The following is a 144,179-nucleotide window of genomic DNA, read 5'->3' as shown; positions in this document are numbered from 1 at the left end:
TACAGAGAAGTCTGTCTTGCTGTTACTTTACAGTTACCTCAACGTGGAAAAGAAAGCAGCCAGGTAGACAATTCTCACAAAAATATGCCCCAAAGCTGGTGCTGTAGTTAAGGGAATGAATACATTTAGAAAGCTTTGCCGATAATTAAAATCCTGAAAGACAGGATGAGAGCTGGAAAATCTGAGAGAAAATAGTCTAAGTGTTTTAGAATCAACATACAAACATGTAAATTAATGTTAATGAAGTTAGGAAAGACTGAATAACTCCTGGTGATACTCTTGAAGAATCACACTGTATGTCCTGATGTTTACTCCATTACAGAATACCAACAATGCTTTTTGGATTGTAACATGGGCAACACTGTTGGCGTAAAAGTTGGATAACAGTGTGGGGTTTATGCTCATGCAAAATTCATCACTATAGTATTGCTAATAGAGCAAAATCCAAATGAGAGTCCTCTTCCTTCCTAACTTTTTTTTTTGGCAGCACTATTTTGACAATTATATAAAGATGCACTGAATATGCTGTGCAAAGTTTAGAAGGGCTACTCTAACAACCAGTACAATGTGGAGAATTCGAGAGCAGTTTAGTCCAGTCAACCCATTTTTCCCTTTTTTTTTTTCCCCTAGCTGTGCATTTGGAACAGATTTTCCAGAGAAATTGTGGAGTCTCCCTCACTGGAGTGATTCCAGAACAGGATATAATAACTCCAGAATAACAGGAGCTATTCCTGGAGGCAATCCTCTGTCATGTGCTCCAGGATCACCCTGCTCGTGGACCCATAGAAGCAGAAGTGATCCATTCTGAGTCTGTGGTTTGTCCAGTGCTTAATATTTCTGTCTTTTTGTTCCTGGTAATCTCCAAAAGACACAGAGAGGTTGGACCCAAAGAGTAACTTGAAGTTACATTTAAGGGCATTTTCAAAATGCAGACATAGAATGAGACCTTAAAGCCCAAGGACAAGATTTGTAACAGAAATAAGGTTGTCCTGCTTTAGTCAGTGGATGGTGAGGGCTTTCATTTCTCACAGAGACCTGTGAGATCAGAATTTGCATCTAAGCAGCTCACTTCCACTTCTGTTATTCTGTGCACATACAGAACATCTACTGAGATGATAAGACATTTTGGGTCAAACTTTCATTGTTTTACGTGTGCTGCAATCTCATTATATTGAATTAGCTACAGAAGGCTTATGGTACAGAAGTGACCCACACTGCTTTTAAGTAAATTTCCCCAGGTCTCCAGATTCAATGTGAAAGAACAGGGAAGAAAAAAGCTCAAACTTTTAGGCAATGCTGATATGAATTCTTATTGTTTTAATCCCATTCAGAGACCCCATTGAGAAAGGTTGCCACATTCAGCAAGAACATCTACAGTAGTCACTTTTTAAACTACTGTAATGTAATATCTAATTTATCTAGCTGAAATGCCTGAGTTAAGGGTTAATTTAGGGCTTCCTGATTGTTCCATAAAAGATCTTATGAAAATAAAGTACCATAAATGAAAGCCTGTATATGAATTTTAATTTAAAGTTTGTGTCTGTGTAATTGCTTCAACAGTGCACCAACAAATCTGTAAATGCAGTTTGAGTAAATGTTATAAACCTAAACACAGCAGCTGTTAAATCTCTTAACATCTATAAAGCTTCTTTTAAACACTGGGAAACCTGCTCTCTCTCATGATTAACTCCTTGTTGGGTAATAAAATATAGCACGGATACATGAACTGGTGGGACTTTTTTGATTTCAGGAGTTATTTCCCACTTTAGTTGGAAACTTGTTTTTCCTTTTGTGAGGCAGTAACCTATCAGGATTAGAAGTAGTGTACACATTTTATTTTCTGAGAGAAGTTAAAACCATGCTTCTAATACATGCTTTGCCTTATTTATAAATAATCACAATTGTTCTAAATGTTCCAAAAAATATCTAGGGAACTAGGGAATATATGGAAATTATAAACAGGATGATACCAGTTTATTAATATTATTTTTACTAAGGCTTTAGATAAAATTACTGTTTATTTCCAAACAAAAATCTGTGTACCTTGAGAAACAGAAAATCAGAATCCTTTTTGGCACAGTAAGTCAACACCAGAGTCAATAGCTTTGTTCTTCATTTATAGAGATCTACCTCTCAACAGTGAATTATCAGACAATATAATAAATCTACATCAAACTGTCTTTACTTTTATACAAACTGAGTCTTACTGTGTCAGTCCTGTCAACACTGCTGAATATTAATGGGAATAAAGTTAATTGCTGGGTGTATAAAGGTCTGATGCAGTCAAAGTGAAGAAAGCACCTAACAGAAATCTGTCAATTTTGACAAGCTGTAATTTATTTCTACTTCATGATATGTGCTGACACGTTTCAAACCTTACTCTAGTCTTTACCATAAATTGCAATTATTATAATTCACAGCGACATTTGACACAGAGGTTGGGACCTAGTTTACCATATATAAAAGAGTTTACATTTCAGGGAATTCACTTGCTAACTCCAGCAGGTATTTCTCATTGTAAATCCAATTGTTTCCACTCACACAGAACATGAACAGTAAATTTTTTGACTTGCATGGCTTAAGAAAAGAAATAGCACATTGCTTTAGCTAAAATATAAAGTGTTTATGACAAAATATTTACAGATATTTAAAAACCAAGATTAAATTTCAGTGTGACTGTACAATTATTAGTAAGTTTTATCCTATTAGACACTGGTGATATATAAGCCTGGGGGATTTTTTTGAGTATTTTTATAAACAATCAACATTAGTTATAATAAGTGTTGTTAGTGGAACCATCAACAGCATAATGGAAATTAACACAGTTTGGTCCCTGAACTTTTGCTCCTCTGTTACTTAGTATAGTTTATAAGAAAGTTGTTGATGAGTATTCAGTTCTTGGATACAAGGAAAATTCCCAAGATGACTGAGTTTATGGTGAATGTCTCTAGATCTATAACCCTAGTTTTTAAGTCTGGGTTTATTATGAGCCTTGTCATTTCTAATGCTTAATAACTGTAACTTACAAATACAAGTACCTCTGTCTAAAATTATATCAATCTAGAAAGGATCAAAAAGATTGTAAAGGTCATCAGATGATGCAAGCAAACTATAAGAAGAAATGGGCTACCTCTAAAGCATCAGCCTTTTCAAAAGATTTAAAATTCTTCAGAAGACACTATAATTTTAATAGTAGCACCTGTGAGTTATGATCACTGGGTATACTTTTAATTAAGTACACAGCTTTATTTGTCTTGACTGTATCTTTGCCTTCTCAGGCCAATAGCTTGTCACCAAGCAACTATCCATGTTCTTCCTGCCATAAAAGTACCTTTTAAGAGAAACATAATCTGCATTTTCACAAAAGCTCTGAATTCCAATTTAATTCACTGAGATCAGAGTTAGCATTTTCTTCCTGCTTCTCAAGACAATTGCACTAACACTCTACAGACATTTAGAGAACCATAAACAGACAAAACAACAACAACAATAATAATAATAATAATTTCACGGGGGATAACAGAAAGACCTATGTAAGATATCCACTTATCCTCTCTCAACAGAGCACATTTTCAGCTGCTTCTAAACCATCAGCTGGCTTTACTGAGAAATTGGTAGAGCCATCCACAGCATCACACCAGGAAAATCATACATGGAGGACTAGAATAAGCTGAGATATTGCACTTTTTTTTTTTTTTTTTTTTTTTTTTTTTTTTTTTTTTTTTTTTTTTTTGTTAGCAAGACTTTGGGCTTTCTGTGGATTCTTATAATGGCAGAGCAGAGAATAGTAAGCTGAAACCATTACTGTGTGTCTATTTGTCTATTTACATAGCTAAATGATAGATGTCAAGGAATGGTGTTAGAGGAGAGAGGAGTAGGAATGTTTTCTATTAGCCACCAGGACTGAATCTAGCTAAGCTCAGGGTCACCAGAGGAAGGGAGAGTGCAGAAGAGTTTACAATATTTTAGATATAATTTACTGATATGCTTTTTTCAGTAAAAACTGTAAAGGGAAGGTTTATGAAGCTAGTATTGTTTGAGTCTTACATATGCTTGTTGGCCAGATGTCCTGTCTTCCATTGCTTTTGCAACCATTTGTTTTTTATCAATACAAAAAAACAGAAAATAATACACATTTTAAGTACTGCAATTCTCTACAAACATTTGATTATATACAGGAAGAGGATCTTGATTTGTTTTCATGATAAAGGACACTAGTTTTTGACAGAAATATAATGGAATAAGACTGTGGCAAAATCATGTTGTCTTAGTGGCCATCTCTATTGTGCATTTCTCTGTGAATTTTATTTGAAATGCTGAAACTTTTGAAGGAATTCATGCCTTCATGCCAATGAAGGCATCTGAATGCTTTTTTCCCCCACATCTTTTTCTATGTGGTGCTAGAACTATTGAGATTTAAAAGTTGCATATTGAAGATGCATGGTTTGCATCATTATTTTTAGACATATAGACAACAATAAGAGGAAAGAAATACTGCAAAAAAGACATCAGGAGAAAATGAGTCTGAAAATTCAGATCAATGTATGCATTTTTAAAAGAAATTGGGTATTCCAGAGGATTCTCCATTTTATCATTTGCAGTACTGCACTAGAACTTCAGGTTTACCAAACAGATGAAAAGCAGTGACTTGGGTCACTATGCCAAGGTTTCTGCAACCTTTACCAAAGATGCTTCTGAAATAGTTTCCCTATGGCAAATGAGCAAAAGCAGTACATTCCAGGACTAATACATTTCACATGTGCTCCCTTTCTGAATTATTTCACTTGAACCCCCATATACTTGCTGAAATCCAGATTGCTTAGAATGCAAGCCCCTGAAGTATTGTTCTCCCTAGCTAAAAGGATCTGGATGAAACATTTAGAGATGATCCTGGTTTAATTACCATAATCTAAAATAATTTCAATAGACACTTGTAATAAATCCCTGCATATAACAAAGCTAGTTATAGCAGCTACTAGTCTGGAATTCATGATCATATCCCACTGCCTACTGAGCAGATGTCCAAATAAAAAATAGTGACGAATTGTATGTTCACTAGAGCAAGAGTGTGGTGTCAAAGTTTAGAGTGATGTAGCACATAACACTTTTTTCCTCACTGGCTGGCCCTTCCAGCTGTGGTTGTGAAACATGCTTATTTTTATAAGGTAAAAGCTCCACCTTTTTTGTTCCTGAAAAGCGTTGTTACTGAGAATTCAATTTTATTATTACCAAGAACTTCTTTTAGTCATAATTTCTTAGCACTTAGGGAATTAAGTAAAGAATTCAGCATTTGTCCATGGGATCAAATCTATTACACATAAACACCTTGTAAATCTGCCAAAAGACATAGACCTGAACAGGAAGACTATTTTTTTTTTTTTTTTTTTTGCTAGACATGCTAGGAAATGTTATGCTTTTAATAAGGGCCTGGCTTGTTTTCAGGCTCATCTTTTTTGTTAAGGCAGAACTGAAAGCAAAAGCCTTGGAAGTAGTTAGAAAAGCAGTGTAATCACCAAGATACCATTATCCTGTCTCTTGTAGCTTTTATATTTGTGCTTCTCAAAGCCATGGACAGCAAATTACTCATGTGACACCTGAGCTGCATAAAGAAGATTGAGGCTGGGCTGTTAATGATCTTTACACACTGTTAAGGTGTTTCTCTGTAAAAAGCTCACATGTAGCTCAGATGCTGGGTGTCTGTATTATTCCTAGGTACCCAACAAAACACAGAGATGGAGAGTGTTCATCTTAGATACAGTACTGCTGAAAGAAATCTTATTTCTGGATGAAATTTTTTTTTTTTTTGAAGAAGGAGTTGGTTTTCTAGGACACCAGAACTTGCAGAAAACCATTAGGTTCCTCTTTATTTTTTGGTAGTGACACACATTACTAAATACCTTAAATGAATAATCAATTTAGATGAAATAGACATTTTGGCTAGCAATTAAGGTGGTGATTAATAAGAGTATAGACAGGCAAATTATTTACTCAAAATATGATTATCCAGGTACATTTTCATGCTTAATTAAAAAAAAAAAAAAAAAAAACCAAAACTTTAGACAGAAATGAAATGTATAAGACAAAAGACCACTACTTCTTATTTGGCTGAAGACACAAAGCATTTTATTTTTTTTTTTTTTTTTTTTGTAATTTCCATATAGAACAGTTTACCACAAACTTCTCCCAGGAACTCCAGAGAGATAGGAAAAATATCATCATCACTGATAGCACAAAGCTGGAGCTTACAAAAGATTAATGGGTGTGCTCAAAGTTGGGGCATGGAGGCTTCATGCTGTGATCAGCCATAACCATCTGACTTCTTCTCACTTCTCTTCCTGTGCCCTTTTATTAACCAAGTAAATGCAGCTGTTCCTGGATGACATTGCAAATTCCAAAAGTTTTATGGTAATCATTAATTTTCTTTGATCTTTTATCAGCTACTCCAGTTGGTGAAATGTGTGCATGGAGTCAGTATGATTTTACCTTTTCATCATCTTACAGATAGCACATATCAGACAGAAGTGCATCTGGTTCTGAATGGCCTCAACAGGAGGAAATCAAAGACAAGGCTGATTATGTTCTACTGGGTATCTCAAGAAAAATCTTTTCTGTAGAGCCACTCTAGAATGCTTATCCTACAGGCATAACTGTGAGGATAAAATCTGACTTAATCTACTATAGTATCCTTTAATCTCTTTATCACATCTGTTACATACAGATTTCTCACCAATTTGTAACTTTGGAATGCTTACCCAATTGTTTAGGCAATATTTTAGAAGTAGCATTTCTTTTGTTGGAGTCTTGTTGGACTGTGTTTTCTTTTTCTTTTTAAATTGACCCATCTCTGGTTTAAGTATCTTTTTGTATTTTCTTAACTTTTAGAAGAGTTTTCAGGTCTTCAGCCAAGGGTGAGGAAAGAAGTCATGCAGCACAGGTAGCAGATTTCTAAGCAGTGTGCTCTTAAGGCTCCTCCAGGCATTTCAATTTATAAAATAGTGTCACCATACATTCCAGCAAATACAGAGTTCATTCTAGTAGAACACCTTGATGAATAAATAAATTTTAAATTTTTAACTTCCTCTATTAAAAAAGATACCAATAATCTCTTCTTTCTATCCTGTGAAGGTTTAACACAGAAAATCTCTGCAAAAAGAAAAAAAAAGAGGTGGATTATCAATTACTGACATGGTTATAGGAAATCCTGTCACACTGCCCCAAATTCTTTCTCAAGAAAATGAGATAAACATTGAAGATCTTCATGCTGTTTTGATAGTTACATGAAGTAATAAAAATAGTTATTTAGGAAATATTATTAGATAACTCCTTGAAACAAAAAGAAATTTTTAAGAAGAGTTCATCTATGGTAACCTCAAGAAATCAATTTTTTTTCTTTCTAATTAATAGGCTAAATAACTTAGCAAAACACATTGAGAATTACAGTGCTATAGGCAGACAGCATAAAACCAAAATTGCGCGCTTTTTTCTACTGTTTTTTTTTTCCTGAAATCCAACCCCAAAGGATAACCTAGAATACTGAAAGGAAAGGAGAAAAACTATTCACTCCAAGAAAAGACACACAGCTTAACTTAGTTAGTTTATTTTAGTTCAGAAGAAATAAAAATTTTCATACATGAAGGTAATGGAAACATTTTATTTTGTTTTTCCTCTTATTTCAATAAATCTAACTGCATGCTTGCGTGCTTCCTTGCCTGCTTGGAAACATCTCACACAGTCTCCATGATGAAAAAGTGACTTCAGTCATTTACAGAACAAAGTGATTACAGAACCTTTACACAGTATTTGTGGGGAATCGCTTGAAAAGATAGGGGTAATCCCTTTTTCTACTAGGTGGCAGAAGGTGCACATCTGTGGGGAAGCCAATAGCACAGAAATCTGCCTGACATAAAGTCAAAGAGCAGCTCTGATTGGGAAATGTAGAACTAGCAAATGTCTGCTCCACATGGATATTAAACTTGGGATGATATTTTCCTCAAAAAAGAAAACAGTATTTTAATATTTCCTCTTCTGCTGTGGACTACCCACATCACTGCTTGGAATAATGTGCAAAACATTCTTCAGGCATCATTTAACCTATCTAAATGCAGAAAGATGAATTTGGAATGCTATCAAAGCACATAAAGAATAAAAGAACCATTCTGTTTCAGCAGCAACACGAGAGACCTGTTTTTCATTATGCATGTGAAGTGTTTAATTTAAACTGGTAATGGTTAACCAAGTCTGGCCTCGAGCTATGGAGATCTGGGGGAAACATCCATAAACAAAATCCCTTCTATCACTCTTCAATTTTTTCTTCTTTAAAGTCAAAGAGAGAGAGAAAAAACATATCTGGAAAATACAAAGATTGCTTACGTGATTTATCTTTCTCCCCGAATGTGCAGAGAAAAAAGGTAAAAAGTGGATTGCTCATGCTGAGAAGCCTAGCAGCCTTACCTGTACTAAAATTGTAAGGAATACCTTCCCATGGAGCTTGGAGTTAGAGGTCATCAGGGGAGCATACACAAAGCGTTCATGAGAAAGGTATGTTAGATGTCTATGGTTCACAGATGTTCAGGTGCATGTGGTTAGCTTTGCACAGAGGAATCCCAGCACTAGCATGGAGCCTAACTGCATCTCTCAGATGAAGGGAGTTTGCCACTATTCAAAAGAGGGTTTGCATATTTTATCAATAAATGACACTATTAAAATGCATTTATAATTCGCAAGAAATGAGTTAATTTTAATAAACAAATAAATATTACTTCAATAAGAAAATAACTAATATAGAATCCAGGCCCTGTGTATGCTTCCAAAATTAAACTAGCATGTATACAGTTCAAACAGAAGGCAAAAGTTCAAGATCTTCTTTGCCTAAAGCATTAATATTTTCCAGTGAGAGTAACTATTGTCCAACTCTGTCTGTTAATGGCATACAGATTTCAAATATTTCCTACCCCAATGTGAGAAAGAAGAAATTTAATTTTCAAGAGACTGAAAATAATTTTACTGCTTATTCATTGTTTTACTGGTAAAGTGATAAATTATATTATTATAGGTAATTAAACTAAAAGAAAGCAAACATAGAAGAATAAACATATATAATTTCTTCCTTAGCAACAGTCTAGAAAAGCTTGACAATTTTAGCCATAAATTATTCAGAATTTAATACTCTCAGAGTACCTTACTAATGGACAATTAAAGTGTGTATTATTACCCAAAATTAAATGGTATTCAGTAACATAGTCTTGTAAAAGAACCTTCCCAGGGCTGAAAATTATATTCCATAATAATCTTTTAGGAATTCAGCAAAACCTAATCAATGACAACTGGTGACCTTCCTTACTTTCCTTTCAGGACTGTCATGGTTTGTTTAACTATAGATTTAAAAAAGGTAAATAGACAATTATTTTTCTTCCTTTTTGCAGTTTGATCTGATGGAAACTCAGTTTACCAAACAATTGGTATCAGACTTTCTTGTTAATATGCAGGCAAAATACTGCTTCTCATATCAAAATGGGTACTGGAAAGTCTTATTTCTTGGAAGCTGCAACTAATTCTTTTTTTTCTCTCTGTTCCAAGTACTTCGTAATTAGTAAACCAAATCAAATGGTTTTAGTGAGACTGTCCCAAAATCCAGGAGCAACAAAAGACTAATACACATCTTTACATTTTAATGACTTTTTCTGATTTTAAGCAATCCAAGTGACCATACTGGAAAGAAACTACTGTGCTTTATGGGACCAGAACTAAAAGTCAAGAAGAGATGAAAATGGACCTAATGTAATTTACCAGTTTTCAAAATTGATATGAAAATCAATTTCATAACAATAAGACCACTAGTTTATGTAAGTGTAATTTTAAAATACTGTAACTATTCTTTTCTAAAGAAGTATAAAAATGAAGATCTGAAAATTATTTTTCTGCCTTCAGTTGTACATATTGTACATATCATGAAATGGATGGTCATGTGGAACAGGTCAGGAAAGCTGCCAAAGGTTTTTCTTACACTTGATTCTTAATACTTGTTTAGATTAATTTGAAATTAATGAATTAACAATATGAAATTTCAAGAGTTGAAAAACCTGAGTTAGATTTGAAGACTTCTATTTCTAAATAAAACAATAAATGAAATAATGCATGTTGAAGTTAACTTAAATTTTTTTTACTGAAAAAAGTCAAGTAATGTATGGTATAAAAGTCAAGTAGAATAGTACATGTATGGGCTGAACAGTTAGCATTACAAAACCTAAATGCATTGTCCTTGTACTTCCAGTAGATGGCAGGTATAGTACTTCAAACTTTTTAAAAGTCATAAAACTAACTTTTTAAAAAATAATATGCTGTTATCCGGGAAATTTTACTTATAATACAACCCTTTCCATATGCACATATTTTTACATTTAATATCATTATGGAAGATATGCCTAGATGAAAAGAAATGTTTAATACAAACACATTAAGTACTGAAAACAAATTATAAATTAATGAAAATAGAAAGAACACAATGGACAACATGCATAGAGAATGGAATGCTCAGAATAATATTCACAATAAAAGAAAAGCCACAAATGGCAATCTAAAATAGGAACTTCAAAACTTTTGTTTTTATTTTTCATAAATCTGCCTCTTTCTAAAGCAATGGTTGTACCTTTTTCCATAACAGAACTTTCAATTTCCTGTTATATGTCACTGCAAAACTAAGAACAATGTTATGACAATCAAGCATTTATAAATTCAGAGATTCAAGCAGTAAGGATGTTGGTTAAACCAAGACAAACATACACATGAAATGATGACTTTTTTTACTGCAAGATTGAGTTATAAAATTGTGGTTGAAGCAGAGGAATTCCTCCTCTCTCAGAGCACAGAACAGCTGATATTCATTTACAGATTAGGGACAAACCCTTTAATTTTCGTTCCAATATTCAGTATATGACTCCATGCCTTGTTCATTGCACATTGCTACAACTTCACACTACTCTGAAGCCTACCCTGTAAGTGCTTTTCTGTGTGCTGTTCAAATTAATAGTGTCATCAATGCCAGTTATTCTTGACCAAGTTTTGGTTAGTTGACTTTCTGATATCATCTCTGTTTTAGAAAGGGGGAAACAGAGATGCTTTGAAATTAAGGTCAAAAGTATTTGGAAATGTTCCTTGGATTGTCTGATGGGTTTTTATAGTGATGGTACATATTACACATTATAATAGCACAAATATGTCAAAAAGATATTTTATTAATTTTTTTTCAGTGAGTGCAAGTTGAATGCAAACCAAGATAATTGTACACCTAGTGAGAATTTATGAGATGGATGGTTTAAAGGAAAAGACTAATATAACACACAAAGTGCCACAAAAATCATCACCTAAACAGAAATTTTCAGGCAGGTTTCTCCATTATCATAATGAAACCATATCTTGTGTTCTTTCTATTCCATGCCTCATTCCATCTTCTGCACAAAAGAGAACAGCACCTATTTTTTAGTCATTTTCTGTAGTTGTCCACTGTTTGGTCACACAGCACTGAAAGGAGTAGAGTAATACCAGCAGCATGTTTACTGCCCTTGGTTTCTCATCACAGACTCACCATGTGAATATTAATTATGTTGCCTATTTCCTGTCTTGGACCTCATGCCCTTCAGCCACATCTCATGAAATTTCAGACACTTTATCTTTGTACTTAGTAAACTCTTCTGTACTCTAACCAATATTGGCATTCATTATTTTTCCTTTTAGTTTTCTTTCCATCCAACATTCTCCCTGGCTTCTTATGTCCAGCTATCTGCTAGACTACTTCACTTCTTCCTCCACATTCGATGTCAGGCCAAATCATCTTCTGTAGTTCTTATCCCTCCTCCAACCTTCCCTGAAAACAGTGTACAGGTATCTTGTTTCAATATTCCCATTTAATCAATTTTGACTTTGATTTTGACTTTGTTTCAGCAATTCATTGCCCATCTTCAACGTTCAACAGCTTAGACACCTGTGTCCTTTCTCCTGCCTTTACTGTTTCTTCTGGACTCAGGAGCTCTGAGTCCCTTCACTTCAGCTTTAAGATGCCAGACTTGAATGAGACGCCTTTCTTCCTTCTGTTGCCTGAAAATCACAAAACAAGGCATGGAACAATATGATGAAATAAACCAGTAACAGATGATCATGAACACATCAATACCTGTTATGCTCTTCAGTCCAGAGTCTAATATTGACTTTCTAAATGAAGAAGCTCATGCAAGGAAACCTGGCTTTTGTCATGTACTCTAGTTTGCCTGCTCAGTTCTACAGTGAAGATGGCAAAAGCCTCATCTTGTCAGTAATAAGAAGTGTGAGAGACATAAGCAATGATGGCATCAACAATTATGAAACATCTAGTGAGCATACACAAAGTGACATTCCCTAAAATCCTGTTACTTTAACAATTTTTCTATTTAAAAGAAATGGGAATACTTTTTTCCTGAATAAAATGCTGTCAAATCTCCTCTTCTGTTTATAAATATAAGAGTTGCAAAATTTTTCAAGGAAAAGATCATGAAAGCTTTTTTCCAAGCTCCATTCTTGGAAACTATGTAATTAGTTTTGGCTGAATTACAAAATAAAACAAAATAAATTCTTACGCAGGTGCCAAACATGAAAGACTTCAGTGAAATGAATAAATTAAATAAAGTTGTATGGCACAAATAGCAGAGAAGTAACCTCAGCAAAAAGTAGAAAACCTTGATGATAACTAGGTCTGCATTTAATATATGTTCACAGAAAGCACAAGGTAGCCACAGCTTACAAAAAACCCCCACTTCTCATACCTTTCCCAGTGTTTCATCTGCACTCTGCCTATTTCCTGCCTTGGCCATTGCACCGAGGTCATAACTTGGATCACAAAAGTTCTTTTGATTTGAGTAGGAGAGTGATTTCTAGGGAAGACAATTATGACTTTAATCAATCCTATTTATTTATCAAGAGCACAAAAATTTTCTTCCTTGTACTTAGGAGTTACAATTCTGTCTGGGCTGCCATGCCCCAGTTAACAATCAGAACAAAAAGCTGCTTCCAAGCTTGAAATTCTGCAGCATTTCATTCATTTTTTGCAATACATTTTGCTGTCCCCTCACACACATAGACATAATGCGCAATATAATCAATGAATCCACATTCAGATACAATTTTTAAAAAACATGGAGAGGGTTCCTCTAATTATAAATACCACAAAAAAACATAGGTACCAATTATACATCAGCTGCAACTGCTTAAGTCCTCACACAGTAGCCACTTCTACAAGAATGTGAAAGCAACACTAGCATTTTAAAAGTGGAACTTCTTTAGATAAAAGTGAGTTTGCACACATCATAAAAAATTCTAGCTAATCAATTTTATTTAAATGGGTTACTGTGTATGCATGTTACATACAGGCTATGCAAAACAACAAAAGGACACCGTTCAAATGTGAAAAGGACAGTTTTCTTTTTGGATAATATTTTCTTTTTTGGATAATAAAGATGCTCAATGATGATGAAAAGACATGATTTTTCATTGGAACTAAGTAGCAGTGTTAACTTCAGCCATCTTCTGGTTTTTTTTGGTCATTTGACTTCACTTGGGAAAAATAATCTGTCCCTGAAAATACAGAAAGAAAAGGTGAGAAATAAAAGAACAAAAGACTTCAGGAAGTAGGCCAAAATGAACAATGTTCACTACCTAATAATATTGTCAGCCTGATTCAGTCCAGAGCCTTGAATCTATTCCCTGTGAACATATTACTGTTAAAAAAAGAGAGAATGGAGCTTTAACATGGCACTCTGTAGTCAGTTTATTTCACAAGTGTTGAAGGCTAGTTGAGAAAGTGGAAAATTTTTGAAGATCTTGTCACATGCTCTAAATATGTCAAACAGATCTAGAACTAAAGCTTTGAATGCGTATTTAGGGATAACACTATACAACAATAACTTTTTTTTTTTACACTGCTCTTGCGGCATGGTAGCAGTGAATGTATCCTGAATGCTTTGCCTTTGTTTGAATATCAACTGCAAAATATTTCTGAGGAATTAATTTCCATCACATTTTCCTTATTTTTCATATTTCCATACAGCAAGACAAAACCACAGAAAATTGCAAAATTCTCCTGTAATGCAAATAATCAATATGTCACTAGCATATAAAGCAGTAAGCCCCACAGAAGATGCACAGTAACACGACAAAGACTAATGCAAAAGAGAACAGTAATATCTGAAGCCAAATTAATTTATGTAATATCCTGTGTACTTCAATGTGAATATACTGCCATGAAAATTTCCAGTAAAAAAATTAAGTGATTTTTAAATTCCTGAAAATGTCAAAAAAACCCTTCACCCAACAATGAAAAAACCCAGAAATCACCTCATTTGTGTAGTTTCAATAAACTGCAATGGGATACTCTTCAGTGTTACTAGCAATCTAGGGATAAAAAAACCCCAAATAACCACAACCCCCACAAACACAGACGCAAAAGCCAAACCCCAAGTAACCCACAAATCATGGTTGTCAGTACTTTGAGTCCTTTTACTGGAAAACTGCACCAACAGTTTTATTATCTTCTTTCTCCTGAAATATTAAGTTCAGTCCTTTGTCACCTGTTCTGTCAGCAGGGCATAATAAAGATATTTTTTCCCTCAAAACAAAGATCTATAACTGAAATGTTCCAGGCTGCTGCACGTGTGTGGTGGAAATGAGCCTGGACTAATAATCATTTTTCCTCTCTGTTCTGTGACAAATGCAGCAGAGAGTGTCACTACCTCTAGAAGCTCTGCCCAGACAGAGCTGTAAGGCAGTCCAGGGCTTCTTGTTTACATGTAGATGTCAAAACCAAGCTTCCTGTTCTCTAGAGGTTTAGGCCAAAAATCTAATCACAAACACATGCATGGAAGTGGTAGCCATCAGTCTTAGGAAATTAGGTCATTGAATTATAAGGAAAAAAGGTTCTGAAGTAGACATTTACTGGAATTTTCAAAATCATTATTTGAAAAACAGCAGCTAGCTCTCTCTGAAACTAAGAATGTGACCAGACTAACAAGGCCATTTTGAAAGCTCTAAAATTCTTTTAAAAAAGCATGAATGAGTGCTGGCAGAAATTCCCCAAACAATGATAGCAGAATACAGGACTGGAGAACATGTTTATTCAACGTGCCTGTATAGACGATGGAGAGAGACAAGAAGCCCCAGAGGCTGAGTTAGTTCATAAAACAGAGTGCCTCTCTCACCACTGACTACATAAGACACCTAAAATAATTTACTTACAGGAGCCTTTGCTAAATGAATTGAAAATCATGGTATTCATCTGAAGTAATGGACAAATGGATCTCTAATTTGATGAGTTCAAAAAATTAAAGAGGAAGGATGTAAAGTTGTTCAGTTAGTAGTGTGGACCAGATACAGGATTTTGGATAACTTTTCAATAGCACTGAAATAGAAAAGGAGCACTGAAGCCAGAAATCAGATACAAACTAACTTAATGCATGGCCTTAGAGATCTAGGATCTTATTAATTCAATTGCTTCTGAAGTCACTGTCAAACTTTTCCAGAATAGAGATGCTATTAAGAGGGAGTAAAGAGAAATAATAATTTTCTTGATATTACAAATACGGAAATTTTATAGATGAACAACAAATGAGGACAAATATTTTTAGTCCTGAAAGGTTTCAATGTTTTTTGATGTGGAAAAAAAAAAAAAAAAGATAGCTGAATGAAGAGGCATTTGAAGGGTGTGGTGAACTGACCTTAGCTAGACACCAGATGCCCACCAAAGCTTCTCTATCACTCCTCAGCTGCACAGAGAAGAGAGAATATAAAGGAAAGGTTGTGGGTCACCATAAGGACAGAGAGAGACAGCTACTATCACAGGCAACACAGGCCTGGCTTGGGGAAGTTAGTGCCTACTTTGGCCACATCCACCTGTTTCAGAGTGGGGTCCTCCATGATCAACAAGTGGAATTCTACTCACTGTGGAGCCCACGGGCTGCAGAGGCACAGCCTGACTTGCCATGGGCTGCAGGGGAGTCTCTGCTTTGGCACATGGGGCACCTTCTCCCTCTCCTTCACTCATCTGGGCGCCTGCAGCGCCTGCAGAGTTGTTCCTCTCGAATATTCTCACTCCTCTCTTCTGACTTCTTTATGTCGGTTTTGCCCTCCCTTCTCAGTTATGTTTTCACAGAGGTGCTTCCCCCGTCACTGCTGGGCTCGGCCTCGGCCAGCAGCGGCTCTGTCCTGGAGCAGGCTGCCATCCCTTCCTCCAGGAGCTTCCCATGGAAGCAACGCCTGCAGACCCCTCACTACCAAAACCTTGCCACACAAACCCAATATGAAGGTATGAGGTTACCATCACCACAGATGATCCTAGCCATTTATTTTTTGAGATTATAAAGCCTATTTGCCTTAATCATCATATCACCATGGATTTTGCTGTGAAACACACACTGGTTTAACTGTCTCTTAAGTACTGAGTAACACTTCTCTAACTTAGGGAAGTGATTGTGTTAAAATTACTTGGAGCAAATGAAAGAGAAAATAGTCTTAATTTTGAATTAATTGCTTGGAAACTAAAGTCAATGAAACTATTTCTCTTCTTACATCAAAGTACAGTTAATTGTCTGTAGGTTATAGTACTCTTGCATAAACCTGGAATCTGCAGGTTTTGCACATAAACTAACCTATTAATTTTGTCTTCACCTCACTGTAACTAATTAAATTTTCAAATTTTCCAGGATAACTACATCCAGCTGCCATTACATTAAGGCAATTCTTGCTGTGATCCATGCTAACAAATTGTCCTGTGTCTATCATAAAATCTCAATTCACAGGCTGGCATGTGACATGGTTGGATATTTCTATTACAATGATTTTTCAGCGCATATGTTTCAATGCTGGTTTTTTAATTATGCTTCAGAACTGGGCCAGATCACAATCTTCTGTTTTGGTCAGAGCATAGTAAAAAAGAATTAAATATATCTCTGCTCATTTAGTTAAGAACTGCATGTAAAAATGATATGAATGAGTGTTGCAAAACAGATAATTGATATGCCTTCATTATAATTTCTTCTTATTTCTACCCACCATTTCCCTCAAGACAGAACAATACCAATATTATTGAGGTTTTTGATGCAAAGCAACCCATGTACTAACCTTTGATCAGGAAATATGGTAGTTCTTAATTTTTTTCTATATCTCTACAGTTTAATTCACTGCAAGTGAAGTGGTGAATTTATAGAACTGCCAGACAAATACTACCCTGAATAGGCTGTTCTTTGCAATATGTATATTTGAATTAGAAAGGTCAACTGCATCCAGAAAGAATGCTTTGGACTTTTGAAATCTTTAGTATCAAAATGTACATAAACACCAAAATCTCATATGAGAAGAGTCACATGGGTAGAAAAGCGCAGTTTTCAAGTGTAGAATATTTACAGGATCTCAAAGAACTATGATTTTTTTTTTCTTTGCAGAAAGATTTTTGTCTGTGGAAATGTCTTTAAGAGACTACAGTTAAGTCCAATCTGTTGTTTAGCCAAGATCACCTAATGGTTCTTTTCAAACTACTTTTTAAACATCTGTTCATCATGAACAGACATTAAAATTTGCTATCTATACTTCTTGCTTAAGTGTGATACCAAAGATAAACCCTAACTGGATGAACTTGTTGTAAGTTTTACTACATGCACATATGACTGTCATTGTTGGAGATTATTGACTGTGTGGAAATATTTTTGTCATTAAAAATACACAGCACTGTGGAAAATAACAGAGTAGGTATGCATATCAATGAAAATTTATTTAAAGTTGAAAACAAATCTAAGAAATATTTTTGAAATCCCTGTCTAAAATTTATGTAGAGCTTTTGAGGTAGTGAGACTTAAAAAGAAAATATAATTCTATAAACCCAGTTAAAACTTTGAAATTACCTTTTCAAAATGGTAAGAAAACCCTTTCTCTCTTCTGCAAATAACTATCTGTTAGATAATGCTCGTGAACATCACGTGACTCCTATCCCTCCAAACATTTGTTATTGTATTGATTAAAGGAATAAGGGAAGTGGTCTCAGACCTTTGCAATGAAACACTTCTGTGACAACAGCTGAACTTTATCCCAGGCAGAATAAACTTTTGACAAAGAGCTCTGGCAGAAATGTTGAACATCTATCTTCATGAACAGCATACAGGATAAATAATCCAAGTGATATTATTACAAGAAGCACTTTGTGAGTGTTAACTAGAGAATTCAGAGCTTAATCCAGTTTATTACCATATATTCAACATAAAGATTTAATTTAATCTAGTGTTATAGATGAAAATTTAAATATGCCAGACTCAGGAAATATAAAATTGAGGTTCTCACAGCCACTGGCACAGAGCCGCTTTGCAGAGGCATTGAATTTTATTAGTTCAATGCTGTAAGGATATGCTGCTGGCTACAATGCAGTTAAGTGACAGGTGCTGTGAAAAACATAACATTCAAGTTCCCAGCTTCCCCACATTTTCCATATCTTCTTGAATTAACATAAATATTTGTAATGAATATAATATATGACATTCCACACTGAATTATTTTGGCTTTTGGAAAAAAAGATAATTTTTCATTGGAAAGTACCTCTGTAATCTACCAACTACTGACTAAATTTAATGAGGTGCTATATATTAAATGTACTTCAAATCTTCATATTAATAGCTGATATTTTCAGTTCCTGGACTGTCTATTGCAAAATGCCTAAAAAGGTAATGTATTCTAAACTTTAATTGAAACCCAGGAGGTAAAGGGATTTGGGTTGATGGAAATGAGGAAAAAAAAAAGCTTTCTGATAATTTGCTTCTCTTTTTCCTTCAAGGTCCCTAGAGTTTCCAGCAGAGCTTTGTACCTGTATGCTTTATATTTGCTTACTTTGAGACACCAATTTTTCTGGTTGAGGATTCACATAATTTATGAAATGTAACTGAATGTCTTTAAGTGTTGTGGTGAATACAGAGAAGGAACCTTATGACGGCAAACAGCTGCAAGGATCTACAGTGCGCGAAGATCAACCACCCTAATATTAAAGATGTGAGTCACTGAAAAAATATAATTAACTATTTCCTACACCACATCACCTGAGATTAGGTCAAAGTAATACAGACCAGCCGTTTCATGATCCCCGACCCCAAACATCATTGCTGCAATTAATATGGACCAGCCAGACAGGACCACCTAATGAATCCTAATGAACCAAGCCTTAGACAAATGCCTATTCTTTGCTAGGTCTGTGAGGAATTTCACATCTCAGTGTCTTAAAGAAGGAAGATACAAGTCATCTAAAACTATTATTTCTCAAATTTCTTTAATCAGGTTATAAAATGCCAACTTGTAACACATGTATTCAGACATTTGTAAAGGGCTCTCTGCAATGCTGTGTGCTCAAGCCTGGAGGGAAAGCAGCAGCTAAAGTTTTGCCCCAACACACACACATGCACTCCTCAGTCTCCTCCTCAGAGGAGAGCATTTTCTTTCTTTCCAGGTAGGAGGTCGGTGGGGGGCCAATGGTTATTGAGTTAATTTTACACTGGTCATACCTAAATTCAATTCCCTGCTCTATTACAGAACAATGGGGTCCATAATTTATGAGAAATTTTCTCAGCTGTAAAGCAAAGACCAGCTTTAAATAAATTAATTTGCATCTCTGTAGCTGGCTAACTGCAAAAGCATAACTCTTATATGTATACTATGTTTTAATCAAGACTGCATACCTTTGTTTTCATAAAGTATTGTGAACTAAAAATACGCTCCATTCCATGGCACTCAGTGTGGAAATAATAGTCTTGCTCTGCTTTGCAAAGCTCCTGTAAAAATATACTTCAGAAACAGTGGTGTATTCACATGGCATAGGATGAACATATAGAAGTCATGTTTGGGAGACATTCACATATAAATTTGTCCACTTTATGAAATTCAAAGGGGAAAAACAAAAAAAAAAGTGACTTATTTCTATGTTTGATTTCCACATGCAGTTTTGAAATTTTTTTTCATAAAAATCCTTTATTCTGGATAATGTAAACCATGATCAAGATCAGAGTAATTATGTATTTTTTTGCTATTCTTCTGTTTGTCTATCTTTACTTCTAATTTCACATTGCTACATTCTTTTGTATCTCCAAAAACCATTATTCTAATCAAGTTACTTTTAAGACTCTCTTCACATCGTGTCAAGATGCATTAAATTTAAGCATAATCAAACACAGTTAGAAATCTGTCTGAAATGTCTTTCTACTGTATCTTATGATTTCCTTGTTTATTTAACCCTAGGAGACAACGCTGCAGCATTGTGTAGAGCTTCATGTTGAGATGTTTGTCTATTATGACAGAGAAAAGATACACATTTTTCTCCCTGTGATTAAGCCTAAATTATAGTTTAAATGAAAAGGCCTTCTATTACTTGAACAAGTTCACCAACTAAGTCTTTTTTACATTTAGTTGGTGTTTTTTTATGTTGGAGCAAGATACAAGAACAGAGGTTTTGTTTTCTGAGTGTATTTAGTTCTATGAGGTTATTTAGGATAAACATGTGATGCAATTGGTGTAAGAGTGAACTTTCATTATTTACAAGACTTGTATGGAACAACTTTTAGCATTCATACAGATGTAGTGTGTTTATCAGTCTTTTATTAGTTGAAAATGAAAATGAAATTAAATGTTTCTTAATTTGAACCCCAAATTGAAATGCTACAATAAGGTAAAGTTAATACTGCAAGGCAGTGACTGTAAACGATGGGAAAATACAGTTTTAGTTATAAAACAGAGTCTGCTCAACTGTTAGGGTCGAATTTTAAAATCTGAATACTTTGAAATAAGAAACTATGATGTACAACTGTAGTACTCCTTGCAATAATTTTTTTTCTGTGAATTTTCTCTCTTACCATTTTTACCTTCCTCTTTTCTGCAGTTGCCTTGTGATCCCCTGCATCATTCCATTCCTTCATCTTCTCTCCTCCTGTGTAAAATACTAGGTTTCCCCATAACGTTATTCTTAGCCCTGGCTTTTCAGTGTCATGCAGTGAAACCAAAGCAACAGCAGTAACCAACATCAATAAATATTAAAAGATCAATGATAATTTAGGTAAGAAATCTATTGATTCTCTGTTCCTATACACAGTCTCTCTTAACTCATTAAATCATCATAAGTGAGGAAACTTGCACTTAAGAACACAGGAGCAGAGTTTATTGATGTATTATATCTTTATCTCAACAATCCCACCTGTTTTACCTGGACCTGTGTGTGGTCTTATTATTCATGCAACAATCACTACATAATTTATGTTAACCACAGTTTTATTTATTCAAATTATATTAGACAACAACGTTGTTTTTATAAATATAAAAATATAACATAAAAATATCAAACCACATAAAAGTATGTTAAAACTGGTCAGAGAGAGACTAATCAACCTGGCAAGATCAGTTAGCATATTTTTAAATATCAGAGCAGAAATTCAGTAGACATTTCAGGCATATCTAGCAGTTAGATAAATTTCTGTCTCAATTTTGAAACTGCTTGTAAACCTATGTCCTTTTTGTACTATCAGACATTGCTTAGCTCACAAATAAGACTCTGTAAGCCTTTCTCTTGGCCACTCTGCTTGTTCTCTACTTTGGCTCCATAAGCTTTGGACACAGCTACTGATGAATAGTTAACAGACTCTTTCTTCAGGCGGTATCCACTCACAGAAATACTATGACAATGACACCTATACCTACAGGTCAAAATCATGCATCAGTTACAGCACACATATCTGATTCTGCAGTGTCAGTATTTTCATACCTAGGACCTGATGAAGGTCCCTTTTGAACTGATGAAGAACTTCAAAGATAATGACAAGGAGATCTCGACAGTAGTCACAAAAATATTAGTGTTGAGTAACAGTACAATACCTTCTTGATGTGTAAAAGAACAAAGTGTGTAAATTTGTTATGTTTGTATGTACTAATTAGAGAATAGAGCTTCAAGAAATCTGCTATTATAATTTAAAAAATAACTAAAATACTGTATAATTGATTTTCAATTGCATACATCTTTTACTAATGGGGTTATCAATCTAGTTTCAAGAAAATGACCAAAATGCAGCAAACGTACTAGCTGCTTATTGAAAATTATGCACAGCTAAAAAGTGAAAATTGTGCAACCATTTCTGAAGGAAATACATATTATATATTACTAGAAAGTATATAGCTCTTGGACCCAGAGATTTCAAGTCACTGTAGAATTGTGAGATGGTACCATTCAGGACTGTTTAGTGAAATGGTAGTATGCAAGTGACAGAAAAGTGTCCTTCACACAGGACACTCTGTTCAGAAATCACCTAAGAAGTAGCATTAAGAAATGACTGAATTAAACCTGTGCTTTGTCTTCCTTTAGGCACAATGACTACCTCACTCCAGTATCCCCAGAATGGGATTGAAACTCAGCAGTTTCAAGCAGCAATGACCATCTTGTTCCAGGCATACTGTGCTCCTAAGAGCCAGAGAGCCAGTGAGGACAATTTGTACAAATACAACAAACAATGCCAAGATACTCACACTTATCTGAATGCATCAGTTATTCTATCATCAAGCCATAACAAACACCCTCAATCACACTTTGGGATAAACAGAGCCTGCCCTATGCCAAAATTTTTCAAGTATTGTGAGGTCAGTTTGGTACACAGAGAGTACAGAAAACCAAAGAAACCTTTTCCCTCTCAAAGCAGTACTCTTTTTGCTCAAAAAACCAGAGTATACAGATATTTGACATAAAAATGCTTTATCCTGCAATATTTCAGATTCTGTTTTAATGTTATCTACCTTTTATGTCCACAACCAGTTTGGGTCAGGCTGGCAAAACTGTTTGCTGACTATGGAAGCCTATCACTGGGGCAGAGTTTAACTTCCATTTCCAAGATACAAAAAGAGAAAAAAATCAGAATTTTTTGTGATCCATTTATAAAAAATACTACATTGACTTATATCAGATTTTTAAACTTGAATTTTAAATTATTAAGCTTACTGTTTTTAAATGTTTGGTACCAATTATCTACAACATTTATTAGAAAGCCACAAAAAATTTGGGAGATTTACTGTATTCACAACAACCATTTAGATCCTGGAATGTTATCATTTTCTCATGGACATAAGTAGCTTATCGGGAAATCCCTAACCAGTTGTACAGCTAACATCTGCTTCTCTCCAAATAAAGAGAGCTTATCTGTGAAAATATGCTGTCACTATTTCAGATATCAGCTCCATTTTACTTACCAGTTCAGCCCTAACACAATACCAATCCCAGAATCAGTGACATTTGCATTTCCAACCCCAGTATCCTTTTACTTTCCATCACAGTCTACACAGTTCTTCCCAAATTTCATTCCTTTCTATTTACCAGTGAGTTTTTCTCTTTCTTCCTTGGTTAATTAGTTTTCAATGCTTTGCTTTTGTTTCAGGAGAGAAATTACAGGAGCATGCAGTCCTCTTTATACATCATTTCAGCATCCAAAAATGTCAAAAAGAAAAAACGTTTTCACTTTTGTAGACCTGTCTTTAATAATGCACATTCTGCAGCTTAATAAGAATGCAAATAACACAGTCTATATTCAACTGTAGAAACAGGATATGTTCACTAATTTTTAATATAAACAGATTTGGCTGCATATTCAATGTTTAAATCTAAGTCTATATAAAGAATATGTAACCCATCTTTAGACATGGGAGTTACTCATAAAATTTGAGGTTTCTGCTCTAGCATAGAGGTGTATGAGTAGATTGGGAATGTGTACGATGAAGGAAAGTGAAAAATTTTAGGGTCAGAATGCAAAAATGGGTATTGGCCTGATTCAGCAACAAAGTGTCTTTGCCTACTTTAACATTTGTTCTGTTGTTGCACACTGAAGAGATAAATTTTCAAGGATCAAAATTTGTTATCTTCAGTAGTGGCTTTGGAAAGTAAGCTCTTCCACAGGCTTCTGCTCTGCGTTGAACTGCATATGGAGTCCAGCAGCAGTGCACATGTGAAAGTGACCTGAGGCACAAAGGATTTATGTCACATCACTTTCTTTCTAGACAGGTGATGATTTCCTTCTGAGAAAAGATACATTTCTTACAAGGGAGAAAGAAAAATTACTATCTTTACATCCTTGAATTCATGTTGTCTGTCTTTTCTGCATCCCATTAGGAACATAATAAACAGCTAAAGGCAGATACCTTCCACTCTGACCTTGGGAAACTAAGGAAGTTACCACAGTATTGAGCCCAAAAAGCTTGTGGGTAAACACTCAGTCTAAACTTGCAAACATCATTAAAGGTTACTTGTCACTTTCATGGCCTATTTATTCTAATGACTACTTGTTTTCACAGTGAAAATTTGAACTTTATTTTCAGTCGTGCTTTCCATCCAGTGACTACTTCTTTTTACTCTTTTTTTGCTTTTTCTATTCTTTTCTCCTTGCCAAGATACACTATACTATTGAGCATATTGCCAAGCAATCTATTTTTCAAAATACTGATCATAGAATGAGATATCATATTCCACTACCTGCCTCACAAAACCACCAGTAAACATCTCATTGTAATCACCAGTGTTCTACTCTCTTTGTAAACATACAGGAACTAAATTTTAGGTCAACTTTAACCAAGAAACTACCGCCATCAAGGTCAAACAAACTGACTTACAGAATATTCTCTATTGTTTAGGCATATCTTGCATTCATCTTTGCTGGCTGTTCGATTTTTCTAAAAATTAAAGCATATGTGCCATAAAATTGCTTCTGTTGAAAAGATGAAAAATAAATTGACCGTTCAAAAAAGGATCAGTTACATCACAGACAGAGAAAAGCAGAAAGGAATAAAAATTTTATGAAGGGGATGTTACTCACTAATGATGAATAGAACAGAATACCATCTATGCAATGCAGGAAGCTGAAAGAAGAGAAGATGATCACAGGTTCAGAAACACATTGAAGTGGAGAGTCAACTATACAGTGCATGAGAACATTCAAGGACCACTATTCACCTGTCATAGTCTGGCAATGTAGAGCAATTAGAAGTAATACTTCAGCCACTGTACCTTGAGGGCAGCTTAGAGATGCTTTCATAACATGATGTTACAGTGATATCCTCTGCTGACTGCCCTGTTCCTTTACATAGCCAGTCGCATAAACTGTGTAGCCGTGTCTGGCAAATTTATTTTTCCCCTGCAAGCTTGAGCAGTTCATGTACTGCTGAACTGATTTGTACAGGTGCAGTAAAACCTAAGCCTCCAGTGGTTTTTCCACCTGTGCATGTACAGATTAGCAACCAGGCATGCACTCCGTATGGGGTCAGATACTGCTGTGAATGATTTTTTCCCTTCCCTGGCATCAGCACAACAATTCCCTGATCTGGAAGGATCATGAAATAGATGACATTTGAGTAAATACAACAGGCCAGGTTGTACTTAGGATCACATCATGTGGTTCCACTGAATCCTTTTATAAATGGCATTTGTATATGACTGGCTGACACACCGCTGGAGAAATTCTGCCCTCATCTATTCTGATGATTACAAAAGTGTATTCAACACAGCTGACCCACTAAACAAACAACTCAGCAACCTACAGCTTTTAAAAAATACTGTAACCCTTCTTTTTGAAAAAGAAAGTTGTATCTGTACAGATGACGTGGAGCTGCAGGTAAGTCATGACATATGAGCTCCATCACTTGATTTCACATACATGAGAAAACTAAGGACATGTAATTCTCAATATTGATACTGCTACCGCTGCTATGGTTATCTGAGGAACTGCAAAGGAGCTGTGTCATGAATGAGTGGTTTAGGTTGCTCAAAGAATCATCACCAAACACATCAGCAAAAGTAGGTTTGATATGAATTTGTAAAAGCACAACTTTAAGTCTGATGGCAAGGTTCACTATGTTACTTACTATATGGATGAAATATGCAAAAGAAAATCGATTTCAAATTAGGCCTGCCTAGAAGACACATAAGCGTAAAGGAGACCCTCCCACTGAGTGCTATTTTATATCCTTTTAGATATGAGTCATTGACCATGTTTGAGTCAGATTTGAACTAGTCATGTCTAAGCTCTCATTGGGAGTTTAGGAAGTAAAGGGGTCCACTCTGAACCTCAGATTCAACAACGAAGCAAGGCTCCAGGATCTTCTAGTATGTTCCTCCCATGCTGACTCCTGTATAGAAAAGCTGGCTAGGCCATGGGTTCATGGGAGCCTTGCAGTACTTCCCAGGCTGGAAATAAACTGACAACAGTAAAATGGGTCGTACTAATAGGATCAAAATAAAACAATGCTGCAGATGTGCATTTTGGTCAAAAAAAAAAAAAAAAAAAAAAAAAAAAAAAAAAAGCAATTTGCAATAAAACAAGTTGTAAATAGATCAACTAGTGAATTTTCAAACGTACATGTATTATTTTCACACTACCTCTAGTAGTTCAAACAAACCTACAGGTGCCACGTATGCCCAGCTTAAGAGTCTTTCCATTGGTGTTTCAAATATTTACAGTTTACATTTCCACTGCCTTTGCACATCTTCAAGAGGAGGTTTTTAAGACTAAATATTGTCCTGCTATGAATGCTGCTTGTGCAAACGAGTGGGGCTTGCACCGATTCCAAGAGCTGGGAAGAGTAACTGATCCTGGTTTTGGGTGGCAGGGTGCTCCTCCTTAACTCACACCGTGTCTAGAACTGGAAGGTGGTTTAGAAAAGCGATGGGTGCAAGCTGTCCCTTGCTTCTTCCCAAAACGCGCGGGGACTGCTGGAAGCGGCGGCACGATGCTGCCGGAGCGGCCGGCCGAGGCCGGGCAGCAGAGCCGGAGTCAGACGGGAGCTCCCGTTTTTCCGGCACTGCTTTCCGTCCTCGGGGGCAGCTGCCGCCCTGCCCGGGAAAGGGCACCGTGCTGCTTGCCAGCAAGGGAAATCTCCCACTCTCCTCGGGCTCTGCCTCCACCTGCCTCTCGAGGTACTGCCCAGCGGGGATCGCGGGGGAACAGGAGGCTCTCAGCCCCGCCAGCACCGCAGCCCGCTGCCCGGCCAGGTGGGGAGACCAGAGCAGGCTCAGCCGAGCTCCGCCGTGGGGAACCAGCCGACGCCGCAGCGCTCGCTCCTGCCCGGGCCGCCCGGCAGTGCACGGCCGCCGTTTGGCGGCGGAGCGGAGCGGAGCGGCCCGGCCCGGCCCAGCTGGGCGCGGGCCCGTCCCGGCGGAGGGCGCGGTCCGTCCCGCCCCCGCGCCGCGCACGGCGCCAGCAGCCCGAGCGGCGGCACCTCCTCGGCGGCGCTGGGCTGGGCTCCCCCCGCGCGTCTTTCTCGCCGCCTTTTCCTGTCTGCATCCTCCCCGGTCCTCCCCCCGACCCCCCCGCCATTTTCACCCGGGAGGAGCTCGGCGGGACTTTCCTGAAACTTCGCGGGGAAACTCGCCCGGCGCCTCCGGGGCGGCCGCAAACTTTTCGCGGCGGCGCCCGACTCTGCCCCTCCGTCCGTGACTCCTCGGCTCCGCCGGCGGCTTCGGCGGAAAGTTTCCGATGAGTGCCCCACCGCTGATCCGGCCGCCCAGCCCGCTGCCGCCGCCGGGCGCTGCTGCCGGCGGCGGTGTCGCCTTCCACCTCCAGATCGGGCTGAGCCGGGAGCCGGTGCTGCTGCTGCAGGACTCCTCGGGGGACTTCAGCCTCGCCCACGTCCGGGAAATGGCTTGCTCCATCGTAGACCAGAAGGTAAGAAGAAGGCCCCAAAGCGAGCCCCCTCCCTCCACCCGGACCCGCTGCCCGTGGGCGCTGTTGTTGGCTGTGAACTTTCCTCTCCCGGCGGCTCTGCTCCAGGGATAAACGAAACCCATCCCAACTTCCCTGCCGCCGGCCCCACTTCCTTCCCCCCGGTGCCCCACTTGTCTCTCTGCCGTGCCCCCCACGACCCCGGTGCGGAGGAGGTTCTGTGCGGGATGCTCGCATGCGAGCTTGACTTTTATTTTGCTGCCAGGGGATGTAAGTGGCTGTGCGAACTAAACGCCGTTATTAAAAACAAACTCCGGCCGGATCTATCCGCTGCTTTTTAATGCTGCGGAAGGGGGGGCGCGGGGGGCAGAGAGCTGTCAGCTGTGATGGCAGCGCGGCGCCCAGGGGCAGTTCACGCTGTCCCGGCCTCTCCTGCGAAAGGAAAGTTTCCCCTTAAAAAAAAAAAAAAAAAAAAAAAAAAAAAAAGGCAAACACTAACAAGGAAAAACCAACCCGGACAGCCCAGGATTCAAAGCGGCGCGCAGCGCTGCGCACGCCTTTCCTTGTGCGGGGCGCCGCTGGGGCCAGCCCCGGAGCTGGCAAGCGGCCGCGGCGCGGGAGGGGACTGAGTCAGCGGCTGGCTGTGGGTCACTGTGCCGGCGGCGGGGAGCCCCGCTGCCCGCGGGGGTGACGCTCAGCGCAGCCCCTCCGCGGCGGCACCGCCGTCAGGCGCCGTTCACCTGCGCTTCGGTGAAACTCGCGCTGTGCGCTGAAATCCACCGGGCTTCTGCCTGAGCCACGCGCCTTTGTCTTCTCTGATTTCTCTGTTTTTATTTGTATATAAAGTTTTACTTTATACACGTCTTTGTTGTGCGAAAGGTCCATAGGTAAAAGTATCATAGTGATTGCAAAGGAGAAAAAAGTCATTCAGGATGATTATGATGGGAAAAAATTCTTCCTCTTCCCTCTTTGTTTTTACCGAGGTAAAAAAAATTCAGGCAACCAAAACCAATTTTGGTTGGTTTTTTTTTTTTTTTTTTTTTTTTGTGTTCTTTCAGTTGATAGTTTTGCTTTACATCTCTGTAGATCATCAACCTGAACTTCACTGAATTGTGGAACTCTTGTTGAAGAGCAACTAATGAAGTGTTTTTTAAAAAGTATAAAATATGCATCCTTTTTTCTAAATTTTGCATTCTTCATAGTTTAAGAAATGGCTACCTGCTTTTTAAAATTAAATTTTGGAGAAAGGTGTACCCTTTCACATTACCATATTTGTTTTTAAAGCTAGGCCAACACTTGTCACTTGGTCACATATGCATCTGAAACAGCTTAAATGCATTCCATATATCACCATTCAGAAGTTGTTATGGTAGCAATAATGGAAAAGCTAAGATTGTTGTATTCATTGTTTCTATTTGGTGTTCTTGAGTAGTTTATTAATTGATGGGCTTACTGTAAGCTTGATTTTAAACCTCATTTTCTAACAATGTACCATTGTGTAAAGAAAACTAAATGTGCTGGCCTGTGCTCAAACAGTCAAACTTACTTGTGTGAGTACTGACATAAAAATTTTGGACCCTAGTTTATTGCAGTTTCTTAATTGCATAAAAGAGAGCATCGTGTAGCTGCTTCTCTGTAGGGCACACTTGAATGAGGAACTTTCTTCTAGTCTCAGTTTCTCATAGCCGAAATATCTGCTTCCCAAAGCTGTCGAGGGGGAAGTGGCTCAAAGAAAAGGAAAACTGGAAGAAAGATAGGCTTTGGTTTGTTTGTTTTTATTTTCTTTTCTTGTTAAATGGTGGCCTCTACCTCCTCCACCCTGCAAAGCAATTCATATATTGTTTAGTCCTTAGAGTCTCCGTTTTCAGCTTAAGACTGCAAGTGTGTATACACTATATACATGGTTTTATTATTTCACTAAACCTGATGGAATTGTTTGCGTATTCAGAGTAACTTGGCATACTGGCAGAGCCTTAAAAAAGTTATATGCTATCTAAAACTGTTACAAGATAACTATTTCTGTGTTGTAGGTTCATGATTTTATCTTTTCCTGAAATGATTTGCAGTGGTGTCTACTCTTGATTTTATAACAAAGATGTATTTGCTTACCACAATCAAACAGAAGACTACACTGAGAAGAATTTTATGTTGAAATCTCATGCTGTTTTTGAAGTTTCTCTGGGTCTGTAGAGTAGTGGTCAACCAGCTAACAACTTCCTTTGAAACTTTCTATTTGGTCTGGACAGTTGAAGCAGTGTATAAGGATGAGAAATTGTGGTTTTGTTTTTCTCAATGGTTGTCATCTTAGACTGCTAAAATCAACACTGTGCCTGTAGTGTGCTGTTAAATATTTAAGCAGCCCTCTTGCACACAGCTTTATTTTTAGGATTGTGCTGACTTTTCTTCAGTATCAGAGTCAGATGGTCTGCTTATAGGGAGCCTCTTCATGTAATGTGGGCATACCTGATTTCAGATGATTAAGACCCTTACTCTGCATAGGTTTATGTACCCATTTATTTTACTCCTGCTCAAAATTTATGTTAAATTGAAATAAACCTTTCAAAGTGTGCAGAATGGAGCATATGCAGGCCTGAGTAAGGTGTTAATACAGTATGTGTGTATATAGATACATTTATGGGCATATATATGTATAGACACTCTATTTCTATATCTTTATATGGTGTTTTTGTATGTAAATAATATACATGTGAGTTCACATGTATAAAACTTAATGTTATGTATAATTTAGAAGTTTACATTTCTTTATAAACATTTATTTGCATTTACTTACATTAGAGTAACTTTTGCACTTCAGGTGCTGTCTTGTTTTCAGTTTTGGTAGAGAGCATAATTATATTGATGATCTAATGTACATGACGTGTAAAACGGAATAAGCAAAGTCTGGTCTTTCTCTATTTTCCATAAGAGGCATTCCTTCAGATCAAGACACTTCCTTTACAAATCTGAAGATGAAATGGTACATACCGATTTCTGGCGTAAATTCAAACACATTTAAATCTGTTAAGAAGTGTTCTGAAGACAAAAACATTTCATTCCTCTGAGTTTGTGTGTTTTGCTTGTCTTGCTTAGAACTGGTGACATGAAAACCTTGAGACTTGTCAATGTGGGATTATTTTTTCTTCAGTTAAAATGGATCTTTAGCATTTAAATGATGATGGAGTTGACAAGAAATGAGGATCAACTTTAAAATATATGCCAGTGTTTGACTTCTAGGCTGACTCCCCCGCAAGAACAGTTGGAGGATATTGTAAAATACAATCTTTGTTTTCTGAAGACAAATAGTGTGAATTATTGCCCTTTTTGTGTTACCTGCCCACAGTAAAACCACTTCTCTAGGACAAAAGGGTAATGCAAAGTGCACTTTAATTGTATGGAATCACTGTGTTGTCAAAAAATTTTGTACTAAAAAGACAAAGAAAATAATCTTTATGCAACTTTTTAATACAAATTCTTGCAAGTTTGATTTGAAGGGGATATTATTATTCGTATTTTGTGTTTCTTGAAATTCTTCATCATCATTATATCTCACATATGATGAGTTGGGGTACTGTAGTGGCATTGCCAAGTTTTGAAAACTTTGAGTTCTCGAGTAAATTCATAAGGCAGTGTTATATGACTTGAGAATGTGTACTGTATGAAATAGCTCTTAGGTCAGCTGTTAAGATCATATGCTGGCTTAGGTCTTCAGCACTTGAAGACTCAGAAGTTGTGAGGAATGCAAAAATCATAAATACAAGAAAAAATTGTGATCAGAAATAGAGGAAATAAGATTTGAGCTGCATAGGCTGTATAGTTCAGACTCATTTACAAAAGTGCTGCTGTAGATGGTTCAGTGGTTTGAATAATTCTGCAATTTTACAGTGGGAAAAAAAAGTAATAAAGAGAGAGGCCATTTTGGGAAAGGGAAAGGACAAAAAGAAAAGTATTTGGTTCAAGTAGCATACTGCAACTGGAATATGTATCCAGATTCATCTTTACATAAGGTTATCTGGTATTAAATTAGGTGAATTGCTACAAATCGAATAAAAAACCATTTTAAGAGTATTCCTGATAATTGATTGAAACCAAACACATTCAGGAACAGGTATGCATTCAGTTTTGCTTCTAGTTGTCATTATAAGGAAAATCTAACTTAAATAAATAAAAAAGGAAAACAAAAATTAACTCAGTTTTGTTTTCTCAGGCTGGAATCTCTTGTGGCCTGAGCAAAGAAAGGAGAAAACCTTTTCCAAAGGTTGATGTGAAATATATTTATCTTCTTCTGCAATGTTTTTAAGCAGTCATGGAAAACACGTGGGGTTTGTTTATAGGAATGATGGGGGTTTTGTTTGTTTGTGGGTGTTTTTGTTTGGGTGGGTTTTTTTGTTTGTTTTCTCCCCCCAAACCTACACATTCTCCTAAAATAAACAAAAGCCTGGTGGCAATGAAATCAATTCCTTTAGAGTCGGATAGGGACTCAGTGTACATGAGGTACTATAGAGATTTTTAGCTTCAGGATAAACAGAGAAACTGACAGGTTTTTACCATGCTGATCAAAAGTCATATATCTTCATCCAGACATACAAATGTAAACATTTCGTGTATTCACAACACTGTTGTCTGTGTTCTAGAAAAGTTATTACAGGTGTGGTGTTTGTTTGTGATAGTTAAATTCTCATGGAGTCTTTTACTGGTGTACACTGGTAACAAAGTGTTAATTTTTTTTTTCCATGAAGTGAGTTTTTCTCACCATTGAATGTTTTCCTCTGCCTGTGTTGTGGAAGTATCAAATTGTTAAATTGAATTTGAGAAATGCAAGGTGCCTTATTATTGTGCACATAAACATTTTCCAAACTCAAGGGAGACTTTTGATGTTTACAGTTTAATCCTTTATTGACTTTACATTTCTTGTTCTTTGCCCTGAAAACTGTAAGTCACTGTATGTAACATTATTTTGTAGCTTAGTTATAGTTACTTTTGAACCATATCTGAGAAGATGCTAGTAAAATATAACTTCAGTGAAAGGGAGTCAGTCTGAGTTAGGTTAAAGGAGCTGGGCCTTGTAAGAACTGTTAACTCTGTTATGTTATCTGTCATGCATCCAGATAAGGAAAATGGGTTTAATACCACAAACCTGTGTAGAGCATTTGAGAATTTCCTAGCAAATGATTTAAGACTATTGAATGCGTTGTCATAGAATAAAAAATAAGATGGAGCTTTAGATAGAAGACAGGCTTTTAACCAAACCACATCTTAAGTTTTAAAGGAATTACAGAAGGAATGTGTTGATCTTGTGTTATTTCCCCAGGAAATACATAATTTCCATAATGATTTAAAGGAAGTAGAAGGCGTTTGAGATACTTCTCTCATTGCTGATGAGATTCAGCTCTGGTGCCGGAGAAAGGATGGAATTTATTGAATGAAGTTGCAACATTTCCCAGACAGAGGTGCTGTGTGGAAATACTATGGCATGTGCTCAGTGAATTTGAAATACACAAGGTCTGACTGTCCCACAGAAGACTTACTGAGTGTAAACCACATGATCACCTGAGAATGCACAGAAAGCCCAGTGTGTCCTGGAAGCGTGGTGGGTTTGAGATCTCTGCTGTGGATCGTGCGAAACACCCTGGCATGTGTCAAATCCCATAAGGATTTGCTCAGACTTTGACTGTAGGTGTTTTCCTGTGATTTCTGGAAATCTTTCACAAACATCTGAAATTAACTGGTTCTTCTTACCTCAATTTTCTTTTCCCTCCTCTGTGTTTGGAGAAATCTGCCTGTATGGTTACCATATGTTTATACTTTGTTTACTTTCAAGGAAACCAGCACGCTTAGTGAAGTCTGCATACTGTTACTTTTGGTGTCTTATTTTTACTGTATTTTATATATGAAACTATTTAATTTAGAAACTTCTGTCAAATGTGTGTTTGCTTTTTTTTAGTGATTATGCTAGCAATTATTTTTAAGATACGAGAAGGTAAAATGAAAAATTAGAGTAGAGCCAATTCTTGGTCTCAATGTACTCAGTGTATATCTCAAGCAACCTGTGATAAGCACATGCATGGTTTGTAGATTTTTTAAAATTGTAGTTGTGTAGGTCATCTCTGGCTTCTTGACTGGTTGACATCAGACATGTTTATGTTGATGTTATGTAATGTGGTTGCAGTTACATAGTTGCAACCAAGTATATAATTAAAATGTCTCTTCCAAATGTTTATCCGAAGTGCAGGTGAACTGACCTCTAAAATACTTCATTAATCTTCTCTGTAGAACAGTGTGGCTGTATATATGGTACATCTTTATGTATATGTTTAATAGTGCTAGCAGTTGACTTGTATATGTTTCTTGCTGCTTGGAGGAAGACTTGCCTTTCTTCTGGAGCTATTGCGTGCCTTTTGCATACTGTCAAATTGTCGTTCGTAAAGTGTTCCTTATGGTGTCTGCTGGTAAAGTTATAGAATGATTAGTGGTTGGAAGGGACCTTAATGATCACAGAATCACAGAATGGGTAAGGTTGCTCAGAGCTGGCTTCTGAGCTGCAGGTGTACATTGACAGCTCATGTTGAGCTTTTTGGTCCACAAACATCCTGAAGTCTTTCTCCCCAGGGCTAGTCTTGATCCCTTCTCCACCCAGGCTGTAGTTATGTGGGCATTGCCTCGACCTAGGTGCAGGACCTTGCACTTGGCCTCTTTGAACTTCCTGAGATCTGCACAAGCCTCCATCTCAAGCCTGTCAGGGACTCTCTGAATGGCTTCCCTTCCCTCCTGCTTGTCAGCTGCACCACACAGTTTGGTGTCAGCAGCAAGCTTGCTGAGGGTGCTCTCAATCCTGCTGTCCAAGTCACCGACAAAGATGTTAAAAATGTCCATTTCAGTGACACCCCCTGAGGAGCATCCACTCCTCACTGCTTTCTGTTGCATATTGAGCTGCTAAGTGCAACTCTGAGTGCTACCATCCAGCCAAATTTTATCTGCTGAAAGGTCCATCCATTAAATCCACATCTCTCCCCTTACAGAAGATGATGTCCTGCAGGACAGTGTCAGCTGCATTGCACCAGTCCATGTATGTAATGTCCTGTGCCCTTCCCTAACCTCTGCCGGTGTAACCCCACCCATCGTAGAAGGCCACCAAATTTCTCAGGTATGATTTGCCTTTAGTGAAGCCATGGTAGCTGTCACCAATCACCTTATTATTTTCCATGTGCCTTAGCATAGTGTCCAAGAGGAGCTGCTCCATGATTTTGCCAGGCACTGAGGTGAGAAAATAGTTGTTTCATTTTTGCATATCAGACTTGAGTGTTACTTGCAGGGTTGATGGTAGAGGTTCTCCTAGAAAGGCTGCCTAAATTTTGAAATCCTGTCTCACTTGCTACAAAATAACCTGTTCTGCTCTGGCATCCCTTTTGTTTACATTTTCCTTGCTTGTGGTTTTGGTATGAACGTCCAGGATTTTCCAGACCAAAACAGATTTCTTTCAGTGGGTTTCAACTTTTTCCTTCTTCATACACTTTTAGTACTGCTAAATGAGCTTTTGCTTTTTGAGACTTTTCTTTCTTCTTAAATATTTCTGTCCAGGAAATGGTCTAAAATGGTGGCAGACTTGTTGTCACTCAAAAACTATGTTTATTATTAAAATAAATTATGCATATCAACTTTTGATCGTTGAAAGTATAGAATATTGATGTATGCACTTTATGAAAGTAAGCTACTCCATGAAACAGATTTTTGCTTTATAAATGCTCTTCTAGTTTTATCTGCTGAAACAACATGTAAGGTTGGCAGTGTAGTGTAGTGTATCACACTATGTTGAGAGAATACTGTGGGTATATTGCAGTGACTTATGCATAGACATAGGCATATATTAAAGTGTATATCTCTGTTGTCTGCTTTCTCTTCCTCCACCTATTTGTGGCTTCCTTTTTCTTGTTCCTTCTATGTGTTTTCTTCTTCAGCTGAAAATTTTGTCAAGAGGTAAGCTTTCACTTCTCCAACTATACAGTGTTTATATTCGTGTTGTGATTGTATGTCTTATGCAGCCTGTTGTGTGTGCCTCTTCTGGAGTCAGAACCACATCATAAACACTATTATAACATTCAAGATAAAACATAGGTAATTATTTTGATAAAAAAATTAGCAATTTTAGATTTTTTTTATTAAGAAGCATGAATGTACATCATCTAATCTGGTTCTTGGCTGTTTTTTAAGAGAAGAAAAGAGCCGTTTAGAGACTTTCATTACTGGTGGGCATAAAAAGGTCTCCCCATTGTAACTTTAGGCACAAGGTATATGTTAAGGAGATACTAAGAGAAGCTGCAAACCATGACCAAAGTTGCCGGCTCTAAGCCACTACCTTGTACATTTTAAAAGAGCTGTATCTGAACATGTCCTGTATATCTGAAAGAATGTTTTGTTTCATCTTTCTTCAAATTATTTTTTAAAAAGTCATCCTTTTGACCTTTCTAAGAGAAATATTTTTTTCCCAAGTGTTAGAAGGAATTTTTGTCAACAGCTTGTCAGATGCAAAAGCCCAGGCAACACACAGCTGGGTCTGAGAGAAACATTCTGGCTATGAGGCAATTTGCCTGAAAGATGCTTGTCCTTAAAAATCAACTTACCTTTTTTCCTGATCTTTCCTTCTGAGAAACCCCTTTACATAACAATAGAAATACTAATGTATGTGTGCCACAGTGGTCAAGCATACCCCGTCGGCAGTGCTGCATGTCCTTATGTAATTTATGGGTGCTAGGTTAGAGTGTGATTCAGGCTGAAACATTTCTTGAAGCCTCATAGAAACTTGGGCCACAAAGTGTTAAACTTCCTAAACTGTGTTATTAATCCATGCAGTGAGGGTCTGTGCCATGAAGGAAACCTGACTGTAGGAGACGACAGTATGAGCTGATGTTTTCTGTTAAGCTGTAATAATTTTCCTATTTTGCTCTGAGGTTCAGTCCCCTTTTGCATCAGCTTTTGAGGGCTGGGTTACCAGTTTGCTGTCTGTGTGACAGGACTCCAGGTGTGCTGACCTTGCTGCCTAACGTTGGAGGTGCTGTTCTTACCTCTCTGAGGATTATGTGTTGCCACCCAAAATCAAGTCCATCTAGGAAAATGTGAAAATACCAGAATAATAAAAACACACATCCTGTAGATATCTGAAAGGTTGAACTCATGCTTTTGTTTTATCTATTATACTTACCTCTAAATAGAAGGAATGCAGCAAAATATGTAGAATATGAGTAGAAGTCTGTTCAATTCCAAACCCACATGGTTTTCACTGCATTTTTTCCTAAAGAGTTGGCTGTCCTATGCTTAAAAAAAAGTTGAGTGAAAATTGAATCAATCTGGTCAAAGTCTGTGTACACTTGTAGGGATGGAAGGAATAAGGTAGGGGAAAAGATCTCTTGATTTTAGACTGTGTGATTTCCTGATTGCTGGAAGACAATTAAACATTGCTGTCTGTATGTTATCTTTCTCATGTAACAGTATGCCTGCAGACCATTTTGTCACAAGGCAAGTCATCATAGCAGCAAGAGTTCAGGTAACTGTAAGAGATTGTCAGGCAGAAAATGTAGTAAAATCAAATAGTTCAGAAAATTAACATGTCTTCTACATCAAGAAATGTCTCTCTGGTATGTCTTTAATCTATGTTTATTATCATGTATCATGCCATGTGGGCTTGACCCAGGGATTTACATGTTTTTCAAACCTTGCAAAGAAATGCCAGTGTCCTGACTTTCAGTTCTTAAACTGGCTTAAATGATGATCTAAACCTCCTCTCTCTTTCTTTAGTCTGCTTTTATTTAGCAACTCCCACAAAATTGAGGAGGTTCTGAGCTGTATTCTGGTGCTAAATTGGTTCTTGATGTAAACCCTTAAGAGGAGTTTACAAAGCTGATAGAGCTAAATAAACTCTTCCAGCTGGTGACAGAGGCTGAAACCAAGAACTGAGAGTTATGGTTTGAAAGAGATTCAGATTGGACATTAGGTAAGAATCCCTTTGATAGGAGAGTAGAGCAGTATTGCAACAGGTACCCAGAGAGATGGAGACTTCATCCTTCATTTTTGGACTTGGGTAAGCAAAATCTTGTGTTGATGACAGTTCAGCTGTAAGAGAGAAGTCAGGCTAGATAACTTTCAGAGGTTCTGATGTTTCTGTGATTCTCAGAGTATGCAGTGAATCTTTGTCCAGTTGTTACATTAATACCTAATAGATATTAAGTGGCCTGTAGTGGAATAGAGCCTTATTATATATTGCTATATTTTTGTATGCAAGGAAGAAGTCCCTCCCTTCAGTACTTTGCAGTCAAGATGTACTGGACAGCTGGTGATTACATCACATCTTAAACTGCACTGAATGATATCTCAGCATATAAACCCAGCAGTTTATTGGCAGTATCTTTGAAAAAAAAACACCTGTGAGAAATCCATCTTAGGTGGTGGGCAAAAGCACAACAATTCCTTAAGGAAAATTGTTAGTAAAAACTACACCAACCCTCTCCATATGAAATAAAGACCTCACATTTTACAGATTAGATATAAAAAATAGAGGAATGGCCTGCTGAGTTATTTATTGTTATGGAATGGTGATGGGTTGGTCTGTGCAGAGATTAATGGAAGGATTGATACAGTGAAGTAACACACCCATCTGTTGCAAAACTTGTTTCACATGGAACAATGTACAACTTTTCAAGGAAGGAAGATGATACATGGTTTGAGAAGTGAACTGATGAGTACATGTTTGATTTATCTGTCTTTGCAGAGAGGACGTGCATGTTAGAGATGTTTTGCTGAGCAGAAGATGCATTATTTATTAGGGCTTAGTGGGAAGACCAAGGTAACAGCCCAGCTAAAATTAATGTTTGTTGTATTGCTTCTTGTTTTAACTCCTCTTTCACCTGTGCTTATTTTTCCTGTGCTTCTTAAGAGGCTCTTATTGACTGGTGACATTATGTAATCTAGGCATCTGAAGTTAATATCCTGGGCTGGTAGATGGTTGAGTAAACTAAGGGCATGCAATTCAAGCTAAAGTTTGGTTGCTGATTTTTCAACATATTTTAATGTGCTGTGTGTTCACAGTTAACACATACGTGCAATTGTATGTTTAAATTGAAGAATGTTAACAACACTTGGTAACATTCAGAGCACTGTTTTATACTGCAGTCACATAATTTTGTTAAATGCCTTGGTCTACCCAGAAGAAATGATTTATGTTGTTAAAAAAGGGAAAAATAATTTTATGTCAGTAACAGTTGAGCAAGTTTCATTTTTTTTAATATAGTGAAGAGTAAAAATAATTTTGAAGACTGATGTGTGAAACAAGAACTTCTAAACTTTTTTTTAAAGCTACTGAAATTCGCACCTGTTTCAAGGTGGCCTAAGAAATAAAACTTCATCTCATCAGTTTAAAAGGTCAGCAAACATCTGCTTCCTTATTTGAGAGTTAAATAATCAGTATGTAAAAACTTGATAGAATATATTTGGAGATACCTTAGGAAAAGATGGGAAGGGGAACAAAACTTGTTTGTTGGTCTCACTGATATACAGAGTATATCTCCATCAATTGCTGGTGAATGAAGCTACACTGCTTAATTTAGAAAACATATTTTTATTCTGGTAGCTGTATTTTTGAGTAATAATGTCACCATTTCCCCTCTCTATTTAGCTGTTCAAGAGAGAGTTTCTGAAAAAAACCCAAAAAATTGTTACATAACAAGAGGGGCTTTCCAAAGAGCAAGTCAAAGCTTAACTTGCATCTTTTGAATAGGAATGCATAAAAATCTTTCAGTGGTGTAGCTTGATTGTTATCCCCTTCTTTTCCTTACATTTATAATTATTACTATTTTCTTTTAATCCAAGAATGATGCTGTTTTTTGACTCCAAAACATTATCAGTTGATCATTACCTAAAATCAGGGACAGCATTTGCCAATATACTGTTCACTGACAGTAAAACACCTGGTCAGGGAAATCTCCAATGGCCTTTTATCTGCCTTTCTCCACACAATTACTACCCAGAACCTTCTTGGGCTGAGCGCACCAGACCTCATTTGCACCTGGCAGCCCTCCAAATGACTTCAACACTTTTTGTCATTTTTTAAATGCAAAAAAGAAACCAAAAAGCCTTTGAATACATACATTGGAGTAAATTGTCATGGTGAGAGAAGGAAGGGCTTTTTATTTTTTTGGTTGAATTTTTGTTCAGGAAAAAAAGTGAAGCACATTTGTTCTTCTGTTCTTTGTGTAGTATGTATATATTTGCTGTGTGTCTTCAGTTACGTGCCAGTTTGTAGTACAGCCAGGTAAGCAAGGTACTATTGTTACAAAGACAGATTTCAGCTAGCAGCTCTAGAAACAGAGGCATGATTTGGAAGTGGTTGTTTGTCTTAGTAGATATTTGTTTTCTTCTGACAGAAGGCAAAAAAAAAAAAATTCAATCACTTTACCTGTATTTATTTTCACATTTCTGTTTCCTTGTGTGCAGACTTGCTTATGTCACACAGTTTCAAACACTGTTTATCTTTTATCCACTGCTTTTTGAAACTACATTGATGTGTCTCAGCTGTCTTTTCTTCTGCCAAATCCCTAAGTAATGACAGAATGGTGCTTTAAAAATTAATCAGACTGTTTCTGGGGGAATGAAAGAGTGATCTGCATGCAATCACTTTATCCAAAGAGAAGAAAAATAGTCAAACACATAAATTAATAGTACATAAAAAAGCTTAAGACTTAGAAGTGTGTACACTGCTGTATTTTGTTAAAAGTTCCTAGAGCTCCTCAATTTTATTTTTCAACCCATTTTTATAATGTATTACTTCAAGTGAATCAAATGTGACTCATAAATTTGAAGGCATATTGGATGTAGTTGTGTTAGAGTATTCAAAAATTTCTTTAAATTCAAACAATGAATTTTGAAGTGTTTATAAAGCTGTGTAGCATCATGGTTTTCAAAGCAAAATGTTCTCATTTTCCACTTTTTTTGGTCCTACTTAAAGATTTGTAAATTAATTATATATTTTTATCTCTTACCAGCAAGTACCAGCTTGCTACAGGTAGGAAATAAATGACTAGTTTGTCTTGTGTTATTTTTCCTACTGAATATATATGTTGCATTTTTTTTCCAGTGTCATAATAGCTATGCTGGCCCCTTTTCTTGATAATAAAAAATAATAATAAAGTCTCAATTTCACTGTAACTGACCAAGAAAAGAGCCTGAAAGAGTTAAGAAAAGATGATGAGTTCTGTACTTTTCCTCATGTATTTCCACTGCTTGGTTTTATATATGGGTTTGAGTGAAGTTATGGATCATCTGAGGCAGTACATTATCTTGTCTGGATTATGTGGAAATCAGTTGTATTTTCCCTGAAAAATGCCTGTACCTTACAGATTTTTTGGTAAAATCTGACTGAACTTTTTGCATACTGATGAAATGTGAAAGTGTGCTCATTTTGCATGCTTTTTCAATGATATTTTGTGCAATCTCTCTAGAGGCCTTCTAAAAATAGATTTACTATAATTAGGATTTATCAATGGAAATCTATCCATACATTATATGTATGTAAAATTATAATGTGATCTCTCCTCCCCAAAATCAAGGAAGTGAAAATCAGTTTAATGAACCTGAGGGCTACATGAAGATGTTTCAGTGACTTCTTATCCATCAGTAATATTCTCTGTAGGAGTTAAGTAAATGGGATGGTTGTTGAACAATGCTTGATATCTACAGCCTAAAACGATCAAATCTTGCAGTCTCAAGTCTCAAATCTTGCAGTCTCAAGTCTCTCAGTATCCTAAGTGGTCTCCTTTTTCCTGTTGGACAAGATTCAGAAAAGTGCAGCCTTGATTTTTGCTAAAGTATTTATGATGTCTCCAAGATCAGTTAGACTTTGCAGTATGGTAGCAGGTGCAGATATGTTGCATATGGTAAGGCATACTGTATATCAGTTGTAAACTGACTTAAGTTTTTTGTGTTTGTGAGGTTGCTTCTTAAAAGGTTGGAAAATCCTTCTGGTTGAAAGCAGCAAGCTGGAGTGATTTTCCAGAATCTTGGTCTAAACTGACCAGCATGTCTAAAAACATGCAGAAAATTGCCATGCTTTAATAGGATAAATTGGTTCATGCTTCACATATATTGGGCACTTTATGATATAGTAGTAGAATATACATTTAAAACCGTTGGTCATATTATTTGTACTTATAGTCGTAAATCTGAGCAAAACCTAGATCCTCTGAAGTTATCTTCAATTTGAGCATTTTGTTTTTATAATATTAGTATGCATGAATGCTTATGAAAAAGGGTGTGCAGCTGAATGGGTGTGCACTTGCTCATCATACACTAAACCTAATTTGTTTGGTCTTGTTCTCATGAAATGTGGAGGGTGTCTGAACTAGAGTTCTGATAATATCTGATTGCATCCACTTTTTTCCTCTCTCTCCAATAAAAATCAAATTACATTTTGTTTGACCTGCTTGGGATAATCGTGAAGCAGAAGCTGTGTTTTTATGACATAAGAAATCAGTTGAGTAAGCAATGACCAATGCAATTAGAATAGGTAACTTAATTTGAAAAGTAGGGGGCAAGATGAGAGAAAATAGCTGGAAATACATTTATGTTTTGGGAATATTTGACTGAGAGCAAGGACAGCTTGTTTTTGAACTACAGAAACTACAAAAATACAGGTGTAGGTTAGATATGTAGCATTTTGGAGTGTTTTGGTTTGTCTTTGTGGAGAAGGGATTGTAGAGGAAGATTTCTGCAACAGAATTAAAGATTCATCTTGCCAAATTAATTTAGTTCAAAAAAACTTTGCAACTCAATCTGAGGAGCATAACTGAAGAGCGTCAGTTACATTTTTAATTCCATCTTTTTGTTAAGAGGATGTAATTTATTCCTATAGACAAGGATAAATATTACATTTCATGCAATGGACAATGTATAATTAAACTCAGAAATAGTGTGCTAAAAAACATACAAGGAAATGCTGTGCACAGTTTTAGTCCAGAATGAAACTTGTGTTCTTGACTGTGTTCTTCCAAGGAGAACAAATTTGATTTAAATTGACTTGGAAAACACTGTACTTTTACTTAGGTTAGAGTTTGAAGCTGTAAAACTTTAATGTGATTTGACTTTACATCTTAAGAATATAATTATATTTAAAGCAAGACTTTTACTGAATATAAATATAGTAATATCCTTAATTCTCTCTGTAGCTGCCATAGATTTTCTCTTTCTATCAGGATGAGGATAGTCACCTGCATTCCTTAAAGTAAATTAAGCAACAGTAAAAGAAATACTTGAGCCTGGGTGGAAGTGGTAATTTAGATTTGATCTCAAAGCCTTGAGAAATAGTTCCCTGTGAACTTTTTAATTTGCCATACACTTCCAATGTTAGGTTGTTTTGTGTTTGTTTTTCCATCAACTGTTTGCACATGCATGCTTCTTGCATAGCTCCCTGAATGTCAGCCAGCACTTGAGGGCACTTGAGATTCTGTATCTACAAAAGGAATCTGTTTCCTGGGGAACCTTTTTCTTCTTTTACGTTTAGAATTCTTTTTGTGCAAGCCCAACAATTCTTTCAGAGCTGTAGAAAAACTTAGATACCGATTTTAGGAGACACAAGTAACATGTGAATGAGTTCTTATTAGTCAGTGCGTGTGCTACTGTAGCTGCAAGAAGCAACCCTTGGAAGAAACAGATTTTCAGAGCCTCTCCCCAGCATTAGATGAGTGAATAGGATTTTTGGAATAAAAACTAGGAAACAAAAACATTGTGGAATTTACTGACTGAAATAATGCATGAAGAAGTGTACCCATTAAAAAATAAATAATATCTATTAATTTTTTTTTTAACCTGAGAATAAGATACTCTATAAAATGTGCAAACTGAGGTTGACCTTTGAAAAAGTAGAAGACAATTAGGGCAGAGCTGTAAAACTGTTGACATCTGGTTCTTTATGCAACATCTGTATCTGGAACCACTTACATGCTATGTTCTAATTTATTTGCAATAGTAGAGCAGGAAATCATGTTTGTACAGCTCACTGCACAAATACATTGAAGTAGTGAATATCTAGTAGATTTAAAGTGATAGGCCCATGCTAGAGAAGGCCAATATGAAAGTGCAGAATCATAGAATATTAAGGGATTAGGAGGGAATTTAAAGATGATCTAGTCCCACCCTGCTGTCGTGGGCAGGGACATCTCCCAGTAGACCCAGTTGTTCAAGGCGTTGTCCACTCTGGCCTTGAACACTGCCAGGGCTCCCTGGGTAACCTGTGGGTTGTCTAACCACCCTCACAGTGAAAAAAGTCTTTCTACTATCACACACAAGTTTCCCCTCTTTCAATGTGTACCCATTCTTCCTTGTCCTGTCAGTAGAGTTTGTGATGAAGGGTCTCTCTCCAGCTTCCCTGTAGGTCACCTTGAGATACTGAAAGGTTGCTGTGAGCTTTGCTCTGTTAAAAGAGAAGAGATAATGGCATAGTTTATAAAGTTGAGTGCCATTTTTTGTGTTGATATTTCTCCTCATACCTGCTGCTAAATTGCTTTGTGGAGCATGTCAAGTAACTCATACTGCCCTGTTGCTTTCTGTCTGCTCAATCCATGAGAGCTGGCTTGCTAAAGCATCAGAGCCTGCAACTGTTACTTCAAGAAGTGCTTCATTTTGAATGAATTAAACGTGATATAACAAATACAGACTTATTTTGGGTGTAGGAAAGGAAAAAAAGGGAAGAAAGTGTTGTGGCTTTATCTTCTCAATTATCTTCCATCACCCTTCATCTCCATAACCATATATATTTATATAACTGTATGTATTTTTATAACTGTATATATTGTTATAAACTGTGTATATAACTGTATATATTTATATAACTATAAAAAAGTGTTTTCCCTTAGTGTTCGTCCTGTGGTTCTAACCACATGCATGTGTCCCTATTTTGTGACACAGAGGGTGTGCCACCTTCATTTCTTGGTTTGCATTTGCTACATATAATAGGAAGTACTTTGGAAGGCAGACAAACATGAAAGATCAAACTGGGCACAGGCAGCTGCTTTTGGCTTACTCTTCCTTGGACTAAGTTCCTGACAATTCACAGATCTAATCATATTTCTCATTTCATGTGCCTGTTATCACTATAATATTTTTTTGAATATTAATATACACTAGCAAACAGTATCATACAAAAGTAATTGAGAAAATGTTTTCGATTGTTGTTTAAAAAAATGATCAGCATCTTCAAATAAGTTGCTCCATGCTGTATCCAAAAGAGTAAAGTGAAAACAAACCAATTAATCCCAGGCATGGATTGATGGAGGCATCACAAGTGGTATAATTATAAGTGTAGTGACTCAGTAGTATGGTCCTGCAGAGCAGATGGAGTTTTCATAGACAGCCTTAATTTTGGCACTTTGAATTTTCAAAATGTCTGACTTTGCAAACTTAAACATCTTTTTGTGTATATTCAGATACATATACTGTTATACTGATTCAGAAACATACAAAGGGAATGGAAGTTATTTGTACTAATGTCCATGTGCTTTATCACTGGGTTTGAAAAACTGAAATGCTTCTTAGAGTTTGCCAATTGACCTAATAATCCAGATAAATATGTGTAATGTTTTTGTTTTCATTTTGCAGCTGGTCGTATCACATTCAGTGGTGAAATATTCAATGTTTAGAAAATATCTGTAAATGCTTCACATTTAGAGAAATTCTGAGATAGTGTTGTAGTTAAATACTTTGCCATACTAGTTTTGGATAAGTAGTTGAGCTGATCAGACTTTGTTTCTCTTTTACTGGGTCATTTGTTGAACAGTACAGCAGAAGAAAATCAGTGCCAGAAAAAAGCCTCTTTGATCAAGTCATATGGTTCTAATGAATTGCACTATTTGTACATTAGTCAGATTCATACTCAGAAACAATTCTAATTTATACTTAGGTTCTCTAATAAAAAGTATATTGTATGCATTTGGTTTAAGAGCACTAGTATCTTAAATGAATGTATTTTATATAGGATTTTCTCCCAGTATGTGGTATCCAATGCTGATGAGTGGCACAGTAAATTGAATCCGGCCTCATGGTCTTAGGTCAGGTCCACCCATCACTCATTCCAATGACTTGGAACTACATGGTGCAATTAACTTTACTTCTTCTGGGCAATTAGACATGTTGGCTGTCCCTTCTGCAAATCTGTGCAGGCCTTCAGAGTTCCTTTAAAATGGATCCCCTGAGGCAAGTACTTTTTGTACTAGGAATAAGATTTAAAGAATTGCCTGCTTCCTGAAGGACGTTAAGTGTGGATGCTATTACTGACATTCTTCTACTTAGGACCTGCAGCAGGACTTCTGTTTCCTTTCTCCTCAGTTGCCTTCATTTATTTTTGCTTAAAGGAGGAACGCAGGAAATGGATTGAAATAACCATTGCATATGTAGCTCTGGTGGTGAACAGTTAAAATGTTTCTTTTGGGTTTTTAAATTTTATTAAATGATACTTTGTTTTTCTTCTGGTCTCTAAGCTGCGCCAATTTGCCTCTTGGACCTAAGTTTTTCAGTACATCAAAAACTTCACGAGTCAGACTGGCTGTTTGTCCATTACACTGGTCTCCAGCAGTAGTAGTTAGGTCATTAAGGAGGCGTCTCATGTCTGGCCCCCTCTTATAAGCTTATTTCTCATGCTGTCCCCCAAGTTCCTATCATTTATTAGGGATTTTAGAGAGCATATCCATACTTAATTCAGGATCCGCTTTGGATCTGTGGTCCATTTATTTGTGTAATGTGTTCTTGATTCTGTTGATACATCTGCTTCCACACTTTTTTCATATAATTTCCAGAAGATCCCTGTATGATCTGTAAAAAACAAGCTTAGACATTTTCTGTAAGTTTTGTGTGTGTTCTCTATGTAAGGAACCTGAGGCATTTCTTGCCAGAGTGGTATTTCTAGTTAGAGGGAAAGAGTTGTCAATACTTGTTAGATGGAGCATTCTGAGAGCAGTGTATGTAAACCTTTTTCTCCCATTTTCTCATATCTCATAGTCCTCTTAAGTATTTTGCACTGTGTTCTGGTAATACACTAGAAGGTTTTGGAACTATGGGCTTGAATAAAGTGAATGATTGATGCAGCCAAATCAGTTGGTGTGTTGTGTCACAACTGTGCCTTGCACCCTGTTTCATGAGTTCCTTGCAGGTATTCAAGAGTTGCATGTAGAGTTTTAATGTGGGGAAAAGAGCAGTCATCCTCTGCCTTGTGATGGATGTTACTGGTAGGGTATGAGGATAGTCATATTTGTCTGAGGAGTAGGTGAGTCTGCTTAGGCTGATTTGGTATGAGACAGCTGAGAGTTAGTGAAGCATGGTTAAATTACCTTAGCCACATTTGATGCTGTAACTGTGTCCTTTCAGCTCATCTCAGTTTCAAAGTAAAACATGTTGTTTCAGCCATAATGTGAGCATCGATCATTTGTTTGTCCATCAATCAAAATTCATCATGCCTTGGGTTCTTTGGTTCTGAATTGAATATTGCAAGAATACTAGATTTTTCAGGGTTTTGTTTTTTTTTCCCCAGGAAGCCTGAAAAACTCAATACATGTGATGTCTCACTGTGATAATGTATGTAGAAGCCTCCTGTATATTTACCATAATTGTTGCTTCTGAACAGATTATGAAAAGTCTCCTTTTTGGAGACTTTTTTGTCTAGGTGAGGGTATCATACCGGAAAACAACAGTTTCCAGTTTGATATTTGTCATGCCTTTTTTTCTAAGGTTTGCTCTTCCTTTTATTTTGTATTTCTGCTGGCTGTAAATTAAATGTTTCTTTAAATTTTTGAGTTTCCTTACGCATCTCTAAGGCATCCTACTTCAGAAAAAGTTGTAGGAGGAGATATAACTGCATGTATATACTAGCAAACATGCTTGCTTTAAAATTATTTTTATTAATTTAGGTAAAGAATGGAGACTGAATTGTTCAGATAGAAAAGTTTCTGAATGAAGCAATAATCTGCAGCGTTTTCTGTAACCTGATGTATTTGAAGTTTGCATTATTTTTGCAACTCAGTTGATCTGCTGTCAAAAAAAGAGTGACTTGGACAATTACAGCTTTTTCAGCTGAGGAAATAAAGGGAATGTCTTCACTGCAGTCATGTAGAGATTTGGCTTCTGAAGGCCAGTGAGGATATATGCTGCTCACAAGGTGGTGGGATGTCTGTACACTCTTAAGTGGCAATGGACTATCAGGCTATCAAGATTTTTATGCCTTTTTCATTCCCCGCATCTCCCAAAAAAGGTCACCAATTAATTTTTACATCTGTCTTATCAGACTGAATATTTTGTGATGTGTGCTGTACAGATATGGTTCCAGAGCTGAAGACAATCTGGCAGGTTGTTTTGGTTTTCAGCTGTTTGACTAATTGCTATGTATGTAAAAAAGAGTAAGTGGAAATAGAAGTATGACATAGGAATTTTCATTATCCTGAAATAAAAGCCCCTACTCAAACATTGTTATTTAGAAAAACAAACAAAAAAAAATTTTACCTACTGATAGAGTGGTATTTGTTTTTTCATGGTGTATATTACATTCTCTCTTTGTATATTTAATGTGTCATATGATGACCTTTCAGCTTTTGAATCACTACTTGCTTGAAAAATATTCCTAAGAAGTCTGGCTGTGTAACAACAAGGCATTTCAATATGAAATTACTGTATTTTGTTTGGTTGGGTGTTTTTTTGGATGTTGCACCTTACTGGGGTCAAAACATATACTATTTTATATTGAATCTCTTAAAAATGTTTTGGTTTTTGAGTCTTTTTCTCTTCTCTCTTATGGTAAAAAATACTTATCTTACATACTGTGTTTTACAAAACTCCTTAGGAAATTTCCTTAACTGTATTCTAAAGATGGCACTTAAATGAAGAATCTTTTATATGTGTCTGCCTAATGTGTTTCAAAGTGTGTCTAAAACCTGTAAAAATTTTGAAACATAAACCTTTCTTCCCTAAGTCTTTGATCTCTGTTTTGGCATACTGATGTAGATAGAACTGGCCTTACATATGGGCTGTGATGTCAAATGTGGCATGGAAGTGCTGACATTAAGTTCCTAGTACTTTCAATATTTTGTCTCTGTTGTGAAAATTTTACTCTTTGACACTTTCATGTAAGTGACGGAGTCGTTACATCACTCAGTGCTTTATATTTATTCATGTTTGGAAAGTACAATTGTATTTCAGTCTCTCTTCGTTTGTGTCCTTTGAGATCAATGGGCAAAGCTTACAGTATCATTACTGGTAATAGTACTAGTAATTAGCTATTAAAAAATTATTTCTGTTCAGAATAAAAGGTGATTAATAAAGGGTGTAGAAACAACTATGAGGGCAAAGTTTATATGTGGAAAATGGGTGTTTTAAAGATGTATATTTAATCATTGTTATAGGAATACAATTAATTTGTTATGGTGCATATCAGGAAAACACCCTTTGAGTTTTAGTTCATATTGGTTCTGAAATCATAAAAGGTAAAGACTGACACTTTAGGCTTTACTATAAACAAGTGACATTTCTGTTTAGATTTGGGAATACTAACGTATCTTTGTGCTATTGTATCTCTTTTTCATAGGTCATGTACTTGACTCCTTGCATTCACACCTCTTTCAGTGACACACAATTGAGTGTTTATGTAAATTCAGCTGGGGGCCAATGTCACCGTTTTTGCTTGTTTCCCATGGTGTATTGCTAAGCAACATGTCTACAAACAAAAGTCTTTGCTTTCGTTTTACCTCTTTCCTGTCCCTCTTCAGCCCCCCACTTCACTGAATAGTGACACAAGTTTGAAAGGTATGTATTAGCTTGTCAGGCAAAACAGTAGTTTTAGTCTGTAGCCTGTGAAAAATGAAAGATGCAGTAGATAGTGAGGATTTTGGATGTTGGATGTTCTTCAGTTTCACTACTTAAATATTGATCACATTCCCAACAGTTACTTTATTTTCCTTGCAATCAACTTTTTTTTTTTTCTTCTGGAAGCAATGACTCATTAGGATATTTTTACACATCCTCAGCCATATTCACTGAGGAAAATAGTTTTGGAATACTGTTGTTCTCATGTACACACCTGTTACATTGTACCTTTACAAGGTATGGGTAAATTTTAGATGTGTCTATTTTTGATATTGCCGAAGACATTTTATTGCACTTTCTAGATTCCTGAAGTGTAAATTGTAGAACATGATACAAATGTGTGTGTGTGTATGTAAAGAGAGAGAGGATTTCCTGTAACTAGAGTTTATAGTGTATGACATTTTACATTCATATATAGCAAATTAGATTCTGGTGAGAGAACTGAGGAGGGAAACCTCAATAGTCAACTGTATTGAAAAAACAACTCATAGTCAACAGAGTTGAGAAAAATTGGAAGTAAAGGGCACATTTTCTTGCCTGAGCTATCACTAAAGGCAAAACTCAAGAAGGGGATATATTCTAAGATGTTTGATCAATTTCACTTTCATTTTCTGAGGAGTAACTTTAACTTTATTTTTCAGTATTAATTTTACTTGCATAGTGAAAAGAATGTCTGAGATTGCCCCCACTCTGTGGACTTCTCTGCTTATGTATTGCTAGGTTTTTATGTGGTGGTATGTTCTGACTACCTTGTCTTGTTTTTCTTGGTTTTCTAGAAGGAACAGTTTCAGAATTTCTGAACATAAGCTGTCATTGCTTGTGCTGCTTGGACGAGGAGCAGTTCAGTATATTGTTTACTGATGGCTTGCTTTGTAACTATACTGGATTTTAAATCTGGTATTCAAAATCTGAACTACTTTTTCATATTTTACCATTTAAATTATCTTACAGAACTGAAATCTTGTACATATTTGATACTATCATTTGCATGTGACATATCTCTGAAGGCGATCACTAGTATGTTTATTTGATTTACAGTTTCTACTTTTATTGGAAGACTGATGGTAGCCTTGTTCCTATTTTGCCTTTCCTTTTATTTTTTCCATTTTTGAAGAGAAAAAGAATGTCTTTCCCAGAATGTTTGATTATACAAAGGTGAACTCCATTATTATTCTCATTTGCTATTCATCAATTTGCATGTTAATGTTTTCAGTGGAGACTAAATATGCTAATTTCACAGCTTCTTAGCAGATTCCTTAATCATGAAGATATTTATTTGTATGTTTAAAAAGAAATGAGGTAAACTGCCAACATTGCTTCATAAAATTATACTACAGGTCAGTCTGAAAATCGTGACTGCTGCAGGGGCCTTGTCTCCATAGGGACTAGAACCAGCTATCACTGAAGTTGAAGTTAACTAAGATTTGGGCTGGTTCTGGGCTGGTTGCTTCCTCTGTCTTTTAGCTATAGTTCATGTAAGCAGTTAAGCAAACTTTCAGTCAGAAAGTCAGTCAACAGATCTTGCAATCTTTTTTGTATATGTTCTTCAAAAATATGTTTGTACACATAGTAAGTACAGGTAGCTTCTTGTCAGTTGTGATCACATGGATAAGGATTTCAATGCTTTTGTCTGTTGTAAAATGGAGTTAGCATGATGAAAGCCAAGAAGCAATGTTTTAGAATTAATATCCGTTGGAAAAACTAAAAAGGTGTTGGTAAGACTTTCAAAGTTTCTCTCGTGAGGCTGAATTTTTTGCTTAGGGTGAAGTTAATTCCTTCCATGTCTGCAGAGATAAGACTGTAATGTCAGGGTGCAATAAGCTAAAATGCATTAAAATAGCAGTAAAATTGACAGGTTTGCTGTCCTGGTAGTGCTGTAAGCAGGTTCACTGTAGGGTTGGGAGGATATTTGAGATATACCTAAAATACATTGGGCTCTTCTGCACAGTGATGGGGGAAAATAAGTTTCAGAAAACAGTATAGAGTACCTCTGTTAGGATTTGCCCTAATGGCCTGTATTACCTCTGATATAGTCACCCTCCTGGGCAGCTGGCGGTGGTGGGACTGAGTCCTATCAAATGACTCTTTTAAATATATTGAGAATTTTTTCAATAATATTAGATCACAGAGCAGTTTAATTTGAACTGCTTGCAGAATATTATTTCTGACACTTGCTGGATATCGTTTGCGCCGCATTATCATTGTATTTAAACTTGATTAATATGTCTTCTGACTTAATTTTCTTATACTGTATGGTAAGTGCTGAATAATTATGTCTGTAAATTCATGCAGTTTAGAGCTTATTCATTGGATTTCATAGTCAAATTTTACAATCGTCATTCAAATGTCCTCATTTAAATGAGATATGCATCTCACGAGGCTGTCCCAATAAGAAAAATTTAAATAAAATGTATGTTGTCTTGTCATTATGATCTCTATGAAGAGATTTTTCTCTTCAGCTGTGTTTCAGTGTTAACCCAATTCTCCATAGTAATTCCACTAACATTGTTGTTTCAAAGGAATAAAACATTAATTATATGCTTTTTCTTTAAAATGTACTCCAACCTTTAAGCAATCTATCTATAAAAGGTATTAAGCACTGTTATTAATGTAGTAAAAACTAGTTGAACCTTGATTATAGGCAAGACATCAGTCTGGAAGTTAATATTTTGGTCCCCCTTAAATTAATATTTGGTGCCCCTTGTTGCAAAAAGATTACAAAGGCAGACTGATACCATACAATCTCTTAGAGCTAAGTTAATATTTAAAAATCACATTTCTTAAATAGTTTCTTAACAGGAATAATTTGGTAACCTTCAATAAGTAGATTTGATGAGGTGAATGCCCTTTTCCGGACCCGATTTCGAATAAGACTAAGTAAAATCAATACTTAAAAAAAATGTATTCAGCAGAAATAAGTGCAGTTTGCAACAAAAATACTGTTTCAAACCATTTCTATGAACAGACTAAGACAGATTTTTATTCTCTAATCATATGTTTAGGGGGTTGGCTTTTTAGCAGATTTTTAGCTTTCCAGATGCTCAAACAATGCACTCTTAAGTACAGCATCCATAGATTATCCCCAGAATGCTGCAGATTAGCTATTTTAAGATTTGAATTGTGACTAAAAGCTGAGAAAAAGCAACAGCAGTTGCAGTTGCAAATGTGTTGTCTCCATTAGCTCATTTAAAATGTATTTATCAGGGAAAGAGACAAAGTAGGCTGTGTCTGTATGTAACACTGTTACTTCATTAATATTTTACATACATATGTGTGTATCTATAAATACAACCGTTATGTGAATTCTGTCAACAACAAAGAGTATGCAAATGAGAGGCCGGTTTTGTTTGTTTATTTCACTAGAAGGGCAGTACAAGTTGTGATCACCAAGGACTGATTAGCAAATTTTGGACAATAATGAACACAGTTAAATTTTAAGTAGAGCTTCTTTCTGTTTGTTTAGATGCTCAGAATTTTACAGTTTTGGCAGATAGGTTATTTTACTGAACAGTGAAATACAGTCCTTTTAATTTGTGTCAATTTAGTAATTGTAACTCTTACAAAATATCTTTTCATTGAATAGTTTGTAACATGCAATTTTTAATCTTTAAAATTAAGGATAACATATGTTTAAGATAATTTGCTTTGAATGTTTTTCTTACTAACAAACCATACTTGCTGGATCTATGTCTTGCTGGGCTACCTGGTTTAGCCAACTTAAGGCCCATCCAGTTTGAAGCTCTGCTTCTTAAAATGTTTAGGTTGAAAAAATCTCATGGGGTGACAGCTTCTTCCCAAGCATCCACCTGCTCCAGCATGCGGCTTCTCCTCCACAGGCTGCAGGTTGATCCCTGCGTCAGTGTGGACCTCTATGGGAACAGCCATCTTCACCGTGGTCTGCACTATGGGCTGCAGAGGAATCTCTGCTCCTTTCCCACTGATCTGGGTGTCTGCATGTTGTTCTGCTCGCTTATTCTCACTCTACCCTTCTCTGACTGGAATTAAAACCGTGCAGTGTTTGCTCTGATTTCTTCTTAAATATGTTATCCCAGAGGCATCGCCACCATTTTGAATTGGCGCCGCCTTGGCCAGTGGCACGCCCATCTTCGGAGCCGTAAGGGATTGGCTCTGCCAGACGTGAAGGAAGCTTCTTGTCTGGCAGAGCCAGAAGCCACCACTGTAACTCCCAGTTCCAAAAAACAGACCATGCAAACCCAGTGCATTTTGACTGGTCTCACTGTAGAGAGCACTTAGATTGAGGTGGAACATTTCCTCATGCAGCTTCTACCAGTTGCCCATATTTTTATGCATGGCTCCTTGTGAAGAGAGAAGTTTCTGTCCTCATTGTACCCACACTTTAAGTACTCAAATATGAGTGTGAATGGTTTAGTACTGTTAATGTTTTTTGCCTCTGTTGGGGAAATATCACCCAAGTATCTGGGATACTGCAAAATATAAATTAAAAAAATGCATTTTCAAGCAAAAAGAATATGATAATTAAGACTTTTTTTTAACTTCTTACAAATTTAAGATTATGTAATATCAGCATTCTGAAAGCTAAGCTTCACTGTTTGTAGAGAAGTCCAGCTGCAGTTACTGGAAACAATGGTTCAGATGCATCAGATTTGTCTTGTCAATCTATAAGCTGCTCTTATTACCAGCTGTATCTCACATCCAGTACTGACCATGACTTAAATGCACAGAGGAGCTGGAGGCAGCAAAGTGTCAGCTATCAGTGGAGCACTGATAACCATCTGAAGAGTATTTAAGAAAAAAAGGATTGTGTCATTTTTTCCATACCTCACATTCTCTAATATGAAAACAATTTTTGCTCTCTGTTGTTTGCTCAGAATAACACTGTAAGCACTGCTGGAACTATAGGACCGTTCTTGTTGCAGATAACTCACTTGAAATGCGTGTGGATTGATTAAACTGCTGAAGTGCCCTGAGCGCTGACTCCCAGCTGTGCTCGTTCTGATTGCTGCTCACTGTGTGTGCTGGGAACTCTGCTCGTGGAGAACTGGCAGGCATTTGGTATAACCCTGCTCAATACTCATTGTGTAATAATACTGGTAAAAGGGAAAAATGGGCTTAATATTCTCAGGTACGAATGGCCTTCTGAAAGAAAAGGAAAAACCTGGCGTTGCTGCATAATTCAGTGTGGAGATGTTCAATTTTAATATACTTTCTATATATAAATGCTAGCTGTATAACTAATAGCACAAAATAGGTGGTTTACTGAATCCTGTTGTCTTGGCGGAATTTTTCCTCAATTTTGCCTATCAAGGCTAATTTTTGGTAAGATCTTGAGAGATTTTTTTTCTTTTTACTGGACTGGTCTTATTTGCATTGTTTACTGAAAAATACTGAGGGCAACATTGCAGCAATTTCTGAAGGAGGGGCATTAGTTATTTTTAGTATTAACCATTGCTATGAAATTGGAAATTACAGAAGGAATCCTGTTATAGATGATCGTATTTTATTATTAAGGTGCAATCTGTGTTGCTGGTGTTTAAGATGAGCAGGTGACTGTCAATGATACCAGATGATCACATTGTGAGACTTAGGAGGTCAAAAGACTGTAGTGAAGCCATTGTGTTAATTGTTGGAGTTACTAAATTTGATCTGTTGGTGACTGAGCTCTTCATCTTGAACGTAATGAATACTTAGCACTAAACAACTATGTATTATTTATCCAAATCTTTCATCCAGAAAACTAGATCATTTTCTGGGCTGATGGGAGAAGAGTGACTGTAAGTATAATCCATGAGCTAGATACTAGTAGAAGCAGAGTCAAGGAATAAATATCCTTAAATATACAAAGAGTTGGATTCACTGAGTTTTCAGCACTAGTTCACAGTAATTGATTACAAGTATGTACTTGTTATATAAGTACTGATTCTGACAATAAATTGGTGTGAGATGTGAGTGAAGAAAGCCAAGACTAATCCTTTATTTTATGATATGGGTTTTTTTTTGTTTGTTCATGTGGTTTAGTTCCACTTAAGAATTTTCTGGCTTCTTATTTTTTTTAGTACAGACATATTTCAGATTTTGCCCTGCAAAGAGAGAAATTTTATGCAAACTAAATAGGCTTTTTTCTTTTAGAAAATCTAGCTGTTGGCTAGAGACACTGTTTTGAAATGTGAAAGATTTCTCACGAACACTGGGTTGGATTTTTCACTTAAATAAACTTCTCAGTGTTATTACTGAATGAATAGTAAACATACAATCTAAAATCTGGTAACTATTCCATGACTTTATTTTTACTTCTACATGCATTTAATATTGAAGTTAAAGGAGTTAAAATTAATATTGTTTTCAAGAACTGTTTAGCCAACCCCCTTGATAGCAAATGGCTGGCAGTAATAGTTCCACTTTCTTCATTAGCTTTTAAGGGAATTAGATTTCAAATAAAGTTAGTAATGAGAATGAAGCCCCAGATTTCTCCTATAGTGATCATACATGACTTAAAATTCTTGTACTTAAAAATGGGTTTGAGACTAGCAGCAGTTCAATAAAATTGCTTGCAGTTTCCTGATTAGTAGGAGAACTTTTTGGAGATCTCCATTTAGTACTGTCTCCAGTAGGCCTAAAACTGCAGAATGAAAGACGGCTCTTATTTCACTGAAGCTTTGCTGTCGTACCTTTCAACTTTCGAGCCTGCCAGTGTGTGTGATAGAAGGCATCAAAATGTGTGAGAAATGACCCAAATGCAGAGCTGTTATTTGCAGTTATCAATACAAACTGTTATTTTGCCATAATTGACAGATGGTTTTGCACTCTAATATCTGTTTTTAAGGATATTTTTACACTGATTTAGGCAGAGTTGTGTTGTGGGTTGTGGGGGTTTTGTGTGTTTTTGTGTGGTTTTTTTTTTTTTTTTGGTTTTATTTTGTTTTTGTTGTTGGAGGGTTTGGTTTTTGTTTTTTTTGTTCTTTTTCCCCCTAATGCAGCAGACACAAACCCTGCAAATTAATGGTACTCAGCAAGAAGGAATTGCAATGTAAAAAAAAAATGTGGGCATATAGTAACAAATGGGAATTTGTTATTTGAGCTGGGGAGCACAAAGGCCGAAACACACTCTGAACCCTCCTAAAAGTTCCGGTGAATAGCTGGATATTCTAGTTTGAAATATTTTTTTTTTCTTTCTGTAAAACTCTGTAAGATATGAAATTTATTTTCTTGCAGAGGAAAAAATACCTGAGAGTCTATAAAGCTGGATAAAATGAAAACTGGTTTGTTTTTAGTTCCTTGGCAGGCTCATTTTGCTAAAGCAGTGACAAAGTCTACTTTTTAAAGTGACTTCACCGAGTTCTTCCCTCCTGTCCAGTTTTTTACTTGGAGTGAACAAATGGTAATTGTAGCTCTGCTTGAACAGTGGCAAACACTGGCTTTAAAATTAATGTGTTTTTAGAAAGTTCTTATTTTCATACAGGGCATGTCTTGTTTTCCTTAGGTGTACCATTTCAAAACTAGTGTCAGGACCAAAAATAGATTTCTTCAATTTGGTGTAATTTCTACTTGAATTTTCTCAGAACATTAAACTGTATATTTTAAAACTAAATTAAGATTTTCTTGATTGAAAATCAACAGTTTACAGTTCATTGCTTGAGAAAATTGCAGTGCTGGGAACTGGCCATGTGTTATCCATGAGGGCAGTTCCCAGGGCTGCAAATTTTTCCTTATATAGTCCTTTTGTTATATTTTTGTCAAGGTTTAATAAACCTTTTTAAATTTTCAAAGCGAGAAGTTGTTTCTCACAAACAAGCAGATGTTTGTAATATAGAAAAGAATTGCAGTTATTAGGGAGGTGGATGTTAGGGTTGGCTGGCCTGTTATGAATATTGCTGTTTCAATAGAGGGTGTTGCTTTTTGGGGAACTGTATAAAAAACCCATATGGTTTGTGATTATGTTTTATTACAGAGAGTTTTGTGACTTCCATTGTGCTCCTTGGATAAACAGATGATCTTTTTGGCTCATGTCTTAACTGTTGATGGATAAGAAGATAATGTGAGCAGTAGAAAAATATTTCTGCAACACCATAAAACTTCCATAGATCCTTTACTGGTATTAATTACAGCAGAACTCTCCTATGAGAAGAATTTAAGTGACTGATTTGAAACATCTTCAACCTCGGTATCAGCAAGGTTTTCTTTTAAAGATTACTTCTGCAGAGCAGAAGGACAGGAAGATGTGGTGTTGCTGTGGCTCTTGGGTGAAATGGTGGTGGAATTGAAGAACCTTCTGATAGTCTGAGGACCTACCTAAACCTGGAACTTGGTGTTTCCACCTGAAATGGTGGGTTTTTTTGTGGAGAATAGAAGAAAGTTGATCTTAACAGACATTTAAGTGAGGTAAAATGATAGGGTCCCTGGTCAGGGAGGCAACTGGTTTGAAAGAAATCTGAGAGGAGTGGAAGCAGAAAGGAAGAGTCCTGTGAGATAAGATGGTAAGGAATGTTAAGCTAGTGTACAAGTACAGGAAGTACAAAAAATTTGCTCTGAAATGTTGTATTTTTGTCTATGAAACAAGCCATATTAGGTATTGTGGAGAAGAAAAGACAAAGCCCACAAAGAAACCCAGAAGCAGAGGGAGATAAGAGGCATGAAGGCAGACCATTTGGGAATACTGACTTGTCACCATTTCTTCATACTGCTCATGCTCAACTCTTGTTCCCTAATGTGGCCTTCTTGTACAATTGCGAGTCCAAAGTTGTTTATATGCAGATCTCTCCTCAGGCCCTTTGTGTGTCAGTAAAGACATTTCTGGCATTTAAAAGTCCAAAAAACTAATTTCTTACTACACCTATCCATCTGTCCATATTTTAAGTCTGCAGCTTTGCTTACTCCCAAAGGGTTTTTAGGGGTTTTCCTCAGCATTTGCTGAAGGTAAATGTTAGCTTGTATCAGTGACAGCTTCATGGAATGTGTTCATAGCAGCCACCTTTAAGCACTATTTGAAATTGCTACTTGCATTTCCTAAAATTTTAGTAGAAAACTGTCACCCAATATGTTTAGTTTTGTACATGCATATATATATATGTGTGTGTTTTTTCTCTTTGTGTTTTTATTGCCTTTAACCCATTGAGGATCACAGGAGGTTGCTTTGTCTCCTGACTGTTGCTATAAATATTTCTGTCATAATCTTACCAACAATCTGTAATGATACAAAATTTGCCAGTTTGCAAAAGTATTCTCAGAGCTACATTTATGGGCTAACAATGAGTTTGGTATTAAAAGAATAAAGAATGAGCCCCAGAAATAGCTTGTTTGTGATCTAGTATCACTTCCTACCCTTGCATGCATGGGTTTTTTTTATACCGTGCGTTGGTTTGTTTTTTTTTTTTCTTCTCTGTTTTATATACCTTCTGGGGGACTACTGGAACCTTTGTACAGGGATTAAAAAAGTGATAAAAGAAAGTGTCAAATATGTTGGTGCTTTATGTAAACCAGAGTTTTAATATGATGAACAGCAACACCTAGCCTTTAGGCATGACTGTTCAGCTGCTGAGAGCTTCAGCATTAGGTACTAATGTGGGCATTCATACCCACTGCCCTTTGCTGTAGTAATTCCCTGTAACTTATTTACTTTATCAAAGACACCAACTCTAATCTGACAGCATTTGCAATCTGCCAAAGTGTAAAACTGTCACAAGATGCATTTACATATATAGCAGAATCTGCATAGCTGTACAGGAGGTGAAAAGCAGTCGATATAAACCTGTGTCAGTGAAGATGGGATTTTGTGTACAAAATCTGGCAAAACAGTTTATCAAATTTTGAGCTGTCCTTGGTGCTGGATGAGAAATGGAAAACTTTATGAGGAAACAAATGACAAAATTTTGTATCAGTTTATTATAGGACAAAGTACAAACAGTAAACTAGCCACTCAATTAGTGAAAGCCCACAGTACATAGATATTAATCACTGCCTAGAACATGTTGCTAAATTATAATTCTCTTTCAGAGGCTAGCTGTTTTTCAAGGTGACCATGCTTTCCTTCAAAGCTTTGACTTTATTTTAGGGTTTGATATCTTGATGTAGTAGAAGATAAAAATAAAGCAAGAGAGAAATCCCAAACAATTTTATGAAACATGAGGATCAGACTAATGGTGGTGATTTTTGTTTTGGTATTTAGTTTTTTTTTTCTTTTGTGTATGTTTAATTTGGTGAGGTTTTTGGTGGTTTTTTTTTTTTTCTGTTTTCTGATATCTTCTCTATAGAGGAAATTTGGATTTCTGTCACATGCACAGATAAATGAGACTGTTAGCAAGACATGTACCTCAAAATAAAGTTTAGTGCTATGAGTTCTTTGTGCTTACCTATGTATAAGTTTCTTTTTTAAAATAATACATCAGGACAAAAATGTTGAGGACATCTGAACTGTTGTGCCCCTTTTTGCAATAGAGAAGTTAAAGTAAGGGCAGCTTCCAGGATATGCCAAATGACAGGCAGTTTGTTACCTTTCCAGCTGTTTGTTATTTGCTCCACGTGGATCAGCAAAGATGGAAGAGCCATGCTCTGGATTTTAGTGCTCCTTGTCTGCTTGCATTTGGGAAGATGCTACCCTTCAATATCAGTTTATATCCTCCTGAAATATTCCAGTGATACTCACAATATGGAATGGTGTAATGAAGATAACTGAAATTTAAACACCAAAACTAAGAAATGGAGCATTATTTTATGTATATATCCATGGTCTATGGAATATAGTGTAGAAACTTTGGCAGAGCTGCTGGTAGATCAAGGCACATGGCAGCACAGTCCTGGGTGATCCCAGTGGAGAGGCAGATGCAGCCACTTCTCAACACGTGATAGAAGCTGTGTAGAGGAATGCTGTTCTGGTAAACTCTGTTATTACATCTGCAAGGAGCAGCTCTGTCTAATTGCTAATGAGTTGGTAATGGACTAATAAGAATGAAAATGTTGGGGGATACAGAAGTAGCCTGAAGCTGCAGTTTGGACAATGCAAGGCGAGGCACAGGCTGCCTATCACAGATGTAAAATTGTTAAAAGTGTGCAATAAAATGCTTCCGATATTAAAATACAAGGCATGTCTGTGAATCCTCTATCTGGTAACATTAGCAAGTGAAAAATGAATGTTGCATGGTGGGACTATAAATACACATCTATTGTGCTGAATGATCCTGGATGGATGAGTAATGTGGAATTGTATAGCATCACATAGTTTTTAAAATGCAAACTTGTGAAAATTGTAATTAACAGAATCATCATTAGTTTTTTGAAATTACTGTTTCTATTAAAAGATTAATTCACTGACTTTTTTTTAAGTCAAAATGTAGCTGGTTTTGCTAGATAAAATTGTGAGCTGTTGCAGAAAGTGGAGTGTCAGGAAACTGAAACTTTGGAAAACAGGAGATGAAGCATTAACCACCATGCTGACATGGGAAGGTCAAACCCTTAATTTACTCACAGTTAGCTTTACTTAGAAGGTGGAAATACATGTGCTTTATATTGTAATGAGAATTCATGTAGATTTGTTCCAGACTCACTAATTAAGTACCACTTGAAATTAATGATTGTTTTATGCTGAAAGCATATTTATATTTTTTCTTTTTGTTGTGGCAAGGGATAGTCCAACATGAATATTTATTATAACTTTTCAAGTTATTTAACATTTTACACAGTGCTTCTTTATTAGTGCTTCTTTTAGCAGTTTGTTTTTCCCATATCAGTTTTAGAGTAGGAATGCAAGAAGAGATTTTTGTTAGGATACTGAAATTGAGCAAAAAGTTTATTCCTTGTACCCCCTGAGAAAACAAAGTGAAGTTGTGCGCTTGGGTTTTCTGTTTGCTTTGATTTATTTTAATATTTATGGATTGCATACATAATTATTTAGTAGATGTCAGACCACGTGCCTTGAAAGCATCTGGGGTTTTTTGTTTTATAGCTGGATAACACATCATGTATTCACACCTTCAAGTTAGTAGTATTTAACCTTTCAGTTTCCAGTACTTTCCATTACAAGAGACATTTAATGGCATATGCATTACTCATGGGGATTTTGAATGTATGTTCTTCAGGTGTACCCTGTCTTTGCATAAAAACACTCAGAAATTGCTTCTAATTTTTCAGTAACAGATAGCTAAGAAGTGGGATGATTGATCATAAAACGTTCCTGTTTAATGGCCACCTTAAATTTAATAAACCTGAAAATTTAGCTAAGTTCTAGATTTGGTATTGTAATATACTTACTAATATACTATAGTTTTTTCCAAGACTGCTACAGAGAAAAGATATATTTTGATTTCCGTTACTTTTGAATAAACATCATTCTCATACTTTTAGGCACTTGATTTTACAAGGATACTAGGTTAAAAATTGTAAGCAAGGAATACAGAGGAAGAGCTTAGGGGAGAAGTAGTCAATATAGTCTATAATTTATCTTGGACTGTGTTTTTAAAAACAAAAAGATAATATTTATTATTTGTCAGACCACTGAGAGGGGATTTGGTAAGTAAAGGAAATAGGAATTTTTCTTTTCCTCATCCAGAGTATTTACATTGTGTTGCCTGTGTATTCAGCTTTAAAATCTTGTGCTTTGACAGTCCATGTTTTCTGCTGTTGGCTAGTAGAACTGACTATTTTTCCAACCTATTTTGTACTGTTGTGAGGCTCAAAATCTGTTTTACAGGTGAGGTGTGTAACCTGTGTCATTGACACAAAAAATGAGTGATAAATGCCTTCCCCAGCTACCAATACAAACAGAAATGTTATAGTGCAGTGATACAGTGAAATCTGGTATTGTGCAAATATGTCTTTGTCTTGTCTTAGCAAAATCAATCTTAAAAAGATGATAGATTTTTATTTTAAAATTATGCTGCATTGGCTTTGGACCAGGTGGTCCAGCAGGTAATTAAATTTGTTTGTCCATTCTATTATGCTTAGTGTTCTCTTTTTCTGTCTCAGCCATGCTGTTAAAAGATGCTTCTGATAAGTGCCAAACAATGTAAGCCCTTGTGGAGACTTAGATATATTATAGAAGGTTATGATGTGAGGTTGTGGATGCTATAAGCTTGGATCATGAGCTCTTGTATGGCTTTAGATTTGAAAGACTTTCTTTGGTGCAATAACATGAAAAACAGGTGATCTGATGGTCCAAGTATTTATCATTGTGTGTAAAGCATAACTTCAGTGAGTCTTTATGGTAGGCACTGGGTGTGTGGGACAGGTGAGAAGGGGCTGGACTGCCAGGATGTGTACTGACTGATGCTGTGGTCTCTCAGGCAGCTGGTGGATGGGTCATCAGCAAAATATTCTGCCCAGATAAACAGAAGTCCTTCCCCCAGTCTTTGATGAGGTATGAGAGTGCTGGTCCATTTTGGTTACAAAGATGTGGCAAACAAGAGACATCACAAAGTGCCATCAGTGTGGTGGGTTTTATACAGCAGATACAGAATAACTGGAGTTGGTGTTTTCCTACAGTATTCTGTGGCTAAAGAACCCTTACATTTCCTTTATCTCCAGCTTAAGCTGCAGACTGCAGCCTGTCTCCTTGGCAGGACTCTGCTACTGCTCCATCCTTTGGCTCTTAGGAAACTTGTTTCAACTTTCTGGCTTGGACTTCTTGGCATTTATGTTTCTGTTCAATGTAAATTTTTATGTTGATGTGTGAATTAAGACCTAAGTGTTGGCATTCCAGAAAGATGCCAATGTTTTGGGGAGGTTGGACTGTGCATTGTGTTCTGGTTTGTAGTGGTTTGCCAAAGGAAAATACTAATCCTGTGCTAATGATCTCTCTTTCATCCCTCTCTTCATGCTTACAAATACTAAGCCTAAACATATTTTATTTTGTTTCAGATTTATTTATTTACATTCAGATGTAAATACATACATATGTATATGTGTATATAACAATGTTTAAACTTTTGTCATCCAGAAGAGAGGGATGGGGAGAGTGATGTTAAAACTTGTCACATATATTCCGCTGAGAATGATTGCTCTTAGAAAGTCTGTTGGGTAAAAACATATGGTCAGTCAGCTAAAGTTCTTACTAAATTATTTTTAATTTTTCCTGTGACTCTTTGTGTCTGACGGTACTTAAATTATTGGATGTGGTATCAGCAAACTCTGCTCTGCAATGGCACACATCCACTGTTGGTGTGAGCTGCTGGATAGATGTTCCCTTGTTGCTGTGGTAACCCTGTTCTGAGGAGCAGGAGAGCAAACAGGGAGAACTTTGTATAACCATGGTCTCTGGTTTCCTTGTGATGCTGGCTATGTGCAAATGCCAGAGCAAAATGAATATTCCTTAAACCACCATGGTTGTTTTAGAGATCATATTCATTTAAAAGAGAAATGGGAGCTTTGACTTTATAGACATTGAAACTTGATTTTGGTTTTAGTTTCTTAGACTGAAATGCAACATTGCTTTGCTTTTTGTTTGCTTCAAGGCTGAAATTCCCATGGGGAGGAATTTCTGGCAGTAAGTGATTAGGTATTGTGTCAGGTAGCTTTATCAGGCAAAGAAATATACTGTTTATTCAGAGGGCAATCAAAAGTTATGTGATGTTACTGCAGCCTCTTTAGCTTGAGGTGCTTAAAACCCAAAGTATTAACTGAATTCCCGTAGAGAAGTGTAAACCCCTCAAAGACTGATTGAAACCCCTTATTGTTTCTCAAGCTGTGACAAAATGCTGCTTGTTTCTGTGCAGTGGTATTGCTAAGCATGTCTGCATTCATTGTGGTGTAAATACAGGATGTGGTTGTGTTACTGTATCATCTTTCTTTAAGTTTGGTTTGACTGTTTTCAGAGGTATGACTAAGATAGTGTTAATGCAGAAAACTGCCTTTAAAAAAGTAATCAGTAGATCATTCTTTAACACTGTGTACTTTTTTCAGGTATAAAGTTAAGACCAGATACATGTAACTAAATGCAGTGATGCATCTCTTTCAACTCTCAGTTCCAGTTAATTCGCTTCATGTTAGTTTACTTTGAGTCTCTTTAGATTACAGTTGATAAGCATGTGGGGGGAGTTGTCAGTAGACTTGATGGAGATGAAAGATAGGAGGTTATGAAAATAATTAGATAGGAATAAATTATTTTTGAAATACTAAATAAATGTATGTTATAGAATTTAAAATTACTTAAATTATAATCAAATTAAAAGAAACTATAAAACCATGAAAATTGTATAAGCAGATTTAATAATTCTCATATGAAGAATGCAGAAGGCATTCATCAGAGTTTTGTAACAGTTGCCCATTGGTATGGGAAATTGCAATATCCAGCCCATTGAAAAAGCCATACTGTCACATTAGAAATGAATAAAGCTTAAAGCAGGGAGTAATGGCAATTTGAATGATATTTGCAATACCACAGAAGGAATGGATGTCAGGGTAGCAATGGAGCTTTATTGGAAATAAATACTTAAGCTTGGTTAAGATAGCACCTGTGTTGTAATGGCTTTCCAAAGTATGAGGAAAGATTTATGTTGTTTCATTATGAAATTAAAAAAGGACAGAAAACTATGGTCTTTGACTTCTGTGGTAGGAAGTGGTAACATTTTTGTGCGTGCATTAATTGATATATTTGGTAACATCATGCCAGCCCTGCATTAGGGTTAAAACATCTAAGTGTCTGTACAGCTAAGTGCAACTGAGAATATCTGCTCTGAATTTTTATTAGTTATGTTAATCCAGTTTCCAGTGAAAAGAAGCTTTCTTTTTACCTGTGGGCAGAGAGAAATACTAGCAAAGGGAATGGCAGTAAGTTTGTCAGCCTTTGTAAAAAAAGGGAGCAAGTAATTATTGCTTGTACAACGCTGAGAATTGTTTGAAGTTCTACATCATCACAAGTGTGGCACTAATTTATTTTTCTTCACTTCTTTCTGCCAGTAGCTCATTTGCCAGCGCTGATAAGTCAGTCTGGTTTGGGATTCCAGGTCACCTGTGAGATGGCACCTCAGAAGCAAATCATCTGTGTACAAAAAACTCACTTGAAAATTATCATTAACAGAAGTAGCTTGTTGTAAAATACCTAAACAAAATTTTCATTTAGTATATAGATAGCGAAACAACAGAGAGAATATAAGACATATTTTATATGTATTATATATTACCATGATGTAATACAGCTAGGTATATAGAAAAAGGTACAAAAGTTCTCAGGTCAATAGGAAAGAGTTTCTGGGCTGATGAAAGTAGAATTAATGAGTTTGATTTTATATTTCTATTAGTCTTTAAGAACTTTCTGGGGGAAAGCTACATTATTTGAATTATTATCGTACATATTAAAGTATTTGCACTTAGAAAAAGTTAATGTTTTCTACATTGTTTCTTTGTCATAAGCCAGTATAAAAGGTGAAAATTTAGCTCTGGGAGATTTCAGCAGATTTCAGCTTTAGTATTGGCATGGTTCAAAAGATTTTACATTGCTTCAGCAGCTTATTCTTTATGCCTACTTCTAAGAGGATAAAACTGATTAACAGATTAGTAATAATTTAGTATTTTGGTAAGATTAATGGCAATGTGGATGTCTTGAGGATTTTTGGGTTTTTCTCCTTCTTAAATAGGATTCTAGAACTGGCAAGGATCTTCGGTGTTACTCTCTGCCATTGCAGACAGTTGTGTCATTTAACTTCTGTCATAAAATTGTCAAACTTGACTTTTAAGGAGATTTGGGTTTCTACTCCTGAGGCATTACTTGGAAAAACTGCCCAAAAGATAAATTTCTTTGGAGCTATGGAATTATTTATAAATATGCAGCCTGATTCTCATCCTGGTCACCTGATAGTCACTTTTGTTGGCTGTATCTTGGGTTTTCTTGTTATTTTCCTTCTGTTCTAGATCTCTACCTCTGGAAGCTGGTCTTACTTTTCTTTTTCAAGTTCATTCAGACAGATTAACCAAGCAAAACTTTGTCTCCCCCAAAAGATACATTATGTATTTCCGAATTCTGTTCATTTTATCTTATTTCCAAAGAATCTACTAGATATTTTATTTGTTTATTTATTGGCAGAGGAGTTTAGGGATAATGCATCATACCTACATTGAATTCTACCAGTGCTTTTTACTAAAGCATGAACAGATCACTCTACTGAATATACTTATAGTCAAAGGTACAGATTTTCATCTGTAGAGGCACACCTACATTCTCATACTTCGGTTCTGTTGAAGGTGAGGTCAGCTGGCCATTGTTTAATAATAAATTTCTGCCAGATACTAGGCCAAATGCTGATGTCTGATTTAGTAAGAGGTTGTGAACACAAAAGCTGTTTCTGAAGTTTATGATTTGTTCAGAAGAGGGTTAAAGAGGTTACTCGACATGACCAGACTCTTTTTTGATTTCCCAGTCTAAATCAGAATTTTATAACTTCTGTTTGTCCTGATAGAGGGGGCAACAGTGTCTCTGCAACGTACTGGTAACACATGTGGAGTATATGAGATGACAACAACAATCTGGTGAAGCTGAGATTTCCACTGCATTTCACAAATTTTACAAATTATGAAACTTACAAAACCTTAATGGTAGAAATAAAAATTATATATGGCATGTATCAGAAGTCAGGGTGCAGGTGCTGGAAGTCTTTGGATTTAGTCCATAAGTACATCTGTCCCAGTTTCTAGCCTAGCATTTTATTTCCTTTTGAGCAGTCTGTAACACCACTAGATTGTCTTGTACCTTTATGTCTCATTTTATGTACCTTTTATGTCTCCTTCATTCCTAGGATATTTGCTACACCTTGTAGCTGCTAGTAGCCATACAAAAGATAACACTGCCTAGCCAGGTCTGGTGTGCTAGGATTTTATCAGTCTTATTAAAAAACAGTCGAAGAGTACTTTTGTGTCTTACTGCTGAAAGGAGAGATTGGGTCATACAATATGTAGTGATATGTGAAGGAAATCACGAATAAATTAAAAAGAGTAAGCGTGGCATAAATGAAACAGCTAAACAAAAGTATCAACCTTAGAAGTTTTTGAATTTGAACTGTCAGTGGGCTTTGATGTAATAAAATTGTGGATAGAAATGTGAAATTCATGCCCTTTTACATTCTCAGGCCTTGCAAAGAACCCCAGAGTCTGAAACGTTTCTTTCTGCTCTTCTTTAGTTGTAGGACAGGGAAAGTTATTGAATATGAGATTAAGATCTTTCTTCATTGTAATTCTGAAATCTGTGTTCAAGGAATTTTGTGTCCTGATCTCCTTGTATCACACTAATTCACTGTCACTGACCAGACTTAATGTTCTTGTTATTTAAATTCGTCTTCAATATTCCTTTGTTTTTCTTCTTCCTCTAATCATAGTTGTGGAGGTTAAACAATCAGAATCAATTAGTGAAAATCATCTATATAGCAAGTTTGTTTTTATTAGTAAGGAAAAAGCTCTTTGAGCTGGTTACCTACTCAAGCCACTGTAAAGAGATGCATTGTATGCTTGTATAAAGACATAAACTCACCTTTTTTAGTAAAGAACAATTCATTGTTAAAAGATAGATTTTAAAATTTTCTCATTTAATTTCAGTGATCATTTTGCTGTGTACATTTTTATTTATTTCAAAATTTCAAGGGAATACATTCGTGTAAAATGTTGCTGATACATGGTGAGTTATTCAGCCATTGCGGTTGGCAGGCAGGGACCCTGTGGTTTAGTGGCTTCTTATATCTTTGTGCAGGCACAGACTTTGGAGGAAGGAGAAGGGGGAAGGGAAAGGTTCACTTGTTTCCTCATGATTATGTTTTTATTCAAAAAGAGTTGATAAGTTTTGTTTTTTTACTAATTTGCTTCTTGCTATTTTGAAATTTTCTTCAAGAACTTGTTTCAGAGATGACTGCTGCATTTGAAATACAGGATTGGATGTCTCTTTGAAATGCCATTCTGTTTAGAAAGAACACCTACCATTTAAGTAAAATTATAGTGCTCTGAAAGCAAAAAAATAGTCTTTTGTCACTCCTGTATATTTATGCATATTTCATTTTAAACAAAAAGGATTTTTTTCCATCTTGGCAGAAGTATTCATGGCAATTGTTTAAAAATATTTGTTTTACTTTTCAGTATACCAGTGTGAAGACTTCTCTTTCTGTTTTTCTGTTTCATAATTAATCTTTAACAGCATAGATTTTTATTTTTTTTAACTTCAGCTTTTTCATAAACACAACCAGTTCCATTCAGGATTGGATGATTCCATTGTTTTGGTTGTGTGGGCTTTTGGGTGAAATTAAATGCTTTTCTCTTGGATCCAGCTGTAGTTCAGGGGAAGGGAGGAGGAGGCTGATGCGATGTGGGGAAGTTGGCATGGACTGTTTGGTTGTTATACTGAGTGGGCAGACTAGCTATGAGTGATTTGGCCAGCTTGTTGTTTTTTTGGGTTTTTTTTCATGAGACAACCACTGCAAAGTGGTCACTTTCCTCCATTACATGGTTATAAAATCTTTAGAACAAAAAAGAAACTGGACTGTGTTTAGGATAAGATTTAGCAAAGTACAGGTAAGTTTGCAAATTGGAAATATCCTGAGTGATGGTGAGGTATGACAGATGTATTATTGCACTAAAGAACATGAAATGTTTTGTCTTCTTGCCTTTACAAGTAAATAAAAATACACGGTTGCAAAGCATATTTCTGGATTATTTCTAGACTACTCAAACTTTGCATATCTATATTTTCAGCTGTGTCATTGTAAGTATCCAGTTATTACAGTTTTCTCTGTAATTTACCTTTTTCTGAGTGGTGTATTTTCTGCGTGTTGAGGGAGGTTATCTGCACAGACTTCCGTAGGCTGTAAACAGAACTTTTTGCTGCAACCAGGTTTGTGGCTGTGGGCTGAGATGATCTTCGGTCTCTAATCAGATCAGTCCAAAGAGGAACCAGTGGGCGGAAAGGGAGGGAATGGTCAGAAAACAAGAAGCACAATGTACATGTGCATGTAATTTAAATAAGCACCTGCCCATGGTGCCACGTCTGTGCATGCAAAATTGTTCCTGGCCCTACAAATTTGGTATATTCAGATTTGGCTTTACGTAACAATACAGGCATTTTATTTTTACTTCTTTTTGCTACTTGTCAATTTTTGTTCATATTTTACTGGGTTTTGAATGTGAATAATAAAAATCCCTTTCTCCTCCATGCATAATTGTCAACGGTGGAAATGATGACGCTGGTGAATCTTCTGGTGTGGAAAATGTGATCCAATATACAAAGAACCTTTGCTTATATGCCTCCATTTAATGGACAGGTTTGACTTTTTTAGCTTTCTTGTTACATTTTAAGTTTTACTGTGGTACAGGTTACAAATGGTCAGCACAGCAATAAGAAATTAATGTAAACCAAATTAATCTAGTTCCTAAAGGTCAATTTTCACTTACATACATAAGAGCAAGGACCATATGCTTTTAAAAATCATGGCCTCAGCTGTTATTTTACCCTGCTGAAAATTCCATAAGTCAAACTGCTATGTCAGTGCATTGTATCCAGTTTCAAGTGCTCATTTACCTTATTGGAGCATAGCAATTAATGACCACTGTATGTTTCTAATGGTACATTGCATAAAGTGAATCAAAGGTGACGTATCCCATGAAGCATTCTTCAGTGACTGCTTTAGAGTTTTGAAATGTCATTTGTTGTTACTGAAGCCATACATGTTGGCAGTTCAACTCAGCATGCTGGATCACTGCAGTCAGATCAGTGCTTATTTGAAATGTTTATAGCTTTGTTGTCACACAGTTGTGCACTTGCTGGTTTTAAAGGCAAAAAATAATTAAGGCAAAATTACCTGCTGATAATATGTTATTAGTTGAGTAAAAGTACTTGTTGGTGTGAGGAAAAAAAGAGAAGCCATTCACGAAGCACAAATATTACCTCTACAGTACTTCGGTAAACATTGCAAGGACAAGCCCCCCACGCCCCCCCCCCCCCCCCCCCTCCATTTTTTCGTTATGCAGGTACAGAGGATCTGATACAGTGAAACAGTACACATCCATCCATTATTTCATGGTTTGATTATTCATAGTAAGAATACTGCCACTTACAGAGAATCAAAACAGTTGAACAAACAATGGGAAACTACTTAGATTTGTATGTCTAAATGATTATTAAAATGTTTTTATGATAATTGTGACCCGTTCAGTGCTTGTGGAGAGAGTAAAGTATTGGAGCTGGTTAGCATGAAGGGTGTTGGGTAGCATGTGGCAGTAGGTGTTTTTGTATGGAGCACCTTGAATTCAGTATTGGGCATGGGAAGCACTGGTGGGTTTCACACATGAAGAGTGTAGAGCAGAAGCACCCAGCTGCAGCCGGGCTGGCTTTGTTTGGACTCTGGCATATTGTCAGAATCCATGGGCCAGGAGTCTCCTTGTGAGGGGCACTGAGAATTCATGGCTTCCTGTCATGCAAGTAAAATGCATGTGGTCAGAACTAAATGGATTAACCACCACTGTTTTTGAATAAAAAAATGACATTACTTCTTTTTTTTTATCCTGTCACTTTACTTGTTTCCCCTTCTGGAAGGGCGGGGAAAAAAAAAGTGAAAGTTCAGACAACAAAACTCAGAAATTTTTTTTCTGAGGAAAATTCAAGCAGCTTAACTGTTATTAGATTTTAAAATGGTGGTGAATGAGGCTAGCTATGTTGGCCCCTCTGTTTTCCTTTCATCAGAAGTTAGTCTCCTAATGTTTTTGCTCTCATTTGTAGGGTCACACAGCTTACGAGGCATGCAGGTGTCTGCCCCCTTTGACTATGAACTTTACTGCCCATCTTCCTGCCTCTGATGTATTCCAAAAGACAAAGGTGGCCCATGAACACCTAATTTTGTATATTCCTTTTCAGTATATGAGATCTTGATCACTCAGCTGCTGGCAATACAATCCCTTGCTCCCTGCAGACTACTAGTTGCTAGGATCTTTGTATATTAAGTGTCTGTCTTTTCACCCTGGCTGGCTGGGTGCCAAATGGCTGGGACTTCAAGCAAATAAGATTATTTTACAATGACTCGTTTGTTTTTAGAGCTTAGAAGGGTTTCTTTATATGTTAAATGAAGGTCTAAAAAGTTTTCTTACTTTGTGACAGCTGCTTTTTCTCTGACAGGAATAGAATTTTGACTTTGCTTGTAGTGCTCTTCAAATACTGTGGTTAATGCCAGAGAGTTCCATTTCTCGATAAAAGGCAGGAAGCCATAATTTCCTTGCTCTAACCAATATATTTTTAATATGGTACTCTATTCACCTTTTTGTTGTCAGTGTACATTTCTTCTCTGCATCATTTGTAAGTTAGCCATTCTGATTTTAAGTAAGAAAAAAAAAATTTTATGGCCTTGTTGAAACAATTGTTCAGAAGACGACTATAAAAAAAGAAAAAAATAAGCTTTCTTAAAAAGTTCTAGCATCAGTTGCAGAACACAGTTCTGCAACTGAAAATTGTAACACTGCTCAATGAATGAAAAGTGCATTATGAAAGACGTTTTTAAAAGAGAGTTTTCAGGAAGGCAGGAGCTAACAGTTGAAATTAAACATTCAGAGACAATTAAGTCAATATCTTTTCATAAAAGCATTTACAATTTTTTAGCAGTAGAACTTCTATCTCATTAAAAACAATAGGGCAGAAGCTACCTAAAGTCCAAAATCAGAGGGAAAGAGCCATGAGAAAAATCCCGTGTTGTGCCTGAGAACAATAGTGTCAAATATCTTCTCTATTGTAGCAAAAGAGGTGAAATTTAATGAGTGTGAAATTCTATGCTGGAAAAATTAAGTACTTAAGTAGGGCAATATGGAAGTGAATATTTGAACAACCAAACCCCGTGCAGGAGTTTAGGGTTGACAGTGCGTTCATTGCATGTGTTAGATACATGATTTTGAAGATGCACATCCCAGACACATTAAACTCCAAGACAACTTTTGTCTTGATGTTTAAAAATATTATTGAGGCAGATAGGTCTGACTGAAACTAAACTGTCAAATAATCTGTCAGTACTAGTTGGATGGGGGTGGACATGTATTCACCCACGCTGAGATGCAAATACTTCCCTTGTGAAATGTGGCAGCTATTTAGGAGCTCTACACGACCGTTCAGGATAAAAAATGGGGAAGTATTTATCCAGTTGAACTTACAATGGGAATTTTAGATAATCAGAATGGAAAGTCACAGGAATGTGATTTGCAGAAAGGAACATTAAACTGTAGGAATGTACATTACATAGTTTTCTTACTTTGCACTGGAAATTGGGGTTTTTTTATGTCTTACAGGAGACTTTCAAAGACCCAAAAGGATTTCTTCCTATTTCAAGTCAGAATCAGCTCTGTCTGCACCTATCTTTGTCTAACCTGTTCTGGAAGCATCCAGTGATGGAGATATCACATGTGCCCTCCAAAAGACATTGCTGGTGTTTAAACTGTCCTTTTCTCTTAATATTGAACTCTAATTCACTTTATATACACCTATTACTGCCTATCTAGAGGCAGAAGTAAGAACTGTCAAAGTTTCCTTCTGTCTATCTTCTTTCACCTTGTCATTGGTTAGCTCTTTACATCTTGCCTTTTGTAGCACATTCTGCAAAATTTTTTTCTGCTGATCCTTGGACTGTCTTTGGACACACAGAACTAGACTGTGTGTTACATTTGAGGCATCGTCAGTGACAAAATGAGTTGTGTTAAATACCTGTTTTGGTGTCCTGAGACTGGAATAAAAGGATGTTCTGAGAAGAGTCCCTAGAAATCTGTTAGCCAGTCTCTCCAATTTAGCCTGACAGTGAGTGTCGTTGCAGAATATGACATTATAGTAATTTGCTATAATGCTTTTTTGTGTAAGAAAGCCATAGGAGTTGTCTAAATTAACTCCTTTTTAAATAGTGTCTCTATTAGAAACAAAAATCCTATAATGTGGAAATAGCACAGCCATATTTGTTTTTCACTTGTTTTTGATACTTAAATTAAGCAAGAAAAGAAGTTGGACCAGCAAAATAATTGTTGTGTAATCTAATTCTACATAGCCTCAGCTGCTAGAAATTGGAACTTGCAGTTTCTTTGTCTGCTAGGCAGATGAATCAATAGAAAATCAGATTTCACTTTCTAGTACTGATGCTTATCAAAAATGATCAAATCTTGACCTGCCTTTAGAAATTAAACTGTTTAATCCCCTGCCACCATGGATGGGAGAGTGGCTTTCAGTTCCTTAATTGTTTTATTAGTCCTTCCTGAATCCTTTTGCCAATGGCCTAGCTTTTTAAAATTTTACATGCTAGATATGAGAAGACTTCTGATTGCATTTATATCACTGTGAAAAGCTGAGTTAGTAAGTCTATATGCTTTTTCATATTCCCCAATTTATGGCAAAAACTATGTTCACTACATGTGTTCAAGTACATGTTCACCTAATGATCTATTACACTGGCTAAATTTCATTGTTGCGTTTTAGAATAGAGTCCCTTTTACATCAGAGCAGTTTGTATTACATGTTTCTATGTATCTGAAGTGATATTTTGCAAAGTCTGAATCTGTGTCACTGTTAAGCTATGCTTGCATTTTCCTTATTACATAACCAAGTTATCTGGTTCTGCATAAGCCAAGGTAGTAAAATAGTAATAGTGTCCGTCATATTTTCATTTGCTGTATTATTTTGAGGACCCTACAGCTCTGTGTCCCTTTATGAAGAGCAGCAAATAAGTTTTCTTCATCTTGAGTATTCTAGAGCCCAGTCACTGACTTTTCAGCTATTTCGGTTTTGCTTTTTTGGGCTTGAGAATATGTGTCAGCTTTTGTGAGTCCTCTTCAGCATATGTATCAACTGATGCTACAGTACAAAGTGTTTAATTATTAATATTCAATAATGTCTTTTCCCCAAATGGGAAAGTGATTGATAAATCTTTGTGGGTGGTAGAATTGTTAAAGTTATTTTTGTTCCTAAAGTATTAGCAAAACTTGTAGTGTGCTTCAAGTGTGCTGGCAGTGATATTTCCACATTACTTTGGGCTTCTTTGTTGGTTTTCTACAACTCTAAGGTTTTCTATTTATATCTCTTGCTATCAAGTTTCTGTTTTGAACATTGTCATTCTATACATATGGAGGACATACCTTAAAAGCTCCTTTTTTGCGACCTGGCAATTTGTGTGTTTAATGCAGTTATTTTTTTATTTAAAAAAAGAAAATTATCCTTAAGGTCTGTTCATATCTTCTGTGTTTCTAAATTAACAGAAGGCTTAAACCTGTGTTGAATCTTTATGCCTCTTTGTGCTGTGTGTTCCTACAGTGAATACATACAATTAAAGGAAGCGCTGGATGTGAATGGTCCCATTACAGAGACAGAAGCTTCCTTGTGGTCTGCTTGTGATCCCATTCTCCTTTCACTGGTTTCTATTTCTTTACTGACAGTGTCCAGTTATCATGATTGGGAGTCCATTCAAAAAGTTATACACTCCACCTTTGAAACATTAAGGTAGGAAGGTGTGGAACCCAAATGGCCTCTTCCCAAGTGATGCACTCTTTAGAAGCCTATCTATAGATTTTGTATCATTATATAAAAGCTGCGATTTTTGTCATGTTAAAAAAGAAAAAATACCCTCATGTTGTTTTCCTGTCCCTAAACAGGTGTTTGATAAGGGAAATCCTTTTGGGTGTTGTAGACAATGAAACTCAGACTTCCTATGACATGGCTTACTCAGAGCTACAAAGCAATGCTAAATCTGCATAAAACAATAATTTACAGACACTTTTGTCCTAATGTTTTTTACTAGCTCATATGGACAACTTCCTCTTAGTGTTTTGGAATAGGGAATTAATGTGTATAGCATGGCATTATGAGCTGTTTATTCTAAGTTAGTCATCTGATGCCCTATACAGACCTGGTTCTAGGTATGTGTGCTCATGCTTAAACTGGTGTCCAACATGAGTGCCCTCAGCCTTTTCTTCTGCTAGAATTCCCTCCTGATTATAGTCCTTACAGAATTAGGGAGCCCAGTAATCCTGTTACTTGATGGTGTCACTTTATGCTTTATTAAAACGTATTCTAGATATTAATAAATGGAAGTTTCATCCTTTATTAATAAGGGTACTAGTTAATAATAAATGGAATTAAAACTGACAGCTGACTAAGGAGCAAACTAATTATTAGTACTAAAAACTGATCCAAGATGGTCGTTAAACATTATCATTAAACATTTCTATCACATTCAATATGAGAGTGCCCTTTACTTTTTCACATGACAGTGTATTTCCTGAAATATGGAATTAATACTGAGCGTGGATGAAAGAGAACTAATTTTCAGATTCTCTCCTAATGTTTTACTTAAAATGTGCGGGAATTCTGCTTTTTTCAGGAGTAAAGCACATACGTGGGAATATTTTATTTAAAATAGTACTCTTGATCAGAGATACGTTGTTTTCTGTTTCTGTGCAAAACAAAAATTATTTTTAAACAATTATGTAGACTTCTTGAAGGAAATTAAATTGATTTTGAAAGTACAGCAGAGGTATAAGGAAGTGAAAGTGATCTGTAGATCTCTTACCTTCATTAGATCTTGTGAGATCTCTTACCTCAGGAACAGAAGCTTGGACTGCAAGTAAGCAGCTTGTGTTGTGCAATATGTAAAAAGATCAAAGACACTTGTTCCACATCTGTGTAGTCTGTTCAGTGAGGTACGTGACTGGTGACTGAGTCTCCTGGATTGATGTAATGCATCACTGATGCTGAAACACATCTGGTGGTAGACTCTCACAGAAATGGGGGGTTGGGGGTTTGTTTTGTTTTGGTTGTTTTATTAATAGTGTATGGAATTGGTTCTTGGATTGGTTTCCTTTCTTTCATCTTTCTTAAATTAGGAATCCCAAACGTAGTATATGGCATAGAACTAGTAAGACTACAGGTTCAGAAGCAGTCAATACTTATGAGCAAGGGACTCTTTAGATATTTTCATTTTAATAGAATTAGAAAAAAATCTTGATTTTGTTAGTGATTCATCATCCTTTTTCTGCCTGTTTGCTGAGGGGCATGAAAGTTTCTGCTCCATTTCTCAACCTCCTTGGTGAGAAATGCAATCTGTTCCTGAAGTATCTACATAAATGGATGCCTGTCAACAATCTGGCACTTGTTGTCACGTTCTTCTCCTAAATATTTCACAGGAAGCTCCATGATTCTACACTGGGGTGGACAGTGTTGAGCTGCACAGAGAATGTGTACAGAAACTGTGGGAGCCTTTCTGCTGAGGTCCCCCTGTTGTCTTAGAGAAATGTGACATTAATGGCTCAGTGTAAATCTCAAACTCTCAGCATGAAACAACTGAGAAGACAAACTCTGAGTAGTCTCCCTCAGTGCTACTGCCCATAAAAATTTGCAATTCAATAATGCAGTATATGCAGGTGTGGTAGATGTGATAATATTTGTGCCACCAACAGGATGCAAAGACCAGTTTATATTCTGAGTCTCTTTGTGATTTAATTACTATTACTTTTTTAACTGTTTCTCTTGAATTACCCTCTTAATCTACATGACAGAGCAGTCAGCTATACAAGTGTGCTTTGATTTGCATGGCACATTGACTTCTAGAATTTTTATGTGAGAAAATTGAGTGTTTTCTCAATTTCTGAGTTATTGAACTTATTCTTTCTTTACAGCTTCTTGACTCTGCATTGTCTCCATTGCATTGGAAGTTGTAATAGAATATTCACAAAATGCTGAGGAAATAATAGTAAAAAAGATTAGTCTTAGAGAAGACACATATCTGAGAGACAATGGCTGTTTTAAATTAAGGTAGCCTTTGTATGGTATTAATGAAAATCAACTTCCAACACATAATCAACGTAATTTTTGGTAACCCATTGCATGTGGTAATTCAGAATAAAGTACTTCCGTAGAAGTTTCAATGAAAAATATATCCAATATTTTCAATGGAAATTGAGATGTATCTTGTGAGAGAACAAATAAAGTAACACTAATTATGCTAAAGTTCTCTTTGTTTGAGAGAAAAGTGTTATTATTTTATATTTTTCATGTTCAGTTGCCATGGTGGATTGACCCCAGCCAGCAGCCACTTGCCAGACACAGTTCAGGAGCAGTGAGAGAAGACTCAGGTCTGGTTGCCCTGAACTGGGAGTTCTCAAAGTCTGCACGGAAGTAGCATGAGTAATGTGGTGTATACTCAGTAATTTTGGCAAGTAGTGAGCAAGACAGAAGGCAAACTGACATACAGTGACAGGAAGCATAGGTAGCAGGAGAACCTGTTTGTTTGAAGAAATACAACAGGGGAGAAAACAACTCCTCCCCTGAATGGGCACAGGAAACAACCTGTACTAAAAAAGGCTGATGAATAGAATGTTCAGAGTTCAGGCTCTCTCCAAAAAAGCCATATTTCTATGCTTCATCATGGCCATATTTTTTGCTTTCTCATGGGTAGTTCTGTGAAGGAGCTCAGCTGTGTTTTAACTCTGGATCTTCGTTGTTCCACAGCCAGTCCAAGTCAGTGTGTGAGCAACATATTCTGTTCCTGGTCTAAGACAGATGAAAAATTCTGATTTCTGCAGCAGATCACTGCTGCATAGATAGAAAAATATTTGTATGTACGTATTTGTTATCTAAAATACTGTTTACATCATAAAGCAGTCAATAAGTTTGGTGTTTTCAGATTGCCCATTTGGAAGCTGCTTACTAACTGGTATTCCACAGGTATAAAGTTTTTTATAAACATGTTTGTACATCAAGCATCGTAGTAAAAATGTAAAAGGAGTAATGAATACTGTAAATAAGGAATGGTGCTGCCCACAGTAAAGCATTAAGAAGCTTAACTGATGTTTGGAATGTACCACATGGTGATAGCTCTCTAAGGTTATATCTAAAAATATATTTATAAATAAACTGAAATGAGGATACAGGCTCAAACATTGGCCCAAAATCACATAAACTTTTCAGTTGTTTAATTGCATGCTTCCTGATACAGATTGGACTGTGCCAAATCGCATTCTTTCAGATGATGCTCAGACAGTTTGGGTCCTAGCATGTGTAAGAGACTGTTTAAAATAAGGAGTGGCAATGGCATCTCCCTCCTTCTGGGGAAAGAGGTCATCTGTGTGGCAGTGAGCCACTTCCATGCCACTTAGCTGTGGATCCAGAGAATAGTTCCTGGCTGGTATAGTCGGTATATTCTTAGTAACATGTCTATTTTACTTAGCGGTTAGATTGGAAGGAAATTGCTAATACATTTTTAGGAATGCAAAGGCAAAAAGGCACCAAAGACCTATATTGCTGTTCCCATTCACCACTTTAACCCTTGTAAAGCTGGCTCTTGGCTATCCTCAAGGATCATGAGACAATCAAGGTCTTTCCTGTCTCTCTTCTAAGTGCATTTTCCTTGCTCTGGTCATCTCTTCCTCACCTTTCAAGATTTCTTCAGTTGCCCCTTTGCCTTTCCAAATCAAGATATTTGTTCATCTATCATTTGTCTGTTTTTCTGAACCTGTGAAAAATAGGTTTGACCTGAGCCTGTCTTGGGTAGTACTGCAACATAGGCAGCATCAAGTTGATTGGTACTACTTCTTATATTTTCATTTTCCTTCCTGTATGACTGAAGAAAATAAAAAATAAGGAAAAAAGGATGAGGAAATAGTTTGTTGCCTGTCCTTGCTGTTTGTCTGCCTGGCAAGTGCAAATGCATTTACTGGAAAGGTCTAGGGTGAGTCACCATTTCTGAGATGTTTTAAGCATGGAATGTGACATCCTGGATTGAGGTGGAGATGCCACTGTTGCTGGACCAAGCTCCACCTCCTGTTTGTACTCAGATGTTGCTACATATATTCTGTATAGCCTTCTTGTAAACATCTGTTTAAACTCTGGAATTTGTGATACTTTGTGGTGTAAATGTGGAGGAAGTCTTTGAACACTAACTGATGTTTCCTACAACAATAGCATGAAGTCTTGTGGTATTTTCTTTATGCATAAGACTAATATTTTCATGATAGCATTGGTAAATAGAGCCTTTTAAAAATCTCTTGAGTTTTGTTAGTGAGCTAATAATGACTGCCACAACCAAGTGAAAATTTAGGCAGTCCTCTTGATGAAACATTGGCTTTTCAGTGTCATGATTTTGCTGTGTTCTGATCTCTGTAGAGAAAGGAAATTCTGACTTCTAAAAATACAATGCACTGTTATTTTAAGAATATAAAAGAAAAAATGTTTCAGTTTGGTTGATAGGATTACTGAAGTTTTGTATGTGTATATCTTTATACTAAAAGAGGGGTATTGATGTAAGACTATTTATTTACTTATTTATTTATGTACGTTAGGGTTAGGCCAACAGTCTTGTTTAAGTTAGATCAAGGTTACTTGTGTTTTAGCCAGTTAAGTCAACAAACATTCAGTGTGACTCAGCTTCTCCACATGCTGTGAAGACATTGTTTAGCCCATAGCCCTTCTGTGTGCTCGATCAGTATCTTGGTGCTGTAAAAGACTTCCAGGTTTTATCAAAGTTTTTGTTGCAGGTGCTGATGTGGTAATCACTGAGGGCTTCTAAAAACCTAACTAATCTAGAAGAAAAAAGCAGTCATCACTAAAAGAGACAATTAAATTTGATTTTAAGGAAGAGTTCAATGAAGACTGAAAAAATTAAAAAAAACAACTGTCATGACTTCCTAGAATCAAGCAACAGAAACTAACCCTTACAGAAGATGTGCAAAATTGTAGTAACATATAAAAAGACAAAAACAGGAAGATGACTTTTTTTTTCACTCTTAGCAGTGAAAATGTGTGTGCCTGTATGTTTCAGTTTTATTATGTCAAAAGAAGTATTTTTGCAAAATTATCACAGCAACAGACTTTTTTGACTATTGGACTGCATTACTAATTGCAGTGAAACATCATTGTTTGGAATGTGTTTTCCAGTTCTTCCAGGTTAAGTTCTTAATTGGAAGAAATTTATTTTTCATGTGGTTTTCATTTGACATAGCTACTATGCTAATCTTTCTAATACATATTTATTAAACCAGACTGGTGAAGTGTTGTCTCACCTTAGAGAGTCTTATCTTTCTTTGAAGTTAATTTCCATTCTAAATTGTGGTTTACCAGAAAAGAAGGAGGCAGAGTTTCCATTCAGATAACTGTGTATGATTTGTTATTGTTAATTAATTTTTGAAAGCGTCACAATTCAATTTGGAAATATATTAGCATTAGGTACATCAGTTCTTCTAAAGTTTCAGTCTCTAATAATAAAACCATTTGATTGTCACAATAAATAGTTTTAAATATAACTAACATTTTCTTCTGTCAGCTTCTCTTTGATCATTGTTTTGAGAAAGACTGTTAATAACAGCACAGTTATGGATGTACATAGTTCAGCTCATATTTGCATGTGGAGGGACAAATGCCATTGAAATTAACTGATGTGATGGGTAGTGGATTAAATGAATTATTGAATACTTATAATTAGATGTTCTAGTTATTGAAAATTGAGCCTACTTTTTTTTTTTTTTTTTTTTGGTAGTAACACTTGAAGGCTTTTTAATTGAAAATTAAAGAATTTGCATAATCACTTGGATTCTACATGGTTATTGGTAAAATATTTTGGTGGATTTTTGTGATATTTACAGTTGCTAAGGGTAAAAACATTTCATTGCTTCCTTCTGTTTCGTATCTGCTGAGGAAAAATTAGTGCTGAGGCTCCTTTTGCCCTGTGTTTTATGGATGATCTGCTGCCAAAGTGCCCACAATCTGGGCAAGAACAAATTGACTTATAATAACTTGAGATCCTGATCAGCAGCCTTTTTCATTTGAAAACGCAATTTTATTTTATATTTCTTTAAAGTCTTATGGGTGGATAATTGTGATGTAATATTTTTAGAAAATGAAAGAAGCACACGATTTCAGTGTGCTTATTACAGGTGACTTCAAATGCTAGTAGCGCTTCCTCTTTTTTACCATAAAAGCTACTACAGTATCATATAATATATGTTCTATGTGAGTGTTTAGACAGCATTATTTTTAATGCTCAGTGTTTGCAATAGAGGTCTATTATTTGCCCGTTGCAGTTTCACTTGTTAGTAAATTTATTTTTTCACTTATATCTACACATATTTTGTTTCTGCTTATTGGTGGAAAGGGAATGGTTAAAACAAAGGGAGAAAACTATTTTAAAATTTTCCCTTTACGTTTTCTTAAACCAAGACAGGAGGGTATCTGATAAATGACATCAAGACTGGGGATAGACTTAAGTTGATTTAGAAATTTTGCTAAATTTTAAATCTGGAACCTAGAATTGCTGCTAAGTTATGTTAAAAAACGAATATTTCTATTAATAAAAAGGGGGAGGCAGGACACGTTTGAAATACACAGCTAAACTGTGGTTGTTAGGCAAGCTGTTATGTTGTAAAGGTCATTTATCCAGTTTCACTTGCAAACTAAAGCACCTTTGACTGAAGCACACTGAAAGGCCATTAAAGTGATTCATTTTACTTCACACTTGGAGTAGGCAAACAAGGTGTTTATGGATAGCTTTGATTTCTTAATTGCTACTGATGACTTGCTAAGCAGCCAGAAATACATCCTGTTTCTGAACCCCGTGTAAGCAAGCCTTCCACTCCCGATTCTTACAGATGTACTGTATTTCCTTGTTATGGCGATCATAATGACCATTTAACTCTGGTAATTCTGCTTTAAGCAGCTATTATACTGAAAGAAGGCTTTCTGTTGGTATTGGGGAATTCAGCTCCAATACCATAAATTCCCTGCTTTGTCTTGTGTGCAGCAAAACTGAATGCTGTTTGTGGTGGTGTAATACCAAGCATCGTGGCTTCTTTTTGTTTACTTTGGTCTGTGCATATCAGCATTATTGTTGGCAGGAATAAGCTTAGTGAGGGAATTTTTGTCACTGTTGTAACAGTTGGTCCTTATATGATGTTTGAAGAATCGCACCATCAAAACTACTGTTTTGACATGAGAGTAGTGTATCTGGGGAAAACTAATTCAAACAGAAGATATTTCTTGTATGTAATTTATAAAAAAATGCTATGATTGAATTTACTTTCTTCTACAGAATATAATAACTTGTACCTCATGGTACATATATTTCTACATACAAATGTAGTATGTATAGTGTTGCAAATACTTTTTTAGGTAGAAAAAGTAGAGCGATTTGAAAAGAGCAAGTGGAATGGGAATATAAAGAGAGAGCAAGCAATTTAAATCATAATAAATTGAGAGGTAAATGCCTCTGGTATTTGTGAAATCCAGTGAAATGAGAAAAATTTTGCAGTTTTTGAAAAGGATCAGCAGTTCCCATTTTGAAAAATATTTCACTGCCTCTGTAAAAGAAAATTCTTAGGCATGCCACTGTGTTTGTGTGTAACCTCAAAACATGCCAGTTTATTTCTCTGGCTGTACTTGTCATTGTTTTTTTTTCAGTGCATGTTGCCAAAACATGGAGTAGTGCATTGGTGTAAAATCGAGTGGATTCTTTTGCAACATAGAAATGGTTCCTGAGTTGTGTTTTCAGAACAAAGTCTTAGTTCTTTGGGCTGGGAGCATGAAAAAAGTGGAAATTTTTTGCTTCAGAAAAAAAAAAATAAAGGAAAAAAGTTACCTACATAATGATCCCCAAAATATAACCTCAGAGTTTTTAAAAAACCTTTTTTAGTTTAAACAGGATTTAATCTGATTTTGAAGCTCCAATTTCTCTGCATTGAAACAAATGATTATGATCAAATTTCGAAATACTGTTTTGAACCATTGTTTTATGTGCCTGGTAACTTCAGTCTCAAAAAATATATATTTCATATTGAGTTGTCATTTAAGCATTGCATCTTAAGCAGAGCTAAAATATATTTCTTTTGGCTTAAAAGATCTTTTGGGCAGACATCTGGGGATAGATCACAGAATCACAGAATAATATACTATAGATTAGAAGGGCACTCCAAAGAACATCTAGTCCAAACAGCTGCTCCACGTCTAATTAAATCATCTTACTCAGGAACTTGTGTGAGGAAAAAGTTACCAGCAGTGGCTGCAGGATACATTTGCTTGTCTCTCATTTCCTAGTGGATACTGCATTGTTCACAGGAAGAGAAGGGCAAATGAGCATACTTGCTTGGTGGAAAAAACATTTCAGAATATAGTGATAGATGAAAAAATATATATCCTATTTGATAGTAATCTGAGAAGGGGTCCAGTCTGCCCTCAAAGTTTCATTATACATTCATGGTATTTTGCAGTTTTGTATTTTACAGTTATGTGTTTTACAGCATATTCTCATGGGTTTGTGTTTGCAGTTTCCCGAATGTGGTTTTTATGGAATGTACGACAAAATCTTGCTCTTCCGCCATGACCCTACCTCTGAAAACATTCTCCAGTTGGTGAAATCAGCTGCAGATATCCAAGAAGGAGACCTAGTTGAAGTTGTCTTATCAGGTAACTAAAAAACAATGAAAATTACTGTCATCCTTTTGCAAATTAAAATATCCAGAGTAGTTTTCTCCCAGTTAGATTTTGACCCAGCATAGGTAAGAGTCCATAAATTTCCTTTTTCTTGATTCCATTCTCAGACGTATATAAGCATATTATGCCTTTTACTTTTTTTTTCTGTTGACCTGTATATTTTGTAACAGCTCCTTTCATCCATATTGCTAGTTAAGCAACAGATTAACTAGTTAAAGGTTGTTAATAAGCTAGTTAACTAGTTAATATTAGCATTAATAAGCTTTTTGCTTTATGTAGAGTGCTATGAGAATGTCCACTGGAAATAGACTAATTGCTTTTTCAAAGCCCTGCATAATTATGCTTGCCAAGACTGCTCTGACTCTTTACATGATTTATTTGTTTAAATTATGAGAGGAAGGGGAGAGCACAATTATGTGACTCAAACATAGAAGAAGTCTGAGGATGTCATTAGGTGTCAGTAGGACTTGTCAAAAGCTTAGATGTAAGAAGATAGGAGCTTTGGGAGTCAGAATGGTGCAGAGTTTGCGTGGGTGTGCAGTAGAGTCAATGCTGGAACTTTAAAGATGTAAAGGTGCTATTTGGCAAGTAAAACTTGGAAGATGGTTGAAGGGCTGAATTTTTGCAGTTGGAACATGCAGTTAGAGCATCTGGAAAGGTGCTTAAGTACAGAGACATGTATGCCATATGAAAGTGAAAATTGCAACTGTAGAAAGGTGTAGGATTAGTGAGGAGAAAGGCCAAGTCCTAATGGATGCTGAAAAGAGTGGAAGTTAGGTCACATAATCTAAGCCAGCTGAGGTTTTAAACATAGTTTTTCTTGTATAGGACCCTCTTTCATATTCTTTGTTTAGAATAGGAAAAAGTGAAATAAGGAATAATGCATGTCATTCCTGTAAGTCATCATTCATCTTTTCCATATCAGCAAGTAAGCTTTTCACTTTAAAAAAAATACCAGTAATTTGAACTTAATGTTTCCCACAGAACATAATCACATCAGTAATTGCGATGCAGTGAAAAAAGTTAACAAGAACTTCAGTGCTGTATTTGATATATTATTTATATGAAGTGTAGATCACATACCTTCTAGTGTGCCAAAATTAGGCAAGTAGCTGTTTAAACCTTTAGGAGCAAAGGAAAGCAAATGAAACTTCTAATATGTCATGGCCTGACTGATGGCACTATTACAAATTAAAACCTTCAGTTAGATGTCTCAAATTAAACGCATTTCCTCAATAAACACTTAAAAGCATTGGTGTCCTCCCTCAAATGAGCTTAAACTAAATGCAGCAATTCATTTCTGCGTACAATTCCTGTGTCATGTAAAGGAGGGGAAGTATTCCCAGTTCTGCAACACTGAAAATGAGAAAGAAATGTACAAACAATCTGTAATGTTTAAGGAATTATTCAAACTAACACAGGCAGTTTTTTATTGAAAAATATTCAGACAAAGTTTAAAATTATTATGGATTTTGACAATAGTGCATGTCAAAGTAGCTGTAGATGGGTTATCTGCTTTTTAATTAAAGAACAAAGTCTATCTAAATACAGGGCCATAAGAAGTCCTTTTCAGGATGTTTAATAATATGCACTGAAAATTTTTTTGAAGGGATTAAAAAAACCTCCTGGAAACAGAAGAGATTGGCCTTCAGCGCTACAGTGTATGATATTGAGTGCTTGAGTGGTGGAAGGACAAATGAAATACAATATGTTGAACTGATCGAAGTGTTTTCTTTCTAGACTTCATCAGAGAACTAAACAGAATATACATTCTAAAGTTCTGTAAATTCAAGGTATAGTATGGTAATTGTTTTTGAATGTCGTGTCCAAAAGAGGCAGTAGAACACATGGTTACTGCTGTGGCTTTGCTGCTGAAAACTCTTTGTGCTTTGGGTCAGCATCCCCTGAGGCACTGGTATCTGATGTCAAAAGCTGTAGTGATCGACTGCATTCATTTTTTATTGCTCAGATCAATACTGTTCTGAGTAGAGAAAGCTGAACTGACAGTCCTTGTATTCAGGGTTATACAATCAGTAGTATGCGTTTTCTTTTTTTTTTTTTTTTCATTGTAGTTTACTTAAAACTTTATAAAAAAAGCTGGACCACCCATGATTTTTTTCCCTACTGCACATATGTTCTTGGCAGCTTAAGGATTAGTAAATATGATTGTTTTCTGGTTTAGAGCTTATCTTACAAGTTCTTGAAAGAGCTGAAAATTATCTACAGAAACTTACAGGGGAGAGATGTTGCTCACTGTAGCTGAAGCACCTTAGTTTGTTTTAGTGAAGAAAATTGTACCTGTAGATGTCATGCAATGTAACTTAAACACTTTATGTTACAACAGAAGATTTCTGGTGAAACACAAGAAATTTACTCAGCTCGTATTGCAGCACCTGCCATGCTTTTGTATTCCTAATGAAAATTATTCCTTGCATTTTGCATTGGTGCAATACAACATAGTATTTTAATGGACTGCAAGAATCATGTAATGTGCTGAGCAAATGTTGTGTGTCTGTCTGCTGACTCCTCCAGAGGAGATAAGCCCAGGCTGTTGCAGTCAGCCAGATGAATTGTGGTTCAGTGCCAATATAGATTCTGGCATTTTGGAACTGAAAGGTCAAACATTATTATAAGAGTGGAAGCAAAAGTGTGTGTTGAGTGTATGAGATTTGGTTAGCTGCACACTAAAAGAGGAAAAGGGAACTTTTATTATGAATGTAGTAGCCCTAATAAATAAATAGTTTTACTTCTATTATTTTTTCCTTTTATTTTATGTATTTTAAAAGTATCTGAACACTTTATTTATAGGATTCTGATAGTGTTTGTATAAGAATATGGGAGCACTTGAGAAATGTATTAGAACCAAAAATTTGTATGTTGAATACATTTTGTTTATTAGGCTGCACTCCTGGGCATTCATTGAACGGTATCACTAATACCCTTCTGGCTGTGACATATAAATCACCATGTTTCTGTTTTCTTAGCTGTGTATTTTCTATATTATTTTTTCTTCAAAATATTGGAAAGTTCATCTTGTCTTCAGATGCCCAAAGGAAGAAAATTCTTTACTACTTCCGTGGAAATCTCCTCTAATGTGTTCATTGAATCCAATATATACTTAGTTCTATGCATTTCAGACTGAAAAGGATCTGAATCTTTGGAGAAAGGATTTTATCAAAGTGTATTTGTAGGAAGGGTTCCTTTTATTAGAATACCATCAAAAATTAGTAGGCAGCCTAGAATCAGGAAACAAAGTTCAGAAGTGGCAGTCTCACTTACAGTCAAAGATGGCTGGAAATGAGTAGTCAGTCATTCGTAAACACTGAAAGGAATAGAAACCAGAAGTTACCTCTTTTACATCTTTTTAGATCTCTCTCTCTCTCTCTCTAAAATGTAGTTTTCTTGTTTGCTCAAGAAAAGGAAGCATATTAATGTAAAGTGAGTTCAAGCTGAAAAATGTCCTTCAGTCTTGATGTGATCAAGTAGTATTTGCTGAAATCTTCAACTGGACCTCTGAAAAGTTAACTTCCATGTTCCACTCATAAAATAAAGGATGCAAACATTAATTACCAAAATAGCACCATGTAAAATTCACAATACATTTGAACAGAATGGATTATTTTTGCTGTGATAAACACTCCTAGGTTTTTGGAGATCTTCAGTGTTGTTTTGACTACCTTATAAAAGTAATTTATTTCAACTGGAATTTGTTGATGCCAATGAATCGATATTAACGATAAGTACTGTCCTTCATATCCTTTCTTTGCAGAGAATTTAAATAGTTAACAAGTTTTTACTTTAAGTAAAGTAGAAAGTTAGATCTGGAAAGTAGATCAGTTAGCCCCTTTCTGAAATGAATGATGTGCTGAGGATATTATTTAAAGCTGTCTGCAGATGCAATTGCCACCCTTCATCTGTGTATCTGTGACTTTTTTCAGAATAACTGTATTTGTTGTTTTTTTTAAGAGGAGGCACAGACTCTATAGAACAAGCTGACAGATGAGAATTACTGTGCTTCTGTACATCTGTATTCTCTTTTTGAGTTCTGATTTTGAGGACTTCAAGGAAACAATTACTTTAAAAGTCTTTAGATTTGTTTTTGTCAGCATAGTTTGTCCTCTTCTATACTTTTTTCATGAAGTATATTAAAAACTGCTGTGTAAATTTGCCAAGTCTATTCATGATATGGAGGGAAAAAAATTGTCTATTTACAGTTTTAATATGGGTTTGTTTATAGAAATTCTATCTTGTTTTTACTGGACAAAGTTCCATTGAGATGTAAGAGGTTTTTGTCTGCTGCTGGGAAGCAGACAGTGAAACGTTAGCATCTTGTGTGAATTAGTGGAATGTACTTCATCTGCTTGCTGTGAGCAGTTGTGCTCAACTTGGCAGGATTCCTGAAGCAAAAAAGTCAAATAGCAGCTATTTTACGTTCCCTTGCTGAGCTGATGAGGGCAGGAATTGATCCAGTGCTTTTGTTAAGAAGCTGTTTCTGTTGTAATATAGATGGTAGATCACCTGGTTGTTAGATGTAGACCTTTTATTTTGATTCAGTGCAGTATATACTGCCTCTGATAAAATATACTGGACTGAATAAAAGCTGTGGATAGCTTAGAATTACAGGTAAATGCCATTTATCAACACATAACAGGATTGTAGTGTTAGTTCAACTTGAGATGAAAGACTATGATATTGTATCTCTGAACGTAATGTTATAGCACTTCTATAGTTGGTCACAGTTTGTGATTTCGCTTTGTTGTGATTGAAGAGCATCCTTCTCTTGATGCCCTCATGGCTATGTTAACATGCTGTTTTTTGGTGTCCTGAGAAATACAAATATCTTTATTCTGTCTAAGATGGAATCTTTAGCAATTATTCTTCCTTTGTGTCCTTTCAGTTTTCTCTATATGTCATTTTTCTTATTTCTGTAGAGATAAGGCTCATTCGTGATTAAGTTGATTGATTTTGTATGCCTCATTGTTCATTACTCTAACATTGTTCTTGGGTCATGAATTTCAGATAGATGACTGTGTTTGAAGTAGTCAGAATGGAAAGATTCTTTCCTTTTTTTGTTTATGTTTGTCTCATTGTCTTTTTTCCATATATGACTGTGTTAATTAATAGTTTCTGGACAGTGCCTGTATATGAGAGGTTACTGTTCCACTGCTACCTAATAGATCGAACATCCAACTGTATACATCTCTAATAGTCTGATTTTTTGAGAGAAAATACATTTTTGTCTGTGTAGTCTTTAATGAAATTGTTGGTTCATTTGAGATATTTCACTTGGTTTTCCAGATTTAATGCAAACACTTTCAGTCCAAATGCTCATAAAAAAATGATGCTTTCACGAGAGAACAGGGTAATTGCTCAAATGGATAAATAACTGTTTATGACTTAGGAAGCAAAGGGTAGAAGTGCATGCTATTTTCACAGTGGAAGCGGTTACCAGCAAGGTGCTTAAGTCAGTGCTGTTAAATACATTCATGAATGATCTGGAAAACATTACTAGTAACGTGTCAGGTGTAGCAATGGAACAGAAAATGGCTTGTAATGTCACTGTCCTTGTGTCATCTACCTTTGTCACCTTCTCTGCTTCAGAGAATGCTGATGTTGCTTTGAGAAGTCTTCTTTCAAAGACAGGATTTCAGGCTTAGTGGATTTTTGTCTGATCCAGTAATTCTTAAGCTTTTGTATACCTATCACATGATTTCACTGAAAAAAGACATAATTCATGTCACACCGCTTTAACAGGCCTCACCTCAATAAGTTGTACAGCTGGCTTTTCAAGAAAGGTGGAATTGAAGCTGATTAGTTACATTAACTGCAGTTAATGCGTAAAAAAATGCCTGTCAACTTCCACAGCAGACAAATTAAATCTTGATTTTATTTGTATATTATCTTTATTTCAAAGCCTCTGGAGTTTAAAAAAACCCTTTATTCTCCTTAAAGTATTCTTAGTTCAGTGAGTCAAATTTTTTTACCTTTCTTATTAATTGTTTTTCAGTTTTCTTAATATGATACATATCACATTTAACCATTTTAAAAAGATTTTAGATTCTATAATTTTGACTGAGTTTAACTCAATCCACTTAGTAACAGTAACTCAATATGTTATTCAAGATTAATACTTCAGCAGCCCCCATGTCAGCTGATCCTTTCTCAAAAGACTTGAGGTGATGAATGAAACTTTGAGTCTGCCAAAGTTGTCCAATGTTTTAATGGATATTTGTGTGCTCATTTAGACTTGCAATGCTATAATCTGATTAGCGTTCAGAATCAATATGGAAGGCTTGTAATTAAAAAGACATTGATGGAAAAAAGTGCATGATAATAAAAACATATTTCTGTCAAAGTACTCTGTTTACTGTTTTACAAATTTATTTACTGTTTAGTCTTTCGTTGGATCTATGGTATGTGAAACTTGCTTATAGCTATATATTATTTCACAGATATGTCTTTAATAGCACTTGAACTTTTCTCAAACATACAGTGGCAAAGTCCAAATTTCTTTTTGTGCACCTCATCACTAAAAATCTTCAAGCATATATACCTTCTATATGTGTATGTTTATTTATTTAAAATTTATATATGTAGCTGAAGTTATAATATTTTTTCTTTCTGTACCCTAATGGGTTGTCTTTTGCATACCCAGAGGTGTGTGCACCTCCCTTTAGAGACAACTGCTATAGGTTCAGTTGAAGTTGTATATATGGAAAAAAAAAATAATCTCTTTTTGAAATTTTTAAAAATATTTGGATAAGGAACCTTCAATTAATTTTTTTCTCTTTTTCATAGTTCTTCATATTCTGCCAATTGTTTTTGCTACTAACACAGATTTTAATTATTAAACCCCCATTGCCATCATTCAAAGAATTCTCTTTTCCTCACCAGCCACCATCCCCTTTCATCAAATAATTACCTTCCAAGTAAGTAATTCTCTCTAGTTACTAATTTAATGGGGAGCAAGCCTTGCTTCAGCTAAGCAGAAAACTCTGATTTGTCAAACAAGGTTTTGTTTGATTGATTTGTTCAATAGTTTCTTTGACCATTACATGCTTGATGAAACATTTGTATCAGTGTGTTTGTTAAATGACAGTAGTGGTCCTGAATAGTGAGGAGCCATAAATGATTCAGCTCATTGAAAAATAAAAGGTAACCCACTTGGAATAACTTGGCCACTTGGAATAACATCAGACAACTTATATACATGGTCAACGGTGTATTCTACATTGCTCAGATGTATATCAGGCAAAAAATCTAGTGTTTGGAGGATCTCTCTGCTTTTTTTAGTTTTTCTGAAGTTGTTTTCTCAATAACTTGGTGATTCAGTAGGCTTCAAATTAAATATGGCTTATGTAAAAAATACGTCTTTCAATATCACTGTTGAACTCATTGATTTATTTCCATTGGCTGACTGCTGGCTTTGATTTTAAAAAAGCAAGTATAAATACACAGTCTCAATATAATTTCCAAAAAATTATGTTTGCAGCCCTTTGTGGTAAGATACACATCTTCTTCTAGGAAGTGCTTGAGGTTTGTAGCTAAAAGTGGTCTGAGTACAAACAAGCAATCCTCCTTCCCTTGGGGAATATAACAATTTGAAATGGCAGCTAAGGAGAAGGAACTCAGGAACTGCCACAGATTGCAGTCTGCTGGTTTTTATATCTCGATGGTAGCTGTGACTCAAGCCTGGAGATATTGTCATTCCAGCTGAAATCTGGCTCCCTCTGGCTTTTAAAGAGGCCCCAAGAATGTTTCTGTTAACATAGTTAAGATGTGACTTGTTGCCAAAAAGAAGGTTGGAGAGCTTTCCTGCTTCGTAGGACATGAAGACTCCTATCACTGTAGTTTGGTAGTGCAGAAGGTTATTCTGCAGCAGTTATGTTTGTTTCCTGGTTTGTTGGGGGTTTTTGTTTTGTTTTGGGTTTTTTTTTTTTTTTTTTTTTATGTTTCCTCTCCTTCTTGAGTCCAGTAAACTCTTACTCATTTCCTCTCCAAACAAAACAATTCCAGTCTTCCAGTCCTTTAATCTCTCTTTATATGTAAGTCTCTTCCATGCCTCTAGAGGTTTTCCTCATCTGTCACAGCTGTTCAAAGCAACTGAACACAGAATGTCATATGGGGAATATTAGTATCACCATTTCCTAGTGTTAATTTCTAGTTATTTATGTGCATGGGTGAAATATTGGGTAAACATGCTGTGAGTAGAACACTTCCGTTGTCTTTAGTGAGTAACTAAACATTTTGCTTATATAATTTTGACGTTCTGATCTGCCTGGCTAGGCACTGGAGATGTTTCTATGATGAGTCATTTTTGAATTTTTGTAAACAATTTAAAAAAATTAACCACAATTCAGAACAATAATTTATTTCTTCCAGGTTATGTCATCTTGTGCATTTCTTTGGCATTTTTAATTTCCCTTTTCCCTTTCCTAGTGTTATCCTAGAAAGATTCAAGTGGGGCTGAGAAAACTGAATGGTTATATACAGTCATGCTTCTGTTCCATATCTCTGATGGTCTCATCAAAGATCTGAGACCTTAAGAAAGCATTATTAATCAGACAGGCACTAAAACATGTTCCAGAAGTGGTCGTACTAGGATTTGTTGTTTCATCACCTTTCAGAGGCTTCAGGTGAGGCTGCCTGGCATTTAGTTCCCTTGGGTCCTCTTTCTCACCCTTTTGAAGGTGGAAATGACATTTGCATTCCTCCAGAATTTGGGCATTTCTCCCAGTCACCATGATCACTCAGAGATTGTTGAGAGTGGTCTCACAAGGACATCAGCCAGTTCTCTCAGTACTGCTGGGTGCATCCCATCCGGGCTTGTGGACATCCAATAAAACTATGCAAAAAAAAACCTAAAACAACCCACTTGTATTTGTTCTGTAATGGTATATATTTATAAATTCTTGGGGTAATTCTAAAAGATATCTAAACCTTGGCAGATAGGTAACAGTATAGTTAAAAATAATTTAATGTATGCAGAGGTGGTTCCTTCATTCCTTACTGAACTGAACATAAGATTGTACTTTTAATTCCATTATGCTTTTAGCCAGTAGCATTTATTCACTATATAACAAAAAAAAAAAAAATCTTAACCTTTTATGAAAGAAACTTGTGGGAATTAAGTAAGTTTTACAAGTGCTATTAATTCTTTTTGAGCACCTCTTGTTTTTGAGCTTTTCTCAGAATCCTTGGAAAATAACTGTGAAGATCATTAAAAAAAAAATCAGAGGAAATAAAAATGTAAAGGACTCACAGCATTTACTTGAAGATAATAATTTAGATCAGTCAGAGCATGGAAAAGGAGCAAGAGCCATTTTTTTTTTTTTTTTTTTCCATTTGGGGTTGCTCCTTAATGCCAGTAGTCAGAATCAATTTTGAACACTGCATCAATAGCTCCAGTAAACCTACAGAGTATTTAATTTTTATTTCCTATGCTAAATTGATACCTTTGCAGTGTTTTGTGATTAGCAGGGCCTGAAGCTGTGAAGTACGGTATTGCTGTTTTTTCCACTTGAGTTAGAAATGGGTAAATCCATAATGAAAGAATAGTGTGATGGGATTTCAAATGAACTTAAATGTAGTGGGCTATATAATTTGTAGATTTGAAACTGTGAAATCATTCACAAATAAATAGAAGTACCTAAAAATTGAACTTCAAAAAATTCAGAGTGTACAGATGAATCAAACACATTGACTCATAAATGTTAATCTTTTATTATCACTCCTTAAAATTCTGAGCTAGCACTGGACAAATGCTTGAAAATGGCTTATTGTCCCCTTCAGTTTATTACTTAAATCTCAGGTTACTGATGAGACAGTGCAAACAACAGCCCGTAGTGAATCTGGATAGTGGGTCTGAAGAAGGAAGGAGATGAGAGCCTTACTTGGATGCTGGCTCATTTGCTGCCTTCTCAGCCTTATGTTTTCCAGCTTCCCACTGCCCCTCTCAGTAAGGAGGTAGCTGCTGGCCAAGGAGGGCTGGGCACAAAGTCTTGTTTGTTCATGCTGTGCCACCACTTGCAGCTACCAGCCTTGGGCATCATTGATAAAAATTATGGTGGAGGTTCTCTGGCCTCCATCTCGTTCCGATCTCTGGGATCTTCTCCTATTTCCAGCATGGTCCTCTTCTTTCTGTCATTACTGTTTCTTTTTGGGACCTTTCTTTTCCTTTCCCATGGCTTTCTGGACACCTAATTTGTCAAACAGGGTTTGACAAAGTTCATGTTTCCAAATTAAATAGTCCAGGTTCAGCAGCACAGCATGTCATCAGCCTTGTAGCAGGTGATTCAGTTTCTGTATCTCTGTCACTGGAGGATTGAGGACGTGCAGCTTTTGATTAGTCTGGGTGTTATTAAAAATTGCAGTTAGCTTGTACCAGTTGCATTTAGAAAGTAGCAGGCTTCTGCTCAAGAGTTCCAAATTCAGTTCTGAAAATGTATCTCTCCTTCTGTCCACACCTCCTACCTGAATGTCACTTTAGCATTCCTAATTAGAACTGGTTTTACATAAAGCATTGGGATAAAGAAATAATGGGTAAAGAAAACAGAATTAAATTTATTGTATTAGAAGGATTTTCCCTGTGTGTAAAATCTAGAGTGGTAAAATACTCACATTCATATCCAGAAAGGATTCAAATTTTCCATATTGAAGTTTCCCTACTTCAAAGCTGAACAAATAAAGAAACAGAATTATTACAAATTTGCGCATGTATAGATTTTAGGAAGTGGTTAGTTTAGTTTTTAATTCAGATTTTAGGATGGAGATCAGATATGGAGTCTTTGACCTGCATGAACTGCCAGAACTCTGCAAACTTAAATGAGACTCTGGAAACTCAAACTGTATTTGATTGCCAGGATTGGAACATTGAAAAGAATAAAATAGTTTCCTTTCTCTTAGTCCAGCTGAGCTGTATATTTAGCCATTAATTGTTATTGTTTAACCAGTGCCTGAAGTTTAGTAGTGTATAGTTGTGAGTTATATTAAATTTTTAAGTGATGGATGCCAGCACTTCTTGTAAGTAAGGAGTCAAGTTACAAATGCCTGAGGGAACTCAACAGAATACATTACTCTTAAATGCATTCCAAATGGGAGAAGGTAGCAGGAGAATGCCTGCTTTTTGTAGCTGCAAGATACTGCTAGTCTTGTGACTGATGGTTTCTTCTGCTGTGAGAGGCATGGATGCAAGATGACAGTGGCCATTATGTGAAGCTCTGTTACTGATAATAGCAGGATCTCACTTCTGCTTATAGTTCAGAGTGCGTTTGGACTTGGAACACAAAATGGTGAAGTAAATAATTTGCCTCTTTCTGAATGCAAGACCTTGCCTCTCTGACTGGCAGTGTTTTACTTTCCAGCTGTGCTGAATGACCGGTCTGCTGCTGAGCCCAGAACAAGGAGTACTAGCCATTAACAGCCAAGTCATTAATAGACCTGATGAAACAGTCTTGTCAAAACTGTTGCAGTCTCAATGCCTGTGTTTTGGTGATACTAGGAAAGCTTAAGTCTATGATGATAAGGTAATCTGAGAGTTAACAGTGTAATGGTATCATATTAAGAACATAAAATTACAAACTTTTCTGCAGAGTAATTAAGTTTTTTAGGATGTGCTTATAGCCATATTTGGAGGCCTCCCTTTTTTTTACAGCACAATTTTACATACAGCCACAAAATTGTCTTCACCCCATCAGTGCTCTGTCAAAGCAAAGGGGTAGCCTGATTACAGAAGGTTTTTGTTACCAAGAAAGGCCTCAATTTAGGTTGGAAAAAATATATATATCTTTCTCTTCATCAGCAGGGCTTTGGTTTTTGGTTTTTTTTTTTCAGTGAGTAATAGGAATATTCTGAAGGTTAAAGCTTTGAATGTTAATGGCTATATGAAAGGTTTCCTAGACATGTAATTTAGAAAAAAGTTGACTGACTAGATGGTAGGAAGAAGTTTGAAAAGAGGCCCTAATTTATCAATCACTTCCTAAGGCAAAACTACTCATGTGAGATTTTGATTTCAGGTTTGCTTCTACAGGGCAAATTATATATACTTTCCATAATCCCCAGTTTTTTAAAGCTATTTCAAGAAAATATTTTTTAACCCATTATCTAAATTATTAAACTAATTGCAGTTAACTGAGTTACTGATTTTTATTAGGCTATTTGTGGTTTTGGTGCACTGTTCATACTATTTGTAAAACTACCCAGTAAATCAATGTTCAACTCCTCTCCAGTCTTCCAATTTAGTAAGCATCATTGATTCAAAACAGAACTTGAATACAGGTATAATGTTAGGTTATTCAGTGCAATTGTCATGAACTTAGATACATAAATTCTTTGCTAGATTGAGATGTAGACTGTTTTTATTGTACATATCCCTTGTTTTAATAGTGGTTTGGTTGTTACTTGTATACTTCTAGAAACAACCTCAGGAAATTCTATTTTTATAAACAAAAAGTTCACATCTCTAAAATTCACATACATGTTATCATGGCTATTGTGTCTTGAGGGTGTTAATAATAGTCTTCCTTGTCTTCTGGTAGGAGAGAAGTGCATACTCACTGGGTATCTTGTTTCCATCAGCTTCTTGATTTTATATTTCCACATGCAAATTTAAGGTAGAGACAGCGGCAAAGAAAAGCACATTGCAGTTCTGTTGGAAGCTGGTAGGGCATAGTGTTCCAGTTTTGGTCCGTATCCTTGAAAAGGCTCCTACATACATGCATACCTATCTTTTCCATGATCATTTCATTTGCAAAGAATCAGAGATGTAAATCACAATATTCTTCATAAAGCTGTAGGTAAATATGCTATGCAAAATCCATGAACAAAAGTCTGGAAAGAATAGATGAGGCTTGAAACTCTAGATTGAAGGTCTGAAGGAGACAAGTGGAGAGATGGGAAGGCTTAGTGATATGTTTATAGTTGAATTCCTGAGCAGATGTCGTAGCATATTGTAGTGTGTTATGTGACTGGAGTTTCCAAAATGCTGAAGACCATGTCTTCACATATATATCATGATTTCATAGATCAGGCTAGAGCAGAGCAAGTGAATTATCAAGGGTCAGTATGATTTGCATCTATAATTTGATTTTATCCAGCTGCTGACCTATCACAGCTTATGGTATCCATATGTGGTAGGACCAGAGAGGTGTCTGCTGCCTATGACAACTTTTCCTCCTGTGGCTGCGTGCTGGTGATAATAGAGGCCCCGGAAAAGAAATCCTTCTTGAACTTCACAGATCAGTGATCTCCTGGGAAGGTGTTGTCTGAATTCCTATCTTCAATACAAAATTAAAGAGGGAAGTTAATATGCCTGTATTGTGTTCTCTTTGTACAAGTGAAGTATACAAATGTATATTTTTATTTCAATAACATATTCTTTGATTTAGTTGGAAGTGCAGAAAAACATCTGCCAGTGTCCACAAATAGTTGATTCACTCTAAATCCTAAAGTAAAATCACAAGAAATCTGTTCAACATCTAAAATGTATTCTGAAGGGAGTGTGTCAAGAAGCTGGAGCCAGCAATAGGACAAGAGGTGATGCACAAAAACTGATGCATGGGAAGTTCCACCTGAATATAAGGAAGAACTTTACTGTGCAAGTGACCAAGCATCGGAACAGATTGCACAGAGAGACTGTGGAGTCTCCCACCAGAGATATTCAAGAGCCATCTGGAGCAATCCTGTGCCATGTGCTCTAGGATGACCCTGACTGAGCAGGGAAGTTGGACCAGGAGACCCACTGTGGTGTCTTCCAGACACAGCCACATTCTGTGATGAGCTGTGTTTTCTAGTAGACCAAGGAGAGCATTGTCATTACAGGGTGGGCATTGTCTGAACAGTGAATTTGGCCTCCATAGTATGGAAAAAAATTGAAGAATAATATATTTGAAAAAATGTTTGAAAGCTGTTGAGTGAAAAATATGCCTTACCTAACATTTTTAGATGAATGAAAAACTACTTAATTTAGTTTCAGGATATTTCTAATATGTTGGACTTTTATGAGGTCCTAGTGTTATGAATTAAGTAAACTTTTGTAATACAACTTTTTGTGATATAATACCATGAGAAGAAAAGGAAATCCTGAAATAAATGAACTGTTAAATGATTTGCATTGTTCTAGTAAAAACATTTTGAAAAAGTGAAGTTTGATATGATTGGAATCATCAGATCCTACTTTTGGGATGTTATTCTAAATACTTTTGTTAATAGATCTCAAGACTGGTTGAGACTAGAAACTTATTTTGCTGTGGAAATTTTGGAAAAGAGCAGGTTTTTGCAGAGAAGCAACTGACACCAGGGCATAAGTCTTATTGGTACCCTGCTCTTGTTAGTTAAAAATGTTTTCTTGATCAGTATGCAGATTTTTGGTTCTCTTTTCATTAGTAGACTAGGAGCAAGCCAGGGTATTTGGATCTTTTGGGAATTCCTCTGAACTGAACCATTAAAAAACAGGGCTGGGTGGGGGAAGGGTTGTTTTGGTTTTGGGTGGTTTTTTTTTTTTTGTTTTTTTTTTTTTTTTGTTTTGTTTTTTGTGAGTTTTTTTTGTTGATTTGGGTTTTTTCCTCTCTTCTTTCTGTCAGTTGCAAATCAGGAATGTATTTCTGTTGAAAGACGAAGTATTTCTGTTAAATGCCTACATACCTTTTGCATTCATCCTGATATCTGTGAAGAGTAAGCACACAAATAACTTGTTTAAATGGCAGTCTGAATGAGATCAAATGTTTGCATATGTGATTAGTATTTAACAACATTTGACAGATATTTCTGTAGACTATCTGTCATACGTTTAATATAGTTAATAAGAAAAGAGAAAATATTTCGTTTAAGTCTGTTTTTCAAAGTGTTATGGTACTGGCTGTCTCTGTATTATAGTTTTAAAAACATTTAGTTAGTTATTTTTAAAGCTTGCAATCTTGCCTTTAACTAGCCCCTCTAACTTTTGCAGTTGTTACACCAGTTGCAGGCTCATGTAATTTTGTAAGAAATGAACAGCCATCTTCCAGGTTGCCATGCAAGGTTTTTTTCTCTAATGAAATTTGGGTATATCATTACATGTTTTATTTTTAAGCTGTAATATATGTTTTTAACTTGAGTGATCAGTTCACTGATATCAACATAGGCTGCTGAATTAATTATACCAAGTTATCAGCAGAAACAGACTATTTTAGATGCACTTTCATTTGTCAAAAAAACCTTGCTGTATTTATTTTCTGGATGTGTACAGTTTATTTTACGTACATACACCTTCCAGGTGTAGTGAGTAAAGCCTGTAAATGAGTATTTTGAAAAATTTCTGACATTTGATTGAACTGTGACAATTTTGGTACATGTTGATATGCTGTTATATTCTCGTGTTTGATTGTAAAAATGTTGTCAGAGATGTTATTGCTGCAGGTTTGTAAACGCTGCTTTATGTTTTTTCCAGTGGTCATTGTAGTATGAAGGTATATCATCACTCTTTTTATCTTCAAAATATTATTCAGTGAACAGTTCCAAATTCAAGGCTCACCAGCATAGTGGCCAAAAGGAGTTTTGCATTGTCCTGTGGTGAAGTACCTAATAAGTGAAGAACAGTGGTTAGGTTACTTTTAATTTATGTTAATTTTTTGTATGATCTTACTGCTATAGCTTCTGCTACATTTGAAGACTTCCAAATCCGGCCCCATGCTCTGTTTGTTCATTCATATCGGGCTCCAGCCTTTTGTGACCATTGTGGAGAGATGCTCTGGGGGCTGGTGCGTCAGGGACTCAAATGTGAAGGTAAGCTGCAGTGAGATGTAATTTTTCAGTCTAAAGAAGAGACTTTTCCACTCTACTTCTGTATGTTGTGTTTAGTGCTTTTAAATTAGTTAAGAGACAGTAAGAACTGTCAAAGGAACTAACTGATTAAAGAACTTATCCTTTTGACTGCTCTGGGGCATCTTAGATATGTCTCTGTAACCTTGAGTGTAGAAAACTTCGGTTGATATGTAGCTTTAAGAAAAGGCTGCATATCTTACTCTTCCTTTAGAATTTTTAATGAGCCTGTGTCTCATTTTGTATTGCAGTATTATTTAACAAATATCTGTATTGCAAATTATTTAACTGAAGTTACTGTCAATCCATATGAAGTTGTAATAGCTAAGTTTTCTCACTTGCCACACCTATTTGACTTCTGGTAGACTAAATCCAATAGAATATACCATTTGTAGTGAAACTTCCTTACCTTCCAAGTGCTTGTCATGGAATTTTCCTGCACTTTGAGACCATAGATTTTGAAAAGTCAGAGAAAAGCCACTGGTTGTAGATGTATCTATCTGGAGCTGATAACATTATCTCTCTGACAATTTGCTTGTCTAAAAGAGCAGGGTAGAGGGAAAAGTTTTGTCAAAATTAAGGCCAATGTTATGAATTTGTGTTGTTTTTGAAAAATCCAAAATTACTTGCTTTTTTTAGTAGTAAACTATAATACGATGCTTTTAAATTTCTCTTTTCAGGATGTGGTCTGAACTACCATAAGAGATGTGCATTCAAAATTCCTAACAACTGCAGTGGTGTACGGAAAAGACGCCTGTCAAATGTGTCCCTCACAGGAGCCAGCACCATTCGGACAGTTTCTGCAGAGCCCTCACCCAGCGTGACGGATGAAGCCCTTCTGGTATGGGATTCCCTAGCTGTAGAGGCCATGGGAGGAGCTGAGAAACAATGATATTTAGTGCTATAGAATCTGGTTTTGCCTGTTACAGACTACAGAGGAGGGTGGTATGTAAATTATAAATCAGGAGAAGGCATCTTGACGTAAAAGGGAGGTCACCAGCTTAAGGTATGTGGGTTTAAGGTATGTGTCACTTCTGATACTCCCAGGAGTCTCCTCATTTGTAAAGAATTAGGTTATTTTTAAGGCCTAAAACTGCCACCCATGCTAATATAAGTAGTTAGATCTTGAGGAATCTCTTCTGGAACTAGATGTTGAATTTCTTCTTTATTGGACCGTTATTTCCCTTGACTTATTAAATAGGAAATTCACCTCATTAGAGCACTGTGACCCAGACTCCACAGCACTGAGTGTCTGTCACAGTCAAGTCTGTCGTTAATTAGTTGGAGCCTGTGTATTCAGCATATTTCTGGGTGTTCAGAAGAAAGCAGGAGAAATTTCCATTAGATCCTTAAATGGCTCTTTGTGGTGAATGTATTTATATGTCTGTATTTAGACGTGTACAGGTATATATAGATTTACAGTATATGCAAAAGCATGTAAATATGTGATATACTTGTATATTAATTTATATATTAGTTTTCTGAAATGAAAGCAAAATGCTGATTGGAGTAAATGACAATGATACCTATTTTCTGTTTTTTATCATGTTTGTTCTTTTTAGCACTCATGGTCATAATATACTTGAATAGTTAAGATTTTACACAGTGTATAAATGAATCCACTCCTAAGTGAAGGTTTTGAAAACCTTAAGGTTTAAAAGAGAGGAAAGAATTTATAAGTACACACAACAATTATCATGTTTTCCTCCCAATTAGAATATTAAACTTATTAAACTTGACATACTAAAAGGACACTATTGCAAATTATTTAGACATGGTGTTAGATGCAGTACCATCTATGAACCATAATTATGTACTTATGCTACTGATTATCATTAGTCTAAAGCTACTTGGAAATTAAGGTTAACATTATGAATCTGTATTTTTAATTGAAAAGCTGCATAAATGAGTAAGGTGCTTAAGTTCTGCAAACTACAGCAACAAATGTTTACGGATTAATCATAATTCTCAGCAGGTTGTTTCAGAAATTGCTTGGGCCAAGACAGAAAATTTTGAGGAAGACTAGCCCTAATTCTGATCTCATCTTTTGAAAAAAATTTTGTTAAAAAAATTGTATGAGTGAGCATCCTGGTATACCGTCAATAAATATTCACTTCACTGTACAGTTAAAAAGTAGCAAAAATTTTTCAATTTGAAAACATTTTCAATTATATGACTATGTAGTTTGCTGACACATTCTTATACAAAATACCTGTACTGCAAAGCTATATATTTCAAAATGTTTGACAGCATTAAAACTGCCAGTGAAGAGATGCAGTAAGTGTCACCTATACTGCAGGCTATGCTTGTGAGACCTTGTAAACATTGGTGTCCCTGTGTTGATGATTCAGAACATCACACATGCTCACACATGTGCACACCCAAAGAAAATATATTTGCAGTAGGTAATGGGATGGGCCTGGAGAAATCAAATAGTTTTCTTATCTCAATTTTATTGCATGAAGTTCTGGTATCATTTACCAGGTTTTCAGAAATGCTCTCACACACGGCTTCTATTTGTCTTTTTTTCTGTTTAGTGTTTTCCCTTTAAATGTATTTCCATTCCTTCCCTCCTACCCTGCATTTTTAAAGTGCCATAAGCTTTGTCAGTTCTCATGTGCCAGATCTGTCCTTTGGACTCAATTCTTCTGCAGTGCTTATGAGATAAGCTTTATGGCAGTTTATATGGTGATGCCAGTCAAACCATGCACTTTGGAATGTCTTTCATTTTTCTACAGTCTGTGTGAATATACTGAAAAACATCAACTTCGTTCATAAAAGTGTACCATTCATTACTAATACAGATGTGTTGAATCACTGCTAACAAAATATAATCTCTGTTATATCTATCAGTTCTCCTAATAGGACTAAATTAAATATATTTTACCCCTAATTAGCATGTAGAGTCAGAGTAGTTGAGAAAGAATAATTCCTGGGGATCTTTGATAGATATAATTATCAAACTGAGTTGTTTCTTCTTTTTTTTGTTCATGTTGTGTGCACCTGATAGGAGACACAGTATGTAAGCCTGCTCTCTGGAAAAATGTATAAAGTGAATAAGTTATGCCCCATCTTAAGAAATTTTGTAGTCTAAACATCTTTGAGGCAGGGTAATGTGGAATCATGCAAAATGTACCTATATTTTAATTATCCTTGCATAGGGCACCGCCGTGTACAGGAACAGTTTCAGTTCGGGTATAAATGTTTTCAGCCAGTAAAACATTTCATTTGAGCTGAAAATTGAATGGGGACTGTATTTGAGTACAGCTTAAAAATCTACCTCCGAAGAATAAAATCTTCTTTTGATTCTTAACTTAGTAGTGTAAAACTCATCAACAGAAATACTAAAAACAAAGTAGAACTAGGAGGATACAATGCAACACAGATTTTTTATGTCTCAGCTCAAATGCAGTTCTTAAGCATTTATTCTATAAAAAAGAATGAGAGTATATAACATTATCCCACATTCATGCTTGCTTCTAAAATAACATTATTTTCTATCTTTTTCTCCCCCTTATTTCTTTGTTCTGTTTTTTCTTCTTTCCAACTACCTGTCAGTCTCCTGTCAGCCCTGGCTATGAGGTATGTACTGAATTTACTCCCTACATGCTATTAGCAACATCCTCTTTTATGATAATCAGTATGAATTTGAAGGCATGCAGAAATTAAATCAGATTAGTAAAGTCCAGATTCCAAAGTGAAGATCATAATTCTTATGCTAAACTAGTAATTAGTTTAAAAATTAGTAAACATGAAAATATTTCAAATACAAAAGTGACTTTTGTATTTCATAGGCATGAAAGAGGTCATTGGTTAGACTGAAGCCCTATTTCATAATGTTAGTACCACATGGGAAAAAAAATTTACCTTCACTTTCAGGACTTGGTAATTTGCTGGAGTAATGTAGAAAATAAACATTCTGTTTTTAAGCTGAACCAACTTCACATTCAAATGCTCACCAGCAATAAAGTTCTGATACCATACTATCATTGGGGTAGCTCTTTCTTTCAGACTGTGGTAGAATTAAGAATTTTGTAAAACAAATTCAAAAAAATGCTGAACAGTCCAGGATTCTGTATTTCTGTGGAAATAGCCATGAACAGTGTACAAATAAGTTACAACTCTGTATAAAAAGAGTGTCAAGTCTAAATAAAAATTAAAAAAAAATTAAGTGGGTGATTAATTTCAAAGGTTGCTCTCTTTGACTTTCAGTATGGATTTTCTAAAGAAGTTTGGTTTGTGTTTAAAGTTTCAAAAGCTTTTGAAACTAAGAAGTGTTGGCATCTTTCCCTTACAGCATGTATTTGGGATGCACATGTTAAAAATACTACATTTTAGAAATACAACGTAGTTAGTCTGAGGAATATTTTGTTGTGCTAAAGTGAAAATTTCCATGGCCAAACCTCTATTTCTTTGAAATAAATAACTTTATTTCCTCTAATCACAGAATGGCTTAGGTTGGAAGGAACCTTTAAGATCATATGTTTCCTACTCCCTCCAATGGTTAGGGTCATCTTCTACCAGAGCAGTTGCTCATAGCTCCACTGAACACTTCTGGGGTGAGGTTTCTGTTTCTTCCTAAAACACATGAATTCTTACTGTGTGCCACAGAATTCCAGCTCCACAGAATATCCATGAAGCAATACAAACATGTATATTAAACCACAGTTTTTGTAATATCTAAGATAATTGTGTTCTAAATACAGTGCTGTCTGTAATGATGATGTAATGATAAATGATGAATCCACCAATCTGGATGATTGTGGTTTACCCTAAAGTAGCAGTAATTAAAGGTAGGCGTGAAAAAAAGAAAGTATTTGGAGGAAAAACAAAATTGTATTCCTCTTGTGAGAAGAAAATATGTTAGCTATCTATGGTTTTGCTTCAAAATACATTTCTATGATGCAATAGTATTTTATTTCTATTTTTTAACTTCTGTTTCCATTATTTTAGGAGGGTTTATTTGTTTTCTAGAAGTAATGAATATAGTAAGGTCATTTTATAAACGCACTTGAAGGGATTTCTCAGAAAAGGTCTAGCTGAGCTTTGTTTTTAAAATAGGAATGATGTGTCTCATGGGGCATACGTAAGTGGAATGTTGCATATTACCTTTGCTTTTTGATGTAGAATCACGATTTACAGTTCTTTTTTGCTAAGTAATTTAAAATTTAAAATGTATATTGTTTTAGTTGAAAAGACTATTTATGTGTTGCTGACAGAATACAAAGCACCAGGTGTTGCTTGCCTCTGTAGATTTGTTATAAGCAGAGCTGGCTTGAGGCTTTTTAGCTATATATAGAAGAGTGATTCTGCAGAACTAGGACAGTAGATGCTCTGGGAGGGAATTGTCTTGAGTCGTGGGTGGCCATTTTCTCTTTCTTCCCTCGCACCCAACACTTAATACAGATGCCCTTTTGTCTTAGCCCACTGAAATAAGGAGTCCTTGTTTCCAGTGACTCAGAAATAGCCACTCTAAGAAGCCTTTGTTTTCCACACTCCTACAGAAGATGCATCTCCTTTCCCAGTTCCAGTCCCTACAGGGACTCCCTCCCCAGCTCACTGAACTGGAAATAAAAGGCCCTTGAGGGAGGGAATAAGAAAGAGTTGGGGTGTTGCAGCTGAGAGCATCTTGGTGCCGTAAACCACTTCTAATTACAAGTCCTTCTCCAATGGCTGAAGTAAAGTTCGTTAATAAGAAAGAGTTGGGGTGTTGCAGCTGAGAGCATCTTGGTGCCGTAAACTACTTCTAATTACAAGTCTAATTACAAGTCCTTCCAATGGCTGAAGTAAAGTTCATTGGACCAAAGATCCTCAAAGGCAAAATTAATATTTTCTTTTGCAGGCACTCGAGTTAACTGTGAGTTAATACTGTTCTGTTATGTTTTATCCTTGTCACCCTCAAGTTATCTTTCCATGCTCCAGTGATACGCACTGCACATTCCTCTCTGTCTGAATGGGAATTTATTTTCAGTGTGCCCATATGTTTAATAAAAACCCTATGGATAGAGCTCCTGGAGTTTACTCCAAAATCTAGAGTTTATTTAAAAATAATAGAAGGTGAAATAGAGGGTTTGAGTGATTAAACTGATCCTAAGTAGAGTTCATATTGATCTAGTGCCAGGTGCACCAGGTGAATATAGGGTCATGCACTGAACAGAATTAAGCATTGAGAACTCAGTGAATCTGACACTGAAAGTTGAATATAGGAATATGAATTAATTCCACAATACTTTATGTATTTTAGTTTTCATGCCTTTATACAGTAACTTAAAATAGTTCAACAAACTAAAGATCAAAATCAAAAAGTATTTCAAATGTAGTTCTCTTAAAGTGTTGCATATCTATGATATTCAAAGTGGTACATCTAAGGAAAATTAGGAGCTGAGTTCTTGTAGTTTCTAAGTACTAGCAAAAGGGTTTGCACGTATTGAAAATAGCCAAATGCTGCAGCACACATTTTACTTCCCTGTAGTATCTCTGAGACATCATTCATGATCATTTGGGTTATTGCGCATTGTTACAAGATCCCAAATGTTATTTTGAGAAATAATGGGAATCAACACAACCTTTTATCTCCCATTATGTGGCCTAGGTGTGTTCAGTGGTGCTTTCCCTCCCTTCTAATATATAATCTTGTTTTTCTGTTTTGGTATCATAGTGCTGCCCCCAAACTTACTGCAGGCCTCACCGAGTAGGTTTGTCTAGATCTCTGTCCAGAACCAAAACTTTCCAAGCCAGTGTCTGGTTAAGCCTAAAGACCTGTCAGTTATCCCTGCTTTGGTAAGGATGGTTTGTAGACAGTGACAGATGGGACACATTTATACAGGCATTGGGGGAAGGGGGGGAACCCCAAGATTTTATATGATAGGATGACTGAGAATAGTGCAAAGACTATCTGAAGGGCTTTGTATTGAACTATAATTTTGCTATGATACCTTTGTGTCATCATGTGTGCTTTTTCTCCCCCTTTTTATTAGCTTTATTCAGCAGGCATAATGAAGCTGCCAGGTCTGGCTTCTGGTGTGGGCATTCTAATAATGGTGTGGGCATTCTATCACTGCGTGATACCTCCATGAAAATAACTTATTAATTAATATACTTAAAATTATCAAGTACATGATACAAGATCAAACTAAACCTAATATTTTTGAAAGAACTTGTGTCTGTAAGGTGCTGGAAAAAAGGCTGTGTAAGTCTTACTATGTCTGCTGGTACTAGCAAATACAAAAAGAAAGGGCTTTTGTTTTGGGAATTCCCTGGTTCTGAGGAGTCAGCATAGTCCTACAATGCCTGCTAAAACCCGGTGATCTTCTACTAGTACTTTCCAAAGTAAGGCAGGTTACAGACAGAGCACTCAAACCACTGTCTGCTGCTATTGATGTCTGAGTAGAAGAGTGGCGTATATAATAATAGCCATCTGTGGATAGTTTAGTATTAAACAGCTTGTACTGAAGGCAGTTCTTTGATGTGTTTACACATGGGAAAGTGAAATGTTTTTCAGACCATAGCTATCTAGCTGTGGTGCTTGTGGGATTAAATCATACACTTGACTTAGAGAGGAGTGCAAGAAGCCTTGAAAGACAACACAGTTGATTGCAGTCTAAGTGTGGTATTTCAGTATATTTAACTGAAGATTTGTTTCCTTGAATTCACTTAATTACAGTCACATAGTTTAATTTGTAAAAGAAAGTCAACATTTGCATTGCATTAAAGACAGAGTTCCTGTGGTTACATAGATATCTAGCACCTCACTTAACAGTAGCTTCCTGTGAAGAAATTGTGTGTGAACATATTAAGGCTTTATTCTCTGCCTTTTATATAGGAAGGAAATGCATGTTTCAACAAGTCTGTTTCAACACTAAAAATGAAACTTCATTCAAGCAGTTATTGTTGTTTGGTTTTCTAAAATAGACATCACTTTTCTCTGTTGTCCAAGTAAATAAAAAGCCCTAGATCATAATAGTTTATTCTTTTGTTGAGGCAAACATTTCAAAATTGTAGGAATACTTTTGTTATTTCTGATTGAATATCTCAGTTTAAACTACAGGAATAATTTTGCAACACTTAGATGTTGAGCCTGCAAAAAGGTTAGCACTTCTTTGTGTAAGTTTTGAAAAAAACCAAATATTTAGGAGAGTATAGGTTGTGTAGCCTGTTCCGTTCTGAGAGAAGGTTACTGACTTGAGCATGTTTCCACAAGCATGATTGCCAAAACAGAAGTAGTTGCTTTGTGACTCTTACAGAGCATGAACCTTTTTGGTAAAGCTTTTCAGAATCTCTGGGACGTAGTTAGTGGGACTGTCAAAACCCTTTTAAAAGCAGTAAGGCAACCAGCAGTTTCTTTTATGTTTTAGACTAGCCCATGCAGCTGGATTGCAGAGCTGGTCCTTGTCTTTGTTCCCAAGAGCCGGCCTCTGTGTCCAAGCAGTCAGCTTTTATTGCTTCCCATTAGTCCCTTCAGCATCTCCCTACAGTTTCTTTGATTTCAGTGCCTGGAAGGAATAGATGTGAATGCTACAAGATGGTCAAACTCATGCAGGTAATAAGAACAGCTTAATCCATTGATGGGGAAATCAGTATTTATTTCTGTTTCTTAATTGCATTTGGACAAGGTAGAAAAGACACGAAAGATCTGCTGAGCTATTTTTACCTTTGGGAGACTGTCTTCTTCCTGCAATGACTGTACAATGATTTTATGCTTTTGGCTAATGTAGACAAATCATTGTGTCTTCTAATAGCTTTCAACAAAGCTCACCAGAACTCACATGAAGGGCTTTAGTGTATTCCAAAAATTCAAAGAAATTGAACAAGAAGAAGCAAGGCATCAGTTAAATAAAAGTCATGGGGAATGCCCCATGTTGGGGAAAAGATGGCACATCTTACTTCTTGAAACACCCAGGAAAAAAAACCCGAAACAGCAACAAACAAACAAACAAACAAAAAATAAACCCAAACAAAAAAAAACCCCAAACTTATTTTTTTTCTTCCCCAAAGTAAGAGTAAGCAAACTGGATTCTATTAGATATTCTTACAGTTAAAATATAATTGAAGTATCTGGATATGATCAGTGTCACTGGCTTAGTTGGACAGTCCAGTATTCAGTATATGCATACATTTCTTGGTGTTTGTTGTCACTTGAAAAATCATACTCTTGAGCTCTTAAAGTATAGATTACCTTGCTGGGATGATTGTTCTAAAGGACTGTTTAGTATTTGGAACTGTTAGTTTCCATGGTGTAATCTAGTTAAGCAATCATTTCCTGGGAAGTTTCCAGACTTGCTGAGTCAGTAGTCTGGCTGGCTACCAGGAAAAACTCATTTATCTTTCTAACAAACCAGTCATGCTAGCTGAAGAAGTTGCTTTGTGGAGGGAATTCTTGCTTTTCCAGTGAAAATAGGATAGTTCCTGGTTTTCTATGCTTTCAGGGGCTTAAAATTGTGTCATTTCGTGCTGGGAGGGCTAGAAGTTAGAGTTAATGGATCTTGGCAGGACTTTTGGACAATATTGGGAGGAGAAGCTTATCTGGCAAGAGGGAGGAGGTGCTCCTCCTAAATCAGTCAGTTATCAGAGGGTGTGGAAGATGCTCCAGCTACTGCTGCCATGAGCTATCACCAGCTTCCCTTCCCCTGCTGCCTTTGAGCAGGACCCAGGGAGCACATTGCCTCTGGCTGGAATAGGAAGGGAATGAAGTCAGGCATATCAGGACTGGGCATACAGGAGTGAGACCAGAACCATGAATTCTGATGTCATTTCTAGCATGGGAGGTGGAATTTGGCTTTACCTCTTGACCTGAAGGCACTGTAAGTTGAGAACTGCTGGTGCCTTGCGTGGTGTGCTATGCTGCTGGCATGTAGCAGCCCAGCACTTGTGGAATGGCAAAGAAAACTGAAATACTTTTCTCTGTAAATTTGACTTGAAGACTGACATCTTACAGTTGGTTTTCCAGTGTTTTATGTTTTGTTTAGTATGCATTACTGCTTGAGCTGTAGAGAACATTTATGAATTACTAAGAAAAGCTTAGTTAATTGTCTGCTCAGGAGCACAATGTCGCAGCCATCTGAAATGAGACTTGAAGTAATTATTTCAGAAGTTATAACTGTGCATTGACTAATACAAATTTTGAGAAAAAAACCCTACCAAACAACACAACAAAAAATGTATTAATGGTAAGTTTGTTTGATCAAGGCTGATGGTATGATGAGTAACTGTTTCAGAGTTATCTCGGAAACAATCAACTCAATGTAGAGCATCTAGAATTCACTTTTTGTTCAACCTGACATTTTCTCAGAAACGTACACTAAAACATTAAAACTGAAAAATTTGCCATCAATCTGAGCAAAAAATATAGCAAATAATTTGTCCCACGCTTATACTGTACCACACCTGAGATTTGATCAGACATCTAGGTCAGAACCAAAGCTGTAGGGAAGACCGTCTCTCTCTGTTAATCGTAACTACCCAAGATTAGTCTCAGTACATTTCAGCAACAATTCTGAAGTTTCTAAAACCTGCAAGGCATTTGCTGAGGAAAACAGCCAAACCAGCTTTCTAAAATCCTTTAATCATGAAGTCACTTAAGTAATTTGGACTTTGCTTTTAGCAGTATTCGGTTGCCAAAATAATTTTTGATTAGTCAATTATTTGGAAAATGAAGGCAAAGAGTGATCATAGAAAATAGGTTTAATTTAGATTATATTAGTCAGGATTCTGAGAGAGATGATGGCATTAGGAGATATTTGCATCACTTTTACTGCAGGCAAGGGTATGATTGTCAAGAAATAGGTCCAGTGATAGGAATGGTAAACTGAAATATTACTTTGTTACAGTGACATAATGAAAGAAAACACTAGAACTCTTTTCCTTACATATTCTCATTCCTTTTCAGTTAAACTTCATTTTAAGAGACTAGCATCATTACATTCAAAATGTCGACCAAATGTCCAGATTCAAGAAAGAGAGAGCAAAGTGTTGTGACTAATGCATTGCAAGTAGTGATTAGAAGTAAGATGAACCCTTTGGTAATTTTTTTATTCAAAATGAAAATATTTACATTAAATTGTAGTATGCCACAAGTGACATTCTTCTTGTGGATGCTGACGAGAAAACTCAGGGCTAGGTTTCTGGTCATAGGGTAGGGTTGAGGCTGTAACTTGTAAGGCACTGAACTAGCACTAGGAAGTAGAATCAGTCTGGACCAAAATTGTTTCTATTCTACACAGGCATAAAACTGAGAGGACTGTATCTGTATTTCTCACTGCTCTTTGTGAGCTTTGCCCTGACCACAAACACTGAGGGCTGTAATTTCCAGGTGGCTCGTGCTAGCTGAGCAATGCAGTTTGTGCAGAATATGTGGCTCATTCTTCTGTTCTGATGGTCTTCTGCCTTCCGTTTTGCAGGCCTGTTCATTTTGCCTTCATAAAACTTCATGCAATCTGCTTTAAAAATATTACATTGTTAGGAGTTAACAAATTTGAAAGAAATTTAATCTCACATTGAGACTAATTAATTGTTTGGGTTTTTTAAATATGCATAAGTGGTTTGCAGTGCATGAAGATTTAAACCTCAGGAAGTAATAAACCCGTTATATCAGAGTATGTACTCAAGTGTTTTTCCAGTTTTATTTGTGATAAAGAAAAGACAGATGCTTTCTTCTTTCAGTCTACTTTCTGTGTGGTGGCCATATGTACCTGGCTCATACAATGTATTTTGTGTATTTTTCCTTTATTTGAAAGGACTGCATTAGTACAGTAGATCTTTATGCCTCTTGGAAAAGACACCTAATTCTGCAGTATAGTCAAAGAATTTATCTTCACAGAAATCTATATGAACTTTGTAAGGAGGAATTTTTTTTTTCCCCCTGTGGTAAATACACTGTGAAGGCAAAGCTGGGAACTAATTCCTTAGGTTCTTCTGCCATTAAAATCGCTTCTCAATTCCTCTTTACTCCAAAAGTCTCAGATAGAAGCATACAAAAATGTATTTTTCTATATTTTCATGACTGGGAAATAGTAATCAGATGGAGGAATTTCTGTAGCATTATGTATTTGAATCTAAGCAGTGTTTCAAGTTAATATCTACCTGAAGCTTCAGCTACTACAGTTTTTGAACAGTGGAGGCTCACTCTGAGTGATTTGTTTTCTAGTGTTCAGTTATCAGATTATTTGTGGATGATAATGAGAAGTTGTTTTAAATAATAGTTGTTTAAATAATCAAGCTGCATTTTCTTTTTTTTTTTTTTTTTTTTTTTTTCTCATTTCAGTCTTAATTGTGGGTCTACTTTGGTTGTTTCTCAAGGGCAAGTATTAGGAGAAAGCAGTTTTCTAGGCGAATTGTTTTCTGGGTTAATTATCATATGTACATTTAAATTAAATAGAGAAAATATGGTAACTCATTTATTCCAGAAAAACTTTGGATTTCATGCCTTGGACTGTGTGTCTCACATCAAATATATATATTAAAAATATATATACATAAATAAATACATATATATATACACATAAATATACATATATATCTAGAAAATAGGTATTTAAAAGGGTGTGTGTAAATATATATATGTATATATTTAAATACCTGTTTTGATCAGTTGTGCATAATCTAAATGTGATAAGGTTAGCAATAGCAAAATTATAAATAAATAGTTTTTCTATCATTAACCTACATGCACATAGAATAATGTAATAATTTTTTAATGTTTACACAAAAAATACGGCCTTTAAAAGTTACTTTTGATGTACAGCAGAAAATAAGAGGTAAAAGTTTTTTATCAGAATGTAAAATGCTTTTCTGAGAAATTTTAATGAGCATTTTTATTTTGAGTAATTTTTAAAATAAAAACCTGTTTCAGTAACAATACAAAGTTATGATAGTAGTGTTGGCAAAGGTGTTGTTCAGTACCATTCAAATTTTTCAAAAGCAGAGGAGGAGCATGGTGCGTGTGCTGTTAGTGTTTAAAGGCACTTACATTACTTTTTATGGCATATGACAGTGTTATTGAAGAGAGGGAATATATGAATATGATATTCTTTAAAAAATGAATACAAAACTCCTTTTTGTGTATTTTACAGCAAAAGACACCATCAGAATCGTACGCTGGGCGAGAGAAGAGGTCAAATTCACAGTCCTACATTGGACGACCTATTCAACTAGACAAGATTTTACTGTCAAAGGTCAAAGTGCCTCATACTTTTGTCATCCACTCCTACACACGTCCAACAGTTTGCCAGTACTGCAAGAAGCTTCTCAAAGGGATTTTTAGACAGGGTTTGCAGTGCAAAGGTAAGAAAATGCCCTTTAGGAACATAAAAGCTAAGCATAATAAAATTAATAAATTAGTGTTTCAGTGGTTACTATGTAGCCTTATTCATGGTTTCCTCACTAAACTGTCTACGTGTAGGCACATGTACAATTACATTGGATTGAGCTGCAGTCAAAATTACAGTAATTGGTGTTCTGTAGGAGCTGGCTGCGTGGCTGTTCATTCTTACCCTTTGGTGTATGTGCAGTAGCTCACATTTTTCATTCAGGTGTAAATGATCTTGTATTTGGCATAGGTGAACCTGTGCTTACAAGAGAATAGTTAACATAATGGACTATATTCTTATCTTCATTGTTGTTGATCTACAAAGTCCTGTGTGTGAACTGAAGAATCATATGCTGAGCCTCAGCAGCTCAGTGTTTTGGGGAAGTTGTAATGGAAGTAAAATAAGATGGGGGTTATACGAGAATTTAAACCCACATTTTTTCAGTGTGACTAATGTGCTCTCAAGTCTCATGGCATTGTATACCTTAGTATGTGCTGAAGTGAGTGAGGCCCCTTGGATGGTAGCCTAGATTGCCAACCTTAGCCTGTAAATACAAAGCATTGTGCATGCTATGGGGTTGGAATGTTGGCTAATGGAGGCTTAAAATCACCTTCCTTGTATTATAATAAATAATAACTATCATAAAATTAATCAGTATTCTTTCTATTACTTCTTTAAACCCTGCAAAATTCAAAGTTGCATTAATTTAACTTAAGGTATGATTCTGATGCAATTTAACTAAAGCAAAATATCTATCAAAGCATCACCTATTTCAGTTCATTTTGAATCCTGGTGACCTAGGTAAATATTAACCTAGTTAAAAAAAATTAAAGTTTATCTGTAGTTTAGCACTCCTGTACTTCTAGTTGGTGTTTGGATCAATCTTAAATTATTACAAGGTATGGACAGCCCTAGAATATTTTTTCCTTTCTCTCTCTGGTTTTCCTGGTGTGTTAGTAAGTTGCACCTCTTAGTTTAAGTAAAATGTATTCATAAGCCTAAAGAAAATAATTCCCATGACATGTAATGAAGTGCTACTTACACTTATGAAAGAAGTAAAAAAAAATATATATTTGAAAAATAGGGAACGGACTGAAGTAACCTGTAGTTGCAAGCAGTTCAGAAGTTGCTTTGTGAAAAACAAATATTTTATCACTTAAAATTGTTGGCTAGGGTTCTCGTGTTTCAATTTTCAGTCATCAGTATTTCCTATGGAGTCAGTCCCTTAAACTGCAGCTGATACACTGCAGCCCATTCTGCTTCTTTCACTGGAAAGGCAGCTCTGGCTTTGGAGCCAAGCACTTGCATCTCCTCATCACTCGCCTAGATGAGCTGAGCACCACTTTGGCTGCTGTAGTGCTGCTCCACCCAGCTACCCTTGGAAAGGCATTTTTTCCCTTTTAGAAACGTGCTTCTGGCATCTTCATCCTGTCCCTTCCACTGGCAGGCAGCACAGGGCCAGGCTAGTGCACACTCTCTGGACATACGACTTGTTTTAATGAAGTGATAGGGCTTAATATCTATAGGCTGGATAACAGGAAAAATATAATTGTCTCACAGAAAAAGAAATAATTTGGCTATATCCCTTTTTCACTTACCAGACTGTAGATTCAACTGTCACAAACGCTGTGCTCCTAAAGTGCCAAATAACTGCCTGGGGGAAGTTGCCATTAATGGAGGTAAGTTGCGTGAACAATTGCTCCTGTCGTTGTTTAAACCATCAGTTAAATAAAAGAAATGTAAAACTGTGATGTGTACAAGCACACATTTTTCCATTGCTTCTGAGTGGCCTTTCCTCTGCAATATTTCTGTTGTATGTGGAAGATGCAGTGTGGGAGGAGTGCTGAGAGTAGCTCATACACCATCCTTTCGGAGTGTTTCTTCCAAATAGGTGGCACTGGCAGACAGGCTGAGCTTTGCCACAGAGGTGATGTCAGCAGCAAAATGGCCCTGTGTTAACGCCTGGTAAATGCAGAATGCTAGAGGAAAGCCAAAAGCTGCATGTGAGAAGTTGGCACTCACCTGTCAGCTAGAAGCACAAAATTTTATTGTGAGGAGAGAAAAAAGTGGTTATGGATGATCTTCCTGAGAAGGATAAACATTCCTAGAAGAACTAGGAATGCCCTTCAGAAAAAAAATCCACCATTTACTGATGGCATAAAACTAATCATGCCAGATGCCACAAATCAGGTCTTGACTATCTGCTGATTTTCCCATGCATGTGCTGCTGGTTTTGGGTTAAGTGTAAGGATGTATGGGTAGGCTTGACAAACGGTATTGGAGAAAAAAGGAGTGGCTGTAGATGAGTTGCTGTTTGCCTTGAAAATGTCACTTTCCTGTGATAAGGGAATGGGAAGTGTGGTGAAGTGCTCAGTTTCTAATGTATATTACTGTGTTCAGTTGTCAGCCTAAACTGCTTCTGAGGTTACCTTATGATGTATTCTTTTTCCTTTAAATCAGTGGTCTACTTTATTGAAGACGTATCAAGAAATTCCAAAATTAGAAATATTAACTAATATTTTTCACAGTATTTCTCATAGTAGTGTTACCGTATCACTATGAAGTTTTTATGTTTAATAGGAAAATTCCTACAGGTACTAAGTATTCCACTTGAAATGTGACGAAGTGCATGATTTCCTGGAAAGTAGATGACGTCTTCCTATTGAATGTCCTTTCTGATATACCTCTCACTGGACTCTTGGAGTCACTATTATTTTTTTCTTTTTTTTTAAATCTTACGCCATTTATACCTCACTTAACCATGACCATCCCACAACACAACTATTTCTTCAAGAGTGCAAGTAATGTTGCTAATGGAAATTTGTGGTTTGGTTTTCAAAAACTAAAGCATACACTATGAAATGTTAATTTCATTGATAGGAGTATAAAGTTTTCCTGAGATTTGTAGTCAGAGAAAGTAACTAAATCTGCTTATAAATGATAAACATTTTTCCTGCATAGATACAGTTTTAGAGAGGAGCGGTTGATCTAAAGTGCTGTGAAAAGAGGGGAAGGAACATAAACTTTATTTCTGCACAATTGAACTAAATGAACAAAATTCACATTTGTTTCTGGATTACTCCTCCACATTCCCTCTTTCCATCTGAGGCAGGTGTATTTCATCCCTACAACACACTGCCTCTGCCCTCCCCCCATCTTTGCTTCACAAGCAACACACTGCTTTTTTTGGACTTTCCTTCTGACATGTGAAACTGATGCTGAGCTGATGGGAAGTGATAGTTTGTCTCAGGAAAGCTTGTGCAGAGTCACTTGGGGTGAGAACACATATTCTGGGCTTACTCCAAGTGTATTCCTTGACTATTGCAATCTTAAAATTTATAGAACTTGGCTTTTATGCACCAAATAATATTCTTAGTATGGTGTACATAGAATCCTCATAGAACTTTGAATTGTGTGTCCTGAATGATTGATAGAGAGTCCTTGGGATTAGCAGAGACAATTTCATCTTATATTTAATTTGTATTTTCACAGTAATTTGGTTCACATTATTTTCAAACTTAATAAACAAAATACAGTCTCTGTCATTTTGTCCATCTGCTGTGTGATGCATCTTCCCTAAAATAGTTGGTGAAAGAAGAGTTGAGTAATGAAATTCGAAGTGTGGTGTCATTTGTAAATGCATTATATACAAAATGTAAGGAGTTATTTTTAACTGATTTATTAGGTTTATTAAAAATAGATATTTTAAAAGTGTTGTACGAAGAGCAGAGAGAGAGAGCTTTGCACTGTGAATATCATTCATAACTGAATGACTGGTTCTGCTAGAGATGAAGTATCACACATCAGTAATTTATATCCAAATGTCTTAAGACTACTGTACATGAAAACAAACTTTTCAGATGTTCTCTTCTAATTTCAGTGCAATGCCATCAATTCCAAACATTTTGCTATCAGACAATTCAATGCGCTTCTTCTTATGTTACATTGCCTACACTGGCTGTCAAGAACCTTCCTTCACACAATTAGGCAAATGTTGCTAGGAGAAACTATTTGATGTGTTCCATGGATTTTTAACATTACTTCAAATTTCTGAAACACTGCAACATCTCAGAAAAACGAATGTTGTCTGTACCTTCTGACTGGACCAATGATTTTATATTCCAAATAAATCCATGCACAAGCAACAATGCAAAAAAAAGTTGTTTCCTACTCTGATATTGCTTAGGCGTATTTAATTTGGAATCTGGAAAGTTTAATATATTTTCAGTGTAAGATGGATGATGCTATTAATGCTATGCCATAGTCAAATCAGTTAAACCCTCAGTCTTTGGTTTTGGTGCTTGTTTAGTATTTATTTTCTAATGGCAGGGAGCATTGTTTCAGTGGTATTGATTATTGTGCTTCTTTGTGCAGGCTTCACAGAAAACAGTGTTCCTGTGCAAAGCAATATACAGTTCACATTATAAGTAATTGTCTGCTTATATCATCTAGATGCAGGCAATAGACTTCCAAAGAGAACTTGAGTTTTTTGGAAGCTTAAAATGTGCTAGGATGTTGTAGTTGGAGTCTCACATGTTTTTAGATAATAACTTGAGAAATGGTATTCCAGACCTTCTTAGTCCTGGGGCTGAGTCTGATGTGGTCATGGAAGAAGGGAGTGATGACAATGACAGTGAAAGAAACAGTGGCTTTATAGATGACATGGAAGAATCTATGGCTCATGATTCAGAGATGTCAATGACAGGATGCCATAGTGACAATGGAGAAATGCAGGATGCTGATCTGGATCACGATGAATCTAACAGGATGATCAGGTGAGCTGGGGAGTGAATGTACCTTCCATCTTCCTTTGTATTTATTTGTACAAATCATGTCTAGGACTCAAGGGGGAATGTACGTGGTCACTATTCTCACTAATTTAGGATGGGGAGTGCTGGTGAAATGTGCATTTGAAAGTGCAGTGAGAATGCTTCACTGATTATATGCATTGGTAATTTGAGAGAAGCTTCATTGTCGAGTTGAAGTAGCATTTGGAAACTTATGCAAAATAGTTCTTACAGGTCTGTTCTTGTATGAAAATGATGTGAAACTATTTGTGCATAATTACTAGAAAAATATTTATTTATTGTTTACTTATTTCCCAAGGCATTCTTTCCGTGGTTTCACAGTGCAATGCCTGAACATTTAGATAAATAAACAAAATGTGTAAGTGGTTATGGTATAAGTGGATCTAGATTGTGTTTTTATATGCCTTTATTAAAAAGGAAAGTTTGACAAACTTAAAGTAGTAATTTGAAGCAAGTTACGAAATAGATTAGTGCTTTGAAATGACTGTTCAAGAAGGAAAACAGGAACTGAGTTGTGCAACGTACCTCAAAGGTGAATTAAGAGAAGAAACATTCACGTATCGGAACTGTCCAAATAGTGTGGAAAAAATAGGGATTATTAATTGTCAGGGAACCTGAAATGAATTAAGGAAATTTCAACCGTAATTTCCTTGATGCAAGGGATCTGTACCTTTAAGAGATCTATACCTTATAAAACATTTTTCTTTCACACGTCTGTTTGACCTGCAATTTCCTCTTTTATTTTGCTTGTTGGGAGTCTCTCTCAGTATGTGTTGTTGTCATACACCTGTTGCACTAATAGAAGGCAATCCATTTCAATAATATGCAGTTTTACTTCATGCAGCAGTAAACCACTGCCATATTTATCTGCATAGATACGCATGATATATGTATGATGTATAGACACCTTGTGTCATTGGAATATGAGCCTGTGCTTAGATCACTAAATCATTGTCGCAGAACATTTTAAATTTCCAAGTTTTGTGAAGCAGACAGCATTGCATGTTTTCAAAATAAAAATACCCAATTGTGCTAATAAAACGTTTATAACTAAGGTACGTTTTACTTATGTAAGGGAGATTCCTCCAGTAATACCTGTCTGCAGTTATTTCTAAGGGTAGTTTCTGTATCAATATAGGATATTTTTTAAGTGATCTATATAAGGCAAATAAAATGTAAACCTTTTGTCAGCCCAGGCAGGAATAGCTAAATAGAAATTGCAGATGGTTAAATCATTTTTAGGCAGAAAAGAGATGCTACCTATATGTTATATACTTAATTAAACTTTCAGACACCATTTTCTGCATTTTGATGGGAAACCACCACTTCATAAAACTTATTTCCAGGATGCATTACAGTGAAGCAGGGCCACCTTCAGACACCTACAGTCACAACAACTTTGGGAATTTAACAGATTATTCTTTTCCTGAACACTATCAGCCCTTTTTTTTTTTTTTTTGGAGTTGTTGCACTAATAGCTTTGCTAGCAGGGCATAATACAAAAGCAGTGTTGTGCTCTGTTTTCACAATGCAGCATCACTATTTAAATTTCTGCCAGAAACTACCAAGTATTCATGTTTAGGACTGAACAGATTGAGTCCACATTCCATTACACAGAATCTGCTTTGGGAGTTGTTAACTCTAACAGCAAGGATGATGGGCTAGGTTGCTTCTGGTTGCTACCAGATTTTATCTGATAGTGTTCTCAGGCATGCTGCCACATTCCCACGGCTTCCCAGCTTACTGTGTGTTGGCTGAATGGTAGAAAGCTGCAGTGTGCATACCCCACAAGGCAATAGGGTTTCACCTTAAGTCTTTGAGCACAGAGTAGCTTAAATGTCTTTCTCTGAGAGGTTCCAGCAGATTCTCTGCCTGGTCAGGGTGTGTGCAGCTGGGCAGCTGACATGTGTTCTGCTCTGTAAACTGGCATCACTCCATTGTATGTTTGAGCCCAAGCAAGATCACAGGACAGTAATCTGATGGACAGTGTCTACGTAGGTTATGAGAGATTCAAGATCAAGTACTGCTCTGAATCATGCATAGCAAAAGCTTGAGCAGTGGCTCCCACAGCCTAGCTAAGGCCCTAGTCATTTGCCGATTTTCTTAGTTCATCTTTAGAAATATTTTTGGAATAGTGTATGTAAGCCTTCAGAAGGTCTCTGACATTCCCTTGGTGTCACATTACAACCTTTTTTCTTTGTAATCTCAAGATGCTTGGAATGACAAAACAAAATATTGTACAAACTGGGTCTGCTGACAATGATAAAAATAAATGCGGATATTTTCTATGTGTGTGTATACACATATTCTGATTATAAAGATTTTTTTTCTTTTTGTTCAAAGTTATCTTCTTTTAAAAAGCCTTTAATGATTTATTCTTAAGCCCTTCAACCAGCAACAATATTCCATTAATGAGAGTGGTACAGTCTGTGAAGCACACAAAAAGGAGAAGTAGCACAGTAATGAAGGAGGGTTGGATGGTTCACTATACAAGCAAGGACACACTGGTAAGCATTGTTACAGAAGACATGTCTTCCAGTACATGTTATATTATAGTATAGAATAAAATTCTAACAGTACTCTCATAATTTGCAGTCACTCATGCAAGGCATTTTTTGCAATTTTTATGATTCCTAAAGTCCCAATACTTATCATAACTAGGACTGGCACTGCTTGTAAGAACCGGATACAGTTAAAACATGCAAAAACCATCTGAAATGTCTGTTGCATTATCATAGGCAGCCAAATGTAAAATCATTCTTAAGGAAGTGAAACAAAATGTTAAGGGTTTCTGTAAAGTAGCTTTACCTTCCAGCTGCACTTTCCCTGATACCTTACTGCGAGTTGTATTGAGATTTTGTGAAGTAGATTTAGTGTAGAAAAAGGCTATTTTCATTCCAACCTGCTAAAAAATGAATAAAGCCTTCAGTATGTGAACTTGAAAAGTGAACTGGCGTGCTTATAAGGGATAAAAAAAGAAATTTCAATTGCTTTAGGATCATGTATGTCAGCAAATTGTGCTGAATGTAATGCAGACATCCGAATGACATTTTAAATTTTTAAAACTTGTACAATTTTAACAGAGCTATTAATGAAATAGCAGAGCATAATAAGAGGTTTATAAATTCTAAATTCAATTACAAAGTTTTCAGTAAAATCTTGTAGTAGTAATTGGGTCTTTATCGTTCATGGTATATCTCTTCAAATTAAAGAAACATTTTGGCAGTGGTGCTTTTGCAAAATGAACATTTCATTAATTTTCTTGTTTTTCACTGCAGAGAAAGCGACACTACTGGAGGCTGGACAGCAAATGCATTACACTTTTTCAAAATGATACCGGAAGCAAATATTACAAAGTAAGGAATATTTTTCAACCTCTTTTCATACCAGCAGAATATAAGGACTAAATTTCTAAATTGATGCTTACTAAAAGTACAATAATAGTGTAACTTCTGTTTTGGTTTTGGGGGTTTTTATTTTTTCATTATTTAAGCTGCATATGTATGTTCTGCTTTTCAAAAACAAGTCTCTGATCAGAAGGTGTCAGCTCACGAGGACCTATAAGATGTGTGTTGTGGAAATGAAAAGTTTTTGTATGAGAAGTTAACAAGGTTTTATTTTCTAATCGAGTTTTCTTGATATATGGATGGCTCTGCTTTTTCTCTGAAGGTATGTCACTACTGTCTTTGATAAGTTCAGTTAAATAGTTAAAGTTCTATTTAGTCTTGGAGAGAAACATTTAGTATTTACCATCAACAGTCGTCTGTGTCACAGGTTACAAGAGGCTTTTTGTTTGTACAAGAAGCATGTGGTAAAATAAACTAATAAACGAATCAAATAAGCTCATGCTGAAGTTCTTTATATTGATAATCTTTGCACAGAAAGTAAAATATTTTTTTTTATTTTAGGAAATCCCATTGTCTGAAATTTTGTCTCTGGAACCTGCAAAAACTTTCACTTTGCTGTCTCAAGGAGCCAATCCTCATTGTTTTGAAATAAGCACAGCAAATATAGTCTATTATGTTGGAGAAAACATAGACCACCTCTCAAGTGTTCCACTGAACAATGGCGTTATCAGCAGTGGTGTTGGCATTGATGTGGCACGAATGTGGGAGATGGCAATACAGCATGCCCTGATGCCAGTCATCCCTAAAGGGGCATCCACTGGCTCAGGAGCCAGCCTGCACAGTAAGTCTGTTCATTTCCTCCATTTCTGATAAGGAGAATTGCCTCTCAAATGGCATTGCTCAGTTTTCTGCACACATTGAAAGGATGTATTGCACAGCTGGTAAAGGCTATTCTGTCATGGCTTGTCACTTGTCTTCCGTGTTATTTTAACCACCACCAGCTTCTCATCCATGTGTTTTCAGTTTACAGTAGGACATCTGTAATGATATACAAGATGCAGATATTTTAGTAAGCAAATAGTTATGAAATTAGTAAGGCTTCTAATTCAAATTTCTGTTGCTGGTGTGAGGAATAGCCTCCTTGTGCAGATGGATGAAATTTTCTGAGCTCCACTTCAGAACTGATAGATTTTTTTCCTATCCTGACTGTAATTTATGTTTCTAGCTGTCTGCAGAAGCAGGTCTTCACTCTTTGGGTCACTGCAGCACAGATGATGTGCTCCCTTTCATCATATTTGGCTGTACAGCTGCCTCAAACATTGTCCCATGCTGAGACAAATGGAGCTCAAGTGTGAAGAACAGCTATTCTAGGCACAACAAGGCATGTGTGTTATCCAGGACCAAAAGGACTGAATATATCTTAGCTTCCAATTTACATACCTTCGTGTAATTCTCTAGCGAAGGTGACAGTTTATGTAAACCAAATATGAGACTGTTTAAATCTGTCTTGGGTACTGATAATAAAGTAGCACAGAGCAAACAATTCTGTGCTGTGGCTGCTCTGTACTTCTGTTCAGTCTAGTGAGTGTAAAGAGAATTTGGATATGTCTACATAATTTGGATTAGACCTTTTGTTGCAATATACACCCACTTTAGCACTTGACATCTGGATGCTATTAATGCAGCACAAGATGCTAATGAGATCACAAGCCCTTCAGAAACCAAGTAATACAACAGGCTGTGGCATTGCATCTCCAGGCACAAAAGCTCACATATCAGATTAGATCAGCAATGTCCTTTGCTTTCTCAAGTGGGATCTTGTATAAAATAGTGTCAAATTCTGGATGTCATTTCTGTCAGACTAGTTGCCCAGTGCCCCTGGTTTGAGTCCAGTGTAGCTAAACAAATCACATAAAATACTGGACTGGGCATGACAGCTGTCTTATGTCCCTCTTGGGAAGTTTGAAAAATTTATTTACAATTTAGTAGCTATCTTTGGGTTATGTGTGCAAAAATTAAGGTTATTTGAGACCTTTAGAGCAATTCCTTGTGGACAATGAGAATGACAGCAACCTTCTTTCTTTTGCTCAAAGTCTAAGACTTATCTTTTTCCATGCATTTTTTTCATGTAAACACAGCAGTACATACATTTGAAAACAAACTGGCAATGATTTAAAAACCCTCCATAACTGAAACATTCTATGCCAAAAGCAGCCCTCCTAAGGGAAGGGAATAGGCTGTGTTACTCATGTTACTTACAGCAACTAGGATTAGTGCTGATGGGTAGTAGCAAGTGTCTTCAGTGTGTAGTACAGGCCTTATAGCAGGGGACACTGTTTCAAAATTTTTACTTAAACAAATGGAAAGTCAGCATGAATGGGATTCTACACAGAAGTAGGAGACAGAAATGACTGTGCTCCAAAGAAGCATGCTTTCCTTCCCAAAGTATTGTCTTTGTGTAATGCAGCTAGCAGTAGGCATATTCTGAAATTTGCCTCTAAGTTTGCAGTTCAAATGCTTATGACATGCTTATAACATCCTAAGCTCCACATTGATAGAAGTTGGATCTGCTGTTTTCTTGTATTACAATGCAGGTGCAAGGTTTTGTTTCCATTATGTCTGTTTTATTTTTTAAGTTTTAATAATGTCTGTTAAGCCAGTTGAAATGTGTATTACTTGTAACAGTATGCAGCCTAATTTGAATGTGTAGTTGCCTTCATCTGAATAGCATCAAATATGTTGTAGGTGACTAAGTAAATCAAAATTATTATTAAATCCCTAAATTAGATCACTAAATAAAACCAGTTTCGTTGCAGTTGTTACTTGGGTGAGATAAAAAACCTCAAAATAGAATGGGAAAATCAATAAGAAGCTTATTATGAGACTTCACTATTAAAAAAATTATTAATGAATTGTATAATCCTGTTTTTTCCCTACACTGCAAAGCTGTTGTTAAATTCATGTGTTTGTGGGCTGGTGTAATTTTATATTAGCTGGTAGACAAATGAGCTGACCTAATTGGTCCAATTTCTAGAGCTGTCAGTAGTTACTGATGTAATATGAATGTCATTTCCTATTACTACATGTTTGAACTAAAAGCACAGCAATCTAAAGTATATTTTGATTTCTTCCCCAGGGGATATATCCATCAGTATTTCTGTGTCAAACTGCCAAGTCCAAGAAAACGTGGTGAGTGTTCTCTTGATGCTGGTGCTAGACATGCTATGATTAAGCTGGCAAAGTCATTGATCTGCTTTTCAAGAGGAGTGTTAGGGGAGTTCCCATCAGCCATTTCTCACTTACTTTGAAGAAATTAACAAACAATTAGCTTTTTTAACTTTTGACAAAAACCATCTTCATGGCACCTTTTTTCTAGATGCAAGAATTATGTATGGGTAATTTCACAGGCTTTAACTGTGGGTCTGTGTAGGATGTTAATTACCAAGTGGAAAGGCCAGGTGTAGAAATTACTAGTTTGTGGAATTTGTCAGCTGAACTTTGTAAAACTGACCACAAATCTTGATAAATATACCATTTCCTGTCATAACTGAGAGATCAGATATTCTTTGTTGTACGAAGATGAAACTCTAGCCAAAGGAAGAGTTGCATATATCAAAACACATACATAGAGAATTCTGGGTTTCTTTTACTCTAGGACAGTTAGACATAGGTCTTGTGGTCAAGTTAAGCAGTCACACTGCTTGCTTTCTCTCTCATGGCAGATGGAAGAAATAGATACTCCCTGCAGCCAGCTAAAGCTTTGGGACAGCTCTGGTAGTTGTCAGAAAAAGAGTGCAAAAAGATTTCCTCCTAGGGATGGAAACTTTTTGTTTCCTAACAAAAATAAGACAGCCTTTATTATGAACTAGACATGCTTTTACTCTGTTGTATATGCTGCTGGTTAAATATCAGGAAAATAAAACTGAGCTGCAAGATTTGATGTTTGAATCCCCCAAATGAATCTGCTAACAGCTTGTGCTTTAGCCTGTGTTGCAGCACTGAGAGATAGTGAGACATGAGACTGCCTCTCTGGCACAAATGGAATATTTTGCCCCTCTCAGTGAAACTGTTGAAGATTCATCAGCTTTTACAGCAATTACAGTTACTATGGCTTGTAAGAAAACACACCAGAAAATTTTGGCTGATAACATATTTTAAGATATACTGTACTAAAAGGATGCTACTTCCCACTAGAAAAAGCAAATGAAATACAAATTTTCTTTCCATATTCTTAGGGCTTAATATCTGTTGTTTGTATAAACAGGATATTAGCACTGTATACCAGATATTCCCAGATGAAGTGTTGGGATCAGGACAGTTTGGAATTGTTTATGGAGGTAAGGCTTTGGTGTGTTGTACAATTGTGCTTAAGATAAAAATTTTCTTGAATGGGGAAAATATTTGGATTCTGAAATGATTTGTTGCAGAAATTAGCTGTCTGTTATTTCATTTAAGACATATATGTTCAACAAAATATATGTTTATATTTTGTGTTGATGAAGTCATTTTGTAGATTGAAGTTTTCTGCCCAGTGGTGGGTCAATGTCTATCAATAGCTTCATATATTCTCTATAAGTTCTAATAAAGCTCTTCTTTTTGAGAACTGTAATAGATGAAAAAAATATAATTCTCCCTGTATTTCTTTACATATTTCAGTAAGACATTTATTAATTGTTTCTTCTGTAGCTTGTTAGAATTGTATATCTTTTTATTTTCCTATTAATTTTTCCTCTCCTTTTTTCTGCGGTATTTTGGGGGGTGTATTTAGGTACAGCTGTTGTTTGACACAGTGAAGTGAGAACAAACAACAAATTTCTCACTGAGGTATCTCTGACTCTCTGATAAACCTGGGACATGCACTAACATGCCTAAAGGCTATCACATATTTCATTATTTGCTAGTGTGGAGCTACCAGTGAAGGACTAAGCCTACAACCAGCCAGTTGCACAGAATGTAGCTGCAGCTTACACATGTATGAGAAAATTAACTTTGCATCTATACTGTTGAAATGCAGAGCTAACTTTCTCATATGTTTGTTTCCTACGTGTTTAAATGGCTTTGTCAGGTGATAGCAAATTCTATTGTCAAAGGGTAGAAAGAAGAGAAATGACAGAAAACTTTTAATGTCTTATCTGGAAACCAGCTCTGAGGGTTACTTGGTTATGGCCATTTGTACAACACATAAAAAGGGAACACTTTTCATAATTAATCATGTTAATTGATAAAGAGCTTTTGTTTTACTAATGCAGGAAAGCATCGCAAAACTGGAAGAGATGTTGCCATTAAAATAATTGATAAACTAAGATTTCCAACTAAACAGGAAAGTCAACTTCGTAATGAAGTTGCCATTTTACAGGTACTTTTCTGTTCTTTTTTACTCTATTAGCTCCATTATTTATTTCTGTAAATACCAGATAATAATATAATGATTTTAATTTATAATCACTAATGTCTTTGCAAAGATATTAATTTTTTTCTGCATGTTTTCCATAAAAAGCCAAAACCAAATGTGTCAGCAATGTCACATGAGGAGTTACAATTTCTGCAGTTTTAAGCACCAGACCCAATAAGGAAAATGTGTATTAAACTAATATGAAATTCATACATTCTCCTGTACTTCCCCTAGAAATTTTGTCCCTGTTGCCTACAGGGACAGTTTAAATTATGAAATACTGAAACATTGTCTGGTTTACATGGGGGTGTGAAGTCTGAATATGCAATGATAAAAGCTATTGAGCATATTGAGAATTCTAATACTATATTTATCTTTAACAGAATCTTCATCATCCTGGGGTGGTAAATCTGGAGTGTATGTTTGAGACGCCAGAGAGAGTCTTTGTTGTTATGGAAAAACTCCATGGAGACATGCTGGAGATGATCTTGTCAAGTGAAAAGGGCAGATTGCCAGAGAGAATAACCAAGTTTTTAATTACTCAGGTAAGAAATTAATTATAAGGAGGAAGGAGATTTCAGGTCAATTATTATCACTATTATCATTATGTTTCTTATATTTTCCTTTTGACATAATTTACCTGACTGGTTTGTGAAAATCTGAGTAAAACAGGAGTGATAAACGAGCTTTCTTTACATTACTGTACGTTACTATCTACGTTATAGATAGTAAACCATTCAGAGGACTTAAACCTGTACACGTGTAGAGCTGTTGGCTGCTGGATGGAGGGGACATGAACCTACAGTTTCTCCTATGATGGACGAATTAAACACAAGAAAGGAAAACAGTAAAAGCAAACTGTTGGAGAGCTACAAAAATAAATTTGAGCCTCTTGAACTGCCTGATATCAAACCACTGCAGTTCATACTATGCTCTGTTAAACCTATTTTCTGTGCTGAGATTGGATCTCAGTACTACCTGTGTCTGAGTCTGGATTAAATTATTACTTCTATTAACAATCTGGTATGGGATTCATTTGAGCTTCCTGTTGTTATATTCCTGTAATGTTATCACACTGCTTCTTTGACTGACCAAAATACTGGTTTAAATTTAGATACACACATTGGTAGTGAGCCACCTCACAGTCAGAGAAGCCCATGTTTCAGCAGTCTGGAAAAAGGAAAGTAGCAGAAGCAGCAGTATTATGGTGTTTATTATTATAACTTCCTTATTTGATGTAGAACTTAACAGGTTTCCTAGTTTCCAGGCTTTAATGGGCAAAACTGCCACCAGCTTTAGAATCTGATTTCTTCTGTTCACAGGTTCATTCAGCCTCCTCGCTGCTCTACTGCAGTGGCAAATTCTGTCAGCCCCTGACCAAACACAAGAAGCTGGCTTAAAGCCACACAAAAAGGATGGATATCTGTCACACTGTCACTATATTTATGTGTATGTAACAGAACAGAAATACATACAACACTCTCCATTCTTTTTGTCATCAAGAAAACACTTCAATTGGATCATATAATATTTCTGTGTAATGTTTCTAGTTGAATCTAGATATGAAAGGTCATTCTGCAAATGTTACTACATTCAAAGATTTTATGCACAAAAAAGTAAAAAAAATGCTTAGAACCCAGTTTTTAAAAGATGTTTATAGTGTAAACTCTTGGAGAGGGAAAAATACTTGATGCAGTGAAACATCAAGAAAACTTAAGGCACAGCATTTTGGTTTTTGTTGTTGTTGTGTTTTTTTTGGGTTTTTTGTTGGTTTTGTTTGTTTGTTTGTTTGTTTTGGGTTTTTTTTTGTTTTTTTTGGGTTTTTTTGTTCCCCAGTGTTGACATTCTTGTAAGTTTTTGTTTTTTTTTGGGGTTTTTTTTTTTTTTTTTTTTTTTTTTTTTTTTTTGTTTTTTTCCCCAGTGTTGACATTCTTGTAAAAGGTACATTCTTGTTGAGTTGTTTTTCTTCACACCAGTCCTTGCTTCTCTGGTCACTGATACTGTTCATACAATATAAAGCAAGCAACCATAGTTTGATTTGTTTATTCACAGATCCTTGTTGCTTTAAGACATCTTCATTTCAAAAATATTGTTCATTGTGACCTCAAACCAGAAAATGTGTTATTGGCATCAGCTGATCCTTTCCCACAGGCAAGTAGAAAATGCCCTTACTTAAGATAAATTGTGGTAGTTAATAAGTGTTTGTGTAACCTGTCTGCACAGAATTTTTAGACAAGAAAAGTTGATCACTCATTCAAACTGCTTCATAAAGAAGCTACGTTTGAAAATCCTTGATTCTTGTCATTTGTTGAACTAGATATAACTGGAATATTGGACTAGATTTTCAAGTGTGATATAGCTACTTGTGTGATCATTTCTAATTTGCTCACCATTAAGCACAAATTACTAACTTGGCTGGTTAATTTGCTCCAGAAAGAAAGTTATTTTTCTGAAAGTTTGGATGGGGCTCATGAAGAACAAGAGCTTCTTCTTTAATTCCTTACATTTAAATGCCACGTAGATCACAGGATATTTAAATATGCATTCTGACTGGTTATATTTCTCTTTAAAAGGTGTTTTTATCAGCTTCTGTTACCTTCAGTCTGCAGAGTTCGTCTATAAATTCCCTCAATCACCCATATTCAAAATGAGTACTACTGACAATTTTTAGATAATATCAGTATCAGTAATTGGAAGGGAAGGATCTGTACTGAGTTGCTGTAAGTGAGAATTTTCAAGCTGCTTAATCTGTTACTTTGTAGAACTCAGATGAGGAAGTTCGCAGAGAGGCAGAGTATTACTAGATCCACAAGAAAATAAAAGTGGAAGTTTAAGAACTAAATTTTGTCAAGTTGCTTGTTTTAGGAAGTAGCCATAGGTAAAACATTTTTTCTGTTTGCTGTGTTCCTATGCTATGAATGAAAAGTATTACTATTTATTACTGCTTTCATTGCAAACCTGAGCTGTTGAGACTATCCACAACTGTGTTTTATTCATGGAATGAAGGAACAGAAGAGATGCTATGGACTGGTATTCGAGTCCACTGTTTCAGTGGAATAAGAATATTCCTCTCAAAGAAGAGTTTAAAAAAAGGTACCCTTGAAGGAACAGTAGAAATGCACCTTGCAACTAATTGATGATTAAAGTTCCCTAACTATGTATTTGATGATAAAAATAATGTATGTCTTACTGTAGCATTTTTCATTAAACAGGTAAAACTCTGTGATTTTGGCTTTGCCCGAATCATTGGAGAGAAATCATTTAGGCGTTCAGTTGTAGGAACACCAGCCTACCTTGCTCCAGAGGTTCTGAGAAACAAAGGCTATAACAGATCTCTGGATATGTGGTCAGTGGGTGTCATCATTTATGTAAGCCTCAGTGGAACCTTTCCATTCAATGAAGATGAAGACATACATGACCAAATCCAGAATGCTGCTTTCATGTATCCACCTAATCCATGGAAGGAAATTTCTCTTGAAGGTAATACCTGTTTGTGGCTGTTCTTATTTAAGTGCTCAAAAGAGTAGATGTATTTTGCTTTTAGATTTTTTCCTGTATGTAACAGAATTTAAAAAAAAAAAATTCCAGTAATGTAATGTGTCTGTTTTGTGCTGTCAGCTGCTTTAGACATTTCCTACAGAGCATGTATAGACTGCATATGGCATAATCTCCTAGCATGGGATCGCTCCAGGAGGTGTTGAAGGAGGCACATAACCACCTACAGATGAGATTGCTATAGAATCTGTGGAGAGCTTAAGCTGCTGTAATTGGTCTTGTGTATATTCATTTATGTACCTCATAATTCAGCTCTATTGCATCTGCAGTCTGTTTCTTGTTCTACTTGTTCCAGTAGTTGAGTTTGGTTTCAACTGGATGCTGTACTCTGATATCTTTGTGTGGAGAAGATAAAAGTGAACAATTCCGTGGATGAGATTTCAGGAACAGTGTGAGAAAATGTCATGCAAGAGACTATGCAGGGGGAAAGGCTTGGAGTTAATGTGAGACCTTTGAAACTCAAGTTCTGGTCAATGGCATCAAAGACTTTTGATAAAAAACAAAATAACAGTGTGACTAGTTCACTAGGAACATCTTTAAAGAAGGTAAATTAGTTCTATTAAAAATGTGTCTAAACACAACTAAGCAGGACATTTAAAAAAATAGACACTTCTGGTTTCACTGATATTTTCACATACATAACATTTTGCAGGCAATTTGATTTACTTTGCGATTTAATTTTTTTTTAGTTTGGAATTCTGCAGGATTATAAGTCTTAAAGCAAAGAAACTCTATAAGCATCAGACTCTTATATCCTTTTCTAAAATTGTAAAATGTGCCAAACTGAATTACAATATTAGCATTTATAATTTCTGGTATTTAGAGTACCATTTTTCTGGTTTTCAGGTGATATTTTTAACATACCTCTTAAGCATAGTTTAGAGCGCAGTGCGCCTAATGCTTACTATAATATATATTACAGCCATGTGAGATTCTCTTCAGAAAATGCTCTGAGAGCATTGTTTGTTATTTTATCTCAGTGGCAGATGAAGTTTGAAATCTGTTGGAGAAAAAAAAAGCTATAAATCTGCACAATTACACACTGAAGTTCTCCTGAACCTCCACACACTTTGATATGTAAGCTGACAGAATCTGTTGGCAGCAATGCTTTATCTGTCGCTAGAGATAAGCAAACAGCAATCAACACTGGGGAAGCTGCAAGAAATTGTCTCCCACAAGTTTCTACTGTGGTAGACAGAAGATCAATTTTTGCACTCAGAGGTGAAGATTCAGTAGAGCACCTACAGAAAACTCACCTACTTGGGTGTTATCTCTCCATTTGTAGAATCACAGCCTTCATTAAGAGTTGATGGATGCCAGGCTGCAAGCGTGCAGAAGGGAGGGAAACACATTTTAACAAGTTACTAAATTAAAATCTGCTTGTACATTGTGATTTTATTACATATTTTGGATTGCTAGGTGATGAACCACTCTATTGTGCTAAATGAAAACCTGGAAAATGTCTGAAGAGATTCCATTATGTCTTAACAAGAGGGACTTGAAGTCTAGATCTCTGTCCAAATATTACTCGATAAAGCTGATTTTTAGAGCTCAAATTTGAACTCAAATTCCATATTTCTCAGGGAAAATAAAGGAGTGTTTTTCTCATGTCTGCTCCACTCTCCTGCACAGCTTGTGAGGGGAGCTGCCCCTGTGGACCTGCTGGCTCCATCCAGTTTCTGTGACCTCTGACAGTGCAGCATGGTTCAAATGCAAACCTGTCCTGGTGTCCTAACACATCTGATCTGGATTACAGTTCTGAACAGTGCTATGTTAATTAATGCCACAAATGACTGAATCATTTAGGGGACAAACACAGATTATTTTAAAGATTTTATGAAGGAACTTCCGCATGCCTATTGCAGAGATTGGTGCTAAGGAAAGGTGAACAGCAGTTAAACCTTTTGTGTCATATCCATGATTATTACTGTGGCTCAGAGAGCCAAATGTCTAAAACTTCTTGCAACTGTAGCTATTCCAGTGCTCTCTTCAGACCACTGCTCATGTAAAAAGTTTAGGAATGGCTAAACTTAGTTGTTGCCATCTTCTATTTTTATTGTAATCAGAGAAGGAAAAGGATATATTTCTTTGAATTCAATAGATAGAGTGGCAGTTAGAGTGAATTATGCTGTGTTTAGCGCCACTTTGGTTTTAGTGCACACTATGTGCTTTTCCTGGTACTTCCTAAACAACAGCATATTAATTTGTGAGCTAAAAGGCAGAGGGTAGCAAAACTTTAAAAGAAAAAAAATGAGACTTACCATATGTAAACAATGTGTCTGGAAAAGTAACAACAATGGTAAAGTAGCCTTAATATTCCCAGTATATGTCACTTAGTCAATTACTGGTCTTTAAGTAAAATTGGCTTTTCAAATTTTAAATTGCACTGATGAGGTGACAGATTTATAAAAAAACACATGACCCATAACAATTTACACTGCATGGTAATATAAATAATGTACTTAAAGTCTAACAGATTCAGAAGAAGAGCACATGGAGATAAGTTCTATTTTGGAGGAAAAGTGTCATGTTGGGTGATATTTTGGTCTGTGTTAACTTTCTTGATAGTAACTTTTTCTGTAGCATTTTATAGCAATTCTTAAAATCTGCAGTCACAAGCCAAGACAAAAGACAGAACTTATTTGAAGACAATATTTTCTGAGTGCTTAATGTTATTAAATCACCATCAACAGTTGTCTTCTCTGCCAGTCCTTTATATGGTCTAGTCATTCACTGAGTCCTCTCTTTCCATAATGTGTCTGTCTGATGTCATAACCCCTGGATTAATTTAATCAACTCTCTCTGATGAGAAATTTAGCTTTTTTGTGTATTGCTTTGTCCTTCCTTTTACCCATTAAAATGTAACTTAAGAAAATGAAGACCTTTCAATTTTGTACGTCTAAGATTTCTCCATAGGGAGTTCTGATTTTTACCGAAGTGGCTGCATTTTTCCATATTTTCCCAGTAACTTCACTCTTTCAAAAGAACACATCCCAAAATCTGATTCTGTTTTTGGATGTCTAAATAGGATTGTAACACATTACTGGGGATAGGTAGTTTTTGTGGTAGATGTTCATTGCCCGGTCTATTTCTGCTCTCTCTTCAATGTTTGTCAAGCCAGGCTACATTTCTAAATTCAATAAATTGCTGTATGGCAATTTGAACTTAATTCAGTATTCATTGTGGCATTTTAGGTAGATACTGATATAGAGGACTCTACTTGTAGAATTCCTATCTATTTTATCACTTTAAATTTCACATGTCTCAGACATGGAACCTGTTTTCAACAGCTCTACGGTTTGCTTCCAGTTTTGACCTTCCAGTCTACCTTTACCAAATTTGCATCATCTCAGGAGATTTATTTTTACTTAGCTACATGATACAAGAAATAAATACTGCTAAATATAAAGATAGAATTCCATGATGGATTTTTTCTCTCTACCTGTATTTAATATTTTATGTATTATGTCTTCACTGTGGTAGCTATTCTTTTGAACTGTACAGTCCTAAAATGTGCTGTGTCAAGATTGGAATTATTCATAGTGTGTTTCATTCTGCTGTCATATTTTCATAAAACATTGTATTTATAATTCGTTTTTCATCAGCTACCACCAGCACAGCTATTGCTACTAACCTGATGGGCTGTGTGATGTACAACTCACATCACTGATTAGGTGCTTCACATTACTTAATATTATTAAAATAACTTGGGAAGAAACAATGCCATTCCTATCATGCATTAAATTTGATCCTGGTGTCCCTGTTCCAATGCTTTGTAGTCATATAGAAATACCACAGCTGCCTTTGAGTCAGTATTTATTTATATTTCTTCCAACATTATGTGCATAGAAACTCTGAGTGCTTCACACATTAATGAGAAAGTCACATGAATGAGTGAGCATTGAGTATGAGGAGGTCAGTGCATGTTATAGCTCAGAGATGCTCTCTGCCTCTGTAAATGTTTAGCTAGCTGTTAAAAGGAGGTCTTGGCTCTACTTATACATTTGCTTGGATAAATTAGTATTAGGAAACATCTCTTGTAGGGTACAGCATAGAATTGCCAAGGATTTCTTTTGAGAGTACAGCTGAATCTATGTGCCTGAAAATCTCAGCCAGCTGAAGATCATTTTATGCTAAAATAACTGCATGTACACTGGAGCATTTGTCAACAAAGCTGTATTGACTAGCAGCAGGAAAGGGATTTGTGTGTATGAAAAAATTATAATAACAATGACCTCTGATCAATTAACCTATTCTTAGAAAAATCCAGGGTCTAGGAAGTCTTGGACCTCCTGTATTAGGGGAAGCAGCTCAAATTTGTAAAAATGATGGTAGTAAGAGTAGGTAGTATTCTAGGTGGACTTTAGAAATTCTAAATCAATTATGAATTCATCATTAATTCAGGACTGCTTCTTTTATATCCTTAAGGTAATTTCTTGTTTATAACTTATGTAAAACGTTTAAATCTTTAGGGAAGGACTAAATGAATGATAGGTTTGTAATAGGGTTTTTCAGATATTTTGTAAACTTTTACATTTATGTGCAGGACACATCCTAACTGAGTTAAAGTAGTCATTCCTGTGAAAAGCAATTATTGTGTAAATTTGATACTTAGAGTGAAAATTGTGTCTTTGTCCGTACTACAATTAATTATTTGCCATATTAATAAACTTGCATAAGCAGTGTAGAGTAATGAACCTCCTGACTGTGGAGGTTCTTTAGAGTGAATTGAAATTAAAGAGCCTTCTTTCCTAAAATCAAAGGGATACAAAGCTTTCTGAAGTTTGCATTTGAATTTTTCTATTGGGGATTCTGCTGGATGATCACCTGTCTAAAAGGCCATACTCATTCTACTGGCGTCGTTGGTTAGTTTGTTCCCTTTAACAAAGTCTCTAGCTTCTGGAACTTTGTAAGTCCTCAACTGACTGTTTACACGATCATGGAAGGTAAACAGGAGCTCATAAAAATGTTAGTAAAAGCACTTCCATAATCCTCTCAGAACTTTCACTCAGGTTACCTTCATGGTGATAACCTGATGCATTCCTGTAGATTGTGTACAGAGCATAGGTGGTCTTTCTTAATGCTCTGAATTTATTTAATTATAGATTTTACAGAGGAATACTCTAAAATTTTATAAAGTTCCTAAAATGTCTGATAAGGATTACTTTACAAATCTGATTTAAAAAAAAAAAAAAAGTTATCAGTGAAAATTCATGAAAATACTTAAAGATACTATGTAGTTACTACCCTCTCCTCAAAACTGCTTTATCTTCCTAGACAGGATATTTAATTTTGTAATAGATGATGCCCAGATTTGGCCCCCTGAAGTTGTATGTCTAAAATAAATGTTAATGCCTTCCAAATTTTTATCTTCAATGTTTTTAAGCAGTACAACTCAAAACTTAATCATCAAAAAATTATGTGATTTTCGTTTGTTTTTTTTTTTTAAATTCAGAAATTGAGTCAACATGAATCTTACTGTTCATTCATTTTGCATGAATTGAAGCCAGACTAAGCTTTGTAAGATAGTGGCTGTCAGGATGCCGTCAGAACAGGACGGGGGTTTTGTGAGTTTAAAGACGGAGAAAACAGTGAACTTTCACAAGTCTTTTAAGCATTTTAATTCCAGCATTCACAATTTCATTATTAAATTTCCAAGGTTCTTCTTTGCTTGACACTGCACTGTTCTTTTCAAGATGCAAGTGACAGATACACTGCCTGTATCTGTCACTTGCATCTTGGCTTCTTCTACTCAGACAGAACTCTTACAGGTTCAACAAGTGGCATTTCTTGAATTGCATCATTTCCTAATAAAAAGTAGCAAATACTCTTTGCTGTTGAAGCTCGTGTTTTCTTCCTTCACCTAAGTTTGAAAACTTTGAGTAATAAAGCAAATAAAATTGTATCAGATAGTTTGAGTTTCTACTTCATGTGTACTTCTAGTAGTCACGGTGCATTTCTGCTTATTTATTTATTTGTGCTTATTTCTGAAGAAGTAAGGGCGCTAGACAAAACTTTCCTGGCAAAAAGAACTCTAGATGAAAAACTAAGCAAAACAGCAAAACTGGTTACAGAGACAGCAGTATTCCAGTGGTGAAACAAGCAGACTATCTGTGTAAGCTGTTCTCGACTGCTTAGTATTTACAATTGTAACCATCCAGGGAAACTGCCTTTTCACCCTCATCATAGTTTTTTTCCCTGTCTTTTTTTGTGCACCTTCTCTAGTGATTTTTTTCTAGACCAGTGCCTTTCTGGTCTGTTCAACAAGCCATTGGTAATTTCCCCCAAGAATACAAAGAAATATGTTATTGCATGTAATAAATCCTTGTCCTGAAGTGAAAAAAGGGACAAAGGGGCCCCTCGTCCTTTTGTAACTTGAGGGAGGTTGAATAGCTAAATATGATTTCATCACTCGTGAGGCTCACAGTCATATCTGCTTCCAGTGGGTTGCACAGAAAGAATGTAATAGAGACATTATCAGCCCTCAGTGGCAGGAAGAACATTCAGTAGGTGCTTGACAGTTAGCAAGGCACGTGCTGGGATATGTGCACGTACATCACAGCAGTTACCAGCACAATCAACCCTTTCATCAAGTTCTTGGCCTATTTTCCAAACTCAGGTTCATAGTAAATGATTGAAAAATGAACTCTGAAGATCATACACACCCAAATACCACTGAAAACAATAAAGAAATGGTAGCCCTACTAAATTTACTTTCAGCACTGGCTTATAGATCAAAAGACAGTCTGAAGTCTTACTGTAATACTGCTCAATTTAAGGATAAGTTGGACAGTGTTGCAGAAGATTCTGATGTTTGTTGATACTCAGATATACTGCAGTGAGTAAGGGACTATGTTTTCTTCTTTGAAACATCAAATAAAAACAATGGTCACTACTTTTTTGATAGGTGTTATCAAAACCATTGTGTATGACTGATTTCCCAATCTCTTCCCTATAGCTTGGAACCTGAGAATGTCTCCTATGAATGAAGAGGAAAAAGATTATTAATTCCACTATTTTGGAAAACAAATGAGTTTTAAGAATGATGCCGTCTGACAATAATTGTCCTATTGGATATCCACTGACTTTCTTATCCTACATACAGTTCACCAGCATTTCGAGAGGGAACAAAATAAACACCAGTTAGAGAATTTAGCATTAAGTGTACTTGGTACTAAAAGACTCAGTAGATAACAATCTGTTTGTCCACAATAGAAAAGTAAAATTAGGACCATCTGTTCCAGGAAAAGAATGGCTTAGAGCCTCTGGCAATGCTTTCTTTGTCAGAAGTCCTGAGATTTATTTTCTATCATTCCCATGATTGCTTTGATTTCCAAGACAGTCTTCATCACCAGGAAGTCAGGGCTGCTTTAGTGATAGTCTCCTATTGCCAAGAATAGGTTTGTCTGTCAAATTAGCTGCATAAATTCAGATAGACTGCCATGTGAATTCCCATTTTCCTGGATATTGTTTTCATTGTTCTCTGCCCCATGCCAGAAGCAGACATCAAACCCTAGATGGCAAATCAAGCCTGCCTGCAGAGAGGAAGTTTCTGTTAAAAAAAGAAAAGCTTTTTCATATTGTTGTACAGAATACAACCTCAGAGATAATTGGTTTAAAGAATTCTGTCCTATTTCATAGTCTTAAAACAGACAAGATGATTATTCAGCTCCTTTAGTACCCAGCTGGCAACAATATTCGTCTGACGTGTTTCAGACCCGGTGCCCCTCAGTGATGCCATGAGTCTGTGTTACTTTCAAGACCATCTTTCCCTGTCACCATGATATAAACAGAGAAATAAAGATGTAAACCAGCATACTTTGGACATGCCAAAGGATAATGTGATGAAATGGAAAAATTGCAGGAATATTATCATTCCTTGTGGCTAGTCATTTATTCTGACTGGAATAGCGGTAACTTTCCACCAGAACTCATGCTGAACATTTAGCACCACCTAATAGGATTTAACTTTTCATTATAGCCTCTTTTTATTTTTTTTTAATGTTTTTCTGTAATTGCATATCAGTTTCATTCTAGAGATTTTTCCAAATGGGTCACTCATTGCAGTTCCATGCACTGATCATTGCCTCATGGGTCTCATCCCTTCAGGCACCACAGCACATACACCTACAGGGTGAAAGAGTTGGCTTTGTTGAGCCTGGAGAAGTTTCCAGGGGAAACCATATAGTGCCTTGAACTATCTGAAGGATGCTACAAGAGAGCTGAAGAGAGACCTTTTACAAGGGCATGTAGTGATAGGACATGGGGTAATTGCTTTTAATGGAAAGAGGGCAAGTTTTGTTGGTTATTAGGAAGGGGTTGGATATTAGGAAAAAATTCTTGACTGTGAGGGTGATGATACAGTGGGACAGGTTACTCAGAGGGGTTGTGCATGCCCCATTTGTGGAAGTGTTCAAGATCAATTGAGCAACCCAAGCCAGCAGAAGGTCTCCCTACCCATGGTAGTAGAGTTGGATCTTTAAGGACCTTTCCAACCTAAACCATTCTGTGATTCTGTGAACCTCAGTGAATCATTGACTCCAAAACTATAGAAGTCACGAAATTTGTAAAAGACGCCCTCACTTTTCTGAAATTGCCAACTGTTGACTAGCAAGTAGAAGCAATGCTTGGTTCAAAAGAATAGTATTGCAAGACTTCATGATTTATGAAACATGATTTCTCCACTCAGGGACTGGGAAGGTGCTGCTGTCAGTTATAAGTGAAGTCTTAGTAAAACATATACATATATATTGTTTACTGTGGTACCTGAAGAATACTGTTCTTGGGTGGAAAATGTTAAAGCTGGAAGATTTGGCAATGAGGGAATGTTTTTACTCAAAGTGACCTTGCACCTTGCTGCTAAAAATGTTGGTGTAGGAAAACTCCTTTTATTATACCTAGTGTTGCTCATCCTCTGCTTCTTTTAAGAAGCAGAATTTGCATGTATAGATAACACACTCTCACAGACAGGCTAGAGCCTCGTGCTGGGAGAGAGATCACAGAAGCACAGCCTTGAGATGGACTGTGGGTGCACACAGCCCTTTGATCTGTTGGGGCAGGCAGTGCCCCCCTTCTGCCAGGATGAGCTGAGCCTGGCAGAGCTGGTGTCCCCGTGCCTGTGCAATGGAATAAACCTTCTCCCTGCATTTCAGCTGTGGCTTGGTGGTTGCCTTGGTTGCCTCCATGTGTCAAATCACACAACTATAGACCTCACTTACATGAGGTTTTTTTCTCTTGAAGTTTTTTTTTTTTTCTCTTTTTCTCTTGAGCAGGATCCTGAATTATTTTCAGGCAACTGTTCAGTAAAACAGTTGTAATCCCAGTAGGAAGGGTTGCATGGGTGCCTTCAGGTACATCGGCATTGACTGCAACTTGTAAAAAGCTGGAGTAAGAAGGGATAACTGCCCTCTTTTTACAACTACCATGTCTTTGTAGCTCTCTGTTTGCATGTTCTAGTTGAAACAAATACATTTGAACTAACATTTTCCAATATTATTTCTTTTCAGCTATTGATCTCATAAATAATTTATTGCAAGTGAAAATGAGAAAGCGCTACAGTGTGGACAAGACGTTAAGCCACCCATGGTTACAGGTATTTCTTCAAATTCCATGTTTTTACTCTTGTGTTTGGACTCTAAACATAATTAAAAATCTTCATCTTTAAGCACAGTAGAATCTAAGAAAATCTACTACTCTGAATATGATTTTAGGTCCTTAGAACCTCATGTTTGTTCACCAATTTACCTATGGTTTCTCATTAATTTCTGAAGTATTAGATTCCAATACTAAACAGTCTCATGCTGTCAAAATACGTTAAAAAATATTTTATCATTTTTGTCTACTTATTACATATATTACATATATATACTACATATATAAAAAACTCCTTGTAGTCATTTGACTAATATTATTTCATTGCCTGCAGTTTACTTTAATTCACTTCTTACTAAAATTATTCAACAGCCTTTTACTTCACAGCCATCACAAAAACTAATGAAATTGTGTGCTTGCCAGGAATATACATTAACCACATTCAACTGAATTCTTCAAATAAAAACTGAGATGTAAGGAATTTTTAAGATGCTAGCAGTCTCTGCCTTGTGCTCACCATATGATATGGTAATTTTTTTTATCCTGGCAGTAGCCAAATCACTGCAAGTTTAAGGTCTAAGACAAAGCAGTGAGGAGCCAAGGCCTGTTCCATCATCCCTGTCCAAGGAGCAGGGAGGTGTGGGAGCAGCCCAGGCCAGGGCATTGTGTCCCTCCCTGGAGATGAGGACAGGCTGAGGCCAGACAGATGCATCAGCCTGTTGGATCTCTCAAGGGAGCTTTGTTTGCATCTGGGAAAATAATCATGGCACAGGCAGAGTGCCATGGACCAGGTGCATAATCCCCAATCCCAAAGGAATCTTTATCAAACCAGAAAACTGAGTCCTGCTTCAGTATCTTGTTGTGATACGGCACAAAATGATGACACAGACACTGCTGCTCTCGAGGGGAACAAAAAGGAAGAAGAAGAAGAACTTTATTTTCTGACTCCAACATTTATAGTTTTCCAAAGGTGACAGTGGATTGGAGGGTGACAGGGCCACCTCTCCAATGCCACTGGACAGACCAAGGGTCCATCAATTCTCTCCACCTCCATGAAAGAATGCAAAACATAGGTTATTTACAGAACTGTGTGTGAGAAAGTTTGTTGAAAGAATGCAAACATCAGAACGCTTAACAAAGTCTTACAAAATCAGGGCGACATCATCTTATAGCTGATACTGTGTCTCAAAGTAGATGGTGACCTTCTGGTATAGGAGGAAAAGGGCTGTAACTGCCTTTGCTGCACCCCATCTTTCTCAGGGACATTTATCTGGAGCTTGCTTTCTTCCTCTTAGATTTCCTGTCCCTCACTAGTTTTTTCCTCCAAGACTGCTCTTCTGCCTGGCAGCCATTGCAGAATGCATTTACTTGAGTCTTTGGGGACCAGACTGAGGTCAAGGATGCTGGCTGTCTCACATGACAGGACAGGTCTTTCTCCTCTAGATCCAGTTTTATTGCTTGTGTAGTAGTGAGTGGAGGTGAAATAAGATGAGGCAGTTCAGCAGCAGCTCTAGCACCAGGGATGGGATGAGTCCTTTCTCTAGAAGAGTCCTGCCTTGCAGGCTAAGGAAAGATAACAGTGGTTATTTTTCCTTAGAGGACAGTGAGACTTAGTGGTGTTCACTGAGAGGATGTCTCTAAGAAATGGGCCAAAGTATATGAGATACTAAAGATGAAAGCTTTGTGAATTTACTTTGTTTGGGCTTCTGGTGCTTTGGCTGTGTGGTTAGGATTGTGTCTTAGGCTGAGACAAAGTGAAGGAGAAAAAAGAAAACTGGATATAGGATCACAAGGAGAGATTAGTCTGCATGGGGCTAGGATTGGCTCTATTACTGCAGCTTCATGCATGCTTTGGGTTGGAATAAGAAAAATTAAACTTGCATTCTTTGGACAGATGAGAGGCTGCAGTACATGATGGTCTAAACAGCATGAAACTCAAATCCTTACATTTGACTGTCAACATGGAGTTCCAAACTACCTTAATCTTTAGGTGTATATGTTTCTTTGAGCAAACCAGTAAAAAGTTCAGAAAAGGAGATTTTTCTAGCCCAAGCTGAATTTATGTTCTGCATTATTATATTGAGATACAGACTTAACTGTCTTAACTGATACAGATCACTAGAATGTATTTGTATGATTAAAAATGTTTCTTCTTTCTCATTCATCTTGTGACTAGAAGGAGGAATTGCTTTACCACCATGCCTCAGTTAAATATTATGGCAATCTATAAATATCCATACATTTTTCAAAACAACCTGTAACAGCTCAGTACTATACTTGTGATAATTCAATAAAATTAATTTATCCAAAAATCCTCTAGAGATAAAATTTATTTCTTTAGGCAGATTTCACACTTATATAAGATTTTTTCCATTCTAGAGCAATAAAGATGACCCTTAGAGAACTGAGTTAATAGCACTTTGAGTGTTATTGATAGCAGAAGGGAATGTATTTTATTTTAGGAAATCTAAAAGTAATACTGTTATTCTTTTTCAGGACTACCAAACCTGGTTAGATTTAAGAGAACTGGAATGTAAAATGGGGGAACGTTACATCACCCATGAAAGTGATGACTCCCGGTGGGAACAGTATTCAGAAGAACACGGATTGCAGTATCCCGCACACCTTATCAGTCCAAGTGCTAACCATAACGAAAACACCAAGCTAGAAGAAACAGAAATGAAAGCCCTCAGTGAGCGTGTCAGCATCCTTTAAGTTACATCCCCTATAATCTGTCAAAACACTGTGGAATTAATAAATACATACGGTCAGGTTTAACGTTTGCCTTGCAGAACTGCCATTATTTTCTGTCAGATGGGAACAAAGCTGTTATGCTGTTACACTGTTGATATATCTGAGTTGCCAAGACAAATCAACAGAAACATTTTTGTGTGACCAACTGTGTTGTATTTACAAAAGTTCCCAGAAACACTAAACTTGTTATTGTGAATGATTCATGTTGTATTTAATGTATTAAAACCTGTCTCCACGGTGCCTTTGCAAACTAGTGTTTTTCTTACTTGAGCCTCATTTTGGTAAGAGAGAACTTTCCCGGGAAGATCTCGGGGGTATTTTGTGCATCGTTAGTATTGTAATTGTAAGCAAACTCTTGAAGAGTAGATTTTAACTGCTGTTCTGTGAACAACTTCTACCATTTGGATAAAAGCTTTATTTAGTGTTCTAAAAATATAAAAGGCAAAAAATAATGAATTGCATAGAATTGTACAGTTTCAAATCAGATAACCTGTGTGTATTTGTATGTTTGTGTGTATAGATACACATGCACACAGTATAACTTGTTCTTGTACCTAAATGCCTTAGTAAAATATAAACCGTAGCATGTCAGTTGTATTTCCCCTTTTCTTAAAATATTCTTCTCTATTATGAATATTCTCTAATATGTACATTCAGAAGCTAAATAACATGTTGACTTTGTGTATGTTTTCAATAAAAGTCTTATTAAAATAGGTTCATTGATGAAATTTTCTGTTTAAAATAATCCTGGAGTGGCATCAGAAGTATGTAGAATAAATTAATTTGTCATTAAGAAGACAGCATGGAGGTAGGTGGGAAAATGCTGCTGGATAACCTCTGTTCCTATCACACATATTTTATAAGAACCTAGTGGGACTGATTTTGTTCAGTTTTGAAACACTGAGGGAGTGGAGAAGTTGTATTTGCATTAAAGGAATTTTAGTTTTTTGAGAAATGCACTGCTTCTGCTTTTCCACTGAGTTCCACTGAACTGACAAGGAACCACAGATCTTTTTTGCTCTTCTTCCCCTGAAAACTTTAAAGATACTAATTGTTATTTCTAACAATTACTTAGACTACCAATCCTAAGCCATTTAGTTATAATAGTGAGAGATGTTCAGGCTTCACTATAATAACACATGACAGAGAAACTCACTGAAAAGCTGAAATTTATTCTATGCCATCATCTATCTTGGAATAAAAACAGTTAATGTATAGGTGTTGAAAACAGAGTTAAAAAATGTAAAGATGCATTGGACTAGAGGCAGAAGTACGCAAAGATATGAGCTAATAGCCATATATGGTAAAGCTCCACTGCTCAAATATTGGCTTTATGTTAGCGTTGTGAACTCTTCATTAGATAAATCCATTCTTTCATTGAAGAGGAGCTTTGTCCTGAGAAAATTTTTGCCACATACATAACATCACAAACCGCAAGAAATTTTCCTCTGTATTTTGCACCTCTGCTGGATAGTTAGTATGTACTATAGAGGAAATGAAGAAAAGGCACCTCTATTCAAACAGAAAAAATTACATTCTAGAAAATTAAAAAGTGTTGTGAAAAATTATTTATAAACATCTTTTCCTTCCTCCCCACCTTCTTTCCTTACTCTCACTTCCAAAAAAACTAAAATCCTTTTCTGCTTAAGGTCTCTCATAAACATGTCCTTTTGACATGTTCTGAAGC

General features: G+C 36.1%; 1 protein-coding gene across 2 annotated transcripts; it reads left to right on the top strand.

Annotated features, from left to right (window-relative positions):
• Positions 1-27,263: 27,263 nt before the first annotated feature.
• PRKD1 (protein kinase D1) lies at positions 27,264-143,205 on the top strand. Of its 2 annotated transcripts, XM_041397893.1 has the most exons (19): positions 27,264-27,719; positions 83,781-83,919; positions 99,574-99,705; positions 100,422-100,582; positions 103,300-103,323; positions 112,809-113,019; positions 114,647-114,724; positions 117,616-117,820; positions 120,237-120,360; positions 121,132-121,209; positions 121,762-122,041; positions 124,337-124,389; positions 125,465-125,537; positions 126,450-126,556; positions 126,976-127,137; positions 128,645-128,743; positions 129,805-130,072; positions 139,654-139,739; positions 142,235-143,205. In XM_041397893.1, the coding sequence occupies exons 1-19, from the start codon at positions 27,531-27,533 to the stop codon at positions 142,451-142,453; spliced, it is 2,688 nt and encodes an 895-aa protein (XP_041253827.1). In that variant the 5' UTR covers positions 27,264-27,530; the 3' UTR covers positions 142,454-143,205. The 2 variants fall into 2 exon arrangements, with proteins under 2 accessions (XP_041253827.1, XP_041253835.1); XM_041397901.1 differs by lacking the exon at positions 103,300-103,323 and having other exon boundaries at positions 27,265-27,719.
• The last annotated feature ends 974 nt before the right edge of the window (positions 143,206-144,179 follow it).

This window comes from Onychostruthus taczanowskii, unplaced genomic scaffold (genome assembly GCF_017590055.1).
Source record: "Onychostruthus taczanowskii isolate IOZ18803 unplaced genomic scaffold, ASM1759005v1 scaffold1, whole genome shotgun sequence".
Classification (NCBI taxonomy): Eukaryota; Metazoa; Chordata; class Aves; order Passeriformes; family Passeridae; genus Onychostruthus; species Onychostruthus taczanowskii.
The sequence above is the reverse complement of the archived record's forward strand: the minus strand, read 5'-3'. Positions and strand labels throughout refer to the sequence as shown.

Coding starts and splice junctions, on each gene's coding strand:
- PRKD1 (XM_041397893.1), top strand. CDS start 27,531: ATGAGTGCCCCACCGCTGATCCGGCCGCCCAGCCCGCTGCCGCCGCCG. Junction 121,210..121,761: donor CCGGAAGCAAATATTACAAA/GTAAGGAATATT, acceptor TTTTTATTTTAG/GAAATCCCATTGTCTGAAAT. Junction 130,073..139,653: donor GAAGGAAATTTCTCTTGAAG/GTAATACCTGTT, acceptor ATTTCTTTTCAG/CTATTGATCTCATAAATAAT.